The following is a 141,834-nucleotide window of genomic DNA, read 5'->3' as shown; positions in this document are numbered from 1 at the left end:
TATAAATGTGTTTTTAATTTTTAGACTAAAGCTTCTAGTAACACTGTGGCTATCTAGTCTTTAATCTCATCAGAGACCCAAGAAGGAAAATCTACCTAATAAAGGAAGTGTTGGCAGGCAACTTCCAAGTTGCATAGTACAGAGAGAGCAGACTGTCTGGATAGTCACCGAATTTTCTCCTTCATTGGGGCAATCAGTCTTTAGCCTTATTGGCCCAAAACATCCAACGAACTGCTTTTTGAAGCAGGAAATCTGACTGTCTGGTTCATCTAGTCTCTTTAAAGATGGACAGTCAACTTTTTAGTATCACTGTTGATCATTGTAGACAGTCAGCCTGTCATTAGCAGTAGAGATAAGAGCAGTTTTTTGGTCTAGTAACCATTTTGTCACCAGTTTTTTTTTGAAGCCCCCATCTTCAATGATGTAAATGGAGAAGTGGCCAGGAGCAGATGTCTCTCTCTGTCAGGAAAGCCCTCATTGTTAAATGCCATATTTTGTGGATCTTTGAAGAGTTTGAAGAGCAAATCTATCTATTTTTACAGTTATCAATCTATTTTTTTTAAGACATATATAAGCTATTAAACAAACCTGTTCTATAACAAAGTGAGTATCTAGTAGGATTTTTACGTAACTAAATACCAACTTTTATCCCCGATGATCCCGAACAGTTTTTTATAAGACATTAGTGGTACATGAATAATACATTAAACAAACATTGAACAAAAAGAACTTAAATTTCTAACATACAATATACAATATTTTGTCAACATATAACATACTATACATAAGGCAAAAATGAATGGAATATACAATTTAAGTTTATATCAATGTGAAGTAAAAGTTGAAGTCTTAAATTTTTATCAATCAAAAGTCTTAAATTTTTATCAATCTACAATACCAATGTAGAATTTTTGAAGTTAGTAGATTCAATAATCTACCTTTTATTCTACACCTGGCCCCTCGTCCTTTCTTCAAGTTCTGCTTTCTGCCCGACATGAATTAAAAAAACTCCATTTGCCACATGCCCCTCCGCTGTGTTACTCCGCCCAAGCACAGGAGGCCAGGCAACCACGGGCGATCCTTCTGAAACCATGAGCCAGACAAGTTCATTAAAGTCACTAAAACCAGCTGTGCTGGCTAATTTCTACCCCCTCCCCCCTCCCCTTTCTCAACTTGACTTAAGTCAGGGTCATTTGGGAAGAGAGACCCTCAATTGAGAAAACACCACCATCATACTGGTTGGTAGGCAAGTCTGTGGAGGCATCTCTTGATTACTCCCTGACGTCGGAGGGCCCAGCCAAAGGCTTGCTATTGCAAAGTCCAGAAAAACTAAGGCTAAGGAGCTGAAGAGCTAACAGCTAAAATCCCAAGAGCCCAAGAGCTCCCTCTACTTCTACACGCTGTCTTAAAAGCCCCTCAACTCAAAGTCCCTCCTACTCTTTAATCCCTGTCAGCTGGTTTTTGCTTCGCCTCTTGACCTAGGGTTAACCTTATTAAATCCTGTGTACAGACAGCTCTTGGATTAAACGTGTGTGCTAGAGTTGGCTGAACCACACCATAATCACCTGTCCCCAATAAACCTAAAGTTCTTGAATTAAAGGTGTGTGTTGGGGCTCAGCCATGCTAAACAGAAGACAGGTTTTTACAGTTCACAGTCTTGGGGACCGCAATGGCATCAAAGATCCTGCAACACCATCTGGTCTTTTTGCCAAGGCAGAGGAAAATCCTTTTGCTTTCTCCAGGATTCACTTGGTCTAGGGCGTCCCATGTTACTTACCTGTCTAAAGGACACTGTCTTACCACTTTTCCCATGTGGATATCTCAGCTGCTCCTAGGCACTTCTGTCTGGCCCTTCAGGATGCTCCCGCTTGGAAGCCAACCTCATGAAGATCTCTAAATCCTGGTGACAAGCACCAGGCTCTCCCCAGGCTTCATCTAGACTCTAACTCCTGCACTCCAGAAAAAGAGAACCTCTGGTGTCCATAGGGGTGTTGTGGGCTAGCCACCAGAGAAGACTGCTCGGGCGTGGGTTTAAGCTGAAGTCTGTTGGCTTTAGTAGCCAGGCGGTGACTGCACTGGGTGTTTCGGATCCCAGTGTAACCCTGAGCCTTTCTCAGGGTGAGAAACTGTGGAGAGCCACAGATAGCAAGCAGCGCCCCTTGCTGCTTCCCTGGCGCAATGCGCCCCATATGCGCATGCGCGGTGCGCCCCTATGCGCATGCACAGTGCGTCACGTATGTGCATGCGCAGTGCGCCCCTTATGCGTATACGCAGTGCGCCCATATGCGCATGCGCAGTGCGCCCCTTATGCGTATACGCAGTGCGCCCATATGCGCATGCGCAGTGCGCCCCCATGCGCACGCGCAGTGCGTCACCTATGCGCATGCGCAGTGCGTCACCTATGTGCATGTGCAGTGCGCCCCTTATGCGCATATGCAGTGAGCCCATATGCGCATGCGCCCATATGCGCACGCGCAGTGCGCCCCCTATGCGCAGTGCGCCCCTATGCGCATGCGCAGTGCGCCCCTATGCGCATGCGCAGTGCGTCACCTATGTGCATGTGCAGTGCGCCCCTTATGCGCATACGCAGTGCGCCCATATGCGCATGCGCCCATATGCGCACGCGCAGTGCGCCCCCTATGCGCAGTGCGCCCCTATGCGCATGCGCAGTACGTCACCTATGTGCATGTGCAGTGTGCCCCTTATGCGCATACGCAGTGCGCCCATATGCGCATGCGCCCCTATGCGCATGCGCAGTGCGTCACCTATGTGCATGCGCAGTGCGCCCCTTATGCGCACACACAATGCGTCCCTTATGCGCATGCGCAGTACGCCTTTGAGCAAGCCCCTTATGCGCATGCCTGAAGGCATAGCGTGAGGTGGCGTGATCCAAACGCACCAACCAAGACAACGTAGCAGTCTCTGATAGGACCAGGCACACTATAAAGGTTCTGTGGGAGCTTTTCCCCGGGTCACTCCGGTAGTTCAGGTTCCTGAATAAACTGCAGCCAGAAGAGTTCCCGGGGTTGGTGTCTTTCCTGCTGGTTGGGGGCAGCATCGACATTTTGGTGGCCCGTACGGGGAATCTCAGAACTTGCGGCAGCCAGGGCAGCTAGCTGGTAAGTTCCCGGTCAGTGGGACATAACTGTTAAGTTCTCAGGCTTTGAGACAATAAAGTTCTGGGACTTAGACAAAATGGGGAATTACATTTTGGGAAAAGTGAAAGAGGAACGGTTTGAAGGGGACGATTCTTGCCCCGAGGATGAAGAATTAGAGGAGTTGGCTGAACAGCTAGATAGCATTATTATACCAAAAAAGAAGGAGCACAAGATTACGCAGCCTTCAGCTCCTAAACTAGAGCCACCTGAATCTCCAGGCGGAATAAGACTCCCGCCCCATATACCAGGGGGAGGTAGGTCTGCCTGTCCTGAGGTATGGAGGCAATTTCATTTGCAAAATGCCCCTCATTGTTACCCAGTTTTTCAGAATGCACAAGGGAATCATTATCACGAACCCTTGGATTTTAAAATTGTCCAAAGACTAGCTGAGTCTGTTCGTGCTATGACACGACCGCAGCCTTTGTTATGGCGCAGTTGGAGTCCCTAGGGAGATATTGCATGACACCCTCAGATTGGCAAAATTTAGCACGAGCCTGCCTTTCACCTGGTGCCTATTTAGATTGGAAAGCTTATTACATTGAGTTCTCAGCTGAGCAGGCAGCTGCCAATGCAGCTAATGGACAACCGGCATGGGACCAGGATATGCTTGTGGGGCAGGGACGTTTCGCTAACCAACAGACAGGATATCCGGTGCAAGTTTTTGAGCAAATTACTTTTATTGGCACAAGGGCATGGAAAGCCCTTCCTAAACGAGGGGAAGTATCTGGAAATCTCACTAAAATTATTCAAGGAGGCAATGAAATATTTGCCGACTTTGTGGCCAGATTAGTTGATGCCGCTGGAAAGATCTTCGGCGACCCAGATACTGCAATGCCTTTGATAAAACAACTTATTTTTGAGCAATGTACCAAGGAGTGTAGACAAGCCATAAATCTATACAAACATAAATCTTTAGATGTGTGGTTAAAGATCTGCAGAGAGATAGGAGGACCATTATCAAATGCAGGATTGGCTGCAGTCGTGATGCAGGCAGCCCAAGGAAGGAATAGAAATGGAATTACTGGTCCTCAAAATTGCTTCAAGTGCGGCAAAGAAGGACATTTCAAACGCCAGTGTCCCAAGGGGATTAATCAGAATGGTCAAAATCCTCCTCCACATACACTTGGCCTCTGTCCCAAATGCAGGAAAGGAAATCATTGGGCTAATGAATGCTGGTCGGTAAAAGACATTAATGGTCAACTACTAGCAGCAGGATTGGGGGAACATGGCCAAAAAACGGGACACGGGGCCCTCGTCCTCAGGGCCCTCAAATATATGGGGCAATGGAGGAGACCAGAGCTCCAGAACAGTGACCAAGTCTGCATTCTCCCATAGAATGGCATATACTCAAATATTGCCTGCTGTAAGGCATGGACACCTGCAAGGGGTGTAGGACGAGGTACCGCAGGGGGAGGACTCAATTGTCCGACTCTGAGTCCCCCGAGAAGTAAACCTGATTGCATAGAGGTTGATGTCGGAAAATGTTTTGTTCGCTGTATGTTGGGGATGCCCACAGACAGCAGATCAGGACCTCCCTCTCCTCCTCAAAAAGACATCTTGACAGGCCAATGTGGCCCCAGGAGGATCAGGTCAATGCTTCCCCCCTCTGGTTAATGCCCGCTCCCTCCGGGGACCCAAGCTCACCTGTATATGATGGATCCATCTACCTCCTTTTCTAATAAAGAGAGGGAGGAGAAGAAAAAGATGTTGGGGACAGGCTACATGGCCAATGTTCAACCATCTTGTCAGCCTATTTCTCCAGTGCAGGGGGGACAACCTACCAGGCATTCTCTGTGCCACTTGCTTAAAATTTAATGAATAAGGGGGAACTGTGGAGAGCCACAGATAGCAGCGCCCCCTGCTGCTTCCCCAGCACAATGCCCCTTATGCGCAATGCGCCCCTTATGCGCAATGTGCCCCTTATGCGCAATGTGCCCCTTATGCGCAATGTGCCCCTTATGCGCAATGTGCCCCTTATGCGCAGTGCGCCTTTGAGCAAGCCCCTTATGCACATGCCTGAAGGCATAGTGTGAGGTGGCGTGATCCAAACGCACCAACCAAGAGCGACAACGTGGCAGTCTCTGATAGGACCAGGCACACCATAAAGGTTCTGTGGGAGCTTTTCCCGGGGTCACTCCGGTAGTCCAGGTTCCTGAATAAACTGCAGCCAGAAGAGTTCCCGGTGTTGGTGTCTTTCCTGCTGGTCGGGGGGTGGCATCGACAAGAAACCATGGTCTGGGTTGACAGACTTAGGATAAGGAAGAGAGCCTGAAGGAGAGCAGCAGGAGGGGGGGGGCAGGGGCGTTTGGAGGAGACTCATGGAGGAGGGCTGCCTGCTGCGTTAGCTCCTGACATCTGTCTGAGCTTGATTTTGCCCCAAAAAGCCCTGATGACCCTACCCAGCAGGAAGGGGTAAAGAGGTCTGTGTCCCCTGTTTTCCTCCTTCTAACCTTCTTTCGCTCCTACATAGGGTTGGGGTGTTGGAAGGAGGTAAAGGCGTTTAAGGACCCTAAATAAAGTAGATCTGTGAAAAATCTAAGCCTACAGGTGGCCAGAATTACTGCAGCCAAAAAGCAAGTTTCCTCTGCTTGTAACCTTTCCAAGCTAGTGACACTTAGAGACTTTAATGGATTAGGCCTTTATTTTAGTTTTGGCTGGTGCGTACTATCTATGGCCTGAATGGTACTTCCATCATGGAGTCAGTTGTGCTAAGGTCTGGGGCCCTGTTACAGGAGAGTTCGTTTGTCCTGAGGTTCAGGAGTCTGTTGTGGCAGGAGGACAAATGACATGGCTGAGGGCAACGGAAAGTGCAGCACTGGCCCTGCCTTTGTCACTAGGAAATCCTGAAGGCTGTATTTACAACCCTACTCAGGATGCTAGACTGTTGTGAAACGCTGTTCTCTGGGCACTACTAAGCCACTGCCCTTTTGAGCTTGGTTTCCGGGAAGGAGGACTGTGTAAGGTTGGGCCTATTAACTTTCTCCACCATGGGATGGGGGAGGGGCCCGAGAAGCTGGCCTCTCCCTTGCTAGAAGGAAGGGCTCACTCCCCAGGATGCATAGACATTAATGGTGGGTGGGAGGAAGAGACCTTTTCTTTAGTGGTTGTGTCTAGGCTGCTCATGCTCCTGTAAGTCACCCCTCACTCCAGTGACACTCATTTGTTCATCATTTCATTAGTCTGTTGTTAAAGAGAGGATGTCTATAGTTTCTCAGGAAAAGATCACCCAGGACAGACTTTGACAAATCTCATTTTGTCCTTAGCTTTGGGCCTTCTTGTGCTTGGGATAGAGCCGAACAGCATCGTGTGAGCAAGAAAGTTTCCTGGGTCTTCTTTAACTATCAAACTATCAAGCTCAAATATTTCTTTCTTTTTGTAAACATGATAGGAAAGTAACGGGTGGTACATTGTTTCAATTTTTATTACTTTTATTTTTTTAGATTATAATATAATTATAACCTGTCTCCCCTTTCTCTTTCTTCTCTCTAAACCCTTCTATATACTACTCCTTGCTCTTCCAAATTCATGACCTGTTTTTCATTAACTGTTGTTACATATGTGTGAAAATATATGTATGTATATATATGTATGTACATACATAGCACCTGGTCACTGTTTTTTATTACTCACATATGTAACGTGTTATCTGTTTGCTGTGGTGCTGAGGTTGAGCCCCGGGGCCTTCCTCATGCAAAGCAAGTTCTCTACCGTTGATCACTACCCCAAGCCCCAAGCAGGCATTTTTTTCTTTCTTTTCTTTCCTTTTTGAGACAGAATTTCTCTGTGTAGTCCTGGCTGTCCTGGAACTCTCTCTCTTAGACCAGGCTGTTCTCAAACTCAGAGATCTGCCTGCCTCTGCCTCTGGAGTGCTGGGATTAAAGGTGTGCAGCACCAGCACACAGCTGTTTTTCTTTTTTTCTTTTCTTTTTTTTTTTTTTTTGGTTTTTTGAGACAGGGTTTCTCTGTGTAGCCTTGGCTGTCCTGGACCCACTTTATAGACCAGGCTGGCCTCAAACTCACAGCGATCCACCTGCCTCTGCCTCCCGAGTGCTGGGATTAAAGGCGTGCGCCACCACGCCCGGCTGTTTTTCATTTTTTAAATTAACATATAATAGTTGTGCACATCAATGGGGCACATCATAGTTTTTCTGTGTGGATTTAACACATTAAAGATCCCTGGGGCTCTAAAATGTGATGAGTTTGAACGCATTCATAATAGCTTCTAAGCCACCAATAGTGTGTTGGCGTCACAGAAGGACATCAAAGGCCTTGCCATGGATGTCACTCAGCTAAGAGTGAGCCCAGATTTGAATTCTTTGCTTCATCCTGTGTCTTTCATCCCCCTATCTGCTGTGTGAGTCTGACTTTGTGCCCGAATAAAGGCTGTCTTGTGACTCTGTCCCTGTGTTTGTGTCTGTGTGTCTGACCCTCACAAAGGCTTTGCTCTGCCTTTACTGAACACTACAGAAAGCACATGAAGGGGAGGGCATGAAGGACACTGTCCAGACATCATTAACAGTTCTACAAGGCGTTAGGTCACAGACTCCAGCTGACCCCAAACAACCAGATATACAAACACCATTGTTTAACAAGCAATATTCTTAAGTATTGTGTTTGATACTGCTCGTAAATATTGTGCTCGATATTTCATTTTATAAGATTGCTTTCAACCTCTATTTTCCTGTTTTTAGTAAATGATGCACACCCACAGTTCTCATTATTCAGAGGACATAATTTAAGATGATAGTGATGCATCATCTTAGGTTGTAAACGTGGATTACATGGGACCCTGAGCAAGTAAGGCTGGTGTTTTTCTTTCTTTAACTTTTTAATGGATTCTTTATGAATTTCATATCATGCACCTCAACCCACTAATCTCCCCATCCTTCATACCTGCCACCCACCCTTACAACCTCTCCCCTAAAAGAAAAAAAAGAGAATCTGATTGTGCAAGCTGTGTGTGTCACAGTGTGTGTCACAGTGTGTCCTTCGTCCACACTTCTTTACCTGCAAATGTACATTGGTGTGGCTCAAGGCCTTTGGCTCCTGCAACACTATCAATACAGGCTTACCACAGGGACTCCTCTCAGATATCCTGTTGTGCCCTGGATGTGGGAAGTTGTGGCTGAGCTAGCCTACAGAGTGTGAGGGCACCAGAGATGGCCTAGCCCTGCTGCAGCACTCAGGAGAGTGGGCCTTGCTAGGGCAACGGTGAGTTGGCCCAAAGAGCATAAGAGTGAGAGCTGGCTCTGTTCCTTGCCAGCTGTGCTATTGGGTGAAGTAGCTGGGGCAGTGCTGATGAGCTTGCCCTAGTGGCACAAGTACAGGAGAGTTGGTGAGCTGACCAGCTCAGGTACCTCCCAGAGGCCCCTGAGCAGGAACTGATCTGAACATCCCCTACCAGAGGACGAGCTTTTATGGTGCCAGAAGGCACCATGCGAGCTTCCAAAGGAGGGAGGCAGCCAACAGTCCCACTCAGCTACAATGCCCATGAACTACAACAACAACCAGCATGGTGACACAACACTGAGGGTGCAGCAGTGGCACACACGCCTTGGTGGTAACCAACAGCTCTCTATGGAGTAGTGGCACACACCTTGGTGGTAACCAACAGCTCTCTATGGAGTAGTGGCACACACGCCTTGGTGGTAACCAACAGCTCTCTATGGAGTAGTGGCACACGCCTTGGCGGTAACCAACAGCTCTCTATGCAGTAGTGGCACACACCTTGGTGGTAACCAACAGCTCTCTATGGAGTAGTGGCACACACCTTGGCGGTAACCAACCAACAGCTCTATATGGAGTAGTGGCAGACACCTTGGCGGTAACCAATAGCTCTCGATGGAGTAGTGGCACACAGGCCTTGGAGGTAAACAACAGCTCTCGATGGAGTAGTGGCACACAGGCCTTGGAGGTAACCAACAGCTCTCTATGGAGTAGTGGCACACAGGCCTTGGAGGTAACCAACAGCTCTCTATGGAGTAGTGGCACACAGGCATTAGCGGTAACCAACAGCTCTCTATGAAGTAGTGGCACACACCTTGGCGGTAACCAACAGCTCTCTATGGAGTAGTGGCACATGCCTTGGCGGTAACCAACAGCTCTCTATGGAGTAGTGGCACACGCCTTGGCGGTAACCAACAGCTCTCTATGGAGTGGTGGCACACACCTTGGCGGTAACCAACAGCTCTCTAATTGGATTTAAGACCCACTCAACAGAAGGGAGACCATGCCTGGTACTGGAAACCATTTTATGAAACCAGCACAATGCCTAACAACAATCTGCACATTTGTCCTACTGCTCACATAGAAGTGTAGCCCTCACCCTCATCAAGGACACTTTTCTCTGCAACATATGGAGACCACTACAGAAAACCACAACCAATCAGAGTGCAGAGTTAAGGACCCCAGTCCCAACAGACACATCTACAAAACAACTCCCACACCTAAGGACCAGGGAGCACTGAGGAAGAAGGGACAGAAAGATTATAAGAGCCAGAGGGCCAGGGAGGTTGCTGTGAGGTTGTGTCTCACCGACATGACTGACTGCCTACTCAAGGGCTGAACAAGGACAAGAGACGTGCAGAAGGGGACAGTGCAAAGCACATGAGGCCTCAACCCTACACAGAGTCTAAGGCAACTAAGCAATGCTGAAAGTGGGAGGAGGAGGAGTCTTCCCTGGGTAAGAACGCAGCACTAGGTTATCCAGCACCAAATGGCCAGCTCTGAAAATGTACATACAAGCAACATCATATAGACCGAGCAGGTTATATTTAAGAACATATGTATACACACATATATACATGTAACAGCAATAAAAAAAATGGCCATAAAATTGACAGAGAGCTAAGACAGTTATATGGGAGGGTTTGGAGGACAGAGAAGAGAGAGATGATGTAATTTTAGTTTGTATAAATATGGACAGAGGCTGGGAAGGTGCTGAGAAAGGTGACAACTCTGTGTAGAGGACTGGTAGATGATTTGTTCATTTTATAATTTTCAACAGTGTCCACAGATTAACTAACTAATAACAATGAGTTATAAAAAGCAAGATGAAAAAAGAAATTAAAAAGTAGCCCATACAACACCACTACAGCACACCAGCTTTCCCACACCCTTTTCTAGCCCTCACACCCACAGGCAGGTGTAATTAATGGTTATTTCTAAGCCTGCTCTACCTCCCAAATAACAAGACAAGACCTATCTAACCCACCTGCACTATCCTGGCCGCTTCCCAGCCATGTGCCACATGTTCCTTGTCACCTAGTCTCACCCCAGCCGCTCCTGCTCCATCTTTGTCCTCATGACCCATTCCCCCCCTCCTCTCTCTCTGTGCCCATCTCTCCCACAGACCTTGTTTCCCAGCCCCCCACCCTCCAGCTCCCAGACTGGGAACGGAAGTCCCGCCTATTGTCTCCTCTGCCCAGTCATAGGCTCTTCAGCTTCTTTATTAACCAATTAGAGATAACTGGGGAATAATTTTTACACAACATGAAACAGGAGATTCATCAATAGCAATGACACTATGAGAATGGGTTAGCATTTAGCTCACTGCTGGTTCAGCAATTAACAACCGAATATACAGAGACCACCGCAATCCAGTGTGAGTCCAGGTGTCCTGTATAGACAGTGTGAGTGCAGGGCTCCTGTATAGACAGTGTGAGTGCAGGTGTCCTGTATAGACAGTGTGAGTGCAGGTGTCCTGTATAGACAGTGTGAATGCAGGTCTCCTGTATAGACAGTGTGAGTGCAGGTGTCCTGTATAGACAGTGTGAGTGCAGGGCTCCTGTATAGACAGTGTGAATGCAGGGCTCCTGTATAGACAGTGTGAGTGCAGGGCTCCTGTATAGACAGTGTGAGTGCAGGGCTCCTGTATAGACAGTGTGAGTGCAGGTGTCCTGTATAGACAGTGTGAGTGCAGGTGTCCTGTATAGACAGTGTGAGTGCAGGTGTCCTGTATAGACAGTGTGAGTGCAGGTGTCCTGTATAGACAGTGTGAGTGCAGGTGTCCTGTATAGACAGTGTGAGTGCAGGTGTCCTGTATAGACAGTGTGAGTGCAGGGCTCCTGTATAGACAGTGTGAGTGCAGGTGTCCTGTATAGACAGTGTGAGTGCAGGTGTCCTGTATAGACAGTGTGAGTGCAGGGCTCCTGTATAGACAGTGTGAGTGCAGGTGTCCTGTATAGACAGTGTGAGTGCAGGTGTCCTGTATAGACAGTGTGAGTGCAGGTGTCCTGTATAGACAGTGTGAGTGCAGGTGTCCTGTATAGACAGTGTGAGTGCAGGTGTCCTGTATAGACAGTGTGAGTGCAGGGCTCCTGTATAGACAGTGTGAGTGCAGGTGTCCTGTATAGACAGTGTGAGTGCAGGGCTCCTGTATAGACAGTGTGAGTGCAGGTGTCCTGTATAGACAGTGTGAGGGCAGGTGTCCTGTATAGACAGTGTAAGTGCAGGTGTCCTGTATAGACAGTGTGAGTGCAGGTGTCCTGTATAGACAGTGTGAGTGCAGGTCTCCTGTATAGACAGTGTGAGTGCAGGGCTCCTGTATAGACAGTGTGAGTGCAGGGCTCCTGTATAGACAGTGTGAGTGCAGGGCTCCTGTATAGACAGTGTGAGTGCAGGGCTCCTGTATAGACAGTGTGAGTGCGGGTGTCCTGTATAGACAGTGTGAGTGCAGGTGTCCTGTATAGACAGTGTGAGTGCAGGGCTCCTGTATAGACAGTGTGAGTGCAGGGCTCCTGTATAGACAGTGTGAGTGCAGGTGTCCTGTATAGACAGTGTGAGTGCAGGGCTCCTGTATAGACAGTGTGAGTGCAGGTGTCCTGTATAGACAGTGTGAGGGCAGGTGTCCTGTATAGACAGTGTAAGTGCAGGTGTCCTGTATAGACAGTGTGAGTGCAGGTGTCCTGTATAGACAGTGTGAGTGCAGGTCTCCTGTATAGACAGTGTGAGTGCAGGTGTCCTGTATAGACAGTGTGAGTGCAGGGCTCCTGTATAGACAGTGTGAGTGCAGGGCTCCTGTATAGACAGTGTGAGTGCAGGGCTCCTGTATAGACAGTGTGAGTGCAGGTGTCCTGTATAGACAGTGTGAGTGCAGGGCTCCTGTATAGACAGTGTGAGTGCAGGTTTCCTGTATAGACAGTGTGAGTGCAGGTCTCCTGTATAGACAGTGTGAGTGCAGGGCTCCTGTATAGACAGTGTGAGTGCAGGGCTCCTGTATAGACAGTGTGAGTGCGGGTGTCCTGTATAGACAGTGTGAGTGCGGGTGTCCTGTATAGACAGTGTGAGTGCGGGTGTCCTGTATAGACAGTGTGAGTGCGGGTGTCCTGTATAGACAGTGTGAGTGCGGGTGTCCTGTATAGACAGTGTGAGTGCGGGTGTCCTGTATAGACAGTGTGAGTGCAGGTGTCCTGTATAGACAGTGTGAGTGCAGGGCTCCTGTATAGACAGTGTGAGTGCAGGGCTCCTGTATAGACAGTGTGAGTGCAGGGCTCCTGTATAGACAGTGTGAGTGCAGGTGTCCTGTATAGACAGTGTGAGTGCAGGTGTCCTGTAAAGACAGTGTGAGTGCAGGGCTCCTGTATAGACAGTGTGAGTGCAGGTGTCCTGTATAGACAGTGTGAGTGCAGGTGTCCTGTATAGACAGTGTGAGTGCAGGTGTCCTGTATAGACAGTGTGAGTGCAGGGCTCCTGTATAGACAGTGTGAGTGCAGGTGTCCTGTATAGACAGTGTGAGTGCAGGGCTCCTGTATAGACAGTGTGAGTGCAGGGCTCCTGTATAGACAGTGTGAGTGCAGGTGTCCTGTATAGACAGTGTGAGTGCAGGGCTCCTGTATAGACAGTGTGAGTGCAGGTGTCCTGTATAGACAGTGTGAGTGCAGGTGTCCTGTATAGACAGTGTGAGTGCAGGTGTCCTGTATAGACAGTGTGAGTGCAGGGCTCCTGTATAGACAGTGTGAGTGCAGGTGTCCTGTATAGACAGTGTGAGTGCAGGTGTCCTGTATAGACAGTGTGAGTGCAGGGCTCTGTATAGACAGTGTGAGTGCAGGTGTCCTGTATAGACAGTGTGAGTGCAGGGCTCCTGTATAGACAGTGTGAGTGCAGGGCTCCTGTATAGACAGTGTGAGTGCAGGTGTCCTGTATAGACAGTGTGAGTGCGGGTGTCCTGTATAGACAGTGTGAGTGCAGGGCTCCTGTATAGACAGTGTGAGTGCAGGGCTCCTGTATAGACAGTGTGAGTGCAGGTGTCCTGTATAGACAGTGTGAGTGCAGGGCTCCTGTATAGACAGTGTGAGTGCAGGTGTCCTGTATAGACAGTGTGAGTGCAGGTGTCCTGTATAGACAGTGTGAGTGCGGGTGTCCTGTATAGACAGTGTGAGTGCAGGGCTCCTGTATAGACAGTGTGAGTGCAGGTGTCCTGTATAGACAGTGTGAGTGCAGGTGTCCTGTATAGACAGTGTGAGTGCAGGGCTCTGTATAGACAGTGTGAGTGCAGATGTCCTGTATAGACAGTGTGAGGGCAGGTGTCCTGTATAGACAGTGTGAGTGCAGGGCTCCTGTATAGACAGTGTGAGTGCAGGGCTCCTGTATAGACAGTGTGAGTGCCGGTGTCCTGTATAGACAGTGTGAGTGCAGGGCTCCTGTATAGACAGTGTGAGTGCAGGTGTCCTGTATAGAGAGTGTGAGTGCAGGGCTCCTGTATAGACAGGCTTTAGCAACTTGCCACAGTGGGGTAGGTGAAAGCCGCCTGTTGCTCATTCTGGACTGTCCCACCTACTTCCTCCTGCTCTAAGCAGGGAGACAGATGTCAGGTAAGTCACAGAAACAGTCTTACAGGGACCCCTAAAGTCACACAGCAAACACACTTGGCTAGAGGTTAGTTTGGGGCAGGAACCACCTTTTTTACCATTCCTAAAATGCCTGCTGTTGCCTCTCACCCTTGAAAACAGAAGCAGCCCAGGCTCTGACCTGAAAGACAGGGGAGAAACTGATGACTTTCATTGATTGGCAGGAAGTTCCCTCGTTGAGGATGGAGAAACCACAGACTTTCTGTGTGTTCATTTGCTTCTATGATAAGAGAAATGAATGCACATGTCAAGGGTCAAGTGTCACCCAACAAGTCACTGGAGGAGAATGGAGCAGGATGTCTGCAGAACCTGACCCTTCTGTTCCTAAGAGGTCAAGCCAGGTCTAAGGGGCTGCTGGATTATAGTATTCCTCTTGACTATCTGTATAGTATTATGACATCAATAAAGAAAGTGAGAGAAACAACACACAGAACATCAGCATAATATTTCAGCTGTTTGTTTATTGAGATGGGGCTTTACTGTGTAATTCTGGCTCTTGGAACTCACTACATAGACCAGACTGACCCCACACTCACATAAATCCCCCTGCCTCTGCCTCCTGAGTACTGGGATCAAGGGTGTGTGCCACAAACCTTGGCCATTTCAGCTTTTCTACAGCCACTCCAGGCCACTCTCAGGCTCAGACAGGATAAAACCAACTTGATGCCATGGGGCAGATCTAATTCTTGTATCTTAGTTTTGCCAAATAATGATTTAGCACAAATGTATCCCAGCAGCCTTTTTAAAACTTATTTTACCAGACTCTGCTTCAGGTGGTGGTGGGTTGGGTTTTTGGTTTGCCCGTTTTTTTTGTTGTTGTTTGTTTGTTCATTTGAGTCAAGGTCTCATGTAGCTCAGATTGTCTTCAAATCAGTAGGTAGCCAAGGATGACTTTGAACTTCTGGCTCTCTTCTCTTGGCCTCCCTAGAGCTGAGAGTATAGATTTGTGCCAGCACATGCAGTTTTGTTGCTTTTATAGCAAACGTTTTTGAGGAGTCTAGTTAAATGATGTGTAGGAAAAGCTTAATGCAACACCTGCCGCATAGGATGGACCAAACAGACCCTGGGAGACTTTCATTGGTTGAGGGGGGCTTACTTAGGGCTTCCATTGCTGTGAAGAGACACCATGGCCATAGCAACTCTTATAAATGGGGCATTTAATTGAGGCCAGCTTACAGGCTCAGAGATTTAGTCTACTGTTGTCATGGTAGGAAGCATAGCTGCTGAAGATGGCTGAGATCTCTGGATTCTTTTGGCCTCTACCTGCTAAGTGCTAGGACTATAGGCATGTGTCATGACTGTGGAGACCAGGCTGGCCTAGAGCTCACAGATGTTCAACTGCCTCTTCCTATCAAGAAATTAAAGGCACACACCATTATTCCTGGGCTTGCAAGGGTAGGGTGGAGGTGAGTTTCTTAAGAGGGAACTTGTGAGTCAGAAGATACCCACATGTTCAATTGCCTAAGACCTCAGGGATGGATAGGAGTGAGCGTGTGTGTGTGTGTGTGTGTGTGTGTGTGTGTGTGTGTGTGTGATGGTTCTGGGGATGAGCTCAGGACCTTGTGCATAATGGGCACATTCTCTCCCACTGGGAACAGCTCTCATTGTATAAACACTTCAGTTTTTCCTTTAAATCATAACAAAACTTTGTAAAGCATATAGAATACTGTGAGTTTATATAAAAGAAAACCAAAGCGTAACCAGAGGCTCACAATCCAAAAACACAATGAGAGATAACTATTATAAGGAAGTGTAGCTTTAGAGCTAAGTGCTCCCTGGACCATCTGTCCAGTGGGAGAGAAGTTCACTTAGTGCAGGAGCCTCCTCCTGGAAGATGCTATGGGCAGTGAGGAGACACAGCCAGATCCCACAGCATGGTTACACCATACCATGGATGAGAAGAGCAGAGACATGCATCCAGGGCATTCCAGTGGTTTGAATATAGTTTGTAATGGGCTTGGGGACAGCACAAAAGCACGTATGGCAACAAAGTTGTATTCTACCTTTGGCTGAACGCCTTGATAAATTCAGAAAGTAGCAGAGAGTTGAAAAGAGACCCAAACTATGCTAATGAAAATAAAAAATAGGGGGTCTGCTTAACCTACTGCGCCAAGCAAGGACAATACGTGCAGTAAACATTGAACCCATATTCAGATCTAGCCAATTGTCAGCACATTCTCCACAGTTGCGTGGAGAGTGGGGACTGACTCTGACATGAACTCTGGTGCCCCATATTTGACCACCTCCCCTTGGTGGGGAGGCCTGGTGGCACTCAGAGAAAAGATAATCAGGCTACCAGGATGAGACTTGATGGGCTGTGATGGTATTGTAGGAGAGGAGGTCCCCCTCGGTCTTAGACCTAGGGGAGGGGAATGGGGTGAAAGTGGGAGGGAGGGAGGAATGGGAGGATACAAGTGAGGGGACAACAATTGAGATGTAATCTAAATAAACTAATTTAAAAAAAAGAAAAGAAAAGAAAAAAAAAAAAGAAAAACAATAATTCGTCAAAGCAAAAACAAGATGGTTCCCCTGGCTATGATAGTGGGGGGCAGGCGACAGAACCCACATACTCAATTGACATCGTTGTGGCTGCCCTACTTGTGCTAAATAAAGTTAGCCTCTAACTGAGTTGTCTTTTCATTCTGAGAGTGGCTAAGAGATCTAAGAAAAAGAAAGGCTGCACTTTTTATGTCTCCCTGCCCACCTCGTTACTCCCTGCTGAGGCTGCTTTGCTTTGCTACCTGGAGTTACACCTCAGCTGAGTAATGATGCCACCTCTCAGTAAAACAACCGGCTCCAGGAAGTTGTTCTCTGACCTGTGCATACATGCTGTGGCCCACGCACCCACATAGACACTCATCCTGTGCGTACATACAACAACAATAACAAAATCAGAAAAGTGCATGCCATCGCTCAAGCTTGCATTTTGAGAGAACAAATACCCCTTCATAAAGATGACACTTAGCCTAACACTTTTCGAAGTGTCTTAGTCCACAAGAATTCTTAACCTAAGGCAAGCTGTTAAACTAGGAGAAAATATAAGACGTGTATGTAACGGGCAGCGATTAGTGTGTGCAATGTGGTGGTATGTAAGTTCTGGAGGGATTGGATGTGAGGCCAGGGAGGCTCACCTCGTCAGATCCTAAAGAAAGAAGTGGAAGGCTAGCTGGGTGATGCAGGGGGCTGTCTTAATGCCTGCTTTGCAGTGCTGGCTGGAGCTTTGCATATGTTAGGGCAGCGCATGACCATGGAAGGACACCACAGCTCCTACTCTTGGTTTCTTTTCCTTTTGGTGTGTTTTATACATGTGTACACACATCGTGATCAAATTCACTCCCTATTCACCACGCTCCCCCATTCCCATTGGTTCCTTCTTCTCAGCCATTTCTCTGGCCACTTTCATGTCTTTTTTACATAGTCATAACTATGGTATATTCAGAGTTCTCTGGAGTAACAGAGCCTATAGACTCAATCTCTCTCTCTCTCTCTCTCTCTCTCTCTCTCTCTCTCTTTCTCTCTCTCTCTCTCTCTCTCTCTCTCTCTCTCTCTATATATATATATATATATATATATATATATACACACACACACACACACACACACACACAATTTATTGGGATGACTTACTTACAGGCTGCAGTCCAGCTAGTCCAACGATGACTGACTGTGAATGGGAAGTCCAAAAATCTAGTAACTGTTCAATCCACAGGCTGAGTGTCTCAGCTGGTCTTCAGTACATGCTGAAATCCCGAAGAAGTGGGCTTTCGGTGCCAGGGAAGGAAGGGACTTGCTATCCAGGTGCTGGAAACAGGCAAAGAGCAAAAGCTTCCTTCTTCCTTGTCCTTTTATAGACTTCCTGCAGAAGGTGGGGCCCAGATGAAAGCTGTGCTCCAGCTCACAGGCATGCGTCTTCCTGCCTCAAAGGTCTGGACCAGAAGTGCATTCACTCAAGCAAAAATAATCTCTCACAGGTGTGCCCTCCACTTCTGGATTGTAGCTCATTTCAGATGTAGTCAAGTTGACAACCAAGAACAGCCATCGCACCCTCCAGGGCATGCCCAGATGGCAAAGGTTTACAGCTGTCCTCCCGGGCCTCTAGTGCTTTCAATGATGCCCCATTTAGGGGTGTGGACTCAAAACTCACTTATTCTCAACACCTTGATCAGGTATCAGTCTCTACATTAACTATCTCCCTCTGCAAAAAAGGAGCTTCTCTTCTCTATAACCTACAGGTACAAAAGTAAACACCTAGCAAGATGTTTGACTAAGTGTTTATTAAGCAAAACACGAGTAGTAACTTCCCTGCTTGGGTGTGTGACTTCCCCATCTGTAAGCTTCTGAGCAGATTTATAGTACCAGGCATGCATTCCCTTCCAGGGAGAAGACCTCAGATCTAACCAGAGTGTGATTGGTTGCCATCGGAACAGGCACGCTTCTATGATCACTGATGACTTTTCTCTCTCAGCAGCCTTCCTACAGAACCATGAAAGCCAGCCACCTTGGAGGAAGCTCCAGCTCAGGTCCACTAGCTGATTCCTCTGTGTCCTGGATACAAAGTATGTGGCATCTTTAGCAACAGGATCTTACCATCTAGTCTTGTATGGTCACCAAGAGCAACAGCAATAGGTTCTACTGTTCTTGGGGAGCCCCTGAGATTGTCCTGGCCTACTGGGAGGGAGGGAGGTGTCCCACACTCAGTATTGGGGTTTTCATTTAAAAAAAAATCTATGGATTCCAGGAACAGCAGGACACATCCTGTTCTTTGCATCGTGAACTCTTGCTACTGGGGCAGGACTCCTGAGTCCTGAGAGTTTGGAACTTGTATCAGCTTGACACTCTACTCATATGGAAAATTTGTTGTGTCTAAAAATTACTCCCCCTCCCATTTATAGATTGGTTTGTTTTCTTTTATGTGTATAAGGGTTTGCCTGCATGTATGTCTGTGTATCATGTGCCTGGTGCTCACAGAGGTCAGAAGGCATTGTGATCTCATGGGACTGGCTTTATAGATGCTTGTGAGTTACCATGTAGGTTTTGGGAACTGAAACTGGGTCCTCTGCAAGAGCAGCCAGCACTCTTAACCACTGAATCATCTCTCTATCCCACCTTTCCTTGCTTCCTTTTGAGACAGGTTCTTATATAGCCTAGGCTGGCCTCAAATGGTCTTAGCCTGTTTAACCTGCTTAAACTCTATAGCCCCTCTGCTGAGACCTACTTTAGTTCTTAGCACAACTGTGGCTCCTCTGTTAACATCTGCTGTTGCCTTTAGCATATCAGAAGCCGTTTTGCCTTCAAATCTCCATTTTAAAAAAAGATTTGTTTATTTATGATACATACAGTGCATATCAGATCACATTATAGATGATTGTGAGCCACCATGTGGTTGCTGGAAATTGAACTTAGGACCTCTGGAAGAGCAGTCAGTGCTCTTAACCTTTGAGCCATCTCTCCAGTACCCCCAAATCTCCATTTTGATCATAAGGTGAAATTAAGTTCAAATTCTCTGGCCTTATGTGCCTGAGATCTGCATAGTTCAATGCTTGCTGGTTAGAATAAAACAGTAGGGCGGGCGTGGTAGCACAAGCCTTTAATCCCAGCACTCGAGAGGCAGAGGCTGGTGGATCGCTGTAAGCTCAGCTGTAGAACATCTGTCCTGGTCTACAAAGTGAGTCCAGGACAGCTAAGACCACACAATGAAACCCTGTCTCAAAAAACAAAACAAAACAAAACAAAACAAAAAAACCACAACACAAAAAACCAAAAAAAAAAAAAACCCAACAAAAACAAAAACAAACAAACAAACAAAAGAATAAAACAGTAGATAATAAGTGCATGTTCTTCTTGAGTTAAAGATAAGTGTGTGTTCTAATAGAGTTAGGACAACAACATCCTGCTGTGTTCTCTTCCCCCAGAATATTGGGGAGCTGGAAAGTCCCCAAGCCTATATCCTAGCCAATCAGATTAAAATGCTTTGTCTATTCTTGATACTTTGTGCTTAGAACAGAATGGATTACATTTAGCTAGTCAAAATGATGGAATCCTTCCCCCTGACCCCCAACCCCCACCTCCTTGCTTCCAACACCTAGTTACCTGGTTACAGTTTTTCATATTAAAAGCCTGCCTTAGAAAGAGACCAGTGTCACAGTCTGGCCCCCGAATCCAGACTGTGGCCCTGACTGGTCAGTTTTTGCTCAGCATTCAATAAGCTTCCATCAATCTGAGTCTGATGTTTGAGCAGTTAATGTGTGGTAATTCCTGAACCCATACAAAACTTGCTATGTAGCTGAAGATGCCTGACAACTCTGGATTCTTTTGACCTCTACCTGCTAAGTGCTAGGATTATAAACATGCGCCATCATGTTTAGCTTAAATTTTTTCCTACTATCATTCCCCCCACCCCCCAGATGCAGTTTCTCTGTGTATCCTTGGCAGTCCTGGACTCACTTTGCAGACCAGGCTGGCCTTGAACTCACATCAATCCGCCTGCCTCTGCCTCCCGAGTGCTGGGATTAAAGGCATGCACCACCACGCCCGGCTTAATTTTTTTTTTTTTTTTTAAAGACAAGGTCTCACTATGGAGACCAGGCTGGCCTGGAGCTCACAGACATCTCACTGCCTCTTCCTCTTAAGTAATTAAAGGCACACACCATTATTCCTGGACTTGAACATAGAATTTTGCAAGGCTAGGGTGGAGGTGAGTTTCTTAAGAGGGAACTTGTGAGTCAGTAGACACCCACATGTTCAGTTGCCTAAGACCTCAGGGATGGATAGGCCTGTGTGTGTGTGTGTGTGTGTGTGTGTGTGTGTGTGTGTGTGTGTGATGGTTCTGGGGACGAACTCAGGGGCCTTGTGCATAACAGGCACATTCTCTCCCACTGGGTGAATGGACAGGAACAGCTCTCGTTGTATATAAACACTTTAGTTTCTCCTTTAACCCATCACAAAACTCTGTAAAGCAAATATGGCAAAGGAGTCCCTTCTTGGCTCTTTTTGTTTGTTTTGTTTTGTTTTTGAGATACGATTTCATGTAGCTCAGGCTAGCCTCCAACTGTGCTGGCTCTTCTTGGTTGTCAACTTGATTGCATCTGAAATGAACTAAAACCCAAAAATGGAGGGGGCACACCAGACCTGTGAGGGATTTTTTTCTTGAAGTGGAAGATCCACTTCTAATTTGGATGTTTGAGGTAGGAAACCACACCTTTAATCCAGATCTTTTGATCTGGGAAAATCCACCTCTAATCTGGGCCACACCTTCTGCTGGAAGCCTATATAAAGACGGGGAAGCAGAAAGCCTGCTCTTTGCCTGCTTGCTGTTGCCTTGCCAACCACTTCACTGGCATTAGGTGGGCCTGGGTCCTGTGGGTCAGTCCAGGCGCTGCTTGCTTCCAGGCAAGAATGGATGGACTTCGAGATCAAAGGTCCCATTTCTTGCTACAGGGGTGGCTAGAGCACTTTAGGGTGAGGCTTATAGCCTGGGCACTAGGCCAAGTTCCCGGCTCACAGCAGAGGAACCAGACAGATGTTTGAAACTGCTGGCAGGTAGGTCTGGTGAGGTGCAGGCCTAGCAGTGCTTTACTGGAGGTCAGCACAGAGCCAGTGGTGATGATGGAGCAGGCCCCAGTGGTTGCAGAGGCAGTTCCACCATTGCTGCACAGCCATGGGGTGTCCAGTGGTGGTTCCCCCAGAATAAGTGGCATCTCAGATGGTCATGGAGGAGGAATGATGAGCAAGAGAGCCCTATCTCGAGTCCCCGAAAGTCAGGCAGCCTTTATTAATAAACCTTGGGCAGTGGGGAGGGCTTTTGAGGGTGAATGTGTCTGATTTGCTAGGGCTAAGGGTGCCAGGATACTTGATCTACATACTGTGGTACAGTAGCTCATTTACATGTAGTAAGGTGTGTGTGTGTGTGTGTGTGTGTGTGTGTGTGTGTGTGTGTGTGTGTGGTGTGTGCTATGGCAAGAAGGAGAAAACAGTACTTAATTATCCTGTGTATGAGAGGATGACTTCTAGGTACAATTAAATGTCCTTTGCTGGAGACTAGGATCTGCTCAGCATAAGGTGGGGGTACTTTCAGGAATTCTCTGTGCTTGCTGATCAAATTGTAATCTTCCCTGAGGGCTATGTGATGCCCCTTACAAAATCTGTGGTTACCAGATCAGGTAGAGTTGAGAACCCCACTAAGATTGAGCAGGAAACAGCTATTCAGACAAGTCAGACCTCAAGCTTATCCAGCAGAGCCCACACCTACTTCTTTGGGTTTCCAGTGAATTCTAAAGACCAGCTGAGACACGCAGCCTCACTGAACAGCTACCGATTCAGTAATTGTGAGCAGCAACGGATTTGGTGACTACGCATATAAAACTTTTGACAGTTTATGGAAAAATAAGGAAAATGGTGATGCTGGTCAGTTTGCTCTTAGCGTCTCTGAATAAATTGACAATGGAGAAGAATGAGTTATATCTGTGATAAAATTAACCAGTATCTAGCACCTCAGAATACAGTGAAGAACAGTTCCAGATGTATATAAACGGTCTAAATGTTTCTAAGTGTGCCCTGGGGGAGAATCTCCAGTAGCCACGGAGCACAAGCTGTGGAAAATCAAACTGAAGCCCTCATTGTAAGGTTGGCTGAATTACAGGGAAAATTCCATTCCCAATTTCAGAAGGTACAGGCGTATTAAATGCTAAAGAATGGCTCCTGTGACTTGGGATGGAGATGTGTGGGAGAGCCCCATTGAAGCTGAGAACTTTGAGCCCCCAGATTCTCCAGGGCTTATCTCACCCGAAGGTGTGGTCTCTTTGTAATACTGAGACTTTTAGAGAGATCTCTAGTCTATTTCTGGAGTCTTTACCAAGAGACGGAGTCTATTGTCGATGCAAATGCATAGGAATTTATTGAGCCATCACGATGGGGTCTGTCCAGCTCTTTCAAGCTGCAAACCCCGAGAAACAGAGGCACAGGCCTTTTATAGGTTTTAGACAAAGAAATGAGTTTTACAGTATGTGATTGGTTGGCATTTGGGCAGAAAAGCTGCAAGCAGGGAGTTACAAGTCTTGGCGTTTGGTGGTTGGATAATGGGTGGAGGGGCAAGCTGACCTATGGGAAAGATTGGTTGAAGCAGTCACAGAGGGCGTTTAGGAACTTTTTTAGTTGGGGAGGGGTAGTGGAAATTTTTAACACAGCTAGTTATCCTTGAGTCCAGCTGGACTCTGAACACAGACTGAGACCTTGAGTCAAGTTGGACTCTTCAAGGTTTTTCCTGTCCCTGCCATACACATACAGTGATCTGATATCTGTCTGTCCTTGGTTCAAGCTGGACCCCCTAGAAATGTACATGCTTTGGCCTTAATGAGGGTCTTTAAGGGGGCTGGTTCCTTCACCTTCACCCTCAGCAGAAGATGTACTCACATCCTCACCCCCTGAAATATTGCCTTTTCACCCCCCTGAAATTATTCCTTCATTATTTGCTAAGCCAGCAGTGACTTTCTCTGAAAGAGATGCCAGGTGAGACAATATTGATGTCCCTCAGGCCCACCAATAGTTGCTTCTAGACCTATAATAGGACTTAAGTCTAATTAGACTCCTAGATGGGGAGATAGAATGGATGGTCCGTGAGGAGTTGAGCTGTACTATTAAAGAGTTTGCTGGGGCCTGGAGAGATGGGTCAGCAGTTAAGAGCACTGCCTGCTCTTCCAGAGGTCCTGAGTTCAATTCCCAGCAACCACATGGTGGCTCACAACCATCTATAATGTGATCTGATGCATACTGTATACGTAATAAATACATCTTTAAAAAAAAAAGAGCTTGCTAATGCACTCAAGGAGAAGTCTGGGGCGATGGATTTTAAGGGCGTGGGACAATGGAAGGAGGAGCACAGAACCGGATCAGGCTGAGTTTATTGATATGGGCCTACTGAATGGAGGTTCTAGGTTTAATATGGAAGCCCCTACAGTTAAAAAAAGAGATTAAAACTTTTTTTGTTTGTTTGTTTGAATGGTTGGCTGAAGCATTTGTCAAAAGATGGCCTCTGAGAAGGAGTTAGAGATGCCTGAGATCCCTTGACTTAGTGTTGGTGAAGAGATTTTTTTTTTTTTTAAAGGTGGCTGGAGAGACAGGCATGGGTGCTGGGAACCGAACTCTTATATTTATGGTTGTTAGCCTAGCCTTTAACGGCTGAGCCATCTCTCCAGCCCTGGTGGAGAGATCTTAAGGCCCAGGAAAATTTATACTTAGTAATACCTAGTCCTCCACGATGGCCCAGAAGACATGCCTGTCCCTAATCTTATAAGACAATAAATGGTGAGGGGGCGCCAGCTCATCTGAAGAAGCTTTGCCGTCGCCCTTTTCCTTGTGCCAGGCCTCAGGGCTGGAGCTGCTGCTGCTCAGCAGACGAGGCGAGTGCAGTGCGGTTAATTGGGCCTCGAGATAGCAGGGGCAGGGACAAAGCTCTGGTCATCAAAGGCAAGGCCGTTCTAGTTGTCATAATGGGCGGCACAGACGATGTTCACAATGGCCTGACTTGTAATGGTCAGCACAGCCAAAGCGAATTTCATTGTGGCATGACTTGCACGGTCCTTCAGTACTGGCTAACCATGGTGTTTCCAGGCAAGATATAGTTCCTGATTGTGTCATGGTTATTCTTGCTATAGGTAGTTTATTGTATATATGTGGAATAATATAAATGTATATGTAAAAAATTAAAAAAAGGATAAATCAAAGTAACACATATGCTGATATAGTAAGAACCCAATACAGAGCATAAAAGGTATCCTGTATATCACCTAGCTCAAAAGATCATTGACGATGGCCATGGCAGTCATTTCAGTCGTTAAAAGCCATGAAGTGCGACTCTTGACCAAGTCACTCAACGCATTTTCCCCTTCCTTGCTTCCTTCAGGACGCAAAACCAAGAGTGTAACAATTTGACTTACTTAAAGAAAGGCGCCACGTTGCATTTCCAGATCTGTTTATAAAACGCCTTTGCCGCAGGTACCGAAACCTGCAGATTCTGATGGCCCCTGTGTAAAATGGGATAGGAAAGTCACATCCCACTTAATGATTCATGAGAGTTCCTTGTAAAGCTACCTCATAATTTTTTTGCATGAATTCAAACTAATAGGTACAATGTCACTACTCAATATAATATCTTGTGAAAACCAAAAAGGAAAAAGAAATAGACAAGCCTACTGAAATTCTGTTTACTTTGTACAAGTGGAAACATTTGCAAACAAATAAAGGAAAGGCTACATTGGATCATGGCAAAAGGCAATCTTGGCCTGTGAATCAGTTTCTCGACTTCAGCCAGTTTGCAGACCCAGAACCCCTTGAAGGAAGGGAAGGCCTGGCGCCCCTGAGGAAGGATCTTGATAAAATACCTAAAAGTTTTACTGTTAGTCATTGTTGCATTAGCTGGATCAGAGCCTGTTATTTTAATAAATTCCATATACATATGTGGGATATATATACAGAATTATTTATATTTATAGAACAGACCCTATAGAATAAAGAATGAATATATAGAACCCATAGAATGAATGTCTATGGATATATGTGTGTGTATATTCATTTGTAAGTTCTTTAATTAATTAATTAATTAATTAATTAATTAATTTTTTGAGACAGGGTTTCTCAATGTTACCTTGGCTGTCCTGGACTTGCTTTGTAGACCAGGCTGGCCTCGAACTCATAGCGATCCGCCTGCCTCTGCCTCCTGAGTGCTGGGTTAAATGCGTGTGCCACCACGCCTGGCTGTAAGTTCTTTGACTCTAGCTCTGGAGGAACGCTGACTAATACCATCACTAAGGAGCTAAAGATGGCCTTAAGTTCCTGATCCTTCTGGTTCTACTACCAGAGTGTCAATATTACAGATATATGCCATGCTAAAGAGTTTTTAATGAAACTCTATCCCAAGTGACTCACTTCTCCTAATTGGGCCTGACCTCCATATGTTTCTAGGCCCTTTCAAAATAGTGTCACCATCTGGGAACTAAGTATTGAAAACACAAATTTATGGGGACATGCCATATTCAACTCATAATATGCAGAGAACTTTCAAATTTACAATCTCATTGTTTACTCTTGGGAGGGACAGAATTAACTCTACTTTTTCTAGAGAAAAACAAACAATTATTTCAAACTATAAATTCATTCTAGTTACAATTATGAGGAAAAATCTCTGACAAAGTGTTGGGTAAATAAGATGAAAATAAATTCTATAAAATTATCAAATAATTAATAAAATACTGTCATTCAGCATCCAGTGGGTGGTCAACTGAAACAGGTTCTGTTTGCTTCCGGATGAGAAAGGACAAACCTTGAGATCAAAGGTCCCAAGGTCCTGTTTCTCCCTCAGGGGTGGCTCAGAGCTCTCAGGGTGAGGCCCGAGGCCTGGGTATTGGGCCAGGTTTCTGGTCTTACTGGTACAGTGTTACAGCTTAGCTCTTTTAGAATGAAATTGTCAGTATCAGACAGCAGTGGAGACTTGGGTGCTCCACAAACCTATGCTGATACCAAAGTGTTACAGCGTTTTGTGTAGCTGCTGTGCTAAGCACGGCCATGGAAGCAAGTGGATGTCCGAGACATAGGTCCTTCACCGGTGGTCAGCACAGAGCTAGCAGCAGGGATGGAGCAGGCTCCGGTGGCTGCCAAGGGAGTTCCACCATGCCTGCCTGACCACCGGGCGTCCAGCCGCGGTTTTTCCCCAGAGTAAGTGGAATCTCAGGTGGAGGAATGGTGAACATACAAGAGAGTTGTTCAGCCAGCCTTTATTTATAAACCTTGGGCAGTGAGGCGGGGTTTGTGGGTGAATGTGTCTGATTCGCTCTGGGTGGAGATGCCAGGACACTTAATCTACATTCAGTGTTACAGTACTTTATTTACATGCAGTAGCACAGGGTCCTATCACAAGAAGGAAAACATGGTGCTTAATTATCCTATGGTTGGGGGGAAACTTCTAGATAAGATTTAAAGGTCATTTGCTTCAGGTTAGGATCTCCTTAGCATAGGGTGGGGGTACTTACGAGAATCCCCAGGTGTTTGCTGAATAGGTTTCTTATCTGGAAAGAGTCAGGCCTCTGAGCTTCTCTGAGGGCTATGTAATGCTCCTTAGAGGATTTGGGGGTCCCTGAGCAGGGGAAGAGAGAACCCCACCAAGAAAGGGAGTCTGTCGTAATAGACTGAGCTCAGTTGGCTATCTGGATACTTCAGACTTCGGTCTCTCCAGCAGCACCCCACAAAACATTATTAAAATGTTAACCTATGTCACTAGTGGGATTCTTAGAAATGTAACTTTTCTTTTTAATTATATTTTAAAATTAAAATATAGTTAGATCACTTTTCCCCTTCCCTTTCGTCCCTCCAATCTCTTCTATAGAGCCCCTTCATGCTCCCCGTTGAAAACATGGTCTCTTCTCCTTTGGTTGTTATTGTTTTATCCCCTGTCACAAACACACACACACACGCACAAATGCACACACACACATACACACACCCACACATGCACACCCACACATATACACACGCACACGCACACACATGCACACACACACGCACACACACACACACACACACACACACCCTGCTCTGTTCTAGTGATACTTGTAGTCATATGATTCAGGGCTGAGCACTTGGGTTCGAATAACCAATTAGGGGGCTAGGGGGCGTGTTCATTCCTAGGGAACACTTTTTCACTTATTCTCAGCATCCTTATTGGCCTGTACCTCTTTTGTGTGTGTGTGTGTGTGTGTGTGTGCCCCGTGAGATTTCCCACTTTCATGTCAGCACGCCTATGGGTGTTGTATTTCTTCATATCTTGTTTAAGCAGCCGTACTATTGAGGTATCACGGGTAAAAAATTAACTTCACATCTCTATATTTTCTATAACCTCTCAATTTTGATGAAGAATAGGTGTTATTTGAGTATCTATGGGACGATGGAAGGAGAACTCAGAGAGGACTGTTTCATGGGATGACGTGGGAAAGCTGTGAGATGTGACTACCAGCGCCAATTTATTTCGCAAACCTGCAAGGATGTCAAGGTTCCGCACAAACATGGAGTGGCCACACCCATTCCGTAGAACTGGTTTCGCTTGGGGCTTTGGGAGAAGCAGGTGGTTTTTAAGGGGCATGAGCACTTAGTTACTTATCAATGAGCTCATTGTTTCTGTTTCAGGACTCCCTTAACCCTGCTGCTTCAGGCTGGGAGAGAGCCTCTGGGAGGGCTGTAAACACCACACACTCATCTAATTTCCGCACCTGGAACACAGAGAGGCAAGTGGAGGCCTTTTTTGTCATTCTGAGGTCAGCCTGCTAAAATAGTGAATTTGAGGTCTTCCAAGGTTACACAGTGAGACCTTGTCTCAAAACCAACAAAATTTGTCCCTCATGTGACACATTTATGGCAGAAAAACAGTTATTCTCTCAAACGGAGATTGGGCAAGCAGAGTGATCAATTTCAGCCCTCACCGTCTCTCTCATGATCCTCACTTCCGTGCATCACAACACTGGCACACTGCTTGCTGGAAGGGTTTTGTCTTGTGGTTTCTGTTGTTGTAATGAAACACCATGACCAAAAGCAACGTGGGGAGAAAAGAGTTTATTCCACCTCAAAGATGACAGTCCATCATTGAAAGAAGTCAGGGCAGAAACTCAAGGCAGGACCCTGGAGGCAGGAGCTGATGCAGAAGCCAAGGAGGAGGATGCTTACTGGCTTGTTCCTCCTGGTTTCCTCAGCCTGCTTTCTTAGGGCATTCGGGACCACCTGCTCAGGGATGGTACCACCTTCACCGTGAGCTGGCCCTTCCCACACCAACCATCCATTAGGAAAATGCAGCACAGGCTTGTACAGGCCAATCTGGTGGGAACATTTACTCAGTTGAACTTCTCTCTTCCAAAAATGACTCTAGTTATGTTAACTTATCGTAATAACTAGCCAGGTCAGGGTTGAAGCACTTTAGGAAATTCCTTCCTAGTGGAGATGGTCATTTGGGCCATTGTCCTTGGTGATATTGGCTTTGGAGAGGCCAGGTCACCTTCCCTCTCTGGACATCCATTTCTCTGTACTGAGAAAGAGCGGGTCTAGATTATTTCCCAGAGCAAGTGACTGGGACCAAGATGGCCTGGACAGCCAGGGCTATCCAGAGAAACCAGTCTTTAAAAAACCAACAAGGGCTGGAGAGATGGCTCGGAGGTTAAGAGCACTGTCTGCTCTTCCAAAGGTGGTAAATTCAATTCCCAGCAACCACATGGTGGCTCAAAGCCATCTATAATGAGATCTGGTGCCCTCTTCTGGCCTGCAGGTGTACATGCAAATAGAATACATCACCATCATCATCATTATCATCATCAAAACCCAAAAACAAACAAACAAACCAAACCAAAAACCAGAAAACCAACCAACCAATCAACCAAAAACAAAACATTGAGTCCAATTTGTTCTGCCCATATATTCTTGGGTGGGCATTCACTGTGGTGGGTCAACATACCAAGGGTTGGTCTCTCCAGAGAAATTTAGCAGTGTTTTCTCCCAAACACTTATTGATTGTATAGGTGTAGAAACTGTAAGACATCCACAGGGCTTAGTTTCCATGGCAGTGTGGCAAGCTAAGGGCAGATAAAAGAGCAATATGTTGCTTAATTGAAAAAAAAAAGTGTGGCCAGGCATGGTGGTGCTCGCTTTTAATCCTAGCACTTGGGAGGCAGAGGCAGGCGGATCGCTGTGAGTTTGAGGCCAGCCTGGTCTACAAAGTGAATCCAGGACAGCCAAGGCTACACAGAGAAACCCTGTCTCGGGGGGAAAAAGTGTATATGTGTGCATGTGCAGGTGCCCAAGGAGGCCAGAAGAGGGCAGTGGATCCCTTGGGTGAGTCCACTTCGTATGGGTCCTGGAAACAGAACTTAGGCGATTGATTAAGTAAACAGAGTGAGCTAATTGGCGGCCAAGCTATAATGCAGGTTTGATGGAAGCTGCACAGGAGCGGAAAGGGAAGGGGGGAGCGGGCTGGGGTTGGGTGGGGGAGGGAAGGAGAGAAGGTAGGGAGGTAGGGAAAAAAGGGGGTTCCTAGAACCAAAATGTCTGGTTTATATAGTGAATTTCTGGGAGAGGGTTAAGTCAGGCCCCTAGGTAGAGGGCAGGCCATGCCAGCCGTGCCCTGCAGCAGGACCTAACTTCCCAGCCTTTTGATGACAGTAAATGGATAAGGGATGAAGAAACAATCTGGTCTTTTGACTGTTTCCTGCTGACAGTAGGACGGCAACAGGGAGTCCAAAGGCTGAACTCTTGGCCAAGACCGGGAAGAGCAGGCTGCTATATTTGCTGTTCAGGATCCGTGAGACCATCTGTGGCCAAGAAACTGCAGGTCTAGCTAATGCAGTCTGTGAGGTTTAGGCCGGAGCACCTGCGTTCTCCATGCAGCAGCTGGCAGGACGCTGGGACATATATATGTTAGGAGCACATTACATGCTTTGGAACCTCTAAACCATCTCTCCACCTTACTCTCTTGCTTTCTCTCTTCTTTCTTTCTTTCTTTCTTTCTGTCTTCCTTCCTTCCTTTCTCTCTTTCCTTCTTTCTTTCATTTCGTTTGAGACAGGGTTTCACTATGTAGCTTTGACTGGCCTAGAACTCACTAGATAGACCAGGCTGGTCCCAAACTCACAGAGATCTGCCTGCGTCTGCTTCCTAAGTGTTGGGATTAAAGGTATGCGGCATCATGCCTTTAATTTTCTTTTTTCTTTTTAAAGATTTACTTGTTTTATTTTAATGTGTGTGTGTGTGTGTGTGTGTGTGTGTGTGTGTGTGTGTGTACATGAGTGCGGGTATCCACAGAAGCCAGAGGAGTTGGATCTCCCTGCAGCTAGAGTCACAGGTAGTTGTGATCTGACATGGGTTCTGAGAATCAAACCCAGAGCTGAATATACTCTTTACTGTTGAGCGATCTATCATGTTTGCAAAGCCACAGAGGTCAGAAGAGAGTGTCAGATACCCTGAAACTGGCATTCTGGGTGGTTATGATCAGCCATGTGTGCCCTGGTGTTCCAGATGGTTGTGAACAGCTATGTGTGCCCTGGTGTTCCAGATGGTTGTGAACAGCTATGTGTACCCTGGCATTCCGGATGGTTGTAAACAGCAATGTGTGCCCTGGTGTTCCAGATGGTTGTGAACAGCTATGTGTGCCCTGGTGTTCTGGATGGTTGTGAACAGCTATGTGTGCCCTGGTGTTCCAGATGGTTGTGAACAGCAGTGTGTACCCTGGCATTCCGGATGGTTGTAAACAGCAATGTGTGCCCTGGTGTTCCAGATAGTTGTGAACAGCTATGTGTGCCCTGGGACTTGAACCCCTCTTTTCTGGAAGGCCCGGCAAGTGCTCTTAACTGCCGAGCCATCTCTTCAGCCACAGAAGTTGCTCTCTTACTTTATAACTTTGAAATCATCTTGGGACATTCGCTCCCTTCCCAAGGTACTGCTCGCCTTTCTTTTGTTTCTTTTTGGCAGTGTTTGGAAGGGAACCAGGGCCTCACACTTGAGAGTCCTCTCCCATTAAGTCCTTAGCTTTCCTCTCTTTTTGCTTGCTTATTTTTGAGGTGGGATTTCATGTAACCCAGCTTAGCCTCAAACCCAACTGTAGGCAACTTGAGCTTCTGATCCTCTTGCTCCGACTTCCGGAGTTCTGAGGCTTTGCTCTGTATTTGCGTGTGTGTGTGGGGGGGGGGGACAAACAAGCAAACAAAACATCTGTGTCTCTGCACATACATTGGTTTTGTGCCCATGTTTAAGACAATTACTTAAGTCGCAGTGACAGAATACATAAGTTCAGAATACATGGCCTAACATATTGCTTTATAGGTCTCACCTTAGAGCTAGTGTGTCAGAGTCAACCTGTAAGCCCCACCTGCCCGAGGACCCGGTGACTTCCTGGAATCCTGGGAGTTGTAGTTCTTGGAAAATAAGACAGCCACATGGGAAATATCCTTGGTTTTAGTCAACAGTTTTGTCCTTATAAAGCCCCTACAACACGTGTCTTGTCGCCAATCACCAGGAACCCAGGAGTGGACCTGACCAGAGACCACATTTTCTGGTCAGTGCTTAATTAAAGCTTGCTTCAAATTTGGCTCAAAACTGTGGAACTGGTTTTTCTCTTTCGAATCTCAGGATTAGCACTAGGGTTTCCAAACCACATAATCTTTCAAATGGAAGTCGAGAATTGCTGGGATGGGCAAAACTGGAATGCTGATAAAGGAATCACTGAACAGAAAATCAAAATCATTTGGTAGAGCTGGGAACGAAGCTCAGTTAAGGAGCCCTTACCTGGTGTGAACAAGGACTTGGATTGTATCTTGAGCAATGCAGAAGAAGGGAATGTGTTGTGTCTCATTCACCCAGCAGCTACCAAGCACAGCAGACGTAGTACTGTTGTAACACAAGAATAGTGCCACACACGCTCTTCAAGCACCAAGCTCAAGCACCAAGCTCAGGGAGACATTGGCGGCTTATCAGAACACCACACCCCAAGGCTGACCATGGCCGGGGACAAAGTAGACTTGGGAGCCAAACTGTGACACTGGCCTGTTTCTAAGGCAGGCCTTTTTATAAGAAAAACCATTACCCAGGTAACAGCCAGGCAACCAGGCGCGGAGCAAGTGGCAGGGCAGCATGACTTCATCATGATTAGCTGAACACAAGAAGAATTGATTCTATTCCAAGCACAATGTATCTAGGTAGCTAGACAAAGCATTTTAAGCTGGTTGGCTGGGATACAGGCTTGGGGACTTTCCAGTTCCACACTGTTCCAGAAGATAGGACCATAGCATGGTATCGTGGTTTTGTTTAAGTATTACATAAGTCACTAATTCAAGTAGAATTGATCAACAGGTTTTGAATTGTAAGTGAAAAGCTATTCAAGCCCTCAGCCAGGCAGAGCCTGGGAACCGGAACTTAATCTCACTTTATGATCAAAATGGAGACTTAAAGGCAAAATGGTTTCTGATATGCTAAAAGGGACAGCAGGCGTGAACAGAAGAGCCACAGTTACGCTAGAAACTAAAGTAGGTCTCAACTGAGGGCTGTGGAGTTTAAGCAGGTTAAGCAGATTACAACACTTTGATATCTGTAACTTTTCCCCCAACCTCCAAGGCCTTTGCACCTGGCTTATAGAGCCTTGGATTGACTATAACTGTGATGCTGTGATACAGGATTGGGCCAGTGGTACCTATGGCTAGTCCTCACTTTGGCAAGCTGTTGAGATGTTTCTTTCAGGTGTTTGGAGTAACAAGAGGAAGAATGTGTCTGGAGCTAGTGGAGTTTCTTTTTTATATTCAATTTTAGCTAGACACATAGCTTCTTAGAACGAAGACTGTATTTTCCAGCCTCCCTTGTATGTAACTAAATTCTGGCCAATGAGATGAGATGGGGAGAATACACAAAGCTGGCCCATCCCTAGAGCAATCTGCCACAAGGAGCCTGGGTCTCTGATACTGGATTCTTTACACTTCGTGGCCTGGCTGTGTTTGGACTGTCAACAGGGCAGCCTGGCTAAAGCCTCTGCAACTTTACTCTTATAACAATCTAACCCTCTGTGCTGGTGTGAATGAAAATTGGCCTCATGAGCTCATAGGGAGTGGCACTATTTAAAAGGATAAGGAGGTGTGGCCTTGTTGGAGTAGGTGAAGTGTTTCACTCAGAGTGGGCTTTATGGTTTCAAATGCTCAAGCTAGCCAGGCCCAGTGGCTCACTCTTTTTTCCTGTTGCCTGCCAGTCTGGACATAGAAGCCACCGTGCTTCCTACAATGACGACAGTGGGCTAAACCTCTGAGCCTGTAAGCTGGCCTCAATTAAATGCTCCTTTGTAAGAGTTGCTATGGCCTGTGGGCCTTTGTCTGCAGCCCTGCAGGCCAGAGGAAGCTCCCTCCCGGTAAGCTTCCGGCTGGGACATAGGTGAGCGGACCCCCTGCTGGCAACAGGCCGCCAGACCCAAATGTGTTAAGAGATAGTTCCTTGCAGACCCTAACCCACACAAAAGGTGTCAAAAGCTGGCTCTTTGGAGAGAAACACATCAAAGATGCCCTGGAGACAAGCCCCGGAAAGTGGCTTGGGAGCATCTCCTGCTATTCTGGTAAGCTTAGTTTAAAAACCCAGGGGCTGGAAGGTTGCACAGCGCAACCCCCTTCCCTTCCCCATAGCTCTCTGCCCTGCCGTTTTTTTAAGTTTAGTGAATTAAAATCTAGTTGTTTGACTCTTTTGTCTTTATTTTAATAAAGTGTAGTCTGGCCTTTCGCAAGCCAGAGGCCCCCTTCCCCTTCTGGAAGGGAAGCAGATTTCTCTTGTCTCAACTAGGCTGAGGGCCAGCCTGATCTACAAAGTGAGTCCAGGACAGCCAGGGCTACACAGAGAAACCATGTCTCGAAAAACTAAAAAAGAAAGAGAGAAAAGAAATAGATAAAAATAAATAAAAAGGAAAGGACAAGGCTGCTCCTAGGCGTGGTGGAGGAGAAAGTTTACTGTAGGTGAAAGGGAGAGCATAGGCAGAGGCAGGGACATCTGGGAGAGTCCAGAGTGAACATGACCCTGAACTGGGCCATGTGGGGAGAGGGGAAGAGAGAGGGGACAGAGGGAGACCAGGTACAGCAGCCAAGAGGGCAAGGGCACAAAAGGGGCTTGAAACCAAGGGAAGGGCCTCTGGGGGGAAGGGCAGCCCAGCCCCTAGCCTGGAGAGTTGTATTTGAGGGCGGGGTATGCCAGCTGTACCCTGTAACAGGTAGGGACTGAGGGATGCTGGGAGAACCTGGCAGGCAGGTCTGCGCCTCAGCCATCTGTCTGGTCAGAGGGGCTGTGCTGACAATCCTCTCCCTGTTTTGTCTTCTGCCTCATTGGCTGCCAGTGACAAGTACCTCACAACGCTGTCCTCTTTCTGCGCATGCTTACTTCTCTTTGAGCTCCTTAGACATAATACGTTCATTGTTCCGGCTCCAGACCTGTCTGCTCTTTCCCTGCTTGCTCATCTTCCTTTAAGTGCCTGGAGTGAATTTGTTTTCCAGCTCCACAGAATTTTTTCTTAGGTTTTATCTTTCTGTTGCTATTTCTGTTTGCTTGCACGCTGGTTTCTTGATCCTCTCTATATTACCTTCATTTGGTTTTCTTTTCTAACTCCCATGCAGAGCTCTTTCTTCTTAGCCTCCGTGGTCAGGTGGCGTTGGGTAATTCACAGTGGCCTGGCTGAAGATTTCCTCTAGTTCCGCAGAGATCTTTAAAGAAGACGTCGGCTGGGCATTAGTGGCGTCTCAGGAGGCAGAGGCGGGTGGATCTCTGTGAGTTTGAAGATAGCCTGGTCTACATGGTGAGTTCCAGGACAGCCAGGGCTACACAGTGAGACATGTATTAAAGGGAAAAAAAGAAATATATATGTAGTTTGTTTTTTATATATAATTTATCTATTCTCTCATGATTTCTCTCTCTCTCTCTCTCTCTCTCTCTCTCTCTCTCTCTCTCTCTCTCTCACACACGCACACACACACACACACACACTCTCATTGTGTTCTGTGACCATAGCTCTCCGCCGTACTCTCTCTTATTCCCTTCCCCATCTGATCAAGCCCCTCCTTCTTGCTAAGGGGTTGCAGATGCTGATAAAGCCAAAGAATAGGAGCATCCAGGCTGGTTTGACGCAGATCAGGACTTTCTAAGGCACCTTGGAGGCCACCAAAAGGATGAGCTGAAGTCGTTCATCATTTAGAAGTACCACTGATCCATGCTCCCAAGGAGGCCCCCAAGAAGCTGACCTTGCCACCTTTTCCTCCACTCTCATGTCTTTTCTTTTCTTTCTTTCTTTCTTTCTTTTTTTTTTTTTTGTGGCTCACTGCATTTAATTCAGGTTGCCTGCTTGGGAGCAGTAAGGGTTCTTTGCTTGAGCAAGGGCAATGCTCCAGGAGCTATACCATGACTCTCCTCCTCCCCCAGCAACTTTTAACGGCTTCTAGCTCAGCGGCTCTCAACCTTCTTAATGCTGTGACTTGTTGGACCAAGTGCCCTGGGATCTGGTTCCTGCCCTGCCACGGGCATTGTTATGAATGTTGAAACCATCTCCTGTACCCATGTGATGTAAGGAATGTTCCCCAATCATCCCTGGTTGGCTAAGTGAAAGGCCTACACACCCTGGCAGGACAGAAGGGAGAGCTGTAGCTAGGGTTCAAGGGCTTTGAGGGCCGAGGGGTCACTGACAGAAGAGTAGAGGAGGAGAGCCGCCTTGGGATAGGTAAAGAACCACGTGGGCTGGGTGGGAGGAGTCAAGTCTGAGAATGACGTGGGAGGAGCGGCCTGGACGGAAGGACAGAACGCTTGTGCGAGTCTTTCCGGGGCTATTGGATGGCAAAAAGTTCAGATAGAAGTGATTCAGTCAAATAGCGTGGGATGTGGGCCTGGGCAATAACGAGGTAGTTTCGGGGCTTAATATCTGCCGAGCCCCAGGTTAAAGAAGGCTTATCTAAAAATCTATCAGGTGTCTGTATCTTTTATTGTTTGATAGTGAGTTAAATAAAACTACCATAATATTTATGCGCTTTTAATAATAAACATTATCAGCATTTATATTTTCTACAACATTGACCCTTTAATAAAGTTCCTCCTATTGTGGTAACCTCCGATCACAAAATTATTATTTTTTTCAACATAACATTTTTTGGAATTATTTGGGAATTTCACATCATGCACCCCAATCATACTCACTCCCTAGTCTTCTCATGTCCACCTCTACCCTTGTGACCTCCCATCCCATAAAAAGAAGAAAGAAAGAAAGAGAGACAGACAGACAGACACTGGAGTAAGGTCAAACTCCCAATGGCCAGTCCCCTAAAAGAAAGTGAGTCTTTCTCCACCTGCACCCCTGCCAGAAGCATCAGTTGTGGAGAGCTACACTTCAGCATCTTTATCACAATTTTTAAGAGTTCTCTTGAATGGCTTCCTGTCTAGACTGTTATGTTTGGGTTGTGGGGTTGTGGTTGTGGGTGGGGGTGATATAGAGGTGGTCACAGAAGCCTTCTGTGTCTGTCCTCCTAAACTGGGTGTCTGCAGTCATAGATTCCACTGCAAAAGTAGCTTTCTTGCCCTTCATAGTTAGGAGGAACATGGACCCCAGGCCTCTAATGGTTTCTGGCAACAGCACAGACCACGAACATCCACGTGGTCCCCAGCATCAGCGCGCATCAAGGCCCTCCACCTGGCACCCGGTGGCAGCATGGACAAGGCCCTCTGCTGAAGTACGGGCCATGGACACCAACATAGCGCTCAGCAGTGGCACAGGCCAAGGACATCAACATGGCCTCAGGTGGCAGCACAGACCACAGATGGACCATAGACTCAGCATGGCCCCAGGTGGCTGCACAGACCACAGATGGACCACAGACTCAGCATGGCCCCAGGTGGCTGCAGAGACCACAGATGGACCGCAGACTCAGCATGGCCCCAGGTGGCAGCACAGACCACAGATGGACCACAGACTCAGCATGGCACAGACTCAGCACGGCCCCAGGTGGCTGCACAGCCCATGGATAACTGTAGTGGGAATTCTTGTTTCTTTAAACACACACACACACACACACACACACACACACACAGAGAAATATTATGTGTTTTCATTTTAATCCCAGGTGTGGGATATGGGGCTGTTTCAGATTATCCACAGCAGCTGACTATGATTTGCCTCATGCTCTAGCGTGCAAAATCGGAGATTGTGTGACATTTGGAATTCTGGGAACTTTTCAGAGGGTGTATAAATGCAATAGGCCTGATAGGTGGGTTGTTGGTTGGTTGCTGTTGGTTGTGGTTTGTTAAGTAGTCATGTATATAGAAAAAACAACAAGCTGGGTGTGGTGGCGTATTCCTGTAATGCCAGCACTCAGAAGCAAAGGCAGGCAGATGTCTGTGAGTTCGAGGCCAGCCTGGTCTACAGAGCCAGTTCCAGGACAGCCAAGGCTACACAGAGAAACCCTGTCTTGAAAAAAAAATTCAGATTCTTCTGCTTCTCTGGTTTTGTTGCTGTTTTTGGCTTTGCTTAATGCAGCTTCTTCAAAAAGTTTAACAGATTTATTGACTTTATTTTATGTTTTTGAGTGTTTTGCTTGTATGCTGTCTGTGCACCTTGTGCATTCAGAGGTCTGAAGGGGCACGGGATCCCCTGGAACTGGAGTGTCAGGCAGTTGTGAGCCACTGTGTGGGCGCTGAGAACTGAGCCTGAGTCCTCTGCAAGAGCAGCAAGTGCTTCTAACCACTGGGCCATCTCACCAATCCCTAACGGCAGCTTGATGACTCAGCAGTAAAAAGCTAAACTGAGTTCAGTTCCTGGAATTCACAAACAGGCGCCATTACAAGTGGGGTGTGGCTCTTCCTCCTCCTAAGCAGATGAATGAATGTGATTAAAGAGAAAGGGGAAGGGAAACACATTTGAGCTTTAAATCGCCCTGGCCTCTAAACATTGTAATCCGCTCTCAGCACGCACCCGCAGCTGCCTGCCCTGGGGTTGTGTGGTGGGGTCTATAGCTGTTGCAGGGTTCCAGACTGATGTTGTTAGAAGGAATCTCAATTTGCTCGTCACACTTTCTCCTGGAAGTTACAAGCTGTGACTTGCCTGGTCTAGACTGACTTGGAGACTCACTCTGGGCTTGGCTGTGAGAGAGTTTATAGACTGGGTTGATTAAGGTGGGCACTCCGTCCATGGTCCGCAGAGTAGCACTAGTCGGGAAAAGTGGGCCCATGAGACACTACCCTTGCTGGAGGGACTACAACAATTAGCAGTTGAGAAGGGATGGCATTTTCTTCATTGATCCCGGCACAGATCAGTTGGCCTTGCTCCACTAAATAATCCTTCTCATGACTGTAACAAGTGTCTGACAAAGCAACATAAGGAGGGAACCGTTTATTTTGGTCACAGTTTGAGGTTGCAGTGAGTAATGTTAGGAAAGGAATGGTTGTGGAGCAGGAGAGTGGCTAGGTCACACCCACAGCCAGGAAGCCGAGGGACACAAATGCTGACACTCAGCTCAATGGGGGGCGGGGCAGGGGCAGGGTCCTCCCCTGCGCTTCATGTACTTTATTACTGTAGTGTTTGACAACTTCGTGTTCATATATAATGAATTTTAGTCATTTTCAACCCTTAGTCTTGGCTCTCATCCCCCTTCCTCTCCCACTGGGGGTGGGGTTGGGGGAGGGAAATCTTCTCAACAAATCTCCTCGTACTTTCTTCTCTTATTTTATAGGCCTCTGTGATGGTTGCTTTTAGATGTTAGCGTGCCACAACCCAGAACCACAGGGTCAGAAAGCCTCAGGTGAAGGGCTGTGGGAACATCTGGCCTGTGGGTGATTATCTTGACTGCTAAGTGATGTGAAACAAGCAGCCCTTTGTGGGCAGCACTGTTTTGTGTGTGTGTGTGTGTGTGTGTGTGTGTGTGTGTGTGTGTGTGTGTGTGTGTGGTTTTTTTTTTCTTCCCCCATCTGGGCCTGGGACTGTGTACGTGAGAAGGAATGCCAGCAGGCAGCTGGTGCATTTTCTCTCTCCTCTTGATCGTGGATGTGATGTGAGAGCAGCTTGACTCTCCCAAAACGATGGACTGTCTGTCACCTGGAATTTTAAAGTAAAACAAAACCCCTCACAGCTGCCTTTGGTCATGTGTTTTATCACGGCAACAGAAATGCCACTAGGACAGTGGGCCACTGAGAAACACTCTGGACTGGAGAGCTGTGCTGAGACTTGTTCTAGATCTTTGCAGTCAGTGGACGCTTAGCTTCTGCTTATCCTAGAAGAGGTTTAGATGCTGAGTTAGAATAGCCCCTTGCAGTGGCCAGAATGGAAAAGATTTTTTAAAAATCAAAATCAACCCATCTCATTATTAACTTACTCCTTGTTAATGGCTCAGATGTGAAATGGTCCATGTTCCTCCCTCTGCCCGCATTCAAGTGCTGGATGGTTGGTCTCTAGTTTGTGGCCTACTTTGGAAAGGTCTGGAGGCTGAAGGAAGTGGGGTCTGTTTGGCAAAAGTAGGTTACCTTTGGGTGTCAGGGTTAGGGTTGTCTGGAGGAGCAGCACTAATGACAGGGTTCGGGTAGACCGACACCACCTGTTTGTACACACCTGTGAGGCCAAGAACTTGAAGCTGCCGGGGGAATTTTGCGGTCCTCAGTAGATGCTGGAGTCTGATGCCAGCGAAGGACAGCCACAGCAGATGACTGCCATGTCCACCAGTAAGATGAAGAGGCAGGTGGGCGAGCAATGCCTTCTCCCTCCAACCTCTTCTATCTGCGACACCCATCACAAGGAGCTGTATACCCAGAGGGGACGTTTCTTTCAATTTGTCTTTTCTGGAAGTTTCCTCAGAGATGCACCTACAAGTTATGCCTCTAGGCCGATTGATTCCAGATGCCGTCAAATCGACAGGCACAGATTCGCCATGGCACTGGGGTGGGACTCTGAAGCTTGTGTCTGGTCTCCAGTCTTCCTAGGGTTTGCTGAGAAGGGAAGTGTGTTCTCTGCCACACACTCCTGCCGTGATGTGTAACCTTACCAGGGTCCAGACACACAGAGCCAAGTAACAATGGAGTTTGGAACCTCTGAAGCGTTGAGTAAATAAAGGTCTTCTTTCCAAGCAGTTTCTGTCGGGTGTTTGTTCCCACACCCCCCAACTCACATCCCGTAGGTAACTTCTCCTTTGCGTCTTTGGGCTTTTGTTCTTCTTTCCCTCAGCCCTTAGCTGCTAATAATAGTTTCACTTTTGTCAGTTTAAATCAACTACAGTTTTTTCTCTCTGGCTATAAGGGTTCCCTGCCTCCCCCCCCCCCCAACCTCTCTCAAGGCCACAGCTATAATCCTAGCACTTTGGAGGATGAAACAGGAGGATTACAAGGTTGAGACCGACGTGGCCTGTTGCAATCATCCCTCACATCTGAAAAAAAAAAAAAAAAAAAAAAATCCCAATAATTTTTTTTTCTATTTTGAGTTAGGGTCTCACTATGTAGTGCTAGTTGACCTAGAATTTTCTATGAGGCCAGGCTGGCTTTGAACTCCTAAAGATGCCTTTAATCTCAGCACTCTGGCAGGTGAATTGCTGTGAGTGCGACGCCAGTCTGGTGTACAAAGCGAGTCCAGGACAGCCAAGGTTACTCAGAGAAACCTTGTCTCGAAAAACCAAAACAAAGACTCACCTACTGCCTCTGCCTTTCCACGTGACCACTCCTGGCTCATGACCCCAATATTTCTGAAATAAAAACTGTGTGGAGGAAAATGAAAATCTCTTCCCCTGGCAGATGAAGGCTGGTCACAGATCCTTGGGCACATAGTTGAGAAGCACTGCTGCTCGCCGTGAACACGGAGAATCTCTGTAGCCACTTAGTGAATAGAACCTGGTGGCAGTGACTTTGGAACATTCTGGGAGAAACTCAAGCCACATGGAGAGATGCTGCAGCCGACAGCACCAGCCTTAGTCTGCAGCCAGCGCCAACACTCAGCTGTGTGCATGACTCACCTTGGAAGGCCAGCTTAAGGGTGTTTGGATAGCTGCAGCAGTAGTCATGATCTGATTGCAGTCGCATGAGATACTTCAGTGGGAACTGTGAGCCAGGAGCCCCAGAAGCCATCACAACAATAACAACCCACCACAGTACATTACCCATGAAATAAAGTGCTGTGTTAAGTTTTGGAGTGGTTTGCGAGGAAGTAACTGATAACCTCACGTGTTAGTAACTCACTGTCTCTGAGATGACGATATTAGCATTTATCCATTCATTTGTATTTAATTTTTGTTTTCAAGCCAATATTGTTTATTCTTTGAAAATGTATACATTTGTGCAATGTATTTTGATCAAATCCATCTACAGTCGCCTTGTCCAACCTCTCTGCCCTGTCACCCATTGTACTGGCTAGTTTTATGTCAGCCAGAGACACCTGAGAAGAGAAATCTCAATTGAGGAAAATGTCTCCATTAGATCCACTAATTTTCTTAAAATTAGTGATCTAGAGGGGAGGGCCTGGCTCATTATGGGAGGTGCCATCCCTGATATGGTGGTCCTGAGTTCTATAAGGAAGCAGGCTGAGCAAGCCATGGGGAGCAAGCCCATAAGCAGTGCCCCTCCATGGCCTCAGCATCAGCTCCTGCCTTCAGGTTCCTGCCCTGTTTCAGTTCCTGTCCTGTCCCAACTTCCATCCATGACGAACAGTGCTGTGGAAGTGTAAGCCAAATAAACCCTTTCCTCTAAGTTGTTTTTGGTCATGGTGTCTCATCATAGTGATAGCCCCCAAGCTCAGACACCCTTCTAACTTCATGCCCTTCTTTGCCAGAAATAATCTCAAGTTCAATTAGCTCTTCCCTTATGGACATAGGTGTCAGGCCACCCACTGGGGTATTTATTGCTTTTGTTTTTGTTTTTTTGAGACACTGTCTTAATTTGTATCCCAGGTTGACCTTAAATTTGTGGGAATCCTCCTGCATCAGCCTCTGGATGCTTAGATTACAGATGTGTGCCACCTTACATTTTAATTTTGTGTGTATATGTGTATATATGATGTATGCATGTATTTGTGTGGGTGTGCACATGTATGTGTGTTTGCGTACATACATGTGTGTGTTTTCATGCTTAGATTGGAGATTACAGTTGTCAGGTGTCTTCCTCCATCATTCTCCATATATATATATATTTTTTTTTGGCGGGGGGGGGGGGAACACACTGAATGTGGACTCTCATTGATCAGCCAAACTGGTTGGCCAATGAGATCCAAGGGTCTGCCTGTGACTGTCCTCAGTGCCTGGGTTACAGGTGTGTGTCATCATGCCTAGATTTCACATGGGTTCTGGGAAACCCACCTCTAATGTTCATACTTGTGTAGCAGACACTTAACAAAGTGTGAAACAAAGTGTACACAATTTTTTTTCTAAGCAGGCAAACATCTATTTCCATCTGGATATTGAAAATAGAACTAGGAATGAAGAAAGCCGGGCACATCAGTGTGTGCCTGGGCACATCATCAGTGCGCACTGTGTGGGTAAAGGTACTTGCCACTAAGCCTGATGGCCTGAATTTGATCCCTGAGGCCCCACATGATGGAAAAAGAGAACCTGACCCCAACTAGTTGTACTCTGACCTTCATTCATACTTACACATTGAAACATAAAAGCATTCACACACACATACACACCCCAAATAAATAGATGTAAACAAATCAAAAGAAAAACAAACAAGCAAACAAACAAAAAAACCCCAAAGAGTAAAGAAACCACTTAAAAAATTTTTTTTAATTTAATTTGACCAGGGGAGAGTGTTAAATATATAAAAATTTAAAGATTAAAGTGGATGATAGAACACAAGGTACCAGGTAGATATTACTTTATACAGAGTTTATTAAATGGGCATGGGGGGAGAAGGAAAGGGGGCAGAGAGATAGAGAGGGAGGGAGTGAGGGAGAGGGAGGGAGGGAGAGAGGGAGGGAGGGAGAGAGAGGGGGGGAAGCGCCACGTGGACGATCTGTTCTTTTATATGACCCAGGGCAGGGCCCCGCCCCCATGGCAGGTAAGCAGTGACATCACAGGTAGGCAAACTGATGCAGAATCCTAACACAGTGTGAATTCAGATCCCCCCTACCACAAATTAAACAGTCAATTATCCTGGATTTGGGGAAATCTCAGGGGACCGCGTGCCCCAAGTGCAATGGGTGAGTGTGGGGGACGGTCATTTTAAGACCCCCGAGCTCACAATAAGAGCTACTCCTTTCTGGCTATAAACTAGCTTTTCCAGTAAGACTACTGGTAAAACCAGATAAAGGCCAGCTCCCCGCCAGCAGCAGGTCCGGGAACTTTTTCCTGACTAACCAGATCTTTTACAACTTCCCTCTCTCTCTGGAATTTCTCCCTCTTCTGTGATCATAGCAGCTGTAAAAGTAGACACCTCCTGGAGCATCTCACAATTAGGCATCCATAGCAACCCCAGCTTACGCAAATACCCATGCCGCCATGCCTATAAAAACCCTGTGAAATTTTTCAATAAAAGAGATTTGATCAGAATCCAGACTTGCCCGGTTTCTTGTGTCTCCTACCCTCTCTCACTGCCGCACCCCTTTCCAGGTTCCCGTTTGAAAACCCCGCGGAGCTGGGGCAGGTGAGCCTCGCCCTGGGAAAACCACCTTCCTGACCATGGTGTCTACCCTGCCAGGTAAGTATGAGAAACCACTGTTTTTAAGAATGAGACTCTGGAATGTTCTGCATGTCCAACAAGGCAGCAATGGCTGAATATCTCACGAATGTCATCCTTCAATTCCATTGTGTGTAAATAACTTCAAGTTATTTTCCAAAACTTTCACGAACTATATAGAACACCAAGCTATGTCTTGGATGTATGGCTCTTAATGAGATCCTAAGTTGATAGTTTCTTCACTCTTGGGGTGGGTATGGGTGGGCATGTACCAGCTTGTAGGAGTTGGTTCTTTCCTTCAGCCGTGTGGATACTGGGGATGGAACTCATTCAGTGCTTAGCGGCAAGCCCCTTTACCAACTGAGCCACCTTGCTGGGCCAACTCATGGCTATTGCTTTTAAAACAAGATTTATTCATTTTATCTTACGTGTGTGGGTGTTTTACCTGCATGCATGTCTGTGTACCACGTGCATTCAGTGCCAAAGGGGGCATTGGATCCCATGGCCTGGAGTTAGAGATGATTTTAAGCCTCCATGTGAGAACCAGATATGGGTCCCCTGTGAGAGCAGCCTGGTCCTAAACGCTGAGCCTGAGCCGGCTTCCTAGCTTTTTTTTTTTTTTTTTTTTTTTTTTTTTTGGTTTTTTGAGACAAGGTTTCTCTGTGTAGCCTTGGATATCCTGGACTCACTTTGTAGACCAGGCTGGCCTCGAACTCACGGTGATCCACCTGCCTCTGTCTCCCAAGTGCTGGGATTAAAGGTGTGCGCCACCACCGCTCGGCTGTCTTCCTAGCTTTAAAAAAAAAAAAAATTGACCTCTCCCAGAGGGAAATCAGTACCAAATGGGTGCTTGCGGAGCCTCCGCCCTCTTTGAATCTCTCATAGCTTTTGCCTCTTACTTCTCTATTTTTACCCCTGCTGGCCTTCGTGGCTTCCTCAAAGTGTGTCTGCAGTGCTGCAACCCCACAGTTCACACTTCCAGACTCTCGTTGCTTTCAGTCATGACTTTTAAAGTTCTTCTGGTAACAGGTATGTCAGGGTATTTGGGGGATCGTCAGGGTGAGGAGAAGGGGTTGTGGGGGGCGCCTCAGGGTGGGAAGGAGGGATTCTTTTGGGCCTAAGAGTGGAGAGGACGGTCATAGGACAGGGAAGGTGGGAAGAGGCAAAGGGCTTTAGTGAATGTGAGGTACTAAGGATGGAACTCAGGCAGTCAGTGCTTAGTGGCAAGCCCCTTTACCAACTAAGCCACATTGCTGGACCAATTCTTGACTATTTCTTAAAAAAAAAAGAGAGATTCGTTTAATTTCTATTATTATTATTATTATTATTATTATTATTATTATTATTATTATTAATTTGTGTTAGGGGGTATGGGTGTTTTGCCAGTGGAAGTCAGAGGGGGCCATCAGAAAGAGAGGCGGGGATCTTTGGGGCTACAAGTAGAGCGAAAGAAGGTCAGAGAACAGGAAGGAGGTGGTGGGGAGAGGCAAAGGGCGGTCGGGAAGGATGAATGATTCAAGAAGAAAAAGAGGAGAGGGAGACAAGAGGACCGGCCAGGGAAGCCTGCGTTGAAGGACTCAACCCATCGGCTCTGCGTAGAGGAGGCCACTGAGGCCGAGAGCTGCCAGGACAGCACCGTGGGGCACAGCCGGTGTGTTTCCTCCTGCGCTCCACTTAGCATTTCTACTTAGTCCCAAGTTCTAGCTATCCAGCACCTGGCGTGGGTGTTTGTTGAATGACCGATAAATCAAAAGGGGGTTTGAGTTTGTTTCCTTTTATGTCGCTTTTTTTTGTAGGGAGTGAGTCAAGAAGGGAAGGGGCTGCCTGAGAGTTGCATAGGAAGGAAAATTTCTAACCTAAAGGTCTTGGTTGTGTAAATCATTGTGGTTGTGAAAGGGGCGGGGAAGAGGCCGCTGTGGGCTTAGACGGGGTTACGTTATAGCCCATGAAAGGCTCCCGTGGACCCTCGAGCCTGACTCAGCGCCTTTGGCAATGGGTTAAATGTGGCTATTCTTTTGAAAGACGGACCTCTGTCACTCATCAGCGACAGAGGTTGCTGAGTGAACTCCCCGGTTAAGTGAACCGCGAACAAGCCTGTCTCTCAGAAATTGTCCTAACTGATTACAGCTTGAATTTCCTTGATGAAAACTTGGTAGGGATGAGGCCTGGGGCTTGCCTAGCATTTATGAAACTCTAAATTTGATTCCTAGGGCCAGATAAACACCTGTGATTCCCTGCATAGGGGTGCGGGGTGTGGGGTGTGAGGTGTGGGGGTGGGGAGTGGGGTGTGGGGGATGGGGAGGTGGGGAGTGGGGTGTGGGGGTGTGGGGTGGAGGGTGGGGAGTAGGGAATGGGTGTGGGGTGGAGGGTGGGGAGAATCAGGAGTTTAAGATTATCTTCATCTACACAAGGAATTCAGAGCCAGCCTAGAATAGGTGAGACTCTGTCTTGAAAAGCTTTCCCTCAAGCAGTGCAGGTGCCATGGAACATCCCTTTAATCCCAGCACTCAGGGGTCAGAGACAGGTGGATCTCTATGAGTTCAAAGCCAGCCTGGTCTACAGAGCTAGTTCCAGGACAGCCAGGGAACACACAGAGGAACCCTGACTCTAAACCACCACCACCACCACCACCACTTTCCTCCATGGTCTTGCCAGGCAGTCCTGACTAGTCTGGAACACACTAGTGAGTCTTTTGCCTCCCCAGTGCTGGGTTCTGCTTAACTTCTGTGGAAATAGTGAACGAGGGCAGTGTGGTGGCCACCCCTGCACCCCCAGCGTCTGGGAGGTAGGACGGGTGGCAGGAAGATCAGGAGGTCTCGTAATCAGTTACACTCTAGTGCTCCAGGCCAGGCTGCTCTATGTGCACCACTGTCTCACAGTACCACAACAGGCAGACCCCACGCCCGTGAAGCCCTGCCCGGGCTGTCAGTTTCAGTGAGTGTGGGCAGGAACGGTCCCGTGGAGAGGTGTGCTGTCCTCTTAACAGTGCTGGCTCCTCTTGGACTCTCGTTTCCTTGTTATCCTTCCAGTGCTGGGCCTATGTCATGGATTCAATCTGGACACGGAACATCCCATGATCTTCCGAGAGACTGCAAGAGGCTTCGGGCAGAGTGTGGTCCAGCTTGGTGAATCCCGGTAAAGGCTTCAGGGGAGCCTTTGGTCTAAAAGCCGGGGGTAGGGTGGGGAGAGAAAGAGTTTCCTTATTGATTGCCCCCTCCCCCCACTTTGCTTTCTTTTCTGGGGATGGAGTCCAAGGCTTGCCAATGCCCTGCCACTGAGCTGCAGCCCTCTGCTCTCTTGGCTGCTTTTTCTGTTTTGAATTAGTAATGAGGTTTCAGGAGTTCAAATTCACAAGATCCAAGAAAGTTGGGATTAAAAAAAAAAATCTTTCTTACTCCTTGTACTTCCCTTCCTAGGAGGGGCCCCTGACAGCTTCCTTCTGTGGTTCTTCAGGAAGGATTTTTAATCTGTCTTCATAGCTGCCTCCGCTGCTGCCCAAATCCTGTCCTCAAGCTGCAGTATGAGCTTTGTTCAAATTATGGCCTACTTCCAGGTTATTACTGTAAATACTTCTGAGACTATTTTTTTAGTGTGTGTGTGCGCGTGTGTGCGTGCGCGTGCCACAGCATGCTTGTGTGGAAGTCAGAGCTACTTGTTGGAGTTGTCTTATTTTTAAAAGAAGAAGAAGAAGAAGAAGAAGAAGAAGAAGAAGAAGAAGAAGAAGAAAAAGAAAAAGCAGCAGCAGCGGCAGCAGCAGCAGCAGCAGCAGCAGCAGCAGCAGCAGAAGAAGAAGAAGAAGAAGAATATATATGTTGGATAGAAAAAAGGAGTGGCCAGGGGACCTGGTACCTCTAGCCTCCATGAACACTGAACTCACATGCATATACTTCACACAGACACACAGACAGACAGACACACACACACACACATACACTTTAAACAAATCTTAGCCTAGTGTGAGATTGAGACCAGCCTGGTCTACATAATGAGTTCTAGGACAGCCAGAGTGACATAGTGAGACACTATCTTAAAAAAAGAGAGAGAGAGAGAGAGAGAGAGAGAGAGAGAGAGAGAGAGAGAGAGAGAGAGAAAGTAAGAGATAGTGATGGCCACCATGACAGGACCATGGGGAGAGTCCCAGAGGGAAGCTGGAAGAAATCCTGAGGACCCAAAGAAAAATGCTCGGCTTTTATAGCTTTTCAGGAGATGATGGAAAGTTTTGCAGCACGTGGTTTGGTGTGAGGTGGCATGTGTGATGAGCAGAACAGGTGCCAGGTGCCAAGTACGGCATAAATTAGCAGTAATATCACACGCACAGAAGTCTTCCTCCCTCTGTCCCTGGGAGTGGGTGTAGCTGGACTTTCACTCCTTTGTGGAGTCTTCTTTCACCCTTCTCCACTCCTTTTCTTCCTCCCTTTGAACCCCCTAATACTAGATATGAGAGAAAAAAAGCATAGAGTGTAAAGGAAAGAGATCCCTGAATAAAGTCAGGGGTTGGAAAGCGGTGACATCATCGTTAGACTACTTCCTGCTGATTAGGGACGTAGAGTTCTTGGGGGGCAAGTTTGATATTCATTTTCCAGGATATCTACTTGTTTTCTTCTTTGTGCACAACTGCTTAGCAAACTGCAAACACCCACCAACAACCCACCACACCTCTCAGGGCCCTAGAATTTATAAACTTCTGAAAAGCTCCCAGAATTTCAAACACAATTGCAGAAATTATCTGCAGCTGGAAAAACCAAGCCTCTGCCAAAGGCACAGAGCAAATCATAGGAGCAGCCCCATCGCCCCACACCTGGGATTAAAACAAAACCATATTCTTATACTATTTCTGTGTTTTTATAGAAACCAAAATTCCAAAATTCTCACCACAGGGGAGCTTCTGGGGGGATGTGGCTTGATATTTTCAGACTGTGCAATCTGACCTCCTAGTAGTGTATGCATGTACAATGTGTGTGTGTGTGTGTGTGTGTGTGTGAGAGAGAGAGAGAGAGAGAGAGAGAGAGAGAGAGAGAGAGAGAGAGAGAGAGAGAGAAAGAGAGAGAGATATGGCACACATATGGAGGTCAGAGGATCACTTTTGGAAGTCAGTTCTCTCCTTCCGTCATGGGACCTGGGGACTGAGCTGAGGTCTTCACGTTTCACGTTTGTGTGGCAAGGCACCTTCACCATTGGTGCCATCTCACCAGCTGGTTTTCTCTTTTTATGGGAGGTGTTTTTTGTTGTGTGACTTTTTCCGGAAAGATGTGATCAAATATATGTTCGCTGCAGAGAGGACACTAACCAGAGACTAAAGAATGATTCTGTCCATGTCTAGCTCTGTGGGCCAATGACTTTAACTGGGATTGCTTAAAGGGTTACCCACAGGAGCAGGAGCCAGAGGATCTTTCTTCCGACTAACTCTTAAAGGGCTTGCGAGCCCCTCTCTCCTCTCCAATTGGAGCACTGATGGGGTCAGTCTCTTTCTGTTCTCTTCTGATCATTCCAGCTGCTGGGAGTTCAAGACGGCAGTGGCCATTCTGGGCCCAGAGCACTTGTTCCACAGCCGACCCTTTTCTGTTGATGCTTCCCCCCCCCCCCTTTTTCAACTCTTCCACTTCCTGGTTTGCAGGAAGACCAGAGGAGGAAGGCAACCTGGGGTGTAAGTTGCAAGTCTCCCTTTCCCAGATTGTCATTTATCTTTTGGCTTTGGTTTTTTTGTGTGTGTTTTTGTTTTTTACATGAGCTAGGAATGGTTTATTTGCCTTTCCGGGCTTTGATCTTCCTCAGATAGAACTCCAGCTCCTTGCCCTCTAGCACATGGGCATCTGCTCTGTCACACTGGTCTTGAGGCAGTACAGGCAAGAAGCTTGCCCTGCTGGAACTGCTCCTCCAGAAGACTGCTGATTTTGGCATTCTTTTTTCCTCTCATCGTATTTCTTCTGAATTTTCCTTGATCGTTTTTTGTTTAAAATCTCTTCCTCCTCAGGAGTCAGCTTGGCCCCCTTCTTGCGGCCCAGGGGCAGCGCGTAGTGGGACTCGTCCCACTGCGGGGCTGGGTGCTGTCGATGAGCCACGATGCGGTTCTTCACCAGGGTCTTGGTGCGCACAAGCTCGTTATTGGATGCATTGTAGACAGCATCAATGATCCTTGTTTTACGAGTACAACACTCAGAGCCCCAGGAGAAGCTCCCCACATCCAGTCTCAGGGCACGGTACTTCTTACTGCCTCCTCGAACTCGGACTGTGTGGGTGCGATGAGGCCAATCTTAGTGCTGGCAGCGGCCGTCCTAGCTCACACTTCCGCTTCTTGTGGTACGGCTTTCTCTTACCCCCGGTCTTGCAGCCCTCGTGCCAGTTGTCCCGAGAGATGCCCATCGCTCGGCGCTGGCTTGGCTTTGTTTTTAATCATTGTCACATCTATACATTTATTAAAATGGTTATATGTTCAAAATACCCATTTATTTTGGTTTGAGAATTGCTTACGTGTGTAATGTCTTTTGAGCAAACCCACCTCTTAGCGCCTGCTCTCCCATGCTCCCCTATTACTCCATCCCTTTTCCATCCTAACTTTATGTGCTGTTTTCTTAAACCCATTTTTGAAAAACTCCCTCAGAGTTTTATGTTATTCTTAGAAAGAGCCTTCCCATTCTAGGATTTAATTTTTTTTTTCATTTTTTCTTTGCTGTTTCTTCCTATCTGTGGGAGTTCAGGAACCTTACTTCTCTCTGCATCTGTAGCCTCCTCTCCCTGCCTTCAGAATGTTCTTTATTATCCTCTTCCTACAGAGTGGTTGTTGCAGCCCCCCAGGAGGCAAAGGCTGTTAACCAGACAGGTGGCCTCTATGAGTGTGATGTCAGCACAAGCAAGTGTGAGCCCATCCGCTTGCAAGGTGAGTCTTGACTCTCCCTTTGACTCCTGAATGGAGTCTACCTGTGAACACACCTGGTGTGTCAAGCTTCTGTGCTTCTTTGGCGGGGCAGGGAGCACCTGGCTCCCCAGCCTCTGCCTTGGCTATAGACCCCTCAGGCCACCCCTCTGTGCTCCTTCCTCATAGTCTATCCTGGGTCTTCCAGGCTGACGTGACTCTTTGCAGCTCTTTTTTGCTAAAACAATTAATATTTAAATTTTTATATGTGTGTGTGGTGTGTGCACATGTGTCTGTAGGTGCACATGCCCTGGGTGCAGCTTGTGGTCAGGGTCAGCATCCGTTTCATCCCTGGCTGCACTCTATCTTGCTTATTTTGAGTCAGGAATTCATTGATTTGGCAAGGCTTTCTGGGCAATGAATTTCTCTTCTTCTTCTTCTTCTTCTTCTTCTTCTTCTTCTTCTTCTTCTTCTTCCTCCTCCTCCTCCTCCTCCTCCTCTTCTTCCTCTTCTTCTATTTATGTTATATCTGAGTATTTGCCTCCATGAATGTATATGTGCCATATGCACTTCTGGTGCCCAGGGAGGCCACACGAGCGTGTCAAGGGTCCTTGGAACTGGAGTTACAGACAGTTGTGAGCTGCTATGTAGGTGCTGCTGAGCCATCTGGCCAACGGATTTCAAGGGTGCTTCTGTCTCTGCCCTTCCAGCACTGGGGTTGGATGACATGACCACACACCTTCTTTATCACATGGGCTCTGGGGATCTGAACTCAGGTCCTTGTGCTTTCATGGTGACAACTTCATGGACTGAGGCAGCCATCTGGCCTGTCCCCAGATAGACATGAGTAGCATATATCATGTCATATAAGAGGAGAATCCTCTCTCTGTCCTCCTCGGCCTCTCTCTTCCCTTCCCCTCCCCTCTCTGCAAAGTCTCTTGACCCAAGATAGCCTCAAGCTTGCTTTGTAGCCAGCAATGGCCTTTGACTCCTGATCTTCCTGCTTCCTTCCCAAGTGATGGCTTCACCACAGGTGGCCTTATGCTTTCTGTATGCTAGGTCACACTCTACCAACAGGGTCACACCTCCATCATCCCTGAAGTTGGGCTTTTTTTTACGACAGTTTCTTTTTCATCCTTTCTTTCTTTCTTTCTTTCTTTCTTTCTTTCTTTCTTTTTTCTTTTTTCTTTATGAGACAGGGTCTTGGAACTTGCTATGAGGACCAGGCTGGCCTCAGATGTGCAGAGACCTTCCTGCCTCTGCCTCCCAGCAACTGGGATTAAAAATGTTCTTCGCCATGCCTGGCTGACGTTGTGTATAATATATTTCAATCCTTTTGCCCTCGCTACCCTCTCTAATCTCCCCTGGCTCTTCCTGCTGACCTGTGATCCTAATAGTCTCCTGCATTTTAAATCTTATCTTACTCAGTCCCATCCACTTCTATACAAGGAACATAATTTCGTTCTTCTTTGTGTCTGGATAAGAGTCCATTGTGTAGACTGCAACCTCTTTATCCAGTCATCTTTTGACTGGCATCTGTGCCTGGCTATTGTGAGGAAGACATTGAACATGGGTGTCCACACCTGCCATGTCCCTGCCTGACTGTTTCACAACTTCTCTTCTCCCTGAGGGCACAACTATGCATATATCTGTCTTTTCAGTGCCCCCAGAGGCTGTGAATATGTCCTTGGGCCTGTCCCTGGCTGCTTCAGCAGTCCCTCCCCAGCTGCTGGTAAGTTGCCTTCCATCAGAAGAAGGTCTTGAGGAGAGAAATGGGAGACCTGGGATGCTGGGCTGGAGGTCTTGCGGAGGGTGGAGGCGCTTCAATGGGAGGCAGGAGCCGGGTGCAGGGGGTGAGCAGCCTCTTACTTCTGCTTTGCCCTCAGGCCTGTGGCCCCACTGTGCACCAAAACTGCAGGGAGAACACATACGTGAATGGTTTGTGCTACCTATTTGGGTCCAACCTGCAGAGGCCGCCCCAGCAGTTCCCAGAGGCTCTTAGAGGTAGGTGCCTTTCTGCAGAGACTTGGCAATGGGGGAGGGGGCTGAGATGGTGGGTGCTCATTGGGAGGGGGGCGCGCGCGCGCATCTGAGTACAGGGAGATTAGAAACCCTGGGTCTCTTGGAGAGAAGTTAAGGGAAGTGCACTAGCCAGTCACTCCTGGGAGAAGGAGACCAAGCCACTCGGCTTCCTTGGAGCAATTGCTGGAGTTGCCCAGCCATAGTCCTTAGTGTTATTGATGGTGTAGATCCTGCTTGCTTCTCCAGCTTCCTTCCCAACCCACTCTGCCTCAGCCACTATGGTTCAGAGCCTCCCACTGCCTCTCTTCTCCAAGACTTTTACCAAGCTGTCCTCAGCGCACTATCCTGGGGGACTTCTTTCTCAACTCTCATCTGATCATCCGTTATTGTCATTCTTGATTAAATATCATCTCCTTGGAAAGCTACTCATGGTGGCACTTCCTTGTGATGCCAGCGCCAGGAGGCTGAGGCAGGAGTGCCATGGGTTTGAGGCTGGTCTGGGCTACATAGCAGGACCCTGTCTAAGATAAGTAAATCAATAAAGTTGTTTGAAGTCGTCTCTCCTCTGTGCTCTGTGGGCCTTCGAATCATCACACCATCAGTCCTTATCATAACACCCTCCTTTGACATCTCATATAGACTCAACTTGCTTGGTTTTTTTTCCTTATCCTGTCCTTCCTTCTGCATGAAAACAAGCACACTGCCTAGTGTGTTTCACGTGCCCTGTGCCTATTGTTACCTAACAAACAGCAGTTTCAAACTGGTTTTTATTTTTAAAAAAATTAATTTACCATCTCAAATGTTCTATAAGTCAAGAATTTTGTCTTGGCTTAGGCTTTACTTCTGAGTCTCTTGGGAGACTGAGGTGGAGTTGTTTAACCATGGGATTCTGCTTCCTTTGAAGTCTTGCCTGGGGTGTAGTCCTACTCCAAGCTCGTGTCTGTGCCTTCTGAGCTGACGGGCTCTGCTCCTCATGGGCAGTAGGCTGGGGGTCTCTCTCAGTTGTTTGCCACGTGGTTTCCTCAAACACCGGCTGAGGCATAAAAGGAGGGGTCATAGGGGAGGAGGGGATGGACAAGGTAGATGAATGATGGGGGACAGGGGAAAAGGGGAGGGAGGGGGGAGGAGAGGAGGGGGAGAGAAGGCGGAAGACGGAACAGAATTGTTTTCTGCTTTTTCAGAATTAGCATCTCAGTACCCCTGTCATATTCTATTCCTTTGAAGTAAGTTAAAAAAAAAAAAGTTCCGCTCAGCTAAGTGTAATGGCCTGTCCCTGTGTACCTAACACTTGGGAGGAGGAGGAAGGAGGACCTTGTGTTCAGGGTCATCTTCAGCTACACAGTGGAGGGGACTGTCAGTGTTCTATCACTGTGAAGGGACACCATGACCAGGGCGACTTATAAAACAAAGCTTTAAATTGGGGCTCTGTTGACATTTGTCTTTAAGCTCTATTTTATTTGGGGGTCTTGAAGCCTTTACCTACCTTCCACCAACTCCTTAACCCTAGGTAAGAGAGAAAGGAGGTTAGTGGGGAAAGAGGGACACAGACCCCTTTACTTGTCCCAGCTATTTAGGGTCACTTGGGTTCTTTTGGGGCAATATCAATCCCCCTCAACAGCAAACACAGCAAGCAGTCTGCTCTGAGCTGCTGCATTGAAACGTTTTTTTTCTCTGTCCGCCATACTGTCAGTCTTTGCCTCTCCATACTGCTACACGCTCCATGCCACCAGCCCAGGCCACACGTTCTCTCTCAGGGTTCTCTACTATTTATATCACATAACTGAGTTTCCAAAGCAACCAAAACTCCCATTACAGGGCTGGCTTACAATTCATTATCATCATGGTGGGAAGCATGGCGCAGGCAGGCCAAACCAGTGCACGAGGAGTAGCTGAGAACTACATTCTATTCAGCTGGGAAAGAGAGAGAGAGAGAGAGAGAGAGAGAGAGAGAGAGAGAGAGAGAGAGACAGAGACAGAGACAGAGACAGAGACAGATAGAGAGACAGAGACAGAGAAAGAGACAGAGACAGAGAGAGAGAGAGAGAGACAGAGAATGACTCTGGGTTTGGCATGGACTTTGGAAATCTCAAAGCCCATCCCCCAGAGACACACTTCCTTCCAACAAGGCCACACCTCCTAACCCTTTGAAATGGTGCCACTCCCTGCTGACCAAACATTCAAGCCTATGAGCCTATGGGGGCTGCTCTCATGCAGACCATGATAGGGAGCATACAAGTTTACTGCAGTCGCAGGACGGGGCTGGGTGGCTGCCTAATAGACTCCCATCCCCTAGGCATTTGCAGATGGAGAATGTGAGGGGTTGAATAATCATTTCAAGCTGCTTTCCCACAGGGCTGGGTAGCTTCAAGCTGGCTGTACTGCAAAAGGCAGGCAGTTTTTTCTTCTTTTATAATTTCTTCTCTGTGTCTGTGTCTGTGTCTGTGTCTGTGTCTGTGTCTGTGTGTGTGTCTGTGTCTGTCTGTCTGTCTGTCTGTCTGTCTGTCTCTCTCTCTCTCTCTCTCTCTCTCTCTCCCTGGAAACAGGGTCCCTCTACATAGCCCTGGCTGCTCTGGAACTCACTGGCTGGCCTTGAACTCAGAAGACGTGAATTCCACTGCTCCTCCTGGGCTGTTGCCTTGGCTTTTTCAGAGAATGGTAAACGGGATGGTTCCTAGGGTGGTTTGAATGGGGCTGGATCCTGCAAGCTCATATATTTGAATGGTTGGTTCCCAGTTGGTGGGCTGTTTAGGAAAGACTAGGAGGTGTGGCCTTTAGGGTGGGTACATCACTGGAGGCAGGCTTTGAGGTTTTGAAAGCCCATGCCAGGCCCAGTCTCATTCCCTCTCTGCCTGCTGTCTTCAGATTAGAAGGTAAGTTCTTAGCTACTGCTCAAGCGCCATACCTGCCCGCCCGTGATGGTCAGGAATTAGCCCCATGAAGCTGTAAACAAGCATCCAATTAAAATGCCTTTCTTTTATAAACTGATTTGGCCATGATGTCCCTTCACAGCAACAGTACAATAACCAAGTCAGCTCCACAGTAACCTGAGCCCAAAGAGTATATGGTAGTTGGATGGGTAGCCTCTGACCCCAGTGGTAGGAAGGTACCATGGTTACCCATCCCTAGAGCAGGACACACAGAGATGGTGTCTGTGGTTCTAAGATGTGATGGCATTGTTGGAGCAGATGCAGTGTTGGCTTTTCCGGGGGAGCACAGCCATGTGGATTCCAGGCGGCTCCCTTGGCTGGGCTTTGTGCCTATGAGGGATGCCGAGATCCCCACTGATGAGGACTGTACATATTTAAGGTGCTGAGAGATGTTGGTACTCTCTTGCAAAGCTTCCTCCTGTCATAGGGAGAAGCCTCTATTGGTTTGGCACTGATCTTGGCTTTGGAAACCAGGTGTAGACCCTCTGTGGCCAGGCTGGGTTTCTGTCCTCTCTAGGGTCACTGCTACTCCCTTGATGTGTTCTGGTACCCCCCCCCCCCCTCCAGTTACTTTCATACAAATGTAGTTGGTTTTAATTGTGCTGGCTACCAAAGGCTTCTGGTCACCCATCTTGAAGATGTGTAGGATATTTGTCCATGTTTATTTTTCTTGGTGCAAAATCAGGATTTCTTTTCCTTCCTTCCTTCCTTCCTTCCTTTCTTTCCTCCTCCTCCTTCTTCTTCTTATTTTTTTACCCTTCTCCCCTTCACTGTCCAGACGAGAGCTGATATTCAAAGATGACATTTCTAATTACATAACTAATTTGTATTCTTTTTCCCTCTGGCCTAGGATGTCCTCAGCAAGAGAGTGACATTGTCTTCTTGATTGATGGCTCTGGTAGCATCAAGGCCACAGAATTTCAAAAAATGAAGGAGTTTGTCTCAACTGTGATGGACAAGTTCAAAACGTCTAAAACCTTGGTGAGGGCTGATGACAGATTCATGGTGGCAAGGCTGTCACTGTTCTTACATTACAAAAGTGTAGGATTTGGTAAACTGATGACCGTGTTGCTTTCTCACGCTCTGTTCTGCAGTGCTTGCTGCAGTCTCAGCATTCCTTTGGTTCCTGTCCAGTAGTGGTCCTGAGTAATTGATAGAGGCTACCCCTGTGGAATGGAATCCACATGTCGTTCTTGCTGAGCTCTAGTACTGTCAAAAGATGTGTAGGGCCGTTGTTGGGGTGATGGGCACTTTCTGGGGTGTAAAGCATGTGTGTGTGCCCTCTTTCTAGTTCTCTTTGATGCAGTACTCTAATCGCTTTCGGAAACACTTCACCTTCAATGATTTCAAGAAGAACCCTGACCCAAGATTTCACGTGAGCAAGATAAGTCAGCTGGATGGAACAACGTGTACCGCCACAGGGATCCGGATGGTAGTGTGAGTCCCTTCATCTTTGCTGTTGATTGGAGGAGGCGATGGTACTTACAGCTGGACTGGGAAGGGTCAGGGGAGCTCCTCAGACAGGGACTGGGTGAAGCGGTTTCCAGAGGGCAAAACTATTTGAGGAATGTTCATGTAAACATAGGTTGCAGTTAAAGTTGACAGCTAAAAGAGGCATTAAGAGCACAGCTGGAAAGAAGGGCTGAAACTGTTCTGGGTGTGCATGTGGCTCAGGGCAGACCAGGAATTTTAAGCAGGTGGGAGGCATTCCGTTGTGTCTCTGTTACAGTTTTTTCTAAGATGGCTCTGTTTTGGGTATGTATACAGAGGTGAGTGTGGGCTTGAAGTGTAGGAAGCTGAGGGTTTGGTTAATAAAGTTAGTAAAGGGCTTGTAATGCAATCATAAAGACCTGAGCTCACCCCATCCCCAGAGCCCATGCAGAAAAGCCAGATACGTGGGACAATTCACGTATAATCCCAAGGAGGATCCCTGGAGCTTGCTGGCTAGCCCAGTAATAAGTGAGTCCCAGGCCAGTGAGAGACCCTGTCTCAAGACAAGGTAGACAACTGCTGAGGTGTGACATACACACACACACACACACCCCACAAGTGCAGGGAAATGAGCTAGAAAGCATGTATAGTATTCTGGGTGAGATTTGATGATGGACCAAGGAGGTCTATTTCTTTACATTTTTTTCCCCTCTATATTTAACAGTAATGAGGAGCCTGTGTGTGGTGGTGCATAACTGTAATTCAGGAGGAAGAGGCAGGGGGATCACCAATTTGAGGTCCAGCAAGACTCTGTGTCCAAAACATAGAAACAGAACCACTCAAACTCAAAGGGAGATGGCTCCACCTAGACAGAGCTCAGCACCTGCGATGGCGACTCTTTTGCTGATTCATGGCAAATGCTGATGGCATCTCTGTCTCTACTTTTGTTTCTGTCATTTTCTTTTCTGTACAGAAGAGAACTGTTTCATAAAAACAGTGGGGCCCGGGAGAATGCCCTGAAGATCCTCGTTGTCATCACAGATGGAGAAAAATATGGGGATCCCTTGAATTATGAGGATGTCATCCCTGAGGCAGAAAGAGCAGGGGTCATCCGCTATGTTATTGGGGTAGGAAATGTAGATATTGGGTATGGTACTTCTGTGGAGATTGGTGATTTTTCTACGGATGTGTTCTGTCTTCAGTGTGCAAATGTTGGTAAAATTAAAAGAAGGCAAGGGCTACTGCTAGGCCACACACACTGCTGCCACAGATCTACGTGGCCACACACACTGCTGCCACAGATCTACGTCACAATAATACTGTACATGTAAAGGTGATCCTCAGGTCAGCGATCAATATAAGTCAGCTTGTAGTTAGTTTGGCCAGCAAGGCTTACTTAAATAGCCGCTGTTAGCTGCAGGCTAGTGGGTGGCTCTGCTGACCTTGCCTTTCTTCCCTCCTCTCCTCTCCTGGATGAGCTATGTTTGTCTGCTTGGGCCAGATGGCCTTGCTGGGAACAAGTAGAGAAACTTAGCTCTACTGCTCCCTGGGCCTCATTCTCTGGCGACCCCACCTAGGGATACCCTTATGATAAAGACAGAGAGGAAAGGAAGTAGATGCTGCAGGTGCTTTCTACAAGCTTCTATTCTTGGTCACACTTGGTAACAATCGTGGGCTGACACAGAGAGAGTGAGTGGGGCAGGATATCCCACCAAGACTCGTACGTGGGTGTGGTAAAATTTGGGGAAAAGGCTTATGCACAGGAAGAGGCCAAAATGTAAGGCTCGCCAGTGTGACCATGGACAACATAGAAAAAGGTGTCATGAATCTATAGCGTGGTATGTGAGAAGGACCTTCACATATAGAAAAGGATTCTCTTGGGGCTGGAGAGAAGGCTCAATGTGAGAGAAGCAGTGTTCGCTTCCTAGCACCTAGGTCAGGTGGCTCAGAAAAGCTAGTAACTCCAGCTCCAAGTGGTCCAGTACTTCTGCCCACCCCCCACGACATATGCACAGACACATAAACATAGACACGGACATACACTCAGTCTCTCTTACACACACACACACACACACACACACACACACACACACACACACACACACGGGGGTCGGGGGAGGGGAGAGAATTAAAAGCAAAATAAGTGAGAAGGATTCTCTTTTGCTGGGGAGATGTCAGCTCCCTACAGGAGGGGATGACATAACAAATGGACGACCATCTGGATACCAAATTGCTCTGTATGCTGTGTAGGATCTGCCCAATTGTCCCCAGCAGCCCTGTTCTGAGGTGTTCTGTACTGACCTCTTTGTTTGACAGAAAACGTTTCCTATTCGTTCATCAAGGAATTTTCTTCGCTACATGGTACTGCTACTTTCAGAGAATACACAGTGTCGCTTTTGCTCTTTGGCAACAGGTAGGAGATGCCTTCATCAAATCTGAGTCCCGCAGAGAGCTTGACACCATTGCATCTAAGCCAGCTGGCGATCACGTGTTCCGGGTGAACAACTTTGAAGCCCTGACCACCATTCAGAATCAGCTTCAGGAAAAGATCTTCGCGATTGAGGGTGAGCCAGGCCGGTGCAGGCCAGCAGCTCCCCCTTAGCGTCTGTACCCCAGCACCAGCTCTTCTCTAGCAAAGATAAGATTTTTGTCTCCAATTATCAAATCTAGGCTACCACAGTGGATTCAAATACTGTTCAATATTTTTCCAAAAATGTGTGTTATGAGCATTGTTTGGCTTGCCGTCATGTCTCCTCAGTCTAAAATAGTGTGTGGTACATAGAAATGTCCAACATATTTATCAAATACATCTACACATTAGAGAATTTCATCCTCCTCCTTCTCTTCCTCCTCCTCCTGCTCTTCTTCTTCTCCTCCTCCTCCTCCTCCTCTTCCTCCTCTTCCTCCTTCTCCTCCTCCTCCTTCTTCTTGGGATTTGTTTTTGAGATAGAATCTTCCCTTATAGCCCAGGATGACCTTGAACTCTTGGTAATCCTCTTGCCTCAGCCTCTCAAATGCTGGGATTACATATATGTGCTACAACACCTGACCAAATTAGGTCATTTCATATGTAAGCTGGATCTCCAACTTCTGTGAAAAAGTTGGAAGGTCAGATACCTCGAGGACCCCGTTCTTCATTGAGAAAAGCAGCAGTAGCTGAAGGGCTGCCATCCACATAAGGTGCATGTGTGTGCAGGTCAACACTGGAGCCTCCCTTTCTCTGGCAACGAGCTTTTGGGTCTTTGGTCCAGGCTTTTCTGCTCACCTTAACATAGAACATTTTCTTCCTTCCAGGCACTCAGACAGGAAGTAGCAGCTCCTTTGAGCATGAGATGTCTCAAGAAGGCTTCAGTGCTGCCATCACTTCTGTGAGTGGTCCTGCATTAAACTGGGGGTAAAGGTGGGGCACAAAAGGAAAGAAGGGGTGCAGGGGTTTGGGGCTTCTCTCCACAGTGGGTTCTCATGGGGAGGCTTTTTGGTGGGTTTCACTGGTCCTCTCTTTCTTCTCTCAGTCCTGTTTTGTTCTCTCCCCCAGAATGGCCCTTTGCTAGGCTCTGTGGGGAGCTTTGACTGGGCAGGCGGCGCCTTCCTGCACACATCAAAGGATCAAGTCACCTTCATCAACACAACCAGAGTGGATTCAGACATGAAGGATGCTTACTTGGGTAAGTGAGGAGGGCAGAAGTTATTCTAGGAAGGGGTCAGGATGTTATGTCACTCCACTGACATGGGTGCTATTGGATCTTTAGTTGGCCCTTTGGGTAGCTATAATGATTCTTTTTTTAAAAATCTACATCTAATTTTTGTTGTGGTCATAATAGTTACCCCAGCACATTAGGCATGGGGCTGATCTATTGCCCTAGTTAAGAATAGTTTTTCACGGTGGAAAGGGGGCGGGGGCGGGTCTGCGATGGAAAACACTTGGCCTATTAAAACATTCTCTCTAGGTTATGCTTCTGCAGTCATCACGAGGAGCAGGAGCCAAAGCCTGGTTTTAGGGGCACCTCGATATCAGCACACTGGCCTGGTGGTGATGTTCAGGCAGGACTCTGGTGCCTGGGAGTCCCACGCTAATATCCAGGGCAGCCAGGTAAGTGTGGGGCGTGTGAAGTGTAAACATGCAGAGGCATCCAGGAACGGAGAGATTCGAGGACAGACCGGTGCCATGTGTGCCCATCTGTGGAGGGCTTTATGTTAGAGTCCCAGCTCAGCTTTGCATAGGAGAATGTTGTGCCCACCCAGGCTTGCTTACATGCCAGGTGAGTGCTTTATCACTGAGCTATATTCCTGTCCTAGCCTCAGCATTTCCAGCAATGTTTATTAATTACAATTAACAAATTATTTAAATACAGTTAATATCTGACTTATATAGCGCTTTCTATGACTACCTGTTTCTGGCATTCACCCAAGATGTAACCAATATAGAAACATTAGATGTTAAAACACTGAAATAATTCCACATCTATGGGTGGCATGGAGAGATACTTAAGACATGAATTTGATGTCTAGACCCCACATAAAAAAGCTGAGCCCACTGACTTTATAATACACTTCTCTAGTTAACAGTGTATTCAGTGAGACACAGCTCAGTGGTAGACCAGTTGCCTAGTATGCCTGAAGTACTGAATTTCATCCTTAACATTCTCTCTCTCTCTCTCTCTCTCTCACCCTCCCTCTCCTCCTCTCCCCTCTCTCTTTCCTTCACTCTCTCTCTCTCTCAAAATGTATCACGAATCATGTCTTAGTCATTTTGTTGCTGTGAAGACACCAAAATCAAGGCAGCTCTTATAAAAGAAAGCATTTAATGGGGGGTGGGGGTGGGCGGCTGGCTTATAGTTTCAGAGTTTTGGTTCACTCTCATCACGGTGGGGAACATGGTGGCTTGCCTGTCCCTGAGAGCAGTAACTGAGAAAGAGAGGAATACTGGACCAGGCATGGGCTTTAGAAAACTTCAAAACCCGCTGAGCATGGTGGCACTTGGCTTTAATCCCAAAAGCGAGAGACAGCCAAATCTCTGCGAGTTTGAGGCCAGCCTGGTCTAGAAAGCAAGTTCCAGAATAGCGAGGGCTGTTCACATAGAGAAACTCTGTCTTGGTGTGTGTGTGTGTGTGTGTGTGTGTGTGTGTGTGTGTGTGTGTGTGTGTGTGTGTGTGTGTGTAGAAGACCTCAAAACCCACCTCCACTGGTACTTTTCCTCCATCAAAGCCACACATCCTAGTCCTTCCAATCCTATCCAAGAGCCCCTTTCCGTGGTGACTAAGTCTTCAAATATATGAGCCTATGGGGCCATTCTTTTTCAAACTGCCACAAATCGTATAGAAAGTCTTATCTTCTCCAAAAGCTTCCCCCCAGTAGGCACGATCTCATTCTGCCCCCTCTTCCTTTCAGACGAGTCTTAGGACAGATCCCTACCCAGGCCGTGAACTCCTGCCTCTGCCTTCTAAGTGCTGACAGACCATGTCTGCCTGTGGACTCCGTCATAGCCCAGACTCTTCATAGTGGAAAGGACTATGCGATCTTTGCCCTGTCTCTTTCAGATTGGCTCTTACTTCGGGGCCTCCCTCTGTTCTGTGGACATGGACGGGGATGACAACACAAACTTGATCCTCATCGGGGCCCCTCATTATTATGCGCAGACCCGAGGCGGCCAGGTGTCAGTGTGTCCCTTGCCAAGGGGGGTGAGTCATGGGCTGGGTGGGACTGGGTGTGAGACGGAAGGTTGCCAGGGTTTTGGGTTCTGACAGGGTGTCTCTTCAGCAGAGGGCACGGTGGCGCTGCGAGGCTATTCTCCATGGTGAGCAGGGCCATCCCTGGGGTCGTTTTGGGGCAGCTCTGACAGTGCTGGGAGACGTGAACGGGGACAAGCTGACAGACGTGGCCATCGGGGCCCCGGGAGAGCAGGATAATCAGGGTGCGGTCTACATTTTCCACGGAGCGTCGGAAGTCAGCATCAGCGCCTCCCACAGCCAGGTGAGACTCCGCCCCCCCCCCCCCCGACCTTGCGCATGCTCATGTGATCGGAGTCGCTGATTTGACCGCATCAGTTTTCCTTCACTCCTTCCGGAACCTTGCGAACAGCGACACACCCTTCACGGATGCCCCATTTAGATGAATTCTCTGTAATGGTAGGCGGTGCTTCGGCGCATCCACTCTCAACTGTATAGCTGAGGCCTGGGGCCGTGGACGGCAAGCTGCAGGTGTGAGCATGTTAACCGTTGAGCACTGGCTGGGGAACCGCAGTTAGATCAGACGAAGACATGTGTGGTAGCTGCTGTACCTTGTGCTGCGCCCTTCTGGAATCTCAGCTCTGGCTGAGTGACCAGGAGCTCTGTTCTCCCCAGATCGGTTCCAATGTTAGTACTGGAGATCCTACCCCATGGGAAACGCAGACATATAGGACCCCATTGATCCTGGGCTTTTGATGAGACTTCTGAGTTTGGCTTAAAATTCTCCTGTTGCTACATTAAAAGTCTGTATGGATTGCATGTGTGTGTGTGTGTGTGTGTGTGTGTGTGTGTGTGTGTGTGTGTGTGTGTGTGTGCGCGCGCGCACGTGTGTGTTTGTGTGCCAGGAGAGTGATGTGGAGGTCAGAGTCTGATGGCGGGATGCTCTTTTTAATCATTTCTCCACTTTATTCTGCCACCCTCCCCCTCCCCCGCCCCCAATTGAGACAGGGTCTCACTACGTATGTAGCCTTGGCTGACCTGGGATGTACTATGTAGACCAGGCTAGCCTCAAACTCATAAAGATCCTCCTGCTTCTGCCTTCAAAGTACTGGGATTAGAGGCATGCATCACTATGCCCAGCCCCTCTCTTCATATTTCTGATGTTTTAAAAATTGAATTTTATTTTACCGATTTATTATTTTTATTTATACGTATGCATGTCTGCCTGTATGAGTTTATGTGCACCACATGCCTGCAAGTACCCACTGAGGTCAGGGGGCAGTGGGTCCCCTGGAGCTGTTGTAAGCCGCCTGACGTGGGGGCCAGGAATCCAACTCAGGTCCTCTGCAAGAGCAGTAACTGCTTTTAAGTTCTGAGCCATCTCTCTAGGCCACACATTAAATTTCTTTCTTTTTTTTTCACGTTTTCATACATGTTCTGAATTCTCTTGCCCCCATCTTCCCTTGTCTTTTACTAACCCTCTTTTCTCCCAACATAGACATAATCATGAGTTTTTGTGTTGACTTGAATCTCACTGAGGTTAGCCAGGGCTATCCATGTGACCTGGTGGGCTCACCAATGGTTGGTTACTCATCTGACAGCAGTAAGTCTGTAGTTCCCAGACTCTCTCAGTGGCTACTTGTTCAGTAGGGGCATGGCAGGTCCTCTTGAGCCCCTTCCTCATTGGCGAGTGACTCTTGACAGTCCCGTTCTTGTTTGGGCTCAGGGCTTGGCACACATTATTCATATTGAATTCATTATGGGAATGTATGTACCATGCCCAGAAGATGGCATTTCATAGCTTTCCTTTTTATTTTCTGGTTCTTAAACCCTTTCTAGCCTCCTCTCCCATAATATTTCTGGAGCCTCAGTGAGGGTGTATAAATTGAATTTTTAAAATTGCATGTGGAGGGCTGGAGAGATGGCTCAGAGGTTAAGAGCACCATCTGTTGTTCCAAAGGTCCCGAGTTCAATTCCCAGCAACCACACGGTGGCTCATAACCACCTGTAATGAGATCTGGTGCCTTCTTGTGGTGGGCAGGCACGCGTGTGGGCAGAATACTGTATAAATAATAAATAAGTCTTTTTTAAAAATTGCACAAGGGGGTTGCAGAACAATGTGTGGTCCTCGGGGATTGAACTCAGGTCGTTGGGTTTGGCAGCAGGTACTGTTACCTGCTGAGCAGTCTCAAGGGTCAGCCATCCACTTTTTCTTTTAAGGGACTCTCACTGAACCTGGAGCTTCCTGGTCCAGCTACAGTGGCTAGCCAGCGAGCTCTCAGAACCCACCTGTCTCCCTCTGCCCCAGCACAGGCATTACAGATGTGTTCTGCCTTGGTGTGTGAGTGCTAGGAGTCTGAACTTCGGCCCTCACACTTGTGCACCAACCCTCTGTCTCCCTAGCCCCATTTCAAACGTCTTAGTAGAAGTTAGGCATCTTACTGTGTAGCCCAGGCTGGCCTCCAGCTCAGCTGTGTAGCCCAGGCTGGTGATTTCCAGCCTCTGGGTTCTGGGTGTGGGGATTGGAGTTGAGAGCCACCATGCTTGGCTAGCGATAGCTTTTAAACAGGTGAACCCAGGATCTTCCTTTTGTAATGGGTCTTGAAAGGACTCATCCTGAATTCTGGCCCCAGAAACGGTCCTCTCCTCAGTGACTCTGTCACTGCCACACGGATTCCCTGCCTGTGGAGTCCTTGCGTTCTTGGCCCGCCTCACCCATCTTGTGTTCTCTCTCCCACTACAGCAAGCTGACGACATGTGGTACCTGGGCTCTGGTCTTTTCCAGTCTCACATTTTCCTTTATTTAAAAAAAAATATATATTATGGTAAAACTACTCAAATACTAGACCTCCCCTCTTAGCAGACTTGACACGCGCTCTCTCACACCTGACTTGCTCTAGCTGCTTCTGGGCATTGGTCGGCAACCCTCCATTTTGCCTCCTCTTTGAGTTTTGTGATACTGGGAGACTGTCACTCTCTGCTGTGCTTATGTGGTTTGATTATTTCAGACAACTCCCTGCAGTGGAATGATTTGACCTTTTGTGTCTGACTTATTTTATGTAGAATAATGTCTTCTAAGTCAATTCCTATTGGCACAAATGCCAGGTCTTCCTTCTTTATGAGGGGGGAGTTGTATTCCACTATAGAAAGTGTCGCTGTCGGGGTGACTTGTCATCAGCCATTGTACATGCAGGTCATTCCATCTCTTGGCTTCTGTGAATGGTGTGTGTCTTAGTCAGGTGTCTATTGCTGTGATGAAACACCATGACCAAAAAGCAAGTTGGGGAGGAAAGAGTTAATTCAGCTGACACTTCCAGATCATAATCCATCACTGCAGGAAGTCAGGACAGGAACTCAAGCAGGGCAGGAACCTGGAGGCAGGAGCTGAGGCAGAGGCCATGGAGGGGTGCTGCTTACTTGCTTGCTCCCCATGGCTTGCTCAGCCTGCTTTCTTACAGAACCCAGGACCACCAGCCCAGGGATGGCCCCACCCACCATGGGCTGCCAACCCCCACTGATGACTAACTGAGAAAATGCCCTAGAGCTGGGTCTCATGGAGGCATTTCCTCAACTGAGGCTCCTTCCTCTCTGATGACTCTAATTTGTGTCAAGTGAACACACAAAACCAGCCAGTACAAGGTGGCAAGAAATGTGGATGTGCTAACATCTCTTCAAGATTCTTATTCTGAATCTTTTGAGTAATATTTAGGAGTGGGGTTTTTTGGATCACGTGACAGTCCTGTTAGTTCATCACTAGCACCTTTGAAAGCCTAGATTCTACATATGAGAGAAAACATTCAAAGTTTGTCTTTCTGGGCTTGAGTTATTTTACTTAGCATGGCTTTCTTCATTTCTGCTTATCCTCACAAATGACCTGGGTCTCGCCATTTTGGCTAGCCTGGGTGGCCAGCAAGCCCCGAGGATCCGTGTGTTTCCACTCTCCAGTGCTGGAGTTACAGGCAGACATGCCTGGTTTTCACGCGGTGCTAGAGATCCACACTCAGATTCTCACAGGTGTGTAGAGGGTGCCTAACACAGCCTTGCTTTCCCACCTTTCCGTCTGTCTGTCTGTCTGTCTGTCTGTCTCATCCTGTCTAGGCTGGCCTGAAATCCATGGTCCTTCTGCTTTGAGCCTTCCAATGCTGCAGTTACAGCTGTGTGTTTCCACACCCGGCCCTTTCTTACATTCTGACGTATTTTAAATTAAGTTGCACTATCAGTTCTCTTTGTCCACAATACTTTGACGTGTAGGTTAGTAGCTAGAAAGACTCGTTCACAGTTATTTTAAGACATACAAATAGAAAATGCATAAATACGTATTCAGCGAGTCTTAACAAACATAACTCATCCCTTCCAATATACAGACACGTGGCTGGATGTGGCAGGACACACTAGTAATGCCAGGACACAGGAGGTAGAAGTGGGAAGAGGTCATGTGTAAGGGCGTCTTGGGCAATCTAACAAGTTCAAGGCCAGCCTGAGCCGTATATTCGGACCTTGCTCCAGCCCCTCCAGACTTCATCCACCCCCCCAAAGAAAACCCTCCTACAATGTAGGACATCCCCTCCACAGTTGGTTCCTTTTCTGCCCTTTACTTTCCCCAGTTCTGCTCCTTCTCTGGGCTGGGCTGGAATCCACAGACTCTAGACATGTCGCTGCAGTGGGGCACTCCACGGTTGACACATATTGGCGCCATGTCTTCTTTCATTGGTACAGTTGTGGTTTTTTTGGTGTGTGTGTGTGTGTGTGTGTGTGTGTGTGTGTGTGTGTGTGTGTGTGTGTGTAAATGGGTTTGAAGGTTTTAGTTCTAATTTTGTTTTATTGTAGAGGTCCTACATGCGTGCTAAGTAAATTTCTATATAAAACAGACAGTGGAAGCCCTGCTCTTCTCACTCCATTGTCACTTTAGCTCACACTTCAGAGGAAAACAAGGCCAAGGAGGGCGTATTTTAAAAATCGATTTTATTTCAGAATTTCATGCATGCATATAACGGGTTTGAGGAAAGCTACCCCGTTCCTTCCCTCCAGCTTCTGTTCTGCTCCTCACAGCACTTTCCCCTCCCAGCTTCATATGTCATGTGTTCTTCCCTTTTAAAAAATGTGTTTTCTGAAATCTTACACATAATGGGTGTTTTGTCCGCATGTCTGTCTGTGCACCGCTGGGACTCATTCCTGAGGAGGCCAGGAGAGGACATCGGGTCCCCTGGGATTGGAGTGACAGATGCTTGTGAGCTGCGGGTCTTCTGGAAGAACAGCTTTTAACCGCTGAGCCCTCCTTCCCTCCAGCCCTCGTGCGCCCTCCCGACCTGTGAGATCCTACCGAGTCCGCCGAGTGCTGCCAGTGCGCGCATGAACCAGGGGAGGCTCCTGGGGGCTGCGCGCTGGTGAAAACCGAAGGGCGGATACACATGCACACGTGTGTGCTCACCCACAGTCTGTGGTTCAAGCAAATACAGAACGGATTGTGCCGCTTTGCTTTTATTCTGGCTTAATATATTTTTGTCATATGATTGAAACTAAAGGTGATAAGTATGGAACAGCTAGTAAACCAGGGATCTGCTTATTATAGACCTGCCACATTAGGTAACTTCAAAGCAAATGTCTTTCCTGAAAAACAATACACGAGGTACCAAGAACGAGGTTCACTGTTACAGTGCTTGCCCAGCTGGGCCACTGGCAGCAAACACACAGACCTTTCTTCTTCTTCCTCTTCTTTTTTTGTTTGTTTTCGAGACAGGGTTTCCCTGTGTAGCCTTGGCTGTCCTGGACTCACTTTGTAGACCAGGCTGGCCTTGAACTCACAGCGATCTGCCTGCCTCTGCCTTGAGAGTGCTGGGATTAAGGGCATGAGCCACCACCACCTAGCCAAGCTTTACTTCTTTTTAAAATGTGTGCAGAGTGCATGCATATGTGAGTCTATGCATGCGTATGTGCGTGTGTGTGTGTGTGTGTGCGCGCGCACGCGTGCATGTGCTGTGCTGACATACAGATCTCAAGTAATGGATTGCTAGCCATGAGGAAGCCCAGTTAGACTTAGCTATCAAACACTTGGGGCAAAATGGCTCAGTGGGAAAAAGTGTTTCCCACTGAATCTGACAACCTCAGTTCAGGCTCCAGAACCCACATGGTGGCTGGAGAGAAGCGACTTCTTTAAGTTGTTCGTTCACCACCACATACCCTGTGGCACATACACTCATGTGACTAGATAACAGGTGTGACGACGGAGGCCGCGCCTTGGAACACATGTGTTGGAAGGAGAGAACGATTCCTGAATGCTGTCCTCTCAGCCCCACATGGGCACTGTGGTGTGGGAATCCTGCTCCCTCAGGAAGACCAATGTAATAAAAGAGATACTTTTGGTTAGATCAATATTCCATGTTTCTATTTTTCTGACTATGAAAATGGGATTTGGATGGGCCAAACAGTATATATTTTTTATTTCTCTTCCGTAATACTTTCAGCTTCCTTAGGAAATTCAAATATCCGGGAACACTCTGGGTATTGTTGGAGATCCTGACTTAAACAGTTCCTTAATATGTTTATTTTATTTTATTTTTTAACGGTGGCAAGTTCTATTTTCTTTGTTTAAATATAGTGAACAGCACTGCAGGAATTGTAGGGTTGCTGTTTTCTATTCAAGAAGCCTTTTGAGTTCTAAAATAAAAATAATTTTTAAAAAATTGCTCAACTACTTCAAGTCATATCAAAATATTTTCCCTTATATTTAGAACTGTGGCCCTTAAGCTAGGCTGTCCATGGGGATTATTTGAATATTTAAAGATACATGTAGAGTGTTTACTAGTTCCTCCAGACTGAACTCCTGTATCAGGATGTTGGCTAGAGCCGGAGGATGGGATTTCGGAACTGCACCGGTACCCGCTGTGTGCACATAAGTTTTCAGTCACCTGAATTCCTTGAAAAGTATGGGTGGTCAAGAAGAGAGTCTCTGCCTTGGGCGACTGAGTCACACACTTAAGTATTTTCTCTCTTCTTCCTTACCCTCAGCGGATCACAGGCGCTCACTTCTCCCTTGGGCTCCAGTACTTTGGGCAGTCTCTGAGTGGGGGCAAGGATCTCACAAAGGATGGCCTGACAGACCTGGCTGTGGGTGCCCAGGGTCACCTACTGCTGCTCAGGTGAGAACCCAGCTCACTGCATCCGCCCTTCCCCTTTGGAGCGTCTCTCTGCCTGTTCCTGACGGCTTTCTGGTGTGTCCCTCTAGAGCCCAGCCCGTGGTGAGACTTGAGGCTACCATGGAATTCAATCCCAAGACTCTAGCAAGGAGTGTGTTTGTGTGCCAAGAACAAGTGCCAAAAAACAAGGATGCTGGGGAGGTCAGAGTCTGCCTCCGTGTCCGCAAGAGTACCAAGGATCGGCTGCAAGAAGGTGAGGTGTGCTCATCTCGGTCTGCTCAGACTTCTAAGCAGACAAAAGCTCTGTCACTGACAGCCTTTTGAAGCCTGGCTAGAATGCGTGGGACAGCTCAGCAAACCTTACCAGAGAAGTGTCTAGGTTCTCTTTCCCTCCCTCTCCCTCCCTCCCCTCCCTCCCTCCCTCCTCCTCCATCCTTTTATTCTTTCTTTGTCTTTTTTTAAAAAGATGTATTTATTAATTATGGATACAGATCTCGTTATAGATGGTTGTGCCAACATGTGGTTGCTGGGAATTGAACTCATGACCTTTGGAAGAGCAGTCAGTGCTCTTAACCTCTGTGCCATCTCTCCAGCCCTCTTTTTTTGTCTTATGCTTTGTTTTTTTTTGCTACATGTAGAAGCATCTAGTAATACACCATGTCTAGTACTTATACCTATAATTTACATGGATTGTTATTTTCTACATAATCACCTGGAACTTCCTATTGTTTGGTTTTTTATTTTTTTGAGAGAGGCTTTCTCTGTGTAGCCTTGGCTGCGCTGGACTCACTTTGTAGACCAGGCTGGCCTCGAACTCACAGCGATCCTCCTGCCTCTGCCTCCCTGAGTGCTGGGATTATAGACATGCACCACCACTCCCATCAAACTTCCTGCTTTTTTTAACTTTATATAATAATAATGATAATAAATTATTTTTTTTCAAGGCAAAGTCTTGTGTAGTCATGCCTGGCCTTGGTTATATAGCCCAGGAAGATGACTCTTAGCTTCTTGTTCTTTTTGCATTGACCTCCCAAGTGCTGGGACTACAGGGGTACCCTGCCACACTCAGTTTTATGTGGTTCTCAGATTGAACTCAGAGCTTTGAGTACGCTAGGCAAGCAGTTTACAACTGAGCTACATCCCAACTTAGCATTTCATTATTATCTATCAAAAATGTTTTTTAAAATAATTGTATTAAACATAGAAAATAAGAGAGCAACATATTGTATTCTTAGGCAAGTTTTACATCTTTTCCAAACATGCTTCATTCAGTTCTTTCTGTTTTTCTGTTTTTTTGTTTTTCCAAGGAATCTTTAGAAACTACTCTAAAGTTTTTAGTTTTTAATTCTATGTATGTCTCTTTAAATATGTATGTGTGACTGTGTAAGAGTGTGCACAGGAGTGTGGGTACCCACAGAGTCCAGAAGAGACTGTTGGATCTCCGGAGCTGCCTGACATGGGTGCTTGTCAGCAGAGCTCCGGCCCTCCGTGAGAGCAGCCTGTGCTCTAACCACCAAGCCACATCTCCAGCCCTTTAAATCACCCTTTCGCTTTTGTTTTTGTTTTGTCTGTGTAGCCCTGGCTGTCCTAGAACTTGCTGTGTAGACCATAGTGGTCTTGATCTCACAGAGATCCACTTGCCTCTGCCTCCCTGTTCTGGGCTTAAAGGTGTGCACCTGCACACCTGACTTAAATTACTTTGAAATCCTTAAAATATACATTTGATTTATGTATTCATACATCTACATGTGTGATGGAGCACACATGGAAGCCAGAGGATAACTCGTGAGAGTCTGTTCTCTTCCTCCCAACATGGAAGGCGTGGGCGTACAATCCAGGTGGTGAGGTTTGGTAGCAGACCCCTCTGCCCATTGAGCCATCTTGCTAGCCTGTTCCAAGAATGTTAAGGCAAACAGAAAAGCCGTACCGTTTTACTTCCTCACCCTATAAACATCTTTGAAATAGGAACATTTTCTTATGAAGCCATAATAATCATTATCAACTTGGATGCACAATAGATACTTGCTAATATAAAATAATTTATGAAGAAAGAAAGATTCCTGTCCCCCAAAATATGGGCTATTCTTTTTTTTTTTTTTAACAGCAGGATTGGAATAAGATGTGCCTCTTGCTTTCTAGTGTTCTCATTTATTTATTTCCTTACTGATAACTTCGTACATGTGTACAATGTGGGCTATTCTGACCATTTCATACATGTAGACAATGTATTTTAGTTAGATTCACCTCACTATTCTCACTTGCTCCTTTACTTGAACTCCTTATTTTTCCAACTAATCCTTGTGCTATGTTCATGTAATTTGTATGTGAATCTAATGCAAGCACGGATGGGAAACTATTTATTGGAGGACAGAGCAGCTTAGCAGTGGCTACCTCAGTGAGGAAAATGACTATTCCCAGGCAACTGGCAACAGCACCCCCAGGAGGAGTGGAACCCCCCGAGCCCCTCTCCCGTCCGTGACAGGATGCTGTGTGGGTCTTGTGCAGGCAACCACAGCTGATGTGTGTTCATGACTGCAATGGCCACGCCACATCCAGAAGATGGTTTCACAGCACTCCCCCGTCCCCCATCCTCCTGCCTCTGCCTCCCTGAGTGTTGGGGTTACAGGTGTGCGTCACCATGCCCAGGTGGCCCCTACATTCTCTCCATCCCTCTGTCTTGAAGGTTCCTTGGCCCTGGTGGGGGAAAGTGATGTAGATGCCTGATGGCTCAGATGCCTAGTATAATTTATTTCATTTTAAAAGTAATATTTTAATTGATTTTTGAGAATTTCATACAATGAATTTTGATCATAGTCATCTTTCTCTTCCGTCTCTTTTCAAACACACCCCATCTCCGTATCTGCTCAATGATGTGTCCTTTAAAAAAAACAAACCCATTGAGAGCCTGGGTGTGCTGGCCACATCTTTAATCCCAGCACTTGGAGGCAGAGGCAGGTGGACGTCTGTGAGTTCTAAGCCAGCCTGGTTTACAAAGTGAGCCCAGGACAGCCAAGGCTACACAGAGAGACCTTGTCTAAAAAACAAAAAACAAACAAACAAACAAACCCAGAAGCTAGGGTCCACAGAGGAGAGAGAATTTGGTGTTTATCATTCTAAGTCTATTACTCAATATATTATTTCTCTAGTTTCATCCACTTTCAAACAGGTTCATTTTCAAATGAGCCAGAACTGACTTGACAGACTGACTTGATCAAGTCCAACACAGTTTTTTGTTGTTGTTGTTGTTGTTGCCAATGGTCTGACTTCTTGGCCTGTCCATGTTCTTTCTTTCTTTCTTTTTCCCTTTTGGTTTTTTGAGATAGGGGTTTCTCTCTGTGTAGCTCTGACTGTGCTGGACTTGCTTTGTAGACCAGGCTGGCCTCGAACTCACAGCGACCCGCCTCCTTCTGCCTCCCGAGTGCTGGGATCACAGGTGTCACCACCACACCCAGCTGGGTAATTATTCTTATTCTTCCTTTGAAAGTGACGAACTGAGATGCAGGGAGGTCAGATGACACGTGGATAACCCCACAGCTTGGAACAGAGTTGTGGCCGCTGACCTTGGTCTGCGTGGTCCCTCACCACTCACCCACTCCCTTTCCGTTCAGGAGCCATCCAGAGCACTGTCACTTATGACCTGGCTTTCGACCCTGGCCGCTCACACGCCCGTGCCTTCTTTGATGAGACACAGAACAACACGCGCAGGCGCATCCAGGCCTTTGGATTGACACAGAAATGTGAAACCTTGAAGCTGTATTTACCAGTGAGCGGGCAAAGGCAGCTCTCCTGGGTAAGGGTGGGGGGCGGCCTTGGGAAACTGAAGAAGGCAGATCCCCAAATCCCTACCATCTCTTAGGTCTGTGTGGAAGATTCTCTGAGTCCCATCATCCTGCGCCTCAATTATAGCCTGGTCGGGGAGCCCTTGAGCTCATCCAGGGACCTTCGGCCGGTTCTGGCTGTGGATGCTCAGAGGTTCTTCACGGCTATGGTGGGTCTCAGGATTGGCGCCTGTGGGAGTGTAACAGAGGGAGCTCGTAAAACATCTGTCTTATGTCATCACATTTAAACATCTCGTTTTACTGCCCCATTCTACCCTTTCCTTTCCTTTCTTTTCGATCACATTCGTTTTTCTAGTTTCCCTTTGAGAAGAACTGTGGCACTGACAGCATTTGCCAGGATGATCTCAGCATCACTATGAGTTTCATGGGGTGAGTTTCGTTCTGTTACTGATCCCCTCACACCCGAGTCAGTGGGTCCCTGGATCCCTGAGGGAGCCCAGGCATCTTCAGAGATATTCATGTGGCCCAAGGTTCCTAGTACCTGCTCTGTCAATAGCCTTATCGCTCCCAGGGACTGCTGCCTCTCTCCATCAAAACAGACTCGCTTCAGGGAAGCCCACATGACCGTCTTGTTATTCTCACAGCCTGGACACTTTGGTGGTGGGAGACCCCCGGGACTTCAACGTGGAGGTGACTGTAAGAAATGACGGTGAGGACTCCTATAGGACCCAGGCTACCATCTACTACCCACCTGGCTTGTCTTACCGGAAGGTGTCAGTGAACCAGGTAGCCAAGTCCTTCCTCAGTCTCTTGGCTCTGATTCTCTCTCCCTGGTGGCTGGCAGCTGACCGTACTGTTTGCTCTCCCAGAAGCCTTGGCGTGTGACCACCTCTGAGTCCAGCTTTTCCGCCGAAGGGCATGGAGCTCTGAAGAGTACCACGTGGAACATCAACCTGCCCATCTTTCCTGCTAATTCCGAGGTCAGAGCATCATCCCCTTGTTGTCCTTTTCCTCCTCTTCTCCTTTCTCCTCCCTTGTCCTAAGAAAGACGCAGGCCCTTTCTACAAACCAGCTTTATTGGGGCGTAAAAACACCCCATGAACTCACTCACTGTTATGGTTCAGTGGCTTTCAAGCATTCTCATCTGGGACCTAGCTGATACCCATGGGGCTCCTAATTGACTGTCTCTGCATGACGTCACCTCTCCTGGACATTTCCCATCCATGGACAACATGCAACATGTGGTCCCTCTGCGTTTGGCCTCTTTCAACGATCATCACATTTCCAAAGGCCACTTACCTGCCAGTTCTACTCTATTTATTTCCGAGCCATATTCTCTCCTGTGGGCAGAACATGTTTGATTTATCCCAGTCAGTGGTTGGCGGACAATGGTTCTGTTTCTTCTTTGTTTCTAACCACTGTCTCCATTCTCCAATGCTAGGTCACCTTTATTGTCACATTTTACGTGGACTCTGATGCTTCCCTTGGGAACAAGCTGCTCCTCAAGGCCAATGTGACCAGGTACCTGTCCGCACACACTGCAGTCACCCTCCCCTCTGAGACCCAGCCCTCATCCAGGATGAACTTTTTCCTTCTGTTTTGATGACTAATTTACCCAACAACCGCTGCTTGAGTACCCAGCTATGTACCAGGCCTTGTGTCAAGTGCTGGTGGGCCCGGCTAGCTCAGTCCTATAGAACATGAGACTCTTAATCTCAGGATCGTGGGTTCAAGCCTCACGTTGGGTGCCACTTGTTGGCTCTGTTTCTTAACAATTAAACGTTATTATACCACCCACCTAGCTTACACAAAAGGGAAAAAAGGTTAAAGGGAAACAAGAGTGAACCTTCCGGTATCCGTTCCACAGGACAGGTCCTTAGGTGTCTCTGGCCTGTGCACTGGTCTGGCCTGTTTGCTGATCCTCTTCCTGATCCACATGCGCTCAAGGCCAGTCTGAGCCTGCTGCTCCTCTCTCCTCTCCACCTGCCTGTCTGTCACATGCAAGGGGCGGTCTCCCTCTCCCATTGAGGGTCGATTAGAAACACAATAGTCCAGGTGCAGTCCCTTGGTCCCCTTCCTGAATTCCAGGCCCGGGATGGCTCCACCCAGTCTATCTCAAGGTTAATCTCAGGGAGTATCCATGGTGTGTCCAAGGGCAAAGCTTGCCAAGACTGCTTTCCCCTGTGACAAAGCTTACAATCCTTCCCACACTAATTTACTCAACAACCGCTGCTTGGGTACCCACCTGTGTACCAGTCCTTGCGACAAGTGTTGGTGGGCGGAGGGTGGGTAATAAGACAGTTGTTGTTCCCTCCCTTACAGACGTCCAGTGGCACAGGCAGGAAAGGAATCTGGTGATTACAATATAGTATAAAGCAAACGATCACGTGGTGACATTGGTAGGGGTTCCCGGTGTCCAGAGAAGAGTCTTGAAGAAAGCGTATTTAGGTTGTGAGTAAGTCAAGCAAAGGCCAAAAGATGGAAGGAAGCACGCACCAGGCAAACCCTGGAGCTTGGAGGCAACTGGGCATGCTCAGAACAGCTTACGCCTACGGGTCCTTGGGATGGGTGAAGGCTGACGAGTTGCATTGCACCCCTGGAACCCATCTAAAGGTGGCAGGAGAGCACCGACTCTATGGAGCTGTAGTATACGGGCTGCCGGGTATATGAAGCCACCCACAGCAGGGTGAGAATAAATCAGTAGGGTCTGCGGAGGCAGCTCATCAGGGAAGGGCCAAGTTCAACCTCTGCAAGCCACATGGCGGAGGGAGCAAAGCGACTTCCATAAGTTGTTTTCTGACCTCTGTGAGGTGGCGAGAACTGTAGGCTTTAGGACGCGGGGCCAGCTGACATGGAGACAGATCGGGCGCAGAGGGGGAGGGGAGGGGAGATGGAAAGGCTGAGCCTCGGCGCTTAGAGCTAAGGACCTGCCTTCCTTTCAGTGAGAACAACATGTCCAGGACCCACAGAACTGAGTTTCAGTTGGAGCTGCCAGTGAAGTACGCCGTCTACATGGTTGTCACCAGGTGCTGCTCCACCCCGCTGTCCCCCGACAGGCTGGACACAGCCAGCTTAGTGTTCATGAGCTGCTGCCCTGCGTTGTGCATATATACATGCACCTGTGCTCATAGGCACACAAGTGTGTGTCCATGCGTGCATGTGTGTGTGTGTGTGTATGTGTGTGTGTGTGTGTTTCCCCTTGCCCAGACCCACACACTTGGTGTCTAGCCGACCTTGTCCCCAAGACCTGCACTGCCACCTTCCTGTTCTCTGCATATTCAGTTCAAGCCCCTTTCTCAGGACACTGTCATGTCATGTTCTGTCACCTGTTGTCTCTCTCTCTCTCTCTTTTTTTTTTTCTTTTAGCGATGAGAGTTCTATCAAATACCTCAACTTCACGGCTTCAGAGATGACCAGTCAGACCATACAGCATCAGTATCGGGTGAGGAGCAGGGAAGTCTGGGTCCTGAGAGGATGCTGGGATGGGAAAATTGCTGTAAAGAGAGGCAGAAGCAGTTTTAGGAAGCATGAATACTGTGCTTCCTGTGTGTCGGGCACAGTGCCAAGTTTGCTCTGGCCCCATATGTGTACACACACTTATACACATACACACGTGCACTCACACACATGCATGCTTGCACTCCCACACATATATACACAATACACATACCATATGTGTACTTTCATACACAATTGCACATGCATATACACACTCACCCACATACATACCCCACACTCACAAACAGATATTCTCTCTCTCTCTCTCTCTCTCTCTCTCTCTCTCTCTCACACACACACACACACTCACACACACACACACATTTATGTGCCTATGAACCCTCTCTCACTCTTGGTGTCCCTTGTTTACAGACAGAGAAACTAAGGGCCAGAGAGACTTAAATGTCTGGATTCTCACAACTGGCAAGTGGCAGAGCTAGAAGCTAGGATGAGCCAGTCTGGCTCAGCTGCGTGGTTGGCGTTTGTTCACACGCTCCCATCTTCCTGAGAGCAGGATGCTTAAGCCTTCTTCTGTGGTCCTGGGCTGTAGGAAATGAGCCAATGAGCTAGCTGGACCACAAGGCTAGCGTCCTCACCCCCTCCTTTCTCATGTAGTTCAGTAATCTGGGCCAGAGGAGCCTCCCCATCAGTGTGATCTTCTGGGTCCCTGCCCAGCTTAACAAGGTGCCCGTATGGGATGATCCCCAGGTCATCTTCGCCCAGGTGAGTCCAGCTGGGTCCCCAACGTTCAGGTCTTTCCTAAGATCTCTTTCTTGCCTCTTCTGACTCTCTCTCTGGCCCGGGCTGTTAACTCTGCTGGTTGGGACCACAGTCCTCATTTCTGTCTCTTCTCGGTGTCTGTCTTCCCTCAGAACCTCTCAAGTGTTTGTCACACAGAGCAGACGTCCCCCTCCCACTCCAAGTTCCAGGAAGAGCTTGAGAAGACTCCAGTGCTGGTAAGACTGTGGGGAGGGGGGCGGCTGCGAGACCGCATGGACGCTCATCACGGTCGTCCCTTGGTCATTGTTTCTTTGTCTTTCCTCTTCCAGAACTGCTCTGTTGCGGTCTGTAAGAGAATCCAGTGTGACCTCCCATCCTTCAACACTCAGGAAACGTTCAACGTCACCCTTGAGGGCAAACTGTCATTTGACTGGTACATCAAGGTAAGCTTATGCTGTGCGCTGAGACTCTCGGCATAGCCATAATGGCCCGCGGAGGCCAGGCCTGGCACCCACTCTGCTCTCCCCCACAGACTTCTCATGACCACCTCCTCCTTGTGAGCAATGCTGAGATCTCGTTTAATGACTCCGAGTTTGCCCTGCTGCCAGGCCAGGAGGGGTTTGTGAAGTCTCAGGTACCCCGTCTCAGGCTCTGGTGGGGCTGGGGGTGAGGGGTGGGTGGGGCTGTTAGAGGGAGGAGGAAGCCGGGATGACGGATCTTATCTCTGGGTTGACAAGACAAGCAGGTGCGAAGAGAAGTGAGGCCTGTGGTCAGTGGTGTGGGCTGTAGGGAGCGGTTAGCCCCTGAGCTCAGGGATCTTTCCAGAAGGTTGAGGTGTGATCTCTTCTGCTGTACCCTGCTTCTCTCCCTCCTTCCCTAGACACAGACCAAAGTGGAGCCGTACGAAGTTCACAACCCTGTCCCACTGATTGTGGGCAGCTCCATCGGGGGGCTGGTGCTCCTGGCGCTCATCACTGCTGGCCTGTACAAGGTGCTCCTCAATCTGCCTTCTCTCAGCCCCCTCTCCCCACTCCTCAGCAGCTCCATTGCTGGGCTTGGCTCAGTATTGCTGCCAACTATATGGCTTTGGGCAAGTTGGAGGCTCTTTCAGTGCCCGGATACTATTATCACCCATTTTACAAAGAACATCGGCTTGATACATGCGGAACTCCCAGGATGGCTCCGGTTTACAATGACCACTATATAAGGAGTGACTGCCCCAGCATTGATGCTGCTGTTTCTCTCCCTGCCTGACTTCCCCTGGGTCCTTTCTATTTTCTGCCCTGTCAGCCTTCTCCTTGCTTGGTCCCGTTGTCTGCCTCTGTCTCTCTCCTGATCTGTGTGACCTCGACCTGCAGCCATGGATTCTGTGGCCTCACCCATTGTCTCTGCCCTGACAGCTTGGCTTTTTCAAGCGACAATACAAGGACATGATGAATGAAGCTCCTCCTCAAGATGCCCCACCTCAGTAATGGCTTTCTCCGTGCAGTGACCTCCCCAACAACAAGCAGGTCTCGACCGTCCGACCAACACCCAGGTCCTGAGGCTGATGGACAGACAGTGATGTCTTATAGAAAAATGGCTTGGGAGTTCCATGTGTGTGTGTACCCATGTATGTATGTGCATGTGCATGTATGTCTCACACATTTCTTGCACGTGGGCAATGCCTTGAATGCATCTTCTTGGAAGGAAAAGAATTTCGTGGGTTTCCTAGGGCAGACACTAATGGACCCTTCTCTGGCAAGGTGAAGAGTTCCTTGTAGGTAAGCATAGCAAAATACTGTGGCTGCCCTGTCTGAAGGAAGTAACATTTTCTTTTCTTTTAAATGTTATTTTATGTGCATTGGTATGGGGGCAAGGATGTCAGATCCCTTGGAACTGGAATTACAGACAGTTGTGAACTGCCATATGGGTGCTGGGAGTTGAACCCGGGTCCTTTGGAAGAGCAGACAGTGCTCTTAACCACTGAGCCATCTCTCCAGCCTGGAAGTAACATTTTCTTGCGTGGGTGAGCTGCAGACTTGCAGAGAATACAAGAACGGCTGGACATGGAGTAAAGAACTGGTGGCCAACAAGGGTGTCCAAAGAATCAGAAACCTCCCACCACCTAGTCATTTATTATTGTAGTGTTAATCTAAATATGCATTGATCAAACTGTGCACAGTACAAAAATCAAAAGACACTTGAGAATGGGAAAAGGTGGAAGCGTGTAGCTCATGGCAGAATGCTTGTCTGCCGTATGCAAGGCTTGGGCTCAGTGGGCAACACTGAAAACCAAGCAAAGCAAAACCAAACCAAACCAAAAAGTGTACAGTGTTGGGGTTGAATACTAGGAGTATTCAAGTCTGTATGTTTAGAATCTACTTCAGAAAGATTGTAGGTATCTGTACACACACACACACACACACACACACACACACACACACACACTGGTTTAAACTAGTGGTAACACTTTTTTACTACTATGCATGTCTTTTTATTAATATGCTCAAATAATTTTATATGTGATGTAAGTTAGCTGAAGAGTACTCCCCTGTGACTGTAATGTATTTAACCAGTCTCCCTTGAATATATTATTTCCAACCTCTTGCTAGTATGAACAATGTTGAGTTAATAAATTGGTCATATCTAGCTTTTTACATATGTATAAGTATAATTTATTGGATATTTCTAGAAGTTTGTCTTCTACTTGAAGTGAACCCAAAATAAAAATCTGAGAGAAAGATGAACTTGGTAGTTCTTTCTTATAATCCTTTCTACTCAGGAGGCAGAGGCAACATTGTGCTTTCAAGGCCAGCCTGAGCTAAGAGTGACATCAAGGCCAGCCTGGGCTAAGAGTGACATCAAGGCCAGCCCTAGTAACTTATTAAGACCTTTCTCAACAAAAGAAGTGAACAGACAAGGACTGGGGCTAAAGCTTAGTGGTTGAACACTTTCTTAGCGTGCGTGAGGCCCTAGACTTTATCCTCAGGAACCTTCCCTCACCCCACCCCACCCCCAAAGGATTCGAGTGAGAGAGGCATCTCACAAAATACCTACAGGTAGAGGGCATTGTCTGTGGGAATGGAAGGCGGATGGCAACCAATGGGAAGCTCTGGAACTTGTGGGAGACAGTAAATAATACACACCTGAGTGTCGTCCAGGGGCAGAAGGAGGTGCGCCATTTCCACACGGTTATCATCTCATGTGTGTGTGTGTGTGTGTGTGTGTGTGTGTGTGTGTGTGTGTGTATGCATGTGCCATTTCTACATGGTTATCAACTCAAGTGTGTGTGTGTGTGTGTGTGTGTGTGTGTGTGTGTATGCATGCAGCATTTCCACATGGTTATCAACTCAAATATATGTATTTATTTATATATATGTGTGTGTGTGTACGTATGTATGTAGGCATGCTCCACTTCCATATGGTTATCAACTCAAATATATACATATGTATGTTAGTGGGGAGAGCGTGTAAATCCCTTGACTCTTCTGGCCTGCAATAGATATGAGTGGAGTAGAGTCTAGCGGTCAGAACCAGAGGTGCTGCCAGTTGGAAGAGCACAGGCCCTGGGAAGGCCCGTGGGATGTGGCTGCGGCATCGCCAGCACTGGCCAGCAAGAGCAGACAGGAAGGTGTGATGGCCGTTATCTAGATGGCCTCCGTCCTGGCGGGGACCGCAGTGCCCCTCTCTTGCACCTTTGTGAATGTGGTAACCACACCCTTAGCCTGGAAAGCACCCGGTCCAATTTTACACTAGTCTGGCTAAGTAAGTGGCTGTCACTTCCTGTTTATTAATATTTAAATTTCATTTATGGGGAAACAGAGCTTCCTCCTACCTCATCCTCCCAAGTAGTTGCCAATATGGATGCAAATCATCTTGTCCAACTTGGCTGGCTTTTATCTTGTTTTTTGTTTTTGTTTGGTTTTTCGAGACAGGTGCTGGGCTTAAAGGCGTGCGCTACCATGCCTGGCTTATTTTGCATAAAAGAAAGATGTGAGTTTCATACTATTCACTGAGGTACAAGAAGACAGTTGTGGGCTGGGCATTTGCTCCACTTGTTCCGGATGTGGTTGGAAGGGAGGGACTTAATTCTTCCTGCGGAGATGGAGGAAGGTGTGGTTGGTGTGTAGTGTGGGCGTGTCTTCCTTAGCTGCTGTTAAGAGATGAAAACGTTCTTCCTATGGCATCCTGAAGAGAGGGCCCTTTGAAAGGTGATTAAAATTAGGTGAGGTCATCAGGGTGGAGCTGCCACAACGGGGTCCTGGTGGCGCTGTAAGAAGAGAGTCCTTTTGTTCCAGACTCGAGGTCCTCCTCCCTCTCCTACCTTCCTCCTGCCTCTGAGGACTTACGCTTAGTCCTGCCGCAGCCTGCACGAGCCCCTCCTCGCACCACACCTTCAGTCTTTGCGGATGCTGCCTCGTAGTGTGGACCAAGCATCCCCCTACTTCCTTGCCACTGCCCCTCACAGCCTTTCCTCCTAGGCCATCTCCACTCCGCGTGTCACCCACCAGCACACAGCCACCACACTTGCCTAGAATCCAAACTGGGCAACGGGAACCAAAGGACAGAAGACGCCCCGAAAAAGATGGAACCTGATATCTATAGTGAGAAACACTTCAAACATCATAACTTCAGACATGCAGGTTCAGAAACACAAGCATGAGCATCCCAGACAATACCCCTCCTCAGGAAGCCAGCAACCCTACTGACATAGACCTGGAGGAAAGCAGTTTAGTTGAAGTACAAGACAATCACTTCAATTATGTTCAAGGACCTTAAACAGGATATGAATAGTTGTCATAATTAAGTCTGTGAAAACATAGTTTAATTAAACAATGGAGATATATCAAAATATGAAATTAGAATTTGACAAAGAAACAGAGTCATGGAAAACTCAAACTGAAATAAAGCTGGAAATGAAAAATTCAAAATGTTAAACAAAAACCTCAGAGGTAAGCCTCACCAACAGAGTACAAAGCACAGAACACAGAATATTAGGCATTTAAGACAAGATATTAAAAAAATGGACACATCAGATTTAAAATGTCTAAAAATATTCAAGCACAAAATATCCAGGAAATCTGGGACACTATGAAAAGACCAAATCTACAAAGAAGAGAAATAGAGAAAATAGGAGAAACACAAGTCAAAGACACAGAAATTTTTTTCTAAACAATATCATAGAGGAAATTTCCCCCAACCTAAGGAATCAGGTGCCTATTGAGGTACAAGAAGGCTACAGAATAGAAAATAGGACCAGAAAAAAATTCCCCATGACACATATCAGGGTACTACATGTACAGAACAAAGAAAGAACATTAAAAGCTGCAAGGGAAAAAGACCAAGTCACAAGGCAGGCCCATCAGAATAACATCTTACTTTGACCATATATTAAGACATAAAACAAGTCTCAACAGATATTGCAATAAAATCACACATCATGTCTGACCACCATAGATTAAAGATGAATATCAACAATGACAGAAATATTATAAAGTATACAAACTCGTAGAAATAGAACAACTCACTACTGAATGAAAAACAGATCAAGAGAGTAATAAATAAAAAATTAAAATCTTTAAAAAAGATTTATTTATTATGTACACAGCACTCTGCCTGCATGTACACCTGTAGGCCAGAAGAAGGGATCAGATCACATTATAGATGGTTGTGAGCCACCGTGTGGGTACTGGGAATTGAACTCATGACCTCTGCAAGAGCAGTCAGTGCTCTTAACCATTGAGCCATCTCTCCATTCCCTAAAATCTTTTAAGAATTGGATGAAAATGCAAACACAATATATCCAAGCTTATGAGACACAATGAAAGCATTTCTATGAGGCAAGTTCATAGCACTAACTGTGTACATAAAAAAAAAACTGTAGAGATCTCCTTTGAGTAACTTAACGACATACTTGAAAGTTCTAGAACAACAAAAAGAAAAAACAACCAAAAAGAGTGTACTTGAGATATAATCAAACTCAGGGCCAAAATCAATAAAATAGAAACAAACAAACAAAAAACAATGTAAAAAAAAATCAAGAAAACAAAGAGTTGGTTCTTTGAGAAAAAAAAATTGACAGATCTTTAGCCAAATTAACCAAAAGATGAGAAAGAAGACACACATTGATAAAGCTAGGGATGAAAGGGGGCATTACAGCAGACACTGAGGAAATCTAAAGAAACACAAGGGTAAACTCTAAAAATTGGTATCCCACCAAATTGAAAAATCTAAAAGAAATAGATGAAATTCTTGATGTACACAATTTACCAAAGTTAACTCAAGGTAAAATAATCAATTTAAACAAACTTTTAACCCCCCTTGCCATTATTGCCCTCATACTAAAACCAAACAAAGATTTGATACAAAAGAAAATTGTAGACCAATATCCCCATGAACATATATGCAAAAATTCTTAGCAAAATACTTGCAAACTGAATCCAAGAACACATCAAAAAGATTTCCCGCCATGATCAAGTAGGCTTCATCTCAGAGATGCAGGGGTGGTTCAACATACATAAATCAATAAACGTTATCCACCACATAAACATATTGAGAGACAAAAACCACACAATCATCTCACGAGATGCAGAAAAGGCCTTTGACAAAACCCAATGCCTCTTCATGGTATAAGTTCTGAAGAGACTAGGGATACCCAGGACACAATGAAGGCAGTTTACCCCAAGCCCTCAGCTAACATCAACTTAAATAGAGAAAAACCTCAAAGCATTTCTACTACAATTAGGATGTACAAGATTGTACACTTTCTCCATACTTGTTCACTATAGTACATAAAGTCTTAGCCAGAGAATAAGACAACTGAAGGAGAGCAAGGGACTACAAACAGAAGAGGAAGAGGTCACGGGTTTTTATTTGCAGATGATACTGTTTTATTCATAAAAGACCCTAAAAACTCCACCAGGAGATTTCTACAACTGATAAATAATTTGGCGATGTAGCTGGACACAAAATTAACACACAAAAGTCAATAGCTCTCATAGACACAAATGAAAGACTGAGAAAGAAATCATGGAAATTGTACCTTTCACAGTAGTCTTAAAAAAAAAAATGGGACAACTCTAACCAAGTAAGTGAAAGACTTGTATAATAAAAATATTAGGATATCGAAGAGAGAAATTAAGGAAGACACGAAAAGATGAAAGACTCTCCCGTGCTCATTGATTGGTGGAATTAATACTGTGACAATGTCCATCTTACCTAAAGCAATCTGCAGATTTGATGCAGTCCCTATAAAAATTCTAACACAATTTTCCACAGAATTTGAAGAGACACTTTTCAGCTTCATACAGAAACACAAAACCCCCAGTATAGCTAAAACAACCCTGAGGAATAACAGAACTGCTAGAGGTATCACCTCCCTGATTTTAAGTTGGACTACAGAGCTATAGTAACAAAAACAGCATGGCATTGGCATAAAAACAGCCACCTTGGTAAATGGAATTGAAGAACCAGATGTAAGTCTACACACCTGTGGACTTTATTTTTCTTTTACGAAGAAGCCAAAATGGGAGAAAAGACAGCATCTTCAACAAACGGTACTGGTCAAACAGAATGCCTTTGTGTAGAAGAATGCAAATAGAATCCTATTCACCACCCCACACAAGACGTCAAGTGGATCCAGGAGCAGGGTGGATACCCTGAGTCTGATTGAGGAGAAAGTGGGGGATAGGCTTGAGTTCATCAGACCAAGAAAAGATGTTCTGAACAGGACACGGGTGGCACGGGCACTAAGAACAACAGTTACCGCTCTCTCCTCCAGCTCAGCAAGATGCCCAAGGGAAAGAAGACCAAGGGGAAGAAGGTGGCCCTGGTGGTGAAGAAACAGGAAGCCAAAAAGGTGGTCAGTCCTTTGTTTGAGAAGATGCCCAAGAACTTCAGTATCAGGCAGGATATCCAACCCAAAAGAGATCTCACTCGCTTTGTTAAATGGCCCCGCTGCATCAGGCTGCAGCGGCAAAGGGCCATCCTCTATAAATGGCTCAAAGTGCCTCCTGCCATTAACCAGCTCACCCAGGCCCTGGACCGGCAAACAGCCACCCAGTTGCTTAAGCTCGCCCACAAGTACAGGCCAGAGACAAAACACGAGAAGAACCTAAGGCTACTGGCGCGTGCTGAGAAGAAAGCTGTGGGAAAGGGGGCGTCCCAACTAAGAGACCACCTGTCTTTCGACCAGGGGTCAGTACAGTCACCACCTTGGCGGAGAACAAGAAGGCTCAGCTAGTGGTGACTGCCCATGATGTAGACCCCATTGAGCTAGCTGGTGGTCTTCCTGCTTGCCCTGTGTGGAAAGACGGGGGTCCTTACTGCATCATCAAGGGACAGGCCAGGCTGGGGCGGCTGGTCCACAGGAAGACTTGCACCACTGCTGCCTTCACACAGGTTAACTCGGAAGGCAAGGGTGCTCTGGTTAAGCTGGTGGGAGCTACTAGGACCAATTACAATGACAGATAGGATGAGATCCATTGCCACTCGGGAAACAACATCCTGGATCCTAAATCTGTGGCTCGCATTGCCAAGCTGGAAAAGGCAAAGGCTAAAGAACTGGCCACTAAACTGGGTTAAATGTACACTGCTGAGTTTTCTGTACATAAATATAATTACAAAATTAAAAAAAAAAGAACAACAGTTATTGGGACCTCATGGAACTGAGAAGCATTGGAAAGGCAAAGGACACAATCATTTGGGCAGAAGGGGCAGGCTACAGAGTTAGAAAAGTTCCTTACCGATTACACATTTGATAAAGGGTTAATATCTAAAATATATGAAGAGCTAAAAAAAAAAAACCTGGACATCAAGAAAACAAATAGCCCAATTTAAAAATGGGGCACAGACTAAGAAGAGAACTCTCAAAAGGTAAAATGCAAACGATGAAGAAATGTTTAAAGATGTGTTCAACATCCTTAGCCAATAGGGAAATGCAAATGAAAACCACTTAGAGATTTCATCTCACCCCAGTCAGAATGGGCAAGATCAATGAAACAAATGACAGCTCGTGCTGGCGAGGATGCAGGGAAAGAACGCTTATCCACTGCTGATGCGAGTCCACTTGTGCATCCACAAGGAAATCAGGGTGGAGGTTCCTCAGGACTCTAGAGCTACCTAAAGACCCAGCTACACCACTCTTGGGCATATACAGACATACTTGTCCATCCATGTCTGTTCCTGCTTTATTCATAATAGCCAGATGTTGGAAACAGCTTAGCTGTTTATCAACCGATAACTGGGTAAAGTACGTTTACACAACTGAATATTAGTCAGCTGTTAAGAAATGAAATTGTGTAATTTGCTAGTTCATGGATGGTTAGAAAAAAATCATCCTGCGTGAGTTAACTCAGACCCCCTAAAAATCCCAATTATTGTTTACTTTCTTTTATGTGTGAATGTTGGCTTTTAAGTCTTTGATATGCATGCTGCAATTCATACACCTAACCACAGAGGTGAGGTACTTAGTAAGGACTAGGGAGAGGAGGGACAGCCCAACAAAGGGCACATAGGATATATTGTTGTAGAGGAATAGGGGGAACGGGAATGGAAGGATTAAATGGGGAGGGAAAAGGGATGGGAAGGGAAGGAGTGTGGGGGAGGGAAAACAAACTCTAAGAAGGGCTCGACAAGTCGCCGTATTGGAAGCCTGCAACCATAGAAGCTTCCTGAAATATATACATATATGAAAAAGATCTAAATGGAGCCACCAAACAATGTGAGAGGCAAAGCCCCAAGTGAACCTTTTTTTTTTCCACACTAAGAGAAATCTCTAGCGACAGAAATAGGTTACAGCTAGCTGAGTCATTGGTCAAAGGGCTACAAAGAAACCCCCAGATACCGCAGGCTGTTGCTAAGGTTTCTCTCCACAAACTGACGCTAACCTCTATTGTTGAAAGCAATATTTACATGTCTCATTAGACATGGAAAGGTTGAGCTGGTGCCTAACTAGAGGCTTCTCTCCTACTGACTGCACTTCGTGGTTCTAGAAGGTTCTGTATGTGTTACCCAAAAAAGAAAAGCAGCCATCAACTCAACTACAAACCTGCAACCTACAAAGCCGACCTGCTTACACGATATGCTGCTTTAACAGTAGCATAAATGTTATGGGTGTAACCAACTTCTGTATATGTTGTTGTTTGTTTGTTTCCCCAACCACTTTTTCATTAGATTTAAGACCTACTATGCAGAATCCATACCTGACGCGACTGTGGTAGCCAAGAACCTGACACTGGATAAGTCATGGATCTAGGGGGAAACCAAACACTATCGATCTGCTAAAGGAACACAGCGATAACATGACTTCGAATGATCCTCACCTATACCCATAGGCCAGTGCCTCACTTAACCATCACCAGAGAAATTTCTTGCAGTAGACAGGGAGTAACACAAAGACTCACAACTGGACAACGTAGGGTAAAAGATCTGAGCCCACTTCCTGGTTTGAAAACCTACTGAAACCCACGAATCCCTGAGCACAAACCCTCACCATTCCCTTGACTGAAATCTCACCAACCCCGCCCCCCCCACACCCTGGAAATCTCCAGGGCGCACTGTGTATTCAGATGCCAATTTCTGTGCCCAGAGAGATCTGGTTGCCGTCCAGTGGGCATTGCCGTTTCTATGAAGAATCTACGGTCTCAATGTTGTTTAAAAATTGTTGTTCACCACCTCTGATTGGTTAATAAAGAGCTGATCAGCCTATAGCTGGGCAGGAGAGGGAAGGAGGCAGGAACAGCCAGGGGCATTAGGTGGAGGAGGAGAGAGAGAAGAGAGTGAAGGGTTCGCCATGAAGACAGATGGAGCAGGAACACCCAGGGTGAGACTAAGATGGCAAGTCTCGTGGGACCCGTGGCTGGGAAGCAACGGGGCTAGTATAACTGGCTTAGACCAACATCATCTGCTCAGCTGTACTGCTTCAAGCTTGTTAATCAATGTAATTAGTCTCTATGTCATTATTTGGAAGTTAAATGGGTTTAGAAGAAGCCCCTACTTATACTATATTTTTACCGTTTTTTAATGGAAAAGAAGGAAATTTAAAACATCTAAGGAAAATAAGAAAAATTGCAACTTATTGATTAATTATATAAATTTTAAATACTACATCTAAGTTAAAGGAAGATTGAAAATAGGAAATTAATTATTATTTAGAGGTTATGTCAGAACTAAAGATAAATATTTTTTAAATGGAGCTTTGCCCAATTGTCTCCTCCTATTTGTTTTTGGCCTAAAGCCCACTTTCTTTATTTTCAAGTAAATACAATTCTGTATAAAAAAGACGGTTACCATGGCTTGCTTTAGACAAAGCATAGAAGGCAAAGAGACCTCATACTGCATCTAAGATTCTCACTTATAAAAAAAAGTGACCCTATGCTGATTAAATGGGAAAAGAGCATGATGTAACAGCTTACTCCTGCTAATCAAGCTGGGCTCTTTCTTAATTAAACTCTTCTTACATCTTGAAAGATTAGAAATGTAAACTTTATATTTTGGTGTCTGACTGTATCTTGATCTATTTTATTTGCTTCGTGTCTCTTCATGACAGTTGTTTTCATGTAATTGTCTGTATATGCCTCTTCCCCCTCAACCCCCCCCCCCAACTCTCTATGTAGCCCTGGCTGTCCTGGAACTCACTATGTAGATGAGGCTGGTCTCGAACCTCTGACTCCTGAGTGCTAGGGTTAAAGGTGTACACTACTACATCTGGCTGTCATATTCATTTATTTTTTAATAATAAGAAAAAAAACTGGAAAAAAAAAAGAAGAGAGAACTGAATAATAAAATCTCTGGTCACTTCATTTATGCATTATTTATTTATTTAAAATTATAAAGTACTGTGCATGTGCATGCAGTACATGTGTGCATGCGGTATATGTGTGCATGCAGTACATGTGTGCATGCGGTATATGTGTGCATGCAGTATATGTGTGCATGCAGTACATGTGTGCACGTGGGACCGATGCCGTGGTCTTCCTTGATTGCATTTCACCTTATCTACTGAAGTAGGGTGTCTCGCCTTTGAGCTGAGAGCTTGCTGATTCAGCTATTCTGGGGACCCAGCTCTCAGCCTCCTGAGCACTGGAATACAGGTGCGGCACGGGGCCTAACCGTGCAGTGAGCGCTTTATCTTTTGCCACCTCCCCAGCCCCGTCATCACATAGGAAAGAAAACCAACTAGTGGTGAACATGAGACGCATGGCTGCCTAAGATGCAGATAGGCCGAGCCCTAAAGGGGTCACTTAGATCACCCTTGTGAGGATCAGGTCACATTGCAGAGCAGAGGGGAGGGCGGTTTGGAAGAGCAGGTGAAAGGCTACAAAACGCCGTTCTCTGGAGTTGGTAAAACCATCGCAACTGTGAACTCACGGAAACTGCTGTTCCATGCCCAGGGTCCACACAAGACTGACTCTATCTCCAATCAGTCAAGGAAGGGGAGGGGGCTCCTGGGACCCCACCCTTGACCTCTGGACTATGCCGGAGGTTTGTGCTGCTTTCAATTCTGGTCACAGACGCTTGCTTTTATTTTCCAGTGGGTAGAGAGGTTAGTGAAGAAATTCATAGCTGGTCACAGTGCTAAGAAGAAATGGCTGTTGTGTGCTTAGCCCTAAATCAGCTAAGCACCTCCCCACCCAGGACTGTAAGGCTCCAGGAATGTTGTGGAAGAGGGAACAGAAAGAGCGTAGGCGCTGGAGGGTGGGTGCGAGTGTGTAAAATGCTGTCTCCTGAACATGACGTCGCTCTTGCCTTTGTGAACGCAGCATAGCTGTGGGCACCTGCATGGGATTAAGGCACGGATGGGGGAGGGGCTCGTGGAGGCCCACCCTCAGCTGAGCCCTATTGGGAGTCGATGGCTACTGGGGAGGGAGAGTCATTTCTCTTTGGGGGGGTGCTGCTGGCAGGTGGTCCACGTTCCAGGGGATGGACCTACAGCCACGTGCATGTGGCTGTGCTACTTGAACTCAGTGGATTTTCTTTTTTAATGGACTATGATGGTGGAAGCGGAATATGCTGAGGAATGTCCAAGGAGCAAAAGGGTTTGGCAGGGATATGACCAAGATACACTGTATACATCTATAAAACTGTCGATGAATAAAAATACTGTGAAAATTTTAGATTTTATTTGTTTAATAATCAAGGGTAGTAAGTGAATCAATTGACATGAGGACATCATGTATGTATTAGGCATCAAGTATGTCTAATATACATAAAAACTTTTATTAGATTAATTGCTATAGATTTCTTTTCCAGGAACACTCTTTTTGTTGTTGTTTTTAGTATTTTACTGCATTAGTAATTATTTAATTGTGTGTTGAATGCATGTGTGTGTATTCATACGTGTCCGTGCTTATGCCAACATGGAGAGGTCCAAGGACAACTTGCAGGGATTGGTTCTCCCACCATGTAGGTCCTAGAGTTTGAACTCAGGCCCTCAAGCTTGGCAGCAAGTGCCTTCACCTTTTGAGCCAGTTTGCCTGCCCACAGCTGGGTGCTTGCCTGCCCACAGCTGGGTGCTTGCCTGCTCACAGCTGGGTGCTTGCCTGCCTACAGCTGGGTGCTTGCCTGCTCACAGCTGGGTGCTTGCCTGCCTACAGCTGGGTGCTTGCCTGCCCACAGCTGGGTGCTTGCCTGCTCACAGCTGGGTGCTTGCCTGCCCACAGCTGGGTGCTTGCCTGCCCACAGCTGGATGCTTGCCTGCCCACAGCTGGGTGCTTGTCTGCTGACAGCTGGGTGCTTGCCTGCCCACAGCTGGGTGCTTGCCTGCCCACAGCTGGGTGCTTGCCTGCTCACAGCTGGTTTTCACACAGGCTATGAGGGCCCTGACTCCAGTCCTCATGTTCATGGCAAGCGCTGTTCCCACTGAGCCATGTTCCACTTTGCTGGCCACATTCACTAACTAGAACGTTAACAATGTAATGAGGCGACACTAATGTAATACGTATTTTACTTAATTTTTTTCTAAACCCAAGGCTCAGAGATAAGTTTATTGCTCCAAATATCTTATAAAAGAGAAACTGCCTTGAGCTGGGTGTGATGGCACATGCCTTTAATCCCAGCACTCGGGAGGCAGAGGCAGGAGGATCGCTGTGAGTTCGAGGCCAGCCTGGTCTACAAAATAAGTCCAAGACAGCCAAGGCTACACAAAGAAACCCTGTCTCAAAAAACCAAAAAAACCCAAACAAACAAACAAATAAAAGAGAAACTGCCTTTACTACGCAATGAAGCACATTAGTGTCACATTAGGATAATCTGGAACCTTCACGTGCCCTATTATGCATTAATCCCATTAAACAGTGTTTTGTTGTTGTTGATTTTGTCTTTTGGTTTTTGGAGACAAGGTTTCTCTGTGTAACCTTGGCTGTCCTGGACTCACTTTGTAGACCAGGCTGGCCTCAAACTCATAGAGATCCGCCTGCCTCTGCCTCCCCTAGTGCTGGGATTCAGGCGTGTGCCACTGCCCCTGGCTGGTTAGACAGGTTTTAAATGACTTTTTAAAATGTAATTTTATGCAGAGGAAACTAACCACATCCTGGTTGTTATTGTTCATTAGTATTATATTGTCTTTAATTTCATTAGGAAAAGGAAATTTAAATATATATTCATCACTTTATATTTATAAGAGCTTTAATAAAATCTTATAATTATTTGCATATTATGACTATTCCTGGCCCTGATGACCTAAGTTCCATCTCTAGGCCCTACATGGTGAAAGGGAAGAACTAACGCTGCCAAACTGCCCTCCATATGAACAACAAATGAACAAACTCAGTAAAAATTCTGGTGTGTCTATACTGGAGAAATAAGCCTCCCAGTGAGAACTCACTTGATACACTCAGGAAAAATAAGGAAAACTCTTTAATAATCATGCGGGACTGGTTCTGGCTGATGCACAAAAGGGAGTCAGTCCAGAACAAAACCCACATCAGTTTATACAGCGCCACCCCCCCCACACAGCCCCACAGCCCCACACCCCCACTGCGCCATACCCCCACAGCACCAAACTCCCATACCCCCCACACCTCCACAGACCAACAGCCCCACAGCCCCACAGCCCCACCCCCCCACAGCACCAAACCCCCACAGTGCCACAGACCCACAGCCCCCCACCCCGATCCCCCCACAGCCCCACAGCCCTACACCCCACACCCTCACAGCCCTACAGTCCCACAGCCCCACAGCTCCAAACCCCCACACTCCCACAGTGCCACACCCTCACAGCCCCACACCCCCACACTCCCACAGTGCCACACTCCCACAGCCCCACACCCCCACACTCCCACAGTGCCACACCCTCACAGCCCCACACTCCCACAGTGCCACACCCCCACACTCCCACAGTGCCACACCCTCACAGCCTCACAGCCCCATGCTGCATCTGAGCAATTAAGCACGTTCCACAGAGACAGAAATTCCAAGGTGTGGTTGTTTGGAGAAACAGGGGGATTTACAATGTACGATATTGTCCCTGGCCATCCTGGCTTTCCCAGGCAGCTGTTAGCCAGGCCCATCCTGTCTGCCTGGCACAATTATGCTCCTTGCTGATAGGCATGCTGGGGGCGCACCTTCAGCTGAATTCTTCCTTGTGTGACTCAATATTTCCTGAGCAAGCTTAGCAGATCTTTTATAACACCACAGTAATATTCTCAGCTTCTCCTCTAGTGTGGCCACAAGTGTCTGTGACCCCAGGGCAGGGTGACAGAGACAAGCGTCCCCCTGAAACTTGCTGGCCTGCTGAAAAGGTGAGGGCAAACTCCTGCCAGTGGAAAAGGGAGCTGAGAGAGAGGAGACCAGCGGGGTGGGGGGGGTGGGGGGGGTGGGAGGGTTGCATCTACCCAGGCAGAAGTTGGGAGGGCCAGAAAAATGTGGCAAGTAATTTCTAACCAGAGCAACTTTTCCAGGGAAGTGAAGTGTGTGGCTGCCTCAGCCCCCTCTGTACCCACTTCGTCGCAATTCCCCACCATCCCTGCCTGAGTCACCCTGGCAACTTCCCTGCTGCTTCCCTCTGGCCTCCTGACCACCTTTCTTCTCATTTGCTTCCTTGGTGACTCGGTAGCTGTTTCCGAGTTTGTTCAGAGCCTTGCTTCTGTTCTCCGGCCGTGAGCCACACATGCATGGCCCTTCTTCCGCTGATGGGTGAGCCTGGGGCCTGGAGAAGAGGGGCTGGGTGCTTGGTCCTAGTGAGCCAGGCCCCTGGGCTGGAAGCTGCGCTTGAGAGATCGGGGTCTTGGTTAGGAGAGAGACTTGGCATTAGGGGAGGCTGAGGTGTGGGGCTTTGGATCTGGGGTTTGGGGAGTGGGAGACTATTGAAGAGCCAATCTGGGGGAGAACCCAAGTGGTCCTGAGAGTGAGGCTAGTTGACCTTGACAGCCCACAGATTTCTGATGTAGGCAGAGCTAGTACATTTCACGGTATATCCAGAATAGCACTGTGGCATCCATTTGTCCCCCCTGGATTCTCCTGCATCAAAGCCCCAAAGAGAGAGAGATGGGAAAACTGTCTTCAAGCCCTGAGGGTCACTCTGTGGAAACAGAGACCTGAAACTTAATGGTAAAAAGTGGTCCATGATCCAGGGGTCCTGCTCAAACTATGGCACCAGCCAAGGACAATATAGGCAGTAAACTTTGAACCCCTACCCAGATCTAGCCGATGAACAGGACATTCTCCACCATCGAGTGGAGAGAGGGGTCTGACTTTCATGCGAACTCTGGTGCCCCATTTTTGACCACATCCCCTTGATGGGGAGGCCTGGTGGCACTCAGAGGAAGGATAGCAGGTTACTAAGAAGAGACTTGATACCCTATGAACATATACAGGGGGAGGAGGTCCCCCTCAAGTCACAGTCATAGAGGAGGGGAGTAGGAGGAAAGCGAGAGGGAGGGAGGAATGGGAGGATTCAAGGGATGGGCTAACAATTGAGATGTAATATGAATAAATTTTTAAAAAGTGGTCCATAAACTGAGTGCAGGAGAGAAGAGGGACAAGTCTGGGGTTCAGGGCAGTGGTTCTGAGGTATTGAGTGTGGAAGAGAGACAAAGGAGCAAGGAGCCTGGCAGATGCATGCTGGGAGGGAGGGCAGGGTGGCGGTCAGGAGGGAAGAGGCCGTCTCTAAAGCTTGTCGCTCCTCCCTCCCCAACATTGGCTTCTTCTCTTGCCCTCAGCTGGGACACAGAGACGGTGACACGCTTCCACATGGACGGCGCTGGGTTCGGACACAGTGTGGCTCAGTACGGCGGCTCCTGGTGAGGACTTGGCAGTCGCAGCAGTGTCCCATCCTTCCTCAGCCCTGCTCTCCTGTGGTATCACTGCAGACTTCTCCATTATGGGATGTTCTGAGGGTTTCCCTGACAACAGGCCTTTGGGATAATTTCAGATAGCATTGACCGAATGCTTACCAAGTGCCAGGCACTGTGACCTGCAGCCCACAGCATTCATATGGATCTCGTTGTACATTTGCAAGGAACTTCCCATCAAACATATATTTACTAAATATCTAGATGCCAGCAGTGGAGGGCTTCTATTAGGACAGACCAAAACAGAAAAAAGACCTACCTACCCAGACCTTAAAATGAACCTTCGTTTTCCAGAGAGGTGGCGTCAGCTCTCTGCAGTGGCTCCTAACTGCAGCGCTCTCTGTCTTCCCACAGGGTGGTGGCCGGAGCGCCAAAGGAAATAAGGGCCACTAACCAAATAGGTGGCCTCTACAAATGTGGCTATCACACGGGCAAGTGTGAGTCTATTCACCTTCTGGGTGAGCTCTGGATCTCCTCAGGACTAATGCTGAGCTCCTACGATGTGAGGGGCCTGTGTGGAGCCCAGGAGCCCCATTTCCCAGATGCAGCTCTGTCCCTAAACTCAGTCTCAGTCAAGCTCCTGGGCCTACCCATTGCACCCCAGTGCTGCCTCAGCCCCACCCCCTTATATGACCAGGATGTCTGCTTCATCCGTGGGGCCTCCCTGTCAACCAGGTGGAGGTGAGACCCACGCATCTCTCATATGATGCTTTCTGTCCTCAAGGGTGACTATGTACATGTCTGTCTCCTTAGTGCCCCCACAGGCTGTGAACATGTCCCTGGGGCTGTCCCTTGCTGCTGCCACCAACCTTTCCCGGCTGTTGGTGAGTGGCTTGTGGGTAGGAATAGGGACATGGTGCTGCTGGGCTGGGCTGTCACGGAGGCTAGAGGTGCAGGGGTTGCAGAGTAGACCAGACCAGAGCAATCCCCATTCACCAAGCCCTTCTGTTCCAAGGCCTGTGGTCCTACTGTGCGCCACACATGCAGAGAGAACACATACTTGATGGGGCTCTGCTTTCTACTGAGCTCATCGTTACTGAAGAAGCAGTTGCTCCCAGCTGGCCAGCAGGGTAAGTGTTCAGGGCCACCAGCTCCTCTGGGGAGTCCACACACATCCATTTGGGGTTCAGTGGGTTAGATTCTTTTCCAAAAGTGAGTAAGGAAGAGGCGATCTGGACAAACACACTGCCAGACGGTGCAGCAGCTCCAGCCACAGGTGGAGAGACACTGCTGGCACAGACACCTACTGTGTGATTGTCTTGGAACTTTGGTTTCTGCATCTATCAAATGTGACTAGTAATAGATGGAATTTTGAAAACAACACAAGGTGACTCACGGCCAGCATTTGGTACCGTGCCTGGCCTGCCATGATGGTGACGATGATATACACTGCTATTACTCTTAGAATGCAAGTGGAGGAGAGTCATTGGCCAATGACCAGTTAGTGCCACTGTCTGGGTCTTGTTGAAGGTGCAGTCTGAGCTGGAGGTATATATGGTGTGTGTGTGTGTGTGTGTGTGTGTGTGTGTGTGTTTACCAGGTCAAGACATGGGGCTTGGCTTCTCTGGTACTGATGGAGATGGAAGATGAGGTGAGCCCACTGAGGCTCTCTCTTCCTCGGTTTCATACTCACTCTGAGGCCCTTAGGGAAATAGATGGGCATCCTTTACACGAATACCCTGTGTTTAGGCCCCACCCACAAGAACTGTCAGAACACTTGTCTCTTCTTTAGAGAGCACACAGAACAGGAAGGCTGGCAGGAATGGTAGGCACAGTTATAGAGGCCGTGTATTTTGTTAGTGGCCCTTTGCTTCTTGGGTGCTTCCACCACCACTCTGGGGAGTCAGAGAACGCTGCGGTTAAGAGAGGCAACATTGCTGCTGCGCCAGAGGGTTGGCTCCATTTTCTTAGCCTCTTGTGAAGAAAAATTCTGATATTATCCAGGAAGGGAATCCACACTGAAAACAAAAACAGAGACAGCGTGTGGTTCTTGCCAGGGATGACCCTGAAACCACCTAACTGTAATGTGGAACTGGAGCCATTGTGACTTCATCGTGTCAATGGACTCCATCTTAGGCCTGTCTTTAGGCCTGTTCTCAAGGTACCCTCAGCTACTGGAAGAAACATAAACTGCTCCAGGAAAAGAGCCCCCTTAGGCCTGAACTAGTCAGGGGACAGCAAGAAAGTACCTAACATCCCCAGATGCCAAGCATTTTGTGGTCAGGCTTGCCCAATCCCCTAGCGCCATCCCAAACCTTGATAAATGTAACTGCCAAACTCCCATTTTGTGTTGTAACCACAATAAAAACGCTGCCTAACAGCAGTTCAGGACTCTCCTACTGATCCACTACTTCAGTGAGGTTCGAGAACTTTCGGGCTGAAGTTTAAGTAAAGGCCCCTTGTTTTTTCATTCTGCTTCACACTCCTGGTGGTCTTGGGAATCTACTGTTCTGGGCACAACAGTAACAAAAGTACAGTGTCACACTGACCAATAAGGATAGGTACTGGCCACAGACTATGGTCCTTTCCAAGCTGGACATGGGGAGGGACTGTTGCAGGCCTCGGGGGAAGGGCTGGGTGGTCCACGCAGGGGGAGAAGGCTCAGAAGGCTCTCAGTTTCTTGCTCCTGGAACAGGAGATGCTTACATTTTTGTATCTACTTGGGCTAACCTGAGGTAGATTATTCACAGTTGTAGCCTCTTTGAGAGACTCAAAGGTCTTGTCCACATCAGAGGACCATGGAAGGTTTGCTCTCTGACACAGAGAGGACCCATGAGTCTGGCTGGGCTGTGATTGCCAGATAGAGGTAGGTGGAGGGTCCTGGGAAAGTGCATTCTCGTGGCCAGGAGCTCTTGTGAGTGCCCCTTGGAGGGTCAGAGCAACATCCTTTCCTAGAGTGTCTAAGCCAAGACCAGGACGTTGTGTTCTTGACTGATGGCTCCAGTAGCATCTCACCCGCAAATTTTAAGACAATGCTGAACTTTGTGGAAGCGGTGATGAGCCAATTCCAGCGACCCAGCACCCAGGTGAGTCCCCGGGAAGATGGGCGTGGACCTGCAGGGCCCTCTGGGAAGGAAGGCTCCCAGGGCATGTTTGAGGAGTCCTCCGGGGAATCTTAGCCTTCAGCCCCGTGTGCTTTTCTTAGTTCTCCCTGATGCAGTTCTCTAATAAGTTCTGGATACATTTTACTTTCAACGACTTCATCTCCACTTCAAGCCCTTTAAGCCTGTTGAGGTCTGTAAACCAGCTGGGAGGAAGGACGCACACAGCCTCGGCTGTGAAGCATGCCATGTGAGTCCAGACTCCCTGTGCACCCGTCCCAGACCATCCCGGGATCCCTTTGGCCCTCGTTTGCTTTTTCCAAGAGATAAATTGGAAGAGACTGAAATGTAGCCAGTTTTGGGGGGGGCGCAGTTCTGAGTGGGAGTGGTGCCTCCAACAGGGCTGGGGTTTGCAAAGTCGTAATGGCGCAAACTTCTAGTAATTAAAGTAAATGGTTTCCTTAACTTAGCTTCAATATGCAAACGTTTTAAAATTCTATATCTTCTATTCATTTCATACCATGTTTTAAAGGGTGCAAATTCTAATAACATTTCATCCATCATTGGTGCTATCAGGGCTCTAATTACTCATGATTGTAAGCTATTTGGGGTATAAACATGTTCTACTGCACAACTACAATAGTAATCTCCATATAATAACATTCTAGCTTTATAAGGGTCATGTCTTATCATTGCCTTACATAAACTATAATGAGTATGAGATCCTTTCATAATATAACAAGATAATAGGCTTGCTAACATATGTACTATTTTTTCTACTGGGTGACTTCGCATATTATCTAAAGGGTGATGTACAAAATGATTCATTAAAAATAACAATTTATCATCATCCGGGGGGCCTGAAAGGAACATGGGTGAGAATCTGTGTCGACAGAAATGACAGGATTCTTCTCCAATGTGTCCAGTTGCCAATCCTATTCTATGTAGAAGGTCATTGATTTGGTCAAAATGCCTGTGGTAGAAGTGTGAGATGAAAATGCGGGGTCCGTTGCGCTGTAATAGGTCACACCGTCGTCCACTGGGTCCTTTTCCGAAGTTTGGCATATTTTCCTCTATTTCTGCATAATAAAGCAAATTTTGCAAGAATAATGACAACAATAGCAATGCCTGCTACCATTACCATTTCTTTAAACCATTCCCACCATCCATATAGTGGGGAACATATAAAATCAAGCTGTATAATTCTTGCTACATAGTCAAAAAAGCTACATTTTCCAATTTTGCTGTGCCAATCTTTATGAATCAATGAGTTAGTTCTTAGTATTCCCACTAGTTTATGTGTTTCTTGCATATTTCTAGTTAGGCTAGTTTGGGCTGTTTTAATTTTGGTGTGTATGCTTTCCAGCTGTTTTTTATTAAATTCTGCTAATCTTTGTAATTCCTCATTTTTCTGTACAAATTCATTGTAATGTTGCTTTTCTAATTCTTCTATAAACATTGTTGGTGATGTGTATAAGTGTACCATTTGCAAAGAAATACTGTTACCTGTGTCTTATTCATGGCATGTAATATAGAGCAATTATGAACCAACCAACAGCCTGCCGGTAGGGTAAAGGCTGTGTTTGTGTCGTTCATAGTTTCTTCATTTAGGTTGGTACAGCTAATATTCATTATTGAGTTTGTAATTAAATCCCATCTGATGTCCAATGACACCATGGTAATTATGTTTAAATCGTAATTTTTCATTTGGGCATTGGGAGCAATTCCTTAATGCTTGTCTTATTGCATGCCAAGAAATACCAATATTCCTTTTGTCAAACCAATGTTTGAGTGCATGGGCACCAATGTGTCCCATTTCCTTATGTAATGTAATAATTTCATCTTTTGTTACCTCGATGGGTTCTACATTTGGTTTGACCAATTCATAATTGGTCCTAATAATCTTTTTAGTCGGATTAATATCCTGGATTTTATAAGTTTTCTTAATTTTAACATTGGCCATAATGGCTGCTAATTTGTCCACTACGTCATTTATTTTTATGCATATCATCTTGCTTATTAGTATGGGCATCTACATGAAATACTGTAATTTTTATTTGTTCTCCTAATATTGCTAATTCTTTCCATGCCTCTCCTGACCATAGTGGTTTACCATTTATTTTCCAGCCGGTCCTTCTCCATTTGCCAGACCAGACTGCAATCCCATTGGCCACGCACCATGAATTGGTGTATAAATTTAGAATTTTCCTATTTTCCTGCTTTGTTTGTCTAGCCGCTAATAATGCTGCAATTACTTCTGCGTGTTGCGCTGACTTTCCAGTTCCTTGGTCAGTTATGACCTTACCATCTTCTGGCCTATAGGCTGCAGCTTTCCACTTCACTATATTATTAGTAGTTGTTGATGACCCATCCGTAAACCATGCATTTGGTATATTCTTGCTGAACTCCTTAGTGCCCCACAGACCAATGGTCTGATCTGGGCCAGGTTCAGCGCCCTTAGGTATAAGACTGGGTGGTATCAACCAGGTTGGGTTTTCTGTATTCCCTGATCTCAGAACTTCTTCTGAGGTTTGGGATATACGTCCTTGGGTTGATACTTTATTGTGTCTGAAAAAGTCTGACAGGTACCACTTCCAGTGAAGTACTTTGCCTTCCATGGGTAGTCCTGCCCAGGCCTCTCCTGGTGCTTTAATCCAGTCTATAATGGGCATTTCTGTTCGGATCACAGTTGGGTTATTCTTTATTAGTGAGTGGGCAGTTCTGCATGCCTCATATGTAGCCCAGATGGTCCTCTCAAATAGAGAGTATTTATTTTCTGACCATGGGAACTTTTTGCAGTAAAAGCCAATTGGTGTTAATCTACTTCCTTTTGCAAAGATATTCCAATTGCCATATCCCTTTGTATACAATACTTCTATTATTACTGTATCTTCCTTATTAATATAGCCAAGGGATTGGTACTGTCTGATTAGGTCAATCATGGTTCTGACCGCCTGTTCCTGTGCTTCTGACCATTCAAAGTCTTGAGCTTTTTTGATAATTTTGTAAAGAGGCTGCAGTAGGAGTTGCTGATAAAGAATGTGTTGGCGCCAGTAGCCAAACAGTCCTATCAGGTGCTGCACCTGCTGCTTATTTTTAGGCTGTTCCAGAGTATCTAGTTTACTAATAACTTCTTCTGGTATTTTAGGTCCTTTTGTGGACCAATGTACTCCTAGAAATTTTACTTGTTTGCTAGGTCCTTGAACCTTGGTTTGATTAATAGTCCATCCTTTATCTCTTAAATGTTGTATTAAATTTTTTACTGTATCTTGAATTTTGTCTTTGTCCTGTCCATAAATCATCAAATCATCAATATAAGATACTAACTCCACCCCCTGACTATCAAAGTCCTCCAGGGTTTTCATCAGGGTGGTGTGGGCTATAATTGGACTGTTTAAATAGACTTGAGGCAGTCTTAAAAATTTATATTGCTTTGACTGCCAGGTAAAAGTTGTATTTCTTGTGATGCTGGATGCAATGGTATTCCAAAGAACATATCTGAGAGATCTATAGTTGCCATCCACTTTGGTGCTGCTTGTCTTATTCTTAAAAATATATCCTCAATGTCAGGTAAGGTTCCTGGCATTTTTGGACTTAATTCATTAATTTTTCTATAATCTACTGTAAATCTCCATTTGCCATTTGGCTTTAATACTGGCCAAATGGGTGAATTATAATTAAAGCTTTGGGTAGGTGTTACTATGCCTTCTTTAAGCAATTCCTTTAAGGTGTTTGGAATGTCCTCTATTCCCCCTTTTATAGGATATTGTGGGGTGAAGGAGGGCTTACTTTCTGGTAACCTTACGGGTTCTATTTTTACTTCTGCTAAATTAGGGAAGAATTTTTTAATATTTTTGATTTGCAAAAATTTTGGAAAAAGCATCCTAATATGATCTATTCCTAAAACACTTGAGGGTGCAGTAAAGCTTGCCATGTCTAACTCATATTTTTTACCAAATAAGTCTACTGTTACCTTGATAACTGGTACTGTTTTAGTTGAATTTACTCCTTGTACCTGTATATTTTTAAATCCTTTGTTTTGGTTTGGGTGACAGTTTATAATACTGATTTGACTTCCTGTATCCAGTAGCCACCTTACTGGTTGTAATTTCCCATTTATATCTATTGGGAAGTTAACAAATGGTCTGGAGTCTAGGTCCTGCCATTCTGGTTCCGTTGCCATTGTCTGACTTGTGCTTGTGGGTGAGGAGCCCTGCGGCCCCCGTTGCCTAAAAAAGGTCTTGTCCTCAGGAAAGGTCTTATCACTGCTCTTGGGCGGTTGGAATAGTTGTTAAAAGGTCTTATCGGCGTGCCCCTGAAACTATTGAACATGCCGGACTTATTTTTAGGTCTTATAGGCATTTGGAGATTTTGTCTGCCAAAGGGTTTTAGTTTGATATTCTGGAATGGTCTGAATCTTGGTTTTTGCTGTCTAGGTTTGACTTTCGCTTGGAAAGAAAGCACTCGTTCTTGTTCTAATTCTCTGAAGCCTTTAAAGAAATTGATAGCTTCTGCCACTGTTTGGCAGCCCTGAATGCTTCCTGTCAAGCTCATTTTTAGATGTTGTGGAGCTCCTTTAACTATAATTCGCTTGAAGGATGGCAAAAATGGTGCTGCCTGGGGTGTGTTAGCCTCATTATATATGAACCATAGAATACCCAGTTTCCTGCAAATGTTAATTGCCTCTGCATAAGTTGTCCATCTACCTGCTGTTTCAAATTGTGTTAGATCTAGGGTGGGGAAAGCTAAGCGCCAGGCTGCAGTTATCCAATCCAGGAGTGGGTGTGTGTCACCTTTAGCGGTGTCCAACACATGTTCCAATGCTTCATAGATAGACGGGTTTTCTATGATTCCCCTAATTCTCCGCATCTCCTGTTCTGTTAGAATGATTGTGTCAGCCCCTTTTTCCCACAATCTGACCATGTATTGTGCATCTTTCTGATCATTTTGGGCATATTCCCGTCTTACATCTGCCATCTCCTGTGGGGAGTATGGTCTGGACTCTTTGACCTCTGTTCCCGGGGTATAGTGGGGCTGTCTGCCATCGCTGAGGGGATTCAGACGACTGGCAATGTTCCTGATTGGAGTCCTTTTACTTGTGGTTACTACTGGGAAAGAGTATGAGGGTTCAGATGAACTGGCCAGGTTCTTCTGTTTCCTCACTATATTCATGGCTAGCCTTTTGCCCATAATTCGGTCCTTGTCTATATCCTGTATAGTTTTCACCAAAATTGCTGGTACTTCATTCTTAGGTGCCTGTTCTCTACCAGCGGTTGCACTACTGATGGGTCGATAAGATCTATTCTTACATCAGTAGGTTTCATGCCAATTCTATTTTTAACTGCCTGGGCTGTTCCCAACCATTTCTATTCCTCTGCAGTTTCTGGGGGGCTTCCTGTGGCTGGATTTAGATGTAAACCTCTCATTTTCTTAATTAAAGACTTCATTTCCACAGCTTATTTGCCAACCAGTATAGCAGTTTAATCTCTCTTTTCCTAAAGTACCACTGAAGGTTACTTGTTTGAGTGCTCTTGATTAATTTTTCAAATTTTAGATCGGCCAATCTTTCAATTCGTTTACTGAAAAATTTCAGCATTTGTTTGAATTTTAGTTGCCTTATATTGAGTTTCTTTCCTCTGTGCCATTTACCAGCTCTTCCTCCAGCAACAGCCAGAGTTGGCATCGGGCACTGAGTTCGTCCTACTTCCGCACCCTTAGGGAGGGTGGTGTTTTCGGACCCAGGCTTTCCCTGCTCCTATGGCCCCGCTCTTCCTCCAGCGAACCAGAGTTGGCATCGAGGAGTCCGGTAATCACCTAGTAACTCGATATAAATTTTCAGCCAGATTACATGCAAGCCTTATGTAAATTGGGGAAAGTCAGCATAAACTAATCCTCTCCCCAGCCTTGTTCCAGATCCTGCCGACTACGCCAGCTGTCGCGAGCAGAGAGTTTACACTCAGAATCCGGAACAAAGGAGGCAGGCCAAGAGCAAGTGGTACGATTTAGCAAGAGAGGTTTATTAGCAACACAAAGGCAACTACAACAAAAGGCAGCGGCTAAGGCTCCAAGGCCAAGCCACCAATACCATTCCATTATACTCTTAAAACTATCTTAATTCTAATAGGAGTAGCATTTAGCATCTTATACTATCAATGTTCTGGGAGCTTATGCCATTAGGGTATACGACCTGGTATCGCGAAGTTCTGCCGAACAGGTTCGCTGCTGCGACTTGAATCAGTTCTCGGGTTGTTATCTGACAGCATGTCTGTCTGCTCTGTCCGGGGAGAGCGCCCCGTCGGCTGGCAGCATTTCAGGTAATCATGGTGACAGCGAGAGAGCTGGCTGCTTCTTCTCAGGGTTTTTATACTTAACTTAACCTTATCCTCTCTAATTCACACATCTAGCTTTCTGCGTCACTCTTATCACCAACTTGCAGTCCTGGCTGCTCCTAGGTCAGAACTTACTACTAAGGTTTTATCTATCACTCACACATCTGGTCAGCCGTCAGCTTTTTGGACTGTAAGCTATTTTCTACACTGGGTTTTGAAACAAGCCCTGACATGTAGCTGCTTCCTACACTGGGCTTTGAAACAAGCCCTGACATGTTTATTACAGAGCGAAACTTCCGGTATCCGTTCCGGACGGGTCCTTAGGTGTCTCTGGCCTGCGCACTGGTCTGGCCTGTTTGCTGATCCTCTTCCTGATCCACATGAGCTCAAGGCCAGTCTGAGCCTGCTGCTCCTCTCTCCTCTCCACCTGCCTGTCTGTCACATGCAAGGGGCGGTCTCCCTCTCCCATTGAGGGTCGATTAGAAACACAATAGTCCAGGTGCAGTCCCTTGGTCCCCTTCCTGAATTCCAAGCCCAGGAAGGCTCCAAACAGTCTGTTACAAGGTATTTATAGGGTGCCCCAAGGGTAAAGCCTGCTAAGACTGCTTCCACCTGTGACAAAGCTTAATCTTTCCCACAAGGGCTACACAGAGAAATCCTGTCTTGAAAAACAAAAGATCAACAACAACAACACAAACAAACAAAAAGGAGAATCCCTTTGGTCAAGCCCAATACATAGACCCACCAATGTTTAGATAACCTTCCTTTTAAAGAAGACCTTTCTCCTTTTTTAGGATCCTGCTGCAGTTTACTTTAAAACCCATCCCTCCGTTCACTACATTTAGGCTGGCACTCTAAGTGGCACAATCCGGAGGTGGTGAAGCCTTTGGGGGGTGGCTACTGGGAAATCCCTAAATCAGTGAGGGTGTGCCCCCAAAGGAGACCACAAAGCCATAACTCCAACTTCTGCCATCTCTTTGCCTCCTTGCCGTGACAGGAGAGAGCCCTCTATGGTGCAACCTGCATCACCACAGAGCCAAAGCATCGGGCCAACGAACCGTGGACCGAAGCCTACAAACTGTGAGACAAAATGAGCCCTTCTCACTTGCAGGGTGCTTCATTTTCTTGTAGTGATGGCGATCTGATTGACCCGCCATGCCACCTAGGGTACAGAGCCAAAGAAGAGCACTTGGTGAGATTCTAGCTTGGGTACAGTAGCCTTGCTCTCCAGTTAGGCTACAAGAACGTCAAAGACAAGGGCAGGCTTCCTAAGCTATAGAGAATCCAAGGAAATCTCGTGGGTTTCCAACGCCTTTTGAGACCTGTAGCCTGTATTAAACATATGCTGTAACAATTATGATAATTATTGGCATAACCGGCCCATAACAAACATCCGTTGATGAATACGCACAGAGCGTGGCATTATGCCCCACCGGAAAGGAGAATAACACCTGAGCTATCCCAGATGGTCAGTGGTGACTCTTACATACACTGTTTCCAAGTAAAGAAGAAGCATTCTGAGGCCCAGGAGAGTGTGCCTGCTGACCGCGGTGTACACAGCATGCTTTACTGGGAGCTCCAACTGGAAGGTGGTCTTTCTGGTCTTGGGTATGTCACTGTCACTGGGGACAGAGGAGTATGAGATATAAGGGTGGGAATGTGAGGCAGGATCCGGACAGAGGACAGGGTGGGCAGAAGCCAGGCTGACCTGTGCACCTCCACGGAAAATGACATGGCTGCTGCTGCAACTGGTGCTCCAGAGGCCCTGACTCCTGTTTGGGGCGCTGTCACATGTGAGGTGCAGGGTGTGCTGCCGCTGACCCTAGTGAAAAACAAGGCCAAAAGCGCTCAGGAGATAGGTGTGTTCGTCAGTGTTCCAGAGAGACTCTCGGATCTGAGGACTTAGTTCCCTGGAAATCTTAATGCTTGAGGACAGACATCTGGTCAAACTTCATATAATGTGGAATGCTCTAGTCACTAGAGCCTACACACACACACACACACACACACACACACACACACACACACACCCTTCATTTCTTGTGGGTTTTTTTTCTTTTGCTGTTTTGTAGTTGTCTGTTATCAATCTATTTTTTTTAAGACATATATAAGCTATTAAACAAACCTGTTCTATAACAAAGTGAGTATCTAGTAGGATTTTTACGTAACTAAATACCAACTTTTATCCCCGATGATCCCGAACAGTTTTTTATAAGACATTAGTGGTACATGAATAATACATTAAACAAACATTGAACAAAAAGAACTTAAATTTCTAACATACAATATACAATATTTTGTCAACATATAACATACTATACATAAGGCAAAAATGAATGGAATATACAATTTAAGTTTATATCAATGTGAAGTAAAAGTTGAAGTCTTAAATTTTTATCAATCAAAAGTCTTAAATTTTTATCAATCTACAATACCAATGTAGAATTTTTGAAGTTAGTAGATTCAATAATCTACCTTTTATTCTACACCTGGCCCCTCGTCCTTTCTTCAAGTTCTGCTTTCTGCCCGACATGAATTAAAAAAACTCCATTTGCCACATGCCCCTCCGCTGTGTTACTCCGCCCAAGCACAGGAGGCCAGGCAACCACGGGCGATCCTTCTGAAACCATGAGCCAGGCAAGTTCATTAAAGTCACTAAAACCAGCTGTGCTGGCTAATTTCTACCCCCTCCCCCCTCCCCTTTCTCAACTTGACTTAAGTCAGGGTCATTTGGGAAGAGAGACCCTCAATTGAGAAAACACCACCATCATACTGGTTGATAGGCAAGTCTGTGGAGGCATCTCTTGATTACTCCCTGATGTCGGAGGGCCCAGCCAAAGGCTTGCTATTGCAAAGTCCAGAAAAACTAAGGCTAAGGAGCTGAAGAGCTAACAGCTAAAATCCCAAGAGCCCAAGAGCTCCCTCTACTTCTACATGCTGTCTTAAAAGCCCCTCAACTCAAAGTCCCTCCTACTCTTTAATCCCTGTCAGCTGGTTTTTGCTTCGCCTCTTGACCTAGGGTTAACCTTATTAAATCCTGTGTACAGACAGCTCTTGGATTAAACGTGTGTGCTAGAGTTGGCTGAACCACACCATAATCACCTGTCCCCAATAAACCTAAAGTTCTTGAATTAAAGGTGTGTGTTGGGGCTCAGCCATGCTAAACAGAAGACAGGTTTTTACAGTTCACAGTCTTGGGGACCGCAATGGCATCAAAGATCCTCCAACACCATCTGGTCTTTTTGCCAAGGCAGAGGAAAATCCTTTTGCTTTCTCCAGGATTCACTTGGTCTAGGGCATCCCATGTTACTTACCTGTCTAAAGGACACTGTTTTACCACTTTTCCCATGTGGATATCTCAGCTGCTCCTAGGCACTTCTGTCTGGCCCTTCAGGATGCTCCCGCTTGGAAGCCAACCTCATGAAGATCTCTAAATCCTGGTGACAAGCACCAGGCTCTCCCCAGGCTTCATCTAGACTCTAACTCCTGCACTCCAGAAAAAGAGAACCTCTGGTGTCCATAGAGGTGTTGTGGGCTAGCCACCAGAGAAGACTGCTCGGGCGTGGGTTTAAGCTGAAGTCTGTTGGCTTTAGTAGCCAGGCGGTGACTGCACTGGGTGTTTCGGATCCCAGTGTAACCCTGAGCCTTTCTCAGGGTGAGAAACTGTGGAGAGCCACAGATAGCAAGCAGCGCCCTTTGCTGCTTCCCTGGCGCAATGCGCCCCATATGCGCATGCACAGTGCGTCACCTATGTGCATGCGCAGTGCGCCCCTTATGCACATACGCAGTGCGCCCATATGCGCATGCGCAGCGCGTCACCTATGCGCATGCGCAGCGCGTCACCTATGCGCATGCGCAGCGCGTCACCTATGCGCATGTGCAGTGCGCCCCTTATGTGCATACGCAGTGCGCCCATATGCGCATGCGCCCCTATGCGCATGCGCAGTGCGTCACCTATGTGCATGCGCAGTGCGCCCCTTATGCGCACACACAATGCGTCCCTTATGCGCATGCGCAGTACGCCTTAGAGCAAGCCCCTTATGCGCATGCCTGAAAGCATATTGTGAGGTGGCGTGATCCAAACGCACCAACCAAGACAACGTGGCAGTCTCTGATAGGACCAGGCACACTATAAAGGTTCTGTGGGAGCTTTTCCCCGGGTCACTCCGGTAGTTCAGGTTCCTGAATAAACTGCAGCCAGAAGAGTTCCCGGGGTTGGTGTCTTTCCTGCTGGTTGGGGGCAGCATCGACATTTTGGTGGCCCGTACGGGGAATCTCAGAACTTGCGGCAGCCAGGGCAGCTAGCTGGTAAGTTCCCGGTCAGTGGGACATAACTGTTAAGTTCTCAGGCTTTGAGACAATAAAGTTCTGGGACTCGGACAAAATGGGGAATTAAGTTCCCGGTAAGTGGGACATAATTGTTAAGTTCTCAGGCTTTGAGACTACAAAGTTCCGGGACTCGGACAAAATGGGGAATTATATTTTGGGGAAAGTGAAAGAGGAACGGTTTGAAGGGGACGATTCTGGCCCCGAGGATGAAGAATTAGAGGAGTTGGCTGAACAGCTAGATAGCATTATTATACAAAAAAAGAAGGAGACCAAGATTACGCAGCCGTCAGCTCCTGAACTAGAGCCACCTGAATCTCCAGGCGGAATAAGACTCCCGCCCCATATACCAGGGGGAGGTAGGTCTGCCTGTCCTGAGGTATGGAGGCAATTTCATTTGCAAAATGCCCCTCATTGTTACCCAGTTTTTCAGAATGCACAAGGGAATCATTATCACGAACCCTTGGATTTTAAAATTGTCCAAAGACTAGCTGAGTCTGTTCGTGCTATGACACGACCGCAGCCTTTGTTATGGCGCAGTTGGAGTCCCTAGGGAGATATTGCATGACACCCTCAGATTGGCAAAATTTAGCACGAGCCTGCCTTTCACCTGGTGCCTATTTAGATTGGAAAGCTTATTACATTGAGTTCTCAGCTGAGCAGGCAGCTGCCAATGCAGCTAATGGACAACCGGCATGGGACCAGGATATGCTTGTGGGGCAGGGACGTTTCGCTAACCAACAGACAGGATATCCGGTGCAAGTTTTTGAGCAAATTAATTTTATTGGCACAAGGGCATGGAAAGCCCTTCCTAAACGAGGGGAAGTATCTGGAAATCTCACTAAAATTATTCAAGGAGGCAATGAAATATTTGCCGATTTTGTGGCCAGATTAGTTGATGCCGCTGGAAAGATCTTCGGCGACCCAGATACTGCAATGCCTTTGATAAAACAACTTATTTTTGAGCAATGTACCAAGGAGTGTAGACAAGCCATAAATCTATACAAACATAAATCTTTAGATGTGTGGTTAAAGATCTGCAGAGAGATAGGAGGACCATTATCAAATGCAGGATTGGCTGCAGTCGTGATGCAGGCAGCCCAAGGAAGGAATAGAAATGGAATTACTGGTCCTCAAAATTGCTTCAAGTGTGGCAAAGAAGGACATTTCAGATGCCAGTGTCCCAGGGGGATTAATCAGAATGGTCAAAATCCTCCTCCACATACACTTGGCCTCTGTCCCAAATGCAGGAAAGGAAATCATTGGGCTAATGAATGCCGGTCGGTAAAAGACATTAATGGTCAACTACTAGCAGCAGGATTGGGGGAACATGGCCAAAAAACGGGACACGGGGCCCTCGTCCTCAGGGCCCTCAAATATATGGGGCAATGGAGGAGACCAGAGCTCCAGAACAGTGACCAAGTCTGCGTTCTCCCATAGAATGGCATATACTCAGATATTGCCTGCTGTAAGGCATGGGCACCTGCAAGGGGTGTAGGACGAGGTACCGCAGGGGGAGGACCCGATTGTCCGACTCTGAGTCCCCCGAGAAGTAAACCTGATTGCATAGAGGTTGATGTCGGAAAATGTTTTGTTCGCTGTATGTTGGGGATGCCCACAGACAGCAGATCAGGACCTCCCTCTCCTCCTCAAAAAGACATCTTGACAGGCCAATGTGGCCCCAGGAGGATCAGGTCAATGCTTCCCCCCTCTGGTTAATGCCCGCTCCCTCCGGGGACCCAAGCTCACCTGTATATGATGGATCCATCTACCTCCTTTTCTAATAAAGAGAGGGAGGAGAAGAAAAAGATGTTGGGGACGGGCTATAAGGCCAATGGTCAACCATCTTGTCAGCCTATTTCTCCAGTGCAGGGGGGACAACCTACCAGGCATTCTCTCACTTGCTCAAAATTTAATGAATAAGGGGGAACTGTGGAGAGCCACAGATAGCAGTGCCCCCTGCTGCTTCCCCAGCACAATGCCCCTTATGCGCAATGCGCCCCTTATGCGCATGCGCAGTGCGCCTTTGAGCAAGCCCCTTATGCGCATGCCTGAAGGCATAGCAGGAGGTGGCATGATCCAAACGCACCAACCAAGAGCGACAACGTGGCAGTCTCTGATAGGACCAGGCACACCATAAAGGTTCTGTGGGAGCTTTTCCCGGGGTCACTCCGGTAGTCCAGGTTCCTGAATAAACTGCAGCCAGAAGAGTTCCTGGTGTTGGTGTCTTTCCTGCTGGTCGGGGGCGGCATCGACAAGAAACCATGGTCTGGGTTGACAGACTTAGGATAAGGAAGAGAGCCTGAAGGAGAGCAGCAGGAGTGGGGGGGCAGGGGGGTTTGGAGGAGACTCATGGAGGAGGGCTGCCTGCTGCGTTAGCTCCTGACATCTGTCTGAGCTTGATTTTGCCCCAAAAAGCCCTGATGACCCTACCCAGCAGGAAGCGGTAAAGAGGTCTGTGTCCCCTGTTTTCCTCCTTCCAACCTTCTTTCGCTCCTACATAGGGTTGGGGTGTTGGAAGGAGGTAAAGGCGTTTAAGGACCCTAAATAAAGTAGATCTGTGAAAAATCTGAGCCCACAGGTGGCCAGAATTACTGCAGCCAAAAAGCAAGTTTCCTCTGCTTGTAACCTTTCCAAGCTAGTGACACTTAGAGACTTTAATGGATTAGGCCTTTATTTTAGTTTTGGCTGGTGCGTACTATCTATGGCCTGAATGGTACTTCCATCATGGAGTCAGTTGTGCTAAGGTCTGGGGCCCTGTTACAGGAGAGTTCATTTGTCCTGAGGTTCAGGAGTCTGTTGTGGCAGGAGGACAAATGACATGGCTGAGGGCAACGGAAAGTGCAGCACTGGCCCTGCCTTTGTCACTAGGAAATCCTGAAGGCTGTATTTACAACCCTACTCAGGATGCTAGACTGTTGTGAAACGCTGTTCTCTGGGCACTACTAAGCCACTGCCCTTTTGAACTTGGTTTCCGGGAAGGAGGACTGTATAAGGTTGGGCCTATTAACTTTCTCCACCATGGGATGGGGGAGGGGCCCGAGAAGCTGGCCTCTCCCTTGCTAGAAGGAAGGGCTCACTCCCCAGGATGCATAGACATTAATGGTGGGTGGGAGGAAGAGACCTTTTCTTTAGTGGTTGTGTCTAGGCTGCTCATGCTCCTGTAAGTCACCCTCACTCCAGTGACACTCATTTGTTCATCATTTCATTAGTCTGTTGTTAAAGAGAGGATGTCTATAGTTTCTCAGGAAAAGATCACCCAGGACAGACTTTGACAAATCTCATTTTGTCCTTAGCTTTGGGCCTTCTTGTGCTTGGGATAGAGCCGAACAGCATCGTGTGAGCAAGAAAATTTCCTTCTTTAACTATCAAACTATCAAGCTCAAATATTTCTTTCTTTTTGTAAACATGATAGGAAAGTAACGGGTGGTACATTGTTTCAATTTTTATTACTTTTATTTTTTTAGATTATAATATAATTACAACCTCTCTCCCCTTTCTCTTTCTTCTCTCTAAACCCTTCTATATACTACTCCTTGCTCTTCCAAATTCATGACCTGTTTTTCATTAACTGTTGTTACATATGTGTGAAAATATATGTATGTATATATATGTATGTACATACATAGCACCTGGTCACTGTTTTTTATTACTCACATATGTAACGTGTTATCTGTTTGCTGTGGTGCTGAGGTTGAGCCCCGGGGCCTTCCTCATGCAAAGCCAGTTCTTTACCGTTGATCACTACCCCAAGCCCCAAGCAGGCATTTTTTTCTTTCTTTTCTTTCCTTTTTGAGACAGAATTTCTCTGTGTAGTCCTGGCTGTCCTGGAACTCTCTCTCTGTAGACCAGGCTGTTCTCAAACTCAGAGATCTGCCTGCCTCTGCCTCTGGAGTGCTGGGATTAAAGGTGTGCAGCACCAGCACACAGCTGTTTTTCTTTTTTTCTTTTCTTTTCTTTTTTTTTTTTTTTTTGGTTTTTCGAGACAGGGTTTCTCTGTGTAGCCTTGGCTGTCCTGGACCCACTTTATAGACCAGGCTGGCCTCAAACTCACAGCGATCCACCTGCCTCTGCCTCCCGAGTGCTGGGATTAAAGGCGTGCGCCACCACGCCCGGCTGTTTTTCATTTTTTAAATTAACATATAATAGTTGTGCACATCAATGGGGCACATCATAGTTTTTCTGTGTGGATTTAACACATTAAAGATCCCTGGGGCTCTAAAATGTGATGAGTTTGAACGCATTCATAATAGCTTCTAAGCCACCAATAGTGTGTTGGCGTCACAGAAGGACATCAAAGGCCTTGCCATGGATGTCACTCAGCTAAGAGTGAGCCCAGATTTGAATTCTTTGCTTCATCCTGTGTCTTTCATCCCCCTATCTGCTGTGTGAGTCTGACTTTGTGCCCGAATAAAGGCTGTCTTGTGACTCTGTCCCTGTGTTTGTGTCTGTGTGTCTGACCCTCACAAAGGCTTTGCTCTGCCTTTACTGAACACTACAGAAAGCACATGAAGGGGAGGGCATGAAGGACACTGTCCAGACATCATTAACAGTTCTACAAGGCGTTAGGTCACAGACTCCAGCTGACCCCAAACAACCAGATATACAAACACCATTCTTTAACAAGCAATATTCTTAAGTATTGTGTTTGATACTGCTCGTAAATATTGTGTTCGATATTTCATTTTATAAGATTGCTTTCAACCTCTATTTTCCTGTTTTTAGTAAACGATGCACACCCACAGTTCTCATTATTCAGAGGACATAATTTAAGATGATAGTGATGCATCATCTTAGGTTGTAAACGTGGATTACATGGGACCCTGAGCAAGTAAGGCTGGCGTTTTTTTTTTTCTTTAACTTTTTAATGGATTCTTTATGAATTTCATATCATGCACCTCACTAATCTCCCCATCCTTCATACCTGCCACCCACCCTTACAACCTCTCCCCTAAAAGAAAAAAAAGAGAATCTGATTGTACAAGCTGTGTGTGTCACAGTGTGTGTCACAGTGTGTGTCACAGTGTGTGTCACAGTGTGTCCTTCGTCCACACTTCTTTACCTGCAAATGTACATTGGTGTGGCTCAAGGCCTTTGGCTCCTGCAACACTATCAATACAGGCTTACCACAGGGACTCCTCTCAGATATCCTGTTGTGCCCTGGATGTGGGAAGTTGTGGCTGAGCTACAGGGTGTGAGGGCACCAGAGATGGCCTAGCCCTGCTGCAGCACTCAGGAGAGTGGGCCTTGCTAGGGCAACGGTGAGTTGGCCCAAAGAGCATAAGAGTGAGAGCTGGCTCTGTTCCTTGCCAGCTGTGCTATTGGGTGAAGTAGCTGGGGCAGTGCTGATGAGCTTGCCCTAGTGGCACAAGTACAGGAGAGTTGGTGAGCTGACCAGCTCAGGTACCTCCCAGAGGCCCCTGAGCAGGAACTGATCTGAACATCCCCTACCAGAGGACAAGCTTTTATGGTGCCAGAAGGCACCATGCGAGCTTCCAAAGGAGGGAGGCAGCCAACAGTCCCACTCAGCTACAATGCCCATGAACTACAACAACAACCAGCATGGTGACACAACACAGGGTGCAGCAGTGGCACACACGCCTTGGTGGTAACCAACAGCTCTCTATGGAGTAGTGGCACACGCCTTGGCGGTAACCAACAGCTCTCTATGGAGTAGCGGCACACACCTTGGTGGTAACCAACAGCTCTCTATGGAGTAGTGGCACACACCTTGGCGGTAACCAACAGCTCTCTATGGAGTAGTGGCACACAGGCCTTGGAGGTAACCAACAGCTCTCTATGGAGTAGTGGCACACAGGCCTTGGAGGTAACCAACAGCTCTCTATGGAGTAGTGGCACACACCTTGGCGGTAACCAACAGCTCTCTATGGAGTAGTGGCACACACACCTTGGAGGTAACCAACAGCTTTCTATGGAGTAGTGGCACACAGGCCTTGGAGGTAACCAACAGCTCTCTATGGAGTAGTGGCACACAGGCATTAGCGGTAACCAACAGCTCTCTATGGAGTAGTGGCACATGCCTTGGCGGTAACCAACAGCTTTCTATGGAGTAGTGGCACACACCTTGGCGGTAACCAACAGCTCTCTATGGAGTAGTGGCACACACACCTTGGAGGTAACCAACAGCTTTCTATGGAGTAGTGGCACACACCTTGGCGGTAACCAACAGCTCTCTAATTGGATTTAAGACCCACTCAACAGAAGGGAGACCATGCCTGGTACTGGAAACCACTTTATGAAACCAGCACAATGCCTAACAACAATCTGCATATTTGTCCTACTGCTCACATAGAAGTGTAGCCCTCACCCTCATCAAGGACACTTTTCTCTGCAACATATGGAGACCACTACAGAAAACCACAACCAATCAGAGTGCAGAGTTAAGGACCCCAGTCCCAACAGACACATCTACAAAACAACTCCCACACCTAAGGACCAGGGAGCACTGAGGAAGAAGGGACAGAAAGATTATAAGAGCCAGAGGGCCAGGGAGGTTGCTGTGAGGTTGTGTCTCACCGACATGACTGACTGCCTACTCAAGGGCTGAACAAGGACAAGAGACGTGCAGAAGGGGACAGTGCAAAGCACATGAGGCCTCAACCCTACACAGAGTCTAAGGCAACTAAGCAATGCTAAAAGTGGGAGGAGGAGGAGTCTTCCCTGGGTAAGAACGCAGCACTAGGTTATCCAACACCAAATGGCCAGCTCTGAAAATGTACATACAAGCAACATCATATAGACCGAGCAGGTTATATTTAAGAACATATGTATACACACATATATACATGTAACAGCAATAAAATAATGGCCATAAAATTGACAGAGAGCTAAGACAGTTATATGGGAGGGTTTGGAGGACAGAGAAGAGAGAGATGATGTAATTTTAGTCTGTATAAATATGGACAGAGGCTGGGAAGGTGCTGAGAAAGGTGACACTTTGTGTAGAGGACTGGTAGATGATTTGTTCACTTTATAATTTTCAACAGTGTCCACAGATTAACTAACTAATAACAATGAGTTATAAAAAGCAAGATGAAAAAAGAAATTAAAAGGCAGCCCATACAACACCACTACAGCACACCAGCTTTCCCACACCCTTTTCTAGCCCTCACACCCACAGGCAGGTGTAATTAATGGTTATTTCTAAGCCTGCTCTAGCTCCCAAATAACAAGACAAGACCTATCTAACCCACCTGCACTATCCTGGCCGCTTCCCAGCCATGTGCCCCATGTTCCTTGTCACCTAGTCTCACCCCAGCCGCTCCTGCTCCATCTTTGTCCTCATGACCCATTCCCCCCTCCCCCCCCCTCTCTCTCTGCGCCCATCTCTCCCACAGACCTTGTTTCCCAGCCCCCCACCCTCCAGCTCCCAGACTGGGAACAGAAGTCCCGCCTATTGTCTCCTCTGCCCAGTCATAGGCTCTTCAGCTTCTTTATTAACCAATTAGAGATAACTGGGGAATAATTTTTACACAACATGAAACAGGAGATTCATCAATAGCAATGACACTATGAGAATGGGTTAGCATTTAGTTCACTGCTGGTTCAGCAATTAACAACCGAATATACAGAGACCACCGCAATCCAGTGTGAGTGCAGGTGTCCTGTATAGACAGTGTGAGTGCAGGGCTCCTGTATAGACAGTGTGAGTGCAGGGCTCCTGTATAGACAGTGTGAGTGCAGGGCTCCTGTATAGACAGTGTGAGTGCAGGTGTCCTGTATAAACAGTGTGAGTGCAGGTGTCCTGTATAGACAGTGTGAGTGCAGGTGTCCTGTATAGACAGTGTGAGTGCAGGGCTCCTGTATAGACAGTGTGAGTGCAGGGCTCCTGTATAGACAGTGTGAGTGCAGGTGTCCTGTATAGACAGTGTGAGTGCAGGTGTCCTGTATAGACAGTGTGAGTGCAGGTGTCCTGTATAGACAGTGTGAGTGCAGGTGTCCTGTATAGACAGTGTGAGTGCAGGGCTCCTGTATAGACAGTGTGAGTGCAGGTCTCCTGTATAGACAGTGTGAGTGCAGGGCTCCTGTATAGACAGTGTGAGTGCAGGGCTCCTGTATAGACAGTGTGAGTGCAGGGCTCCTGTATAGACAGTGTGAGTGCAGGTGTCCTGTATAGACAGTGTGAGTGCAGGTGTCCTGTATAAACAGTGTGAGTGCAGGTGTCCTGTATAGACAGTGTGAGTGCAGGTGTCCTGTATAGACAGTGTGAGTGCAGGGCTCCTGTATAGACAGTGTGAGTGCAGGGCTCCTGTATAGACAGTGTGAGTGCAGGTGTCCTGTATAGACAGTGTGAGTGCAGGTGTCCTGTATAGACAGTGTGAGTGCAGGTGTCCTGTATAGACAGTGTGAGTGCAGGGCTCCTGTATAGACAGTGTGAGTGCAGGTGTCCTGTATAGACAGTGTGAGTGCAGGTGTCCTGTATAGACAGTGTGAGTGCAGGTGTCCTGTATAGACAGTGTGAGTGCAGGTGTCCTGTATAGACAGTGTGAGTGCAGGGCTCCTGTATAGACAGTGTGAGTGCAGGGCTCCTGTATAGACAGTGTGAGTGCAGGGCTCCTGTATAGACAGTGTGAGTGCAGGGCTCCTGTATAGACAGTGTGAGTGCAGGGCTCCTGTATAGACAGTGTGAGTGCAGGTCTCCTGTATAGACAGTGTGAGTGCAGGTGTCCTGTATAGACAGTGTGAGTGCAGGTGTCCTGTATAGACAGTGTGAGTGCAGGTGTCCTGTATAGACAGTGTGAGTGCAGGGCTCCTGTATAGACAGTGTGAGTGCAGGTGTCCTGTATAGACAGTGTGAGTGCAGGTGTCCTGTATAGACAGTGTGAGTGCAGGTCTCCTGTATAGACAGTGTGAGTGCAGGTGTCCTGTATAGACAGTGTGAGTGCAGGGCTCCTGTATAGACAGTGTGAGTGCAGGGCTCCTGTATAGACAGTGTGAATGCAGGTGTCCTGTATAGACAGTGTGAATGCAGGTGTCCTTTATAGACAGTGTGAGTGCAGGTGTCCTGTATAGACAGTGTGAGTGCAGGGCTCCTGTATAGACAGTGTGAGTGCAGGTGTCCTGTATAGGCAGTGTGAGTGCAGGGCTCCTGTATAGGCAGTGTGAGTGCAGGGGTCCTGTATAGACAGTGTGAGTGCAGGGGTCCTGTATAGACAGTGTGAGTGCAGGGCTCCTGTATAGACAGTGTGAGTGCAGGGCTCCTGTATAGACAGTGTGAGTGCAGGTGTCCTGTATAGACAGTGTGAGTGCAGGGCTCCTGTATAGACAGTGTGAGTGCAGGGCTCCTGTATAGACAGTGTGAGTGCAGGGCTCCTGTATAGACAGTGTGAGTGCAGGGCTCCTGTATAGACAGTGTGAGTGCAGGTGTCCTGTATAGACAGTGTGAGTGCAGGTGTCCTGTATAGACAGTGTGAGTGCAGGGCTCCTGTATAGACAGTGTGAGTGCAGGGCTCCTGTATAGACAGTGTGAGTGCAGGGCTCCTGTATAGACAGTGTGAGTGCAGGGCTCCTGTATAGACAGTGTGAGTGCAGGGCTCCTGTATAGACAGTGTGAGTGCAGGGCTCCTGTATAGGCAGTGTGAGTGCAGGTGTCCTGTATAGACAGTGTGAGTGCAGGGGTCCTGTATAGACAGTGTGAGTGCAGGTGTCCTGTATAGACAGTGTGAGTGCAGGGCTCCTGTATAGACAGTGTGAGTGCAGGGCTCCTGTATAGACAGTGTGAGTGCAGGGCTCCTGTATAGACAGTGTGAGTGCAGGTGTCCTGTATAGACAGTGTGAGTGCAGGTGTCCTGTATAGACAGTGTGAGTGCAGGGCTCCTGTATAGACAGTGTGAGTGCAGGTGTCCTGTATAGACAGTGTGAGTGCAGGTGTCCTGTATAGACAGTGTGAGTGCAGGTGTCCTGTATAGACAGTGTGAGTGCAGGTGTCCTGTATAGACAGTGTGAGTGCAGGGCTCCTGTATAGACAGTGTGAGTGCAGGGCTCCTGTATAGACAGTGTGAGTGCAGGGCTCCTGTATAGACAGGCTTTAGCAACTTGCCACAGTGGGGTAGGTGAAAGCCGCCTGTTGCTCATTCTGGACTGTCCCACCTACTTTCTCCTGCTCTAAGCAGGGAGACAGATGTCAGGTAAGTCACAGAAACAGTCTTACTGGGACCCCTAAAGTCACACAGCAAACACACTTGGCTAGAGGTTAGTTTGGGGCAGGAACCACCTTTTTACCATTCCTAAAATGCCTGCTGTTGCCTCTCACCCTTGAAAGCAGAAGCAGCTCAGGCTCTGACCTGAAAGACAGGGGAGAAACTGATGACTTTCATTGATTGGCAGGAAGTTCCCTCGTTGAGGATGGAGAAACCACAGACTTTCTGTGTGTTCATTTGCTTCTATGATAAGAGAAATGGATGCACATGTCAAGGGTCAAGTGTCACCCAACAAGTCACTGGAGGAGAATGGAGCAGGATGTCTGCAGAACCTGACCCTTCTGTTCCTAAGAGGTCAAGCCAGGTCTAAGGGGCTGCTGGATTATAGTATTCCTCTTGACTATCTGTATAGTATTATGACATCAATAAAGAAAGTGAGAGAAACAACACACAGAACATCAGCATAATATTTCAGCTGTTTGTTTATTGAGATGGGGCTTTACTGTGTAATTCTGGCTCTTGGAACTCACTACATAGACCAGACTGACCCCACACTCACATAAATCCCCCTGCCTCTGCCTCCTGAGTACTGGGATCAAAGGTGTGTGCCACAAACCTTGGCCATTTCAGCTTTTCTACAGCCACTCCAGGCCACTCTCAGGCTCAGACAGGATAAAACCAACTTGATGCCATGGGGCAGATCTAATTCTTGTATCTTAGTTTTGCCAAATAATGATTTAGCACAAATGTATCCCAGCAGCCTTTTTAAAACTTATTTTACCAGACTCTGCTTCAGGTGGTGGTGGGTTGGGTTTTTGGTTTGCCCGTTTTTTTTTTGTTGTTGTTTTGTTTGTTCGTTTGAGTCAAGGTCTCATGTAGCTCAGATTGTCTTCAAATCAGTAGGTAGCCAAGGATGACTTTGAACTCTGGCTCTCTTCCCTTGGCCTCCCTAGAGCTGAGAGTATAGATTTGTGCCAGCACATGCAGTTTTGTTGCTTTTATAGCAAACGTTTTTGAGGAGTCTAGTTAAATGATGTGTAGGAAAAGCTTAATGCAACACCTGCTGCATAGGATGGACCAAACAGACCCTGGGAGACTTTCATTGGTTGAGGGGTGCTTACTTAGGGCTTCCATTGCTGTGAAGAGACACCATGGCCATAGCAACTCTTATAAATGGGGCATTTAATTGAGGCCAGCTTACAGGCTCAGAGATTTAGTCTACTGTTGTCATGGTAGGAATCATAGCTGCTGAAGATGGCTGAGATCTCTGGATTCTTTTGGCCTCTACCTGCTAAGTGCTAGGACTATAGGCATGTGCCATGACTGTGGAGACCAGGCTGGCCTAGAGCTCACAGATGTTCAACTGCCTCTTCCTATCAAGAAATTAAAGGCACACACCATTATTCCTGGGCTTGCAAGGGTAGGGTGGAGGTGAGCTTCTTAAGAGGGAACTTGTGAGTCAGAAGATACCCACATGTTCAATTGCCTAAGACCTCAGGGATGGATAGGAGTGAGCGTGTGTGTGTGTGTGTGTGTGTGTGTGTGTGTGTGTGTGTGTGTGTGTGTGTGTGATGGTTCTGGGGATGAGCTCAGGACCTTGTGCATAATGGGCACATTCTCTCCCACTGGGAACAGCTCTCATTGTATAAACACTTCAGTTTTTCCTTTAAATCATAACAAAACTTTGTAAAGCATATAGAATACTGTGAGTTTATATAAAAGAAAACCAAAGCTTAACCAGAGGCTCACAATCCAAAAACACAATGAGAGATAACTATTATAAGGAAGTGTAGCTTTAGAGCTAAGTGCTCCCTGGACCATCTGTCCAGTGGGAGAGAAGTTCACTTAGTGCAGGAGCCTCCTCCTGGAAGATGCTCTGGGCAGGGAGGAGACACAGCCAGATCCCACAGCATGGTTACACCATACCATGGATGAGAAGAGCAGAGACATGCATCCAGGGCATTCCAGTGGTTTGAATATAGTTTGTAATGGGCTTGGGGACAGCACAAAAGCACGTATGGCAACAAAGTTGTATTCTACCTTTGGCTGAACGCCTTGATAAATTCAGAAAGTAGCAGAGAGTTGAAAAGAGACCCAAACTATGCTAACGAAAATAAAAAATAGGGGGTCTGCTTAACCTACTGCGCCAAGCAAGGACAATACGTGCAGTAAACATTGAACCCATATTCAGATCTAGCCAATTGTCAGCACATTCTCCACAGTTGCGTGGAGAGTGGGGACTGACTCTGACATGAACTCTGGTGCCCCATATTTGACCACCTCCCCTTGGTGGGGAGGCCTGGTGGCACTCAGAGAAAAGATAATCAGGCTACCAGGATGAGACTTGATAGGCTGTGATGGTATTGTAGGAGAGGAGGTCCCCCTCGGTCTTAGACCTAGGGGAGGGGAATGGGGTGAAAGTGGGAGGGAGGGAGGAATGGGAGGATACAAGTGAGGGGACAACAATTGAGATGTAATCTAAATAAACTAATTTAAAAAAAAGAAAAGAAAAGAAAAAAAAAAGAAAAACAATAATTCGTCAAAGCAAAAACAAGATGGTTCCCCTGGCTATGATAGTGGGGGGCAGGCGACAGAACCCACATACTCAATTGACATCGTTGTGGCTGCCCTACTTGTGCTAAATAAAGTTAGCCTCTAACTGAGTTGTCTTTTCATTCTGAGAGTGGCTAAGAGATCTAAGAAAAAGAAAGGCTGTACTTTTTATGTCTCCCTGCCCACCTCGTTACTCCCTGCTGAGGCTGCTTTGCTTTGCTACCTGGAGTTACACCTCAGCTGAGTAATGATGCCACCTCTCAGTAAAACAACCGGCTCCAGGAAGTTGTTCTCTGACCTGTGCATACATGCTGTGGCCCACGCACCCACATAGACACTCATCCTGTGCGTACATACAACAACAATAACAAAATCAGAAAAGTGCATGCCATCGCTCAAGCTTGCATTTTGAGAGAACAAATACCCCTTCATAAAGATGACACTTAGCCTAACACTTTTCGAAGTGTCTTAGTCCACAAGAATTCTTAACCTAAGGCAAGCTGTTAAACTAGGAGAAAATATAAGACATGTATGTAACGGGCAGCGATTAGTGTGTGCAATGTGGTGGTATGTAAGTTCTGGAGGGATTGGATGTGAGGCCAGGGAGGCTCACCTCGTCAGATCCTAAAGAAAGAAGTGGAAGGCTAGCTGGGTGATGCAGGGGGCTGTCTTAATGCCTGCTTTGCAGTGCTGGCTGGAGCTTTGCATATGTTAGGGCAGCGCATGACCATGGAAGGACACCACAGCTCCTACTCTTGGTTTCCTTTCCTTTTGGTGTGTTTTATACATGTGTACACACATCGTGATCAAATTCACTCCCTATTCACCACGCTCCCCCATTCCCATTGGTTCCTTCTTCTCAGCCATTTCTCTGGCCACTTTCATGTCTTTTTTACATAGTCATAACTATGATATATTCAGAGTTCTCTGGAGTAACAGAGCCTATAGACTCAATCTCTCTCTCTCTCTCTCTCTCTCTCTCTCTCTCTCTATATATATATATATATATATATATATATATATACACACACATATATACACACACACACACACACACACACACACACACAATTTATTGGGATGACTTACTTACAGGCTGCAGTCCAGCTAGTCCAACGATGACTGACTGTGAATGGGAAGTCCAAAAATCTAGTAACTGTTCAATCCACAGGCTGAGTGTCTCAGCTGGTCTTCAGTACATGCTGAAATCCCGAAGAAGTGGGCTTTTGGTGCCAGGGAAGGAAGGGACTTGCTATCCAGGTGCTGGAAACAGGCAAAGAGCAAAAGCTTCCTTCTTCCTTGTCCTTTTATAGACTTCCTGCAGAAGGTGGGGCCCAGATGAAAGCTGTGCTCCAGCTCACAGGCATGCGTCTTCCTGCCTCAAAGGTCTGGACCAGAAGTGCATTCACTCAAGCAAAAATAATCTCTCACAGGTGTGCCCTCCACTTCTGGATTGTAGCTCATTTCAGATGTAGTCAAGTTGACAACCAAGAACAGCCATCGCACCCTCCAGGGCATGCCCAGATGGCAAAGGTTTACAGCTGTCCTCCCGGGCCTCTAGTGCTTTCAATGATGCCCCATTTAGGGGTGTGGACTCAAAACTCACTTATTCTCAACACCTTGATCAGGTATCAGTCTCTACATTAACTATCTCCCTCTGCAAAAAAGGAGCTTCTCTTCTCTATAACCTACAGGTACAAAAGTAAACACCTAGCAAGATGTTTGACTAAGTGTTTATTAAGCAAAACACGAGTAGTAACTTCCCTGCTTGGGTGTGTGACTTCCCCATCCGTAAGCTTCTGAGCAGATTTATAGTACCAGGCATGCATTCCCTTCCAGGGAGAAGACCTCAGATCTAACCAGAGTGTGATTGGTTGCCATCGGAACAGGCACGCTTCTATGATCACTGATGACTTTTCTCTCTCAGCAGCCTTCCTACAGAACCATGAAAGCCAGCCACCTTGGAGGAAGCTCCAGCTCAGGTCCACTAGCTGATTCCTCTGTGTCCTGGATACAAAGTATGTGGCATCTTTAGCAACAGGATCTTACCATCTAGTCTTGTCTGGTCACCAAGAGCAACAGCAATAGGTTCTACTGTTGTTGGGGAGCCCCTGAGATTGTCCTGGCCTACTGGGAGGGAGGGAGGTGTCCCACACTCAGTATTGGGGTTTTCATTAAAAAAAAAAATCTATGGATTCCAGGAACAGCAGGACACATCCTGTTCTTTGCATCGTGAACTCTTGCTACTGGGGCAGGACTCCTGAGTCCTGAGCGTTTGGAACTTGTATCAGCTTGACACTCTACTCATATGGAAAATTTGTTGTGTCTAAAAATTACTCCCCCTCCCATTTATAGATTGGTTTGTTTTCTTTTATGTGTATAAGGGTTTGCCTGCATGTATGTCTGTGTATCATGTGCCTGGTGCTTACAGAGGTCAGAAGGCATTGTGATCTCATGGGACTGGCTTTATAGATGCTTGTGAGTTACCATGTAGGTTTTGGGAACTGAAACTGGGTCCTCTGCAAGAGCAGCCAGCACTCTTAACCACTGAATCATCTCTCTATCCCACCTTTCCTTGCTTCCTTTTGAGACAGGTTCTTATATAGCCTAGGCTGGCCTCAAATGGTCTTAGCCTGTTTAACCTGCTTAAACTCTATAGCCCCTCTGCTGAGACCTACTTTAGTTCTTAGCACAACTGTGGCTCCTCTGTTAACATCTGCTGTTGCCTTTAGCATATCAGAAGCCGTTTTGCCTTCAAATCTCCATTTTAAAAAAAGATTTGTTTATTTATGATACATACAGTGCATATCAGATCACATTATAGATGATTGTGAGCCACCATGTGGTTGCTGGAAATTGAACTTAGGACCTCTGGAAGAGCAGTCAGTGCTCTTAACCTTTGAGCCATCTCTCCAGTACCCCCAAATCTCCATTTTGATCATAAGGTGAAATTAAGTTCAAATTCTCTGGCCTTATGTGCCTGAGATCTGCATAGTTCAATGCTTGCTGGTTAGAATAAAACAGTAGGGCGGGCATGGTAGCGCAAGCCTTTAATCCCAGCACTCGAGAGGCAGAGGCTGGTGGATCGCTGTAAGCTCAGCTGTAGAACATCTGTCCTGGTCTACAAAGTGAGTCCAGGACAGCTAAGACCACACAATGAAACCCTGTCTCAAAAAACAAAACAAAACAAAACAAAACAAAACAAAAAAACCACAACACAAAAAACCAAAAAAAAAAACCCAACAAAAACAAAAACAAACAAACAAACAAACAAAAGAATAAAACAGTAGATAATAAGTGCATGTTCTTCTTGAGTTAAAGATAAGTGTGTGTTCTAATAGAGTTAGGACAACAACATCCTGCTGTGTTCTCTTCCCCCAGAATATTGGGGAGCTGGAAAGTCCCCAAGCCTATATCCTAGCCAATCAGATTAAAATGCTTTGTCTATTCTTGATACTTTGTGCTTAGAACAGAATGGATTACATTTAGCTAGTCAAAATGATGGAATCCTTCCCCCTGACCCCTAACCCCCACCTCCTTGCTTCCAACACCTAGTTACCTGGTTACAGTTTTTCATATTAAAAGCCTGCCTTAGAAAGAGACCAGTGTCACAGTCTGGCCCCCGAATCCAGACTGTGGCCCTGACTGGTCAGTTTTTGCTCAGCATTCAATAAGCTTCCATCAATCTGAGTCTGATGTTTGAGCAGTTAATGTGTGGTAATTCCTGAACCCATACAAAACTTGCTATGTAGCTGAAGATGCCTGACAACTCTGGATTCTTTTGACCTCTACCTGCTAAGTGCTAGGATTATAAACATGCGCCATCATGTTTAGCTTAAATTTTTTCCTACTATCATTCCCCCCACCCCCCAGATGCAGTTTCTCTGTGTATCCTTGGCAGTCCTGGACTCACTTTGCAGACCAGGCTGGCCTCGAACTCACATCAATCCGCCTGCCTCTGCCTCCTGAGTGCTGGGATTAAAGGCATGCACCACCACGCCCGGCTTAATTTTTTTTTTTTTTTTTAAAGACAGGGTCTCACTATGGAGACCAGGCTGGCCTGGAGCTCACAGACATCTCACTGCCTCTTCCTCTTAAGTAATTAAAGGCACACACCATTATTCCTGGACTTGAACATAGAATTTTGCAAGGCTAGGGTGGAGGTGAGTTTCTTAAGAGGGAACTTGTGAGTCAGTAGACACCCACATGTTCAGTTGCCTAAGACCTCAGGGATGGATAGGCCTGTGTGTGTGTGTGTGTGTGTGTGTGTGTGTGTGTGTGTGTGTGTGTGTGATGGTTCTGGGGACGAACTCAGGGGCCTTGTGCATAACAGGCACATTCTCTCCCACTGGGTGAATGGACAGGAACAGCTCTCGTTGTATATAAACACTTTAGTTTCTCCTTTAACCCATCACAAAACTCTGTAAAGCAAATATGGCAAAAGAGTCCCTTCTTGGCTCTTTTTGTTTGTTTTGTTTTTGAGATACGATTTCATGTAGCTCAGGCTAGCCTCCAACTGTGCTGGCTCTTCTTGGTTGTCAACTTGATTGCATCTGAAATGAACTAAAACCCAAAAATGGAGGGGGCACACCAGACCTGTGAGGGATTTTTTTCTTGAAGTGGAAGATCCACTTCTAATTTGGATGTTTGAGGTAGGAAACCACACCTTTAATCCAGATCTTTTGATCTGGGAAAATCCACCTCTAATCTGGGCCACACCTTCTGCTGGAAGCCTATATAAAGACGGGGAAGCAGAAAGCCTGCTCTTTGCCTGCTTGCTGTTGCCTTGCCAACCACTTCACTGGCATTAGGTGGGCCTGGGTCCTGTGGGTCAGTCCAGGCGCTGCTTGCTTCCAGGCAAGAATGGATGGACTTCGAGATCAAAGGTCCCATTTCTTGCTACAGGGGTGGCTAGAGCACTTTAGGGTGAGGCTTATAGCCTGGGCACTAGGCCAAGTTCCCGGCTCACAGCAGAGGAACCAGACAGATGTTTGAAACTGCTGGCAGGTAGGTCTGGTGAGGTGCAGGCCTAGCAGTGCTTTACTGGAGGTCAGCACAGAGCCAGTGGTGATGATGGAGCAGGCCCCAGTGGTTGCAGAGGCAGTTCCACCATTGCTGCACAGCCATGGGGTGTCCAGTGGTGGTTCCCCCAGAATAAGTGGCATCTCAGATGGTCATGGAGGAGGAATGATGAGCAAGAGAGCCCTATCTCGAGTCCCCGAAAGTCAGGCAGCCTTTATTAATAAACCTTGGGCAGTGGGGAGGGCTTTTGAGGGTGAATGTGTCTGATTTGCTAGGGCTAAGGGTGCCAGGATACTTGATCTACATACTGTGGTACAGTAGCTCATTTACATGTAGTAAGGTGTGTGTGTGTGTGTGTGTGTGTGTGTGTGTGTGTGTGTGGTGTGTGTGCTATGGCAAGAAGGAGAAAACAGTACTTAATTATCCTGTGTATGAGAGGATGACTTCTAGGTACAATTAAATGTCCTTTGCTGGAGACTAGGATCTGCTCAGCATAAGGTGGGGGTACTTTCAGGAATTCTCTGTGCTTGCTGATCAAATTGTAATCTTCCCTGAGGGCTATGTGATGCCCCTTACAAAATCTGTGGTTACCAGATCAGGTAGAGTTGAGAACCCCACTAAGATTGAGCAGGAAACAGCTATTCAGACAAGTCAGACCTCAAGCTTATCCAGCAGAGCCCACACCTACTTCTTTGGGTTTCCAGTGAATTCTAAAGACCAGCTGAGACACGCAGCCTCACTGAACAGCTACCGATTCAGTAATTGTGAGCAGCAACGGATTTGGTGACTACGCATATAAAACTTTTGACAGTTTATGGAAAAATAAGGAAAATGGTGATGCTGGTCAGTTTGCTCTTAGCGTCTCTGAATAAATTGACAATGGAGAAGAATGAGTTATATCTGTGATAAAATTAACCAGTATCTAGCACCTCAGAATACAGTGAAGAACAGTTCCAGATGTACATAAACGGTCTAAATGTTTCTAAGTGTGCCCTGGGGGAGAATCTCCAGTAGCCACGGAGCACAAGCTGTGGAAAATCAAACTGAAGCCCTCATTGTAAGGTTGGCTGAATTACAGGGAAAATTCCATTCCCAATTTCAGAAGGTACAGGCGTATTAAATGCTAAAGAATGGCTCCTGTGACTTGGGATGGAGATGTGTGGGAGAGCCCCATTGAAGCTGAGAACTTTGAGCCCCCAGATTCTCCAGGGCTTATCTCACCCGAAGGTGTGGTCTCTTTGTAATACTGAGACTTTTAGAGAGATCTCTAGTCTATTTCTGGAGTCTTTACCAAGAGACGGAGTCTATTGTCGATGCAAATGCATAGGAATTTATTGAGCCATCACGATGGGGTCTGTCCAGCTCTTTCAAGCTGCAAACCCCGAGAAACAGAGGCACAGGCCTTTTATAGGTTTTAGACAAAGAAATGAGTTTTACAGTATGTGATTGGTTGGCATTTGGGCAGAAAAGCTGCAAGCAGGGAGTTACAAGTCTTGGCGTTTGGTGGTTGGATAATGGGTGGAGGGGCAAGCTGACCTATGGGAAAGATTGGTTGAAGCAGTCACAGAGGGCGTTTAGGAACTTTTTTAGTTGGGGAGGGGTAGTGGAAATTTTTGACACAGCTGGTTATCCTTGAGTCCAGCTGGACTCTGAACACAGACTGAGACCTTGAGTCAAGTTGGACTCTTCAAGGTTTTTCCTGTCCCTGCCATACACATACAGTGATCTGATATCTGTCTGTCCTTGGTTCAAGCTGGACCCCCTAGAAATGTACATGCTTTGGCCTTAATGAGGGTCTTTAAGGGGGCTGGTTCCTTCACCTTCACCCTCAGCAGAAGATGTACTCACATCCCCCTGAAATATTGCCTTTTCACCCCCCTGAAATTATTCCTTCATTATTTGCTAAGCCAGCAGTGACTTTCTCTGAAAGAGATGCCAGGTGAGACAATATTGATGTCCCTCAGGCCCACCAATAGTTGCTTCTAGACCTATAATAGGACTTAAGTCTAATTAGACTCCTAGATGGGGAGATAGAATGGATGGTCCGTGAGGAGTTGAGCTGTACTATTAAAGAGTTTGCTGGGGCCTGGAGAGATGGGTCAGCAGTTAAGAGCACTGCCTGCTCTTCCAGAGGTCCTGAGTTCAATTCCCAGCAACCACATGGTGGCTCACAACCATCTATAATGTGATCTGATGCATACTGTATACGTAATAAATACATCTTTAAAAAAAAAGAGCTTGCTAATGCACTCAAGGAGAAGTCTGGGGCGATGGATTTTAAGGGCGTGGGACAATGGAAGGAGGAGCACAGAACCGGATCAGGCTGAGTTTATTGATATGGGCCTACTGAATGGAGGTTCTAGGTTTAATATGGAAGCCCCTGCAGTTAAAAAAAGAGATTAAAACTTTTTTTGTTTGTTTGTTTGAATGGTTGGCTGAAGCATTTGTCAAAAGATGGCCTCTGAGAAGGAGTTAGAGATGCCTGAGATCCCTTGACTTAGTGTTGGTGAAGAGATTTTTTTTTTTTTAAAGGTGGCTGGAGAGACAGGCATGGGTGCTGGGAACCGAACTCTTATATTTATGGTTGTGAGCCTAGCCTTTAACGGCTGAGCCATCTCTCCAGCCCTGGTGGAGAGATCTTAAGGCCCAGGAAAATTTATACTTAGTAATACCTAGTCCTCCACGATGGCCCAGAAGATATGCCTGTCCCTAATCTTATAAGACAATAAATGGTGAGGGGGCGCCAGCTCATCTGAAGAAGCTTTGCCGTCGCCCTTTTCCTTGTGCCAGGCCTCAGGGCTGGAGCTGCTGCTGCTCAGCAGACGAGGCGAGTGCAGTGCGGTTAATTGGGCCTCGAGATAGCAGGGGCAGGGACAAAGCTCTGGTCATCAAAGGCAAGGCCGTTCTAGTTGTCATAATGGGCGGCACAGACGATGTTCACAATGGCCTGACTTGTAATGGTCAGCACAGCCAAAGCGAATTTCATTGTGGCATGACTTGCACGGTCCTTCAGTACTGGCTAACCATGGTGTTTCCAGGCAAGATATAGTTCCTGATTGTGTCATGGTTATTCTTGCTATAGGTAGTTTATTGTATATATGTGGAATAATATAAATGTATATGTAAAGAATTAAAAAAAGGATAAATCAAAGTAACACATATGCTGATATAGTAAGAACCCAATACAGAGCATAAAAGGTATCCTGTATATCGCCTAGCTCAAAAGATCATTGACGATGGCCATGGCAGTCATTTCAGTTGTTAAAAGCCATGAAGTGCGACTCTTGACCAAGTCACTCAACGCATTTTCCCCTTCCTTGCTTCCTTCAGGACGCAAAACCAAGAGTGTAACAATTTGACTTACTTAAAGAAAGGCGCCACGTTGCATTTCCAGATCTGTTTATAAAACGCCTTTGCCGCAGGTACCGAAACCTGCAGATTCTGATGGCCCCTGTGTAAAATGGGATAGGAAAGTCACATCCCACTTAATGATTCATGAGAGTTCCTTGTAAAGCTACCTCATAATTTTTTTGCATGAATTCAAACTAATAGGTACAATGTCACTACTCAATATAATATCTTGTGAAAACCAAAAAGGAAAAAGAAATAGACAAGCCTACTGAAATTCTGTTTACTTTGTACAAGTGGAAACATTTGCAAACAAATAAAGGAAAGGCTACATTGGATCATGGCAAAAGGCAATCTTGGCCTGTGAATCAGTTTCTCGACTTCAGCCAGTTTGCAGACCCAGAACCCCTTGAAGGAAGGGAAGGCCTGGCGCCCCTGAGGAAGGATCTTGATAAAATACCTAAAAGTTTTACTGTTAGTCATTGTTGCATTAGCTGGATCAGAGCCTGTTATTTTAATAAATTCCATATACATATGTGGGATATATATACAGAATTATTTATATTTATAGAACAGACCCTATAGAATAAAGAATGAATATATAGAACCCATAGAATGAATGTCTATGGATATATGTGTGTGTATATTCATTTGTAAGTTCTTTTATTAATTAATTAATTAATTAATTAATTAATTTTTTGAGACAGGGTTTCTCAATGTTACCTTGGCTGTCCTGGACTTGCTTTGTAGACCAGGCTGGCCTCGAACTCATAGCGATCCGCCTGCCTCTGCCTCCTGAGTGCTGGGTTAAATGCGTGTGCCACCACGCCTGGCTGTAAGTTCTTTGACTCTAGCTCTGGAGGAACGCTGACTAATACCATCACTAAGGAGCTAAAGATGGCCCTAAGTTCCTGATCCTTCTGGTTCTACTACCAGAGTGTCAATATTACAGATATATGCCATGCTAAAGAGTTTTTAATGAAACTCTATCCCAAGTGACTCACTTCTCCTAATTGGGCCTGACCTCCATATGTTTCTAGGCCCTTTCAAAATAGTGTCACCATCTGGGAACTAAGTATTGAAAACACAAATTTATGGGGACATGCCATATTCAACTCATAATATGCAGAGAACTTTCAAATTTACAATCTCATTGTTTACTCTTGGGAGGGACAGAATTAACTCTACTTTTTCTAGAGAAAAACAAACAATTATTTCAAACTATAAATTCATTCTAGTTACAATTATGAGGAAAAATCTCTGACAAAGTGTTGGGTAAATAAGATGAAAATAAATTCTATAAAATTATCAAATAATTAATAAAATACTGTCATTCAGCATCCAGTGGGTGGTCAACCGAAACAGGTTCTGTTTGCTTCCGCATGAGAAAGGACAAACCTTGAGATCAAAGGTCCCAAGGTCCTGTTTCTCCCTCAGGGGTGGCTCAGAGCTCTCAGGGTGAGGCCCGAGGCCTGGGTATTGGGCCAGGTTTCTGGTCTTACTGGTACAGTGTTACAGCTTAGCTCTTTTAGAATGAAATTGTCAGTATCAGACAGCAGTGGAGACTTGGGTGCGCCACAAACCTATGCTGATACCAAAGTGTTACAGCGTTTTGTGTAGCTGCTGTGCTAAGCACGGCCATGGAAGCAAGTGGATGTCCGAGACATAGGTCCTTCACCGGTGGTCAGCACAGAGCTAGCAGCAGGGATGGAGCAGGCTCCGGTGGCTGCCAAGGGAGTTCCACCATGCCTGCCTGACCACCGGGCGTCCAGCTGCGGTTTTTCCCCAGAGTAAGTGGAATCTCAGGTGGAGGAATGGTGAACACACAAGAGAGTTGTTCAGCCAGCCTTTATTTATAAACCTTGGGCAGTGAGGCGGGGTTTGTGGGTGGATGTGTCTGATTCGCTCTGGGTAGAGATGCCAGGACACTTAATCTACATTCAGTGTTACAGTACTTTATTTACACACAGTAGCACAGGGTCCTATCACAAGAAGGAAAACATGGTGCTTAATTATCCTATGGTTGGGGGGAAACTTCTAGATAAGATTTAAAGGTCATTTGCTTCAGGTTAGGATCTCCTTAGCATAGGGTGGGGGTACTTACGAGAATCCCCAGGTGTTTGCTGAATAGGTTTCTTATCTGGAAAGAGTCAGGCCTCTGAGCTTCTCTGAGGGCTATGTAATGCTCCTTAGAGGATTTGGGGGTCCCTGAGCAGGGGAAGAGAGAACCCCACCAAGAAAGGGAGTCTGTCGTAATAGACTGAGCTCAGTTGGCTATCTGGATACTTCAGACTTCGGTCTCTCCAGCAGCACCCCACAAAACATTATTAAAATGTTAACCTATGTCACTAGTGGGATTCTTAGAAACGTAACTTTTCTTTTTAATTATATTTTAAAATTAAAATATAGTTAGATCACTTTTCCCCTTCCCTTTCGTCCCTCCAATCTCTTCTATAGAGCCCCTTCATGCTCCCCTTTGAAAACATGGTCTCTTCTCCTTTGGTTGTTATTGTTTTATCCCCTGTCACAAACACACACACGCGCGCTGGTTGTAAACAGCAATGTGTGCCCTGGTGTTCCAGATAGTTTTGAACAGCTATGTGTGCCCTGGGACCTTAACCCCTCTTTTCTGGAAGGCCCGGCAAGTGCTCTTAACTGCCGAGCCATCTCTTCAGCCACAGAAGTTGCTCTCTTACTTTATAACTTTGAAATCATCTTGGGACATTCGCTCCCTTCCCAAGGTACTGCTCGCCTTTCTTTTGTTTCTTTTTGGCAGTGTTTGGAAGGGAACCAGGGCCTCACACTTGAGAGTCCTCTCCCATTAAGTCCTTAGCTTTCCTCTCTTTTTGCTTGCTTATTTTTGAGCATGTAACCCAGCTTAGCCTCAAACCCAACTGTAGGCAACTTGAGCTTCTGATCCTCTTGCTCCGACTTCCGGAGTTCTGAGGCTTTGCTCTGTATTTGCGTGTGTGTGTGTGGGGGGGGGACAAACAAGCAAACAAAACATCTGTGTCTCTGCACATATTGGTTTTGTGCCCATGTTTAAGACAATTACTTAAGTCGCAGTGACAGAATACATAAGTTCAGAATACATGGCCTAACATATTGCTTTATAGGTCTCACCTTAGAGCTAGTGTGTCAGAGTCAACCTGTAAGCCCCACCTGCCCGAGGACCCGGTGACTTCCTGGAATCCTGGGAGTTGTAGTTCTTGGAAAATAAGACAGCCACATGGGAAATATCCTTGGTTTTAGTCAACAGTTTTGTCCTTAAAAAGCCCTTACAACACGTGTCTTGTCGCCAATCACCAGGAACCCAGGAGTGGACCTGACCAGAGACCACATTTTCTGGTCAGTGCTTAATTAAAGCTTGCTTCAAATTTGGCTCAAAACTGTGGAACTGGTTTTTCTCTTTCGAATCTCAGGATTAGCACTAGGGTTTCCAAACCACATAGTCTTTCAAATGGAAGTCGAGAATTGCTGGGATGGGCAAAACTGGAATGCTGATAAAGGAATCACTGAACAGAAAATCAAAATCATTTGGTAGAGCTGGGAACGAAGCTCAGTTAAGGAGCCCTTACCTGGTGTGAACAAGGACTTGGATTGTATCTTGAGCAATGCAGAAGAAGGGAATGTGTTGTGTCTCATTCACCCAGCAGCCACCAAGCACAGCAGACGTAGTACTGTTGTAACACAAGAATAGTGCCACACACGCTCTTCAAGCACCAAGCTCAAGCACCAAGCTCAGGGAGACATTGGCGGCTTATCAGAACACCACACCCCAAGGCTGACCATGGCTGGGGACAAAGTAGACTTGGGAGCCAAACTGTGACACTGGCCTGTTTCTAAGGCAGGCCTTTTATAAGCAAAACCATTACCCAGGTAACAGCCAGGCAACCAGGCGGGGAGCAAGTGGCAGGGCAGCATGACTTCATCATGATTAGCTGAACACAAGAAGAATTGATTCTATTCCAAGCACAATGTATCTAGGTAGCTAGACAAAGCATTTTAAGCTGGTTGGCTGGGATACAGGCTTGGGGACTTTCCAGTTCCACACTGTTCCAGAAGATAGGACCATAGCATGGTATCGTGGTTTTGTTTAAGTATTACATAAGTCACTAATTCAAGTAGAATTGATCAACAGGTTTTGAATTGTAAGTGAAAAGCTATTCAAGCCCTCAGCCAGGCAGAGCCTGGGAACTGGAACTTAATCCCACTTTATGATCAAAATGGAGACTTAAAGGCAAAATGGTTTCTGATATGCTAAAAGGGACAGCAGGCGTGAACAGAGGAGCCACAGTTACGCTAGAAACTAAAGTAGGTCTCAACTGAGGGCTGTGGAGTTTAAGCAGGTTAAGCAGATTACAACACTTTGATATCTGTAACTTTTCCCCCAATCCCCAAGGCCCATGCACCTGGCTTATAGAGCCTTGGATTGAATATAACTGTGATGCTGTGATACAGGATTGGGCCAGTGGTACCTATGGCTAGTCCTCACTTTGGCAAGCTGTTGTGATGTTTCTTTCAGGTGTTTGGAGTAACAAGAGGAAGAATGTGTCTGGAGCTAGTGGAGTTTCTTTTTTATATTCAATTTTAGCTAGACACATAGCTTCTTAGAACGAAGACTGCATTTTCCAGCCTCCCTGTCCGTTATGTATGTAACTAAATTCTGGCCAATGAGATGAGATGGGGAGAGTACACAAAGCTGGCCCATCCCTAGAGCAATCTGCCACAAGGAGCCTGGGTCTCTGATACTGGATTCTTTACACTTCATGGCCTGGCTGTGTTTGGACTGTCAACAGGGCAGCCTGGCTAAAGCCTCTGCAACTTTACTCTTATAACAATCTAACCCTCTGTGCTGGTGTGAATGAAAATTGGCCTCATGAGCTCATAGGGAGTGGCACTATTTAAAAGGATAAGGAGGTGTGGCCTTGTTGGAGTAGGTGTGGCCTTGTTGGAGTAGGTGAAGTGTTTCACTCAGAGTGGGCTTTATGGTTTCAAATGCTCAAGCTAGCCAGGCCCAGTGGCTCACTCTTTTCCTGTTGCCTGCCAGTCTGGATATAGAAGCCACCATGCTTCCTACAATGATGACAGTGAGCTAAACCTCTGAACCTGTAAGCTGGCCTCAATTAAATGCTCCTTTGTAAGAGTTGCTATGGCCTGTGGGCCTTTGTCTGCAGCCCTGCAGGCCAGAGGAAGCTCCCTCCAGGTAAGCTTCCGGCTGGGACATAGGTGAGCGGACCCCCTCCTGGCAACAGGCCTCCAGACCCAAATGTGTTAAGAGATAGTTCCTTGCAGACCCTAACCCACACAAAAGGTGTCAAAAGCTGGCTCTTTGGAGAGAAACACATCAAAGATGCCCTGGAGACAAGCCCCGGGAAGTGGCTTGGGAGCATCTCCTGCTAAAGCTTAGTTTAAAAACCCAGGGGCTGGAAGGTTGCGCAGCGCAACCCCCTTCCCTTCCCCATAGCTCTCTGCCCTGCCGTTTTTTTTAAGTTTAGTGAATTAAAATCTAGTTGTTTGACTCTTTTGTCTTTATTTTAATAAAGTGTAGTCTGGCCTTTCGCAAGCCAGAGGCCCCCTTCCCCTTCTGGAAGGGAAGCAGATTTCTCTTGTCTCAACTAGGCTGAGGGCCAGCCTGATCTACAAAGTGAGTTCAGGACAGCCAGGGCTACACAGAGAAACCATGTCTCGAAAAACTAAAAAAGAAAGAGAGAAAATAAATAGATAAAAATAAATAAAAAGGAAAGGACATGGCTGCTCCTAGGCGTGGTGGAGGAGAAAGTTTACTGTAGGTGAAAGGGAGAGCATAGGCAGAGGCAGGGACATCTGGGAGAGTCCAGAGTGAACATGACCCTGAACTGGGCCATGTGGGGAGAGGGGAAGAGAGAGGGGACAGAGGGAGACCAGGTACAGCAGCCAAGAGGGCAAGGGCACAAAAGGGGCTTGAAACCAAGGGAAGGGCCTCTGGGGGGAAGGGCAGCCCAGTCCCTAGCCTGGAGAGTTGTATTTGAGGGCGGGGTATGCCAGCTGTACCCTGTAACAGGTAGGGACTGAGGGATGCTGGGAGAATGTGGCAGGCAGGTCTGCGCCTCAGCCACCTGTCTGGTCAGAGGGGCTGTGCTGACAATCCTCTCCCTGTTTTGTCTTCTGCCTCATTGGCTGCCAGTGACAAGTACCTCACGACGCTGTCCTCTTTCTGCGCATGCTTACTTCTCTTTGAGCTCCTTAGACATAATATGTTCATTGTTCCGGCTCCAGACCTGTCTGCTCTTTCCCTGCTTACTCATCTTCCTTTAAGTACCTGGAGTGAATTTGTTTTCCAGCTCCACAGAATTTTTTCTTAGGTTTTATCTTTCTGTTGCTATTTCTGTTTGCTTGCACGCTGGTTTCTTGATCCCCTCTATATTACCTTCCTTTGGTTTTCTTTTCTAACTCCCATGCAGAGCTCTTTCTTCTTAGCCTCCGTGGTCAGGTGGCGTTGGGTAATTCACAGTGGCCTGGCTGAAGACTTCCTCTAGTTCCGCACAGATCTTTAAAGAAGACGTCGGCTGGGCATTAGTGGCGTCTCAGGAGGCAGAGGCGGGTGGATCTCTGTGAGTTTGAAGATAGCCTGGTCTACATGGTGAGTTCCAGGACAGCCAGGGCTACACAGTAAGACATGTATTAAAGGGGAAAAAAGAAATATATATGTAGTTTGTTTTTTATATACTAATTTATCTATTCTTTCATGATTTCTCACACACACACACACACACACACACACTCTCATTGTGTTCTGTGACCATAGCTCTCTGCCGTACTCTCTCTTATTCCCTTCCCCATCTGCTCAAGCCCCTCCTTCTTGCTAAGGGGTTGCAGATGCTGATAAAGCCAAAGAATAGGAGCATCCAGGCTGGTTTGACGCAGATCAGGATTTTCTAAGGCACCTTGGAGGCCACCAAAAGGATGAGCTGAAGTCCTTCATCATTTAGAAGTACCACTGATCCATGCTCCCAAGGAGGCCCCCAAGAAGCTGACCTTGCCACCTTTTCCTCCACTCTCACGTCTTTTCTTTTCTTTCTTTCTTTCTTTCTTTCTTTCTTTCTTTTTTTGGTGGCTCACTGCATTTAATTCAGGTTGCCTGCTTGGGAGCAGTAAGGGTTCTTTGCTTGAGCAAGGGCAATGCTCCAGGAGCTATACCATGACTCTCCTCCTCCTCCAGCAACTTTTAACGGCTTCTAGCTCAGCGGCTCTCAACCTTCTTAATGCTGTGACTTGTTGGACCAAGTGCGCTGGGATCTGGTTCCCGCCCTGCCACGGGCATTGTTATAAATGTTGAAACCATCTCCTGTACCCATGTGATGTAAGGAATGTTCCCCAATCATCCCTGGTTGGCTAAGTGAAAGGCCTACACACCCTGGCAGGACAGAAGGGAGAGCTGTAGCTAGGGTTCAAGGGCTTTGAGGGCCGAGGGGTCACTGACAGAAGAGTAGAGGAGGAGAGCCGCCTTGGGATAGGTAAAGAACCACGTGGGCTGGGTGGGAGGAGTCAAGTCTGAGAATGACGTGGGAGGAGCGGCCTGGACGGAAGGACAGAACGCTTGTGCGAGTCTTTCCGGGGCTATTGGATGGCAAAAAGTTCAGATAGAAGTGATTAAGTCAAATAGCGTGGGATGTGGGCCTGGGCAATAACGAGGTAGTTTCGGGGTTTAATATCTGCCGAGCCCCAGGTTAAAGAAGGCTTATCTAAAAATCTATCAGGTGTCTGTATCTTTTATTGTTTGATAGTGAGTTAAATAAAACTACCATAATATTTATGGGCTTTTAATAATAAACATTATCAGCATTTATATTTTCTACAACATTGACCCTTTAATAAAGTTCCTCCTATTGTGGTAACCTCCGATCACAAAATTATTATTTTTTCAACATAATATTTTTTGGAATTATTTGGGAATTTCACATCATGCACCCCAATCATACTCACTCCCTAGTCTTCTCATGTCCACCTCTACCCTTGTGACCTCCCATCCCATAAAAAGAAGAAAGAAAGAAAGAAAGAAAGAAAGAAAGAAAGAAAGAAAGAAAGACAGACACTGGAGTAAGGTCAAACTCCCAGTGGCCAGTCCCCTAAAAGAAAGTGAGTCTTTCTCCACCTGCACCCCTGCCAGAAGCATTAGTTGTGGAGAGCTACACTTCAGCATCTTTATCACAATTTTTAAGAGTTCTCTTTAATGGCTTCCTGTCTAGACTGTTATGTTTGGGTTGTGGGGTTGTGGTTGTGGGTAGGGGGTGATATAGAGGTGGTCACAGAAGCCTTCTATGTCTGTCCTCCTAAACTGGGTGTCTGCAGTCATAGATTCCACTGCAAAAGTAGCTTTCTTGCCCTTCATAGTTAGGAGGAACATGGACCCTGGGCCTCTAATGGTTTCTGGCAACAGCACAGACCACGAACATCCACGTGGTCCCTAGCATCAGCGCGCATCAAGGCCCTCCACCTGGCACCCGGTGGCAGCATGGACAAGGCCCTCTGCTGAAGTACGGACCATGGACACCAACATAGCGCTCAGCAGCGGCACAGGCCAAGGACATCAGCATGGCCCCAGGTGGCTGCACAGACCACAGATGGACCACAGACTCAGCATGGCCCCAGGTGGCTGCACAGACCACAGATGGACGACAGACTCAGCATGGCCCCAGGTGGCTGCACAGCCCATGGATAACTGTAGTGGGAATTCTTGTTTCTTTAAAAACACACACCCACACACACAGAGAAATATTATGTGTTTTCATTTTAATCCCAGGTGTGGGATATGGGGCTGTTTCAGATTATCCACAGCAGCTGACTATGATTTGCCTCATGCTCTAGCGTGCAAAATCTGAGATTGTGTGACATTTGGAATTCTGGGAACTTTTTAGAGGGTGTATAAATGCAATAGGCCTGATAGGTGGGTTGTTGGTTGGTTGCTGTTGGTTGTGGTTTGTTAAGTAGTCATGTATATAGAAAAAACAACAAGCTGGGTGTGGTGGCGTATTCCTGTATTGCCAGCACTCAGAAGCAAAGGCAGGCAGATGTCTGTGAGTTTGAGGCCAGCCTGGTCTACAGAGCCAGTTCCAGGACAGCCAAGGCTACACAGAGAAAGCCTGTCTTGAAAAAAAAAATCAGATTCTTCTACTTCTCTGGTTTTGTTGATATTTTTGGCTTTGCTTAATGCAGCTTCTTCAAAAAGTTTAACAGATTTATTGACTTTATTTTATGTTTTTGAGTGTTTTGCTTGTATGCTGTCTGTGCACCTTGTGCATTCAGAGGTCAGAAGGGGCACGGGATCCCCTGGAACTGGAGTGTCAGGCAGTTGTGAGCCACTGTGTGGGCGCTGAGAACTGAGCCTGAGTCCTCTGCAAGAGCAGCAAGTGCTTCTAACCACTGGGCCATCTCACCAATCCCTAACGGCAGCTTGATGACTCAGCAGTAAAAAGCTAAACTGAGTTCAGTTCCTGGAATTCACAAACACGCGCCATTACAATTGGTGTGTGGCTCTTCCTCCTCCTAAGCTGACGCGACCTCCCGCCTGCAGGAAAGACGCTCGACACCAGGATCCTTCTCAATCATGCTTTATTGGGAGCGCCCTTGAAGTTGAAGCGAAAGACCCCAAACTCCCCCAGAGCTTGAGCTTAAATACCATCTAAAGTGGCGCGTTAACACCTCACAGGTTCAGGCAGAATGCCTAATTAACATATGAGTGCAGATAGGTCAACAGCTTACACAAGCGTAATTACCATTAGCATAGTCCCCCTGACGGGAGGGGCCACTAGAGATAGCTCTAGCAAACCCATGCGTACTGGCAATTGTTTACAGATAGCAGCACACAGACCAGCGCCATTATTGGGTGCGGCTGGCACAATCATGGCTGGCTCCTTACACTAAGCAGATGAATGAATGTGATTAAAGAGAAAGGGGAAGGGAAACACATTTGAGCTTTAAATCTCCCGAAGTTGCTTCAGTCAGAGGGGAAAGGGCAGCAGATGTAGTCTTGGGGGTAAATTCCGGCTTCTGTGGCAACTGGGAGTGCACAGTGAGTGGGTGGCCCAGTTCCAGGTCTCAGCCTTCCCTCTGATTCTGGCCTCTAAACATTGAAATCCACTCTCAGCACGCACCCGCAGCTGCCTGCCCTGGGGTTGTGTGGTGGGGTCTATAGCTGTTGCAGGGTTCCAGACTGACGTTGTTAGAAGGAATCTCAATTTGCTCGTCACACTTTCTCCTGGAAGTTACAAGCTGTGACTTGCCTGGTCTAGACTGACTTGGAGACTCACTCTGGGCTTGGCTATGAGAGAGTTTATAGACTGGGTTAATTAAGGTGGACACTCCGTCCATGGTCCGCAGAGTAGCACTAGTCGGGAAAAGTGGGCCCATGAGACACTACCCTTGCTGGAGGGACTACAACAGTTAGCAGTTGAGAAGGGATGGCGTTTTCTTCATGGATACGGGCACATTTCAGTTGGCCTTGCTCCACTCAATAATCCTTCTCATGACTGTAACAAGTGCCTGACAAAGCAACATAAGGAGGGAACCGTTTATTTTGTTCACAGTTTGAGGTTGCAGTGAGTAAAGTTAGGAAAGGAATGGTTGTGGAGCAGGAGAGTGGCTAGGTCACACCCACAGCCAGGAAGCCAAGGGACACAAATGCTGACACTCAGCTCAATGGGGGGCGGGGCAGGGGCAGGGTCCTCCCTGCGCTTCATGTACTTTATTACTGTAGTGTTTGACAACTTCGTGTTCATATATAATGAATTTTAGTCATTTTCAACCCTTAGTCTTGGCTCTCATCCCCCTTCCTCTCCCACTGGGGGTGGGGTTGGGGGGGGAAACCTTCTCAACAAATCTCCTCTTACTTTCTTCTCTTATTTTATAGGCCTCTGTGATGGTTGCTTTTAGATGTTAGCGTGCCACAACCCAGAACCACAGGGTCAGAAAGCCTCAGGTGAAGGGCTGTGGTAACATCTGGCCTGTGGGTGATTATTTTGACTGCTAAGTGACGTGAAACAAGCAGCCCTTTGTGGGCAGCACTGTTTTGTGTGTGTGTGTGTGTGTGTGTGTGTGTGTGTGTGTGTGTGTGTGTGTGTGGTTTTTTTTTTCTTCCCCCATCTGGGCCTGGGACTGTGTACGTGAGAAGGAATGCCAGCAGGCAGCTGGTGCATTTTCTCTCTCCTCTTGATCGTGGATGTGATGTGAGAGCAGCTTGACTCTCCCAAAACGATGGACTGTCTGTCACCTGGAATTTTAAAGTAAAACAAAACCCCTCACAGTTGCCTTTGGTCATGTGTTTTATCACGGTAAGAGAAATGCCACTAGGACAGTGGGCCACTGAGAAACACTCTGGACTGGAGAGCTGTGCTGAGACTTGTTCTAGATCTTGGCAGTCAGTGGACGCTTAGCTTCTGCTTATCCTAGAAGAGGTTTAGATGCTGAGTTAGAATAGCCCCTTGCAGTGGCCAGAATGGAAAAGATTTTTTTAAAATCAAAATCAACCCATCTCATTATTAACTTACTCCTTGTTAATAGCTCAGATGTGAAATGGTCCATGTTCCTCCCTCTGCCCCCATTCAAGTGCTGGATGGTTGGTC

The 141,834-nt window shown here is 46.8% G+C and overlaps 3 protein-coding genes and 1 pseudogene across 9 annotated transcripts; 2 read left to right on the top strand and 2 right to left on the bottom strand.

Annotated features, from left to right (window-relative positions):
- Nucleotides 1-21,353: 21,353 nt before the first annotated feature.
- Nucleotides 21,354-88,905, top strand: LOC311587596 (integrin alpha-M-like). 5 transcript variants are annotated; one of them, XM_084764614.1, is made up of 33 exons: nucleotides 21,354-21,544; nucleotides 28,175-28,272; nucleotides 44,090-44,177; nucleotides 45,099-45,185; nucleotides 47,186-47,291; nucleotides 50,927-51,030; nucleotides 52,668-52,738; nucleotides 52,893-53,010; nucleotides 56,806-56,936; nucleotides 57,247-57,392; nucleotides 58,360-58,513; nucleotides 59,800-59,950; nucleotides 60,681-60,754; nucleotides 60,922-61,051; nucleotides 61,334-61,476; nucleotides 62,924-63,064; nucleotides 63,144-63,356; nucleotides 70,058-70,188; nucleotides 70,275-70,438; nucleotides 73,794-73,948; nucleotides 74,042-74,173; nucleotides 74,320-74,393; nucleotides 74,609-74,750; nucleotides 74,834-74,944; nucleotides 75,406-75,485; nucleotides 76,907-76,990; nucleotides 77,331-77,406; nucleotides 78,078-78,185; nucleotides 78,335-78,418; nucleotides 78,512-78,625; nucleotides 78,715-78,816; nucleotides 79,063-79,173; nucleotides 79,583-80,819. In XM_084764614.1, the coding sequence occupies exons 3-33, from the start codon at nucleotides 44,159-44,161 to the stop codon at nucleotides 79,652-79,654; spliced, it is 3,528 nt and encodes a 1,175-aa protein (XP_084620740.1). In that variant the 5' UTR covers nucleotides 21,354-21,544; nucleotides 28,175-28,272; nucleotides 44,090-44,158; the 3' UTR covers nucleotides 79,655-80,819. The 5 variants fall into 5 exon arrangements, with proteins under 5 accessions (XP_084620740.1, XP_084620739.1, XP_084620741.1 ...); XM_084764613.1 differs by lacking the exons at nucleotides 21,354-21,544; nucleotides 28,175-28,272; nucleotides 44,090-44,177 and having other exon boundaries at nucleotides 44,993-45,185; nucleotides 74,837-74,944; XM_084764612.1 differs by lacking the exons at nucleotides 21,354-21,544; nucleotides 28,175-28,272; nucleotides 44,090-44,177 and having other exon boundaries at nucleotides 44,997-45,185; nucleotides 63,147-63,356.
- On the bottom strand, nucleotides 49,866-50,528 carry LOC311587780 (small ribosomal subunit protein eS8-like; annotated as a pseudogene). Its single transcript has one exon. The product of its transcript is annotated as a small ribosomal subunit protein eS8-like (transcript).
- Nucleotides 88,906-93,615: 4,710 nt separating the features above from the next.
- On the top strand, nucleotides 93,616-106,456 carry LOC311587764 (integrin alpha-X-like). Its single transcript, XM_084764931.1, has 10 exons — nucleotides 93,616-93,906; nucleotides 94,217-94,298; nucleotides 95,324-95,404; nucleotides 95,810-95,886; nucleotides 96,209-96,279; nucleotides 96,411-96,525; nucleotides 98,351-98,481; nucleotides 98,601-98,746; nucleotides 104,149-104,302; nucleotides 105,823-106,456. Exons 2-10 carry the CDS (start codon nucleotides 94,273-94,275, stop codon nucleotides 105,907-105,909), a joined length of 888 nt encoding a protein of 295 aa, XP_084621057.1. The 5' UTR covers nucleotides 93,616-93,906; nucleotides 94,217-94,272; the 3' UTR covers nucleotides 105,910-106,456.
- Nucleotides 98,860-104,817, bottom strand: LOC311587752 (uncharacterized protein; the record flags this gene model as incomplete). 2 transcript variants are annotated; one of them, XR_014775959.1, is made up of 2 exons in its annotated part: nucleotides 98,860-99,575; nucleotides 104,684-104,817. XR_014775959.1 is itself a non-coding variant. In XM_084764916.1 (2 exons), 2 exons carry the CDS (start codon nucleotides 104,757-104,759, stop codon nucleotides 102,649-102,651), a joined length of 1,029 nt encoding a protein of 342 aa, XP_084621042.1. In that variant the 3' UTR covers nucleotides 101,958-102,648. The 2 variants fall into 2 exon arrangements, 1 of the variants encoding a protein (XP_084621042.1); XM_084764916.1 differs by lacking the exon at nucleotides 98,860-99,575 and adding an exon at nucleotides 101,958-103,601 and having other exon boundaries at nucleotides 104,684-104,759.
- Nucleotides 106,457-141,834: the final 35,378 nt, after the last annotated feature.

Source organism: Acomys minous (assembly GCF_964271855.1).
Source record: "Acomys minous genome assembly, chromosome: 2".
In the NCBI taxonomy this organism is placed as follows: Eukaryota; Metazoa; Chordata; class Mammalia; order Rodentia; family Muridae; genus Acomys; species Acomys minous.
The sequence above is the reverse complement of the archived record's forward strand: the minus strand, read 5'-3'. Positions and strand labels throughout refer to the sequence as shown.

What these genes read in the sequence shown, in the direction of transcription:
- LOC311587764 (XM_084764931.1), top strand. Translation starts at nt 94,273, where the DNA reads ATGCATGGCCCTTCTTCCGCTGATGG. An exon ending in GGCCCTTCTTCCGCTGATGG is followed by an intron (nt 94,299 to 95,323) that starts GTGAGCCTGGGG and finishes TCTTGCCCTCAG; the next exon opens with CTGGGACACAGAGACGGTGA. An exon ending in TCCAGCGACCCAGCACCCAG is followed by an intron (nt 98,482 to 98,600) that starts GTGAGTCCCCGG and finishes TGCTTTTCTTAG; the next exon opens with TTCTCCCTGATGCAGTTCTC.
- LOC311587596 (XM_084764611.1), top strand. Translation starts at nt 44,999, where the DNA reads ATGGGTGCTTGCGGAGCCTCCGCCCTCTTTGAATCTCTCATAGCTTTT. An exon ending in AAAGATCTTCGCGATTGAGG is followed by an intron (nt 59,951 to 60,680) that starts GTGAGCCAGGCC and finishes TCTTCCTTCCAG; the next exon opens with GCACTCAGACAGGAAGTAGC. An exon ending in CTAATATCCAGGGCAGCCAG is followed by an intron (nt 61,477 to 62,923) that starts GTAAGTGTGGGG and finishes TGTCTCTTTCAG; the next exon opens with ATTGGCTCTTACTTCGGGGC.